We start from the raw sequence: 112,355 nt of genomic DNA on the forward strand, positions 1-112,355 counted from the left end.
TTTGTCTCCACCGCTCTACATTTGTATTTAAATCTAATTCATTTACGGAAAAAATTTTTTTTTTCAAATTTTCTGTACATATCATGATAATATTGTTATCGTGAATTCTTTTGGCCACGACAATTTTGTAGTGAAGTCCATGATTTTAATCTTTCGATATTTTGTCCTGAAGGTGGCGCTGACAGTGAGATTGATGAGATCTTCTCTGGGTGAGATACACAACAAATTTCATTACAACCTCACCAGCAATTGTTGAGATATTTTAGTGAAGACCAGACTCACCAGTCAGCTAAGATCAAACAGCAAAAACTAAACAATGGTTAAAGGTGATCCCGAAACGTAAAGTTACACTAGATATTACGGCTTTAGGCGGGTGATTAGGAACTAGGACCGGGGTATTTGTAACAAGACACACAACATGACAGTGGACTGTTTTGCATGGAGAGGATCTCTGTTCACAATCTCAAAGGACATGTAGAATGATAATTTGATTACCAGAACACTATAAATAAGAACATGCTGCGCTTCTCTTACACTCTGCTCAGCTGTTTTAAGATATAAGATAACATGAAGGATTGTCTGCATCTAAAACCACAACGGTTCTCAACTGTTGTGTATATTCTATTGAAAATGCTCAGACATGTGCTGCACTACTATACTCTTCTTTTGTAATATGATGTCAATGACATACTGTGACATTAAGGAACTTAACACGTGGATTGTTAAACTATCCCAACCTTTCACTGCCTCAGTTCTGCTGAGCTGAAATAAATCCTGCAGAATGAACGCAACATTTCCGAAGGCTTAGACGACACGTTCCTGGCGTACAGGGGGTGAGGGGTTGGGGAGGCACGGGTCACGGGGGAACGTCCATCTGCTTGTCAAGGATCTGCAGTGGCAGAATTCATGACACCATGGTGAAACACTGAGAGGGGGGATTTATTTCCAACTGGATGTAAGAAACATCAGGACGAGGCAAAGAGCCAGGAAACAGATTGAAGTCTCGCTGAAAACAGGGTGTAGAAACAGAAAAAATCATGCTTCTTTATGATATATTTCAGGATTTCGTCCTGGCATCAGGTTTGATTGGAATACCTAGAATGGGCAGCTACATGTCATGTGACCCCCTGGGGAAGGCTTTCAGAGGAAGGGTAAGTATAGAAACATGGAGCAAGACTGAGAGGGAGGGGAGACAGTCTGACAACGAAGTCGTCTGCCTAGGAAGAGTCAATCTAATGCCACCGTGACCATCTATCTCTCACCAGACCAGCTGATTAGAGGCTGCAGAAAAGGCTGACCTGACCAGAATCCGAGACATGTGATCAAGCGATACAGAATCTGAAGATTCATGTTTATTTCCGATGTCTTAGGCCCAAATTTAACACCCCTCCAACATGTGTAAAGTAGAGTGGCAAGAAAAAGTAAGTGGAACCTTTAGAATTACCTGCATTTATGATCAGATTTTCATCGAAGTAAAAATAATGAACCAACAGAATCTATTTGAAATAACAAACCACAAGTCATTGTATTGTCCTTGTCCATACTGAAAACAGCCTTCAAACAAAAGCCAATTGGAGTCAGGAGTAAACATCGATGAAACCATATTGGAGGTGTGGGTTAGAGCTAGGTTGAAAAACACTTTGAATTTGCTATTATCTCAAAGATTTTCATCAGTCCACAGTCAGACAAGCTGTCTATAGATGGAGGTGATTCAGTTCTGTGGATACTCTCCATGGAAGTTGACGTCCAGCTAAGATAATTCCAAAGGCACAATGCCGAATGATCAGTAATGTAACTAAGAACCTCAGAGTAACAACTAAAGGCTTAAAGGAATCATTGGAGCTCTGTTCACAAGTCTACCATTTAAATCATGGTGCACGGCTGCATGGAGCATCACTGCACCAGAGGTTTGCCAAAGAGCACCTTGGCTCTCCATCACATTTCTGTGAGTAAGGTGTTTTTTGCACTGATGAAACTAAAGTTGAATTGTTTGGAAAGAACATGCAGCATGGTTTAAAAAGGGCTCTGCATACCAACATCATAACATCATACCAAAGGCGAAGTAGTAGCATGCATGATTTGGGGCTTTGCTGCCTCTGAGCCTGGACATCGTCAAGAAGAAAAAAAAAATCCCAAGTTTATCAAGGTTTCTTCCAGGATCATATAAGAGTGGCTATCCACCTGCTGAAGCTCAGGGGAAGCTGGTGATGCAGCAGGACAATGACCGTAAACATGGAAGAAAATCTACTGCAGAATGACTTCAAACAAAGATCAGATCCAGTCAGAGTCCAGACCTTAATCCAGTAGGCTAGAGATGCTGTGGAATGACCTCAGAGAGCTGCTCACACCAGACATCTTGAGAATATATGAGCTGAAGCAGCTCTATAAGGAAGAAGGGTCCAAACTTCCTCCTGAACACTAGGCAGGTCTGATCAGCAGCTACTGGAAGACCTGGTTTCAGGGTATTGCTGCCAAAGCAGGTTCAACCACTCATTAAATCCAAAGGTTCACTTACTTTTTCCATCAGCACTGTGAATGTTTAATGGATGTGTTCAATAAAGACATGAAGGATTGTAATTGTTTGTGTGATATCATTTTAAGCACATTGTGTTTGTTTATTCTTGTGACTTAGATGAAGATCAAATCACATTTGATGACAAATCAATGCAGAAAATCAAGTCATTCCAAAGGGTTCACAGACACTTTCTTGCCACTGTATATTTGTTTTAGATTTGTCATTTTCTCTATTGAGACATAAAAAGGCAGATTTATATTTCATTCAGTCCATTTAAAGCTGTCATGGCTGTCCGTAAATAATCCGACTGGAGCCCTGTGACTGTCATGTATAGCGTTGACTGACATGAGATAGTGCTTTCATGCTTGACATGCCATGCCATTAATGGGCCTTGTATCAAGTTAGAGGTAAGAAAGTGAGGCGTCTTTGAGCCAGAATGGACAGCGGGTGAGGATCTCCTGTTTCTGCAGCTTGTGCTCTCATGATGGACAAGTGCGCAGCCTGCAGAGGATTAGGTTCAACTCAAACTTACAACCTTCAACAATGAAGAATACTATCACGATGTTTGTTGGTTCACTCTTAACTGAGGAAGGATCAGGCTGCACTTGTTTCCTTTACATTAAATGAGAGAATGAGCAAATGTACAGTGGATTAAAGGTTAGGGTCACTTGTTACACTACAGCTACAATCACATCACATACAGTCCAGCCCTAATATCCTATCAGTCATTATGAAGAGTTGAAACATAACACTTGGGTTTTCTGTTAATATCTTAAAGCAAAAGTAACATTTTGTTTGCTTGAAACTTTACTTCCTTTATTTTCTAGATGTCAGTGTCATGTCTGTGTTAAGAACAGAGGTGGAGTCAGGATGCAGCCTGTTCAGCATAAAGAAGAAAGAAGCAGAGGGAAACAGCTTGTCTAGTTCTGTCCAAAGTTTAACAATACATCTAACACCTCTAAAGCTCATTAACACGTTTCTCCATTGCTTAATCTATACACAAACACAAATGTTTTAGAGGGAGTTTCAGTAGTGGGCTGTATGCCATGCCACCCATCACCCTTCTCTGTTTTTTTCATAAAAAGTGTTGATTCATGCAAACAAAAGGCTCTCTCTAAAAAGCCAGACTACAAACCTTTTGCTGAGCAGTGACATTCATCCATCAGCCATACCACTTATCCTATAGGGTCATGGGGGGGCTGGAGCCAATCCTAGCTGATATTAGTGGATGAGAGATGTGATACGATCTGGACAGGTCAGCAGTCTATCATAGGGCTGATATATAGAGACAAACAACCGTTCACACTCACATTCACACCTACAATCAATTTAGAGTCATAAATTAACCTAAACTGTATGTCTTTGGATTGTGGGAGGAGGCTGGAGTACCCAGAGGAAACCACGAGGAGAACATGCAAACTCCACATAGAAAGGCCTTGGCCGGCCAGCAGGTTCGGACCCATAAACTTCTTGCTATGCCTTTGCACCACAAGTCATTGTCTGCAGAGGCAAATGTGTACACATGCGTGCACGTATGTAAACAACATTTACACTTCGCAGGGTCACAAATTTTAGCCAGCAAGATGGATGTTCGTATGCATCTACACTTTGTTGACCTTAGCTCACATTAGCAGTAGCCACCATAAGCTCCAACTAGACCAAGCAAGGCTGTAGTGGTACAATTCCTGAGTGTTTTTAATTTAATTTTACTTTTTATTACTTAACCTTTTTGTCCTATCCAGTAGTACAGTAGAGACCACTGTAGTTTAGAATAAGGATAGAAACCCCCAGAGACATATTTCTGTTTTTTAGTAAGGGTAGTGGAAGATACATTTTGTTACGGAGAACATAGGACAGTTTGAAAAGCAGGCAGCACCTCATCTCTTTATACATGAACTTGAAACTTAAACCCAATCCAAATTATTGTCTGATGTTCTTTATAGCATTACGTGTGAGTGATAGTAACTGATACGGCTGAAAGTTTCTGATGCCAGTTATGTTGTAAGAAGTATAATCCATATGTGCCTTTGTTCAGTGGCTCTTCATTAGCAATTGCAGTTAAAACAAACTTACATGGTACTATTTACACTTTAAAGAAATATATACTCAGACAGTCTTTAGCACTTGATTCTATAACAAGTCATTATCAATATCATGAATGCTGCCTGTAACTGTAAGATGATATTTGATTTGTAGCATGTTAAACCTGAGTATTGGCTACTAAAGAGCCCAAGAGCAACAAATAATACCTTTAAATGAACATATCAGTATTTTGCAGGATTTATTTACTTTATAGTACTGTTGACCACTTTCCAAAGTGCAACATCTTCCTGGTGGCCATCTCTTCCATTCCTTTCCCCACAATTTCAAATTTGGTTACATTATTGTGGGTAAAATGGTGTAGACTTTTCAAATTAGCATCAAATTAAACTTCTTTAACTTGGTAATGGATTTGTGGCTTTAACTAAACTAGAATAATAGTATATTCATTGCTGGGGTGCAAATTCCCTATATGTTAATTTTCATGCCTGTCAGAGCCACTGCAGAAAATAAATAAAAAATAAATCAATTACTAATTTACTGTGTATGATATGTTTTGAATAACAATCAGCAGCAATGCAAAATAATTTGTCGTCAACCAAGATATGCAAAACCACCAGTGTGCTTAATTGTCAGCTATGCCCAATACTTAGTAGACTCAAGGGTCAAGAAAAGGTTGTAAATCTTGACCTTTTGACCTTTTGTGAGGTTGGAGCTTTATGTCTCTTACCCAGAGGAACCTTCTCCAGCAGGTACAGGTAGCTGGCGAAGAACTCGCTCCTCAGCGTGTGGTGCAGGTGGAAGGACATGCTGTGGCGGCACATGGTGTCATCGGTCTCCTTCCAGCGATCCCTGAAGGCTTGATGAGCACCCTTGTACTCAAAGTTGGGCGATGAGGTGCCGCTATCGTCTTCAAGTGAAATCTCCATTTCAGCCGTATGAGGCGATGTTTGATAGCCAGAGGGTGTTTGACTGAGCAATGGTTAGAGGAGAGTAACACACAGTGTTACGGTGCCCGTTTGGGACACTGTTTCTCCAGCTGCTGCTATATCTGTCTAGCTGAGCGTTCAACACGTCTCGGTCGGCGTTCAAGTGATCAGCAGAGATCTTTTTCACAGGGCGGCGTTCAGGACGTCCCACCAGATTTACAGATCACCTGCTAGGGACACTGACTTTGGAGGAGTGAAGAAGGGGGTGGGGGTGGGGGTGGAGACATGGAGGGAGATTCCTTCTGTCTAAAGACTCTCAGGACCAACAAGCATGCTCAAAGGTGACTTGACTTCAGGCTGCAAGTTCCAGCAGCACATGAGAGTCCAACCTCAAGCCCTTGCTGCCATATGATGTGGTGCTAAAATTAGCAACGTCTTCTCAAGTTTGTATACATGGCTCCTGTTCTGTACTAGCACAGTTCTTCACACATCAGTCATCTTATTCCCTTAATACACAGGCCCAAACTGGACATTTGAGGGGTTTGTTTACAATGCACAAGTTTTGGGTTTTCTTTCTGAGGGTGAAAGAGAGAAAGATGGAAATCAATCTCATTTCAGTGTGTTAAGTACACAGCTGAAGGACATGGTTAGCCTAGCTTAGCATAAAGACTGGGAGCAGTGGGAAATAACTAGCCTGTTCAGAGCAAAGCTCAAGAATGCAGTTATATTATGTACAGTAATTCCCAACCAAAACCACAAACTGACATCTCTGTTTGCACATTGGTGAAACAAATGATAAATTTCATGTTAATCAGTGAGGTATCGGTAGGTGTATTTTTGACCTTTGACCTTTCACCCATTCCTCTGTGCCACAGAGCTCCATGAACGCACAAACTGTATTTTATTTTGACTCCCACACACACCATGCTGCTGCCCCATACACACACTGGAGCACCAAATGTGGATTTAATCAACGGCTGAAAATAGTTCCCAATAAATACACTACTTCCTAATGTTTGTGTAACACTTGTTAAAAATTACAGTGACCAGCTGTCTGCAGACAAGGTAAGTCAGAGGGGTTTGAGTTCGGGTCTTGCTGACAATAGAAAAACGACACAAGACTTATCCTTGAACATGAAAAACTTGAACATGCTGAGGTTCAAATTTTGCCTAAGCGTCTCAGAAATGAGGTCTAACCATCTATGGGTGCCACTCTTACTGACCTCTTTGCCCTTTGACCTCAGGATCAGTTAAAATAGGTCAGAGACTCATCTAGCTGTTAGCAGCTCCCTTTCTTGACCCAATTTATAAATGGATAGGTAACATGTTTAAACCACAGTGGTTGGAGATGGTGTCTGTTTTGTTGAGGAAAACACAACATAAGGGTTGTGTTTAAAACTGGTACAAATCTTATACTGTCAAACAAATGACCTACACACAACCAGAAATACTTCAGTTACTGACCAGGGAATTATGGGGTGCCGAATGTAAAATTTTGGTTACAATTGTTTAGTTGATATATTTTGAATATTTAGTTAACTTTCCTCACATTAAGGTCATTTTCCTCTCATTTGAAACAGAAATTCATGTAAAACATTGTGTTATATTTAATTGTTATTTGTGAAGAAATAAATCTGAAATATAAATGTTAAATCTAAATGTTTAATGTTAAATATAAATGTTAAATGTAAACCTAAATGTAACATCTAAATCTAAATGTTAGATCATAATATAAATGTTAAATCTAAATCTAAATGGGTCACCAAGTGTAAAGCTAAATGTTTAGAAAATATGCAATGATCCGGACCAGCACTCTGGTCCACACCCCCTTGCAGCAGCCTCAGTATCTGGCCTCAGCTCACACAGCCCCACCCACGCCACTGACCGTGGAGTCGGTGAGAAGAGTGAAAGGACTTCTCTGTATGACGGTGAGATTGAGGCAGGTGTGCGGGCTGCACTCCAAGGTGCAGTTCCACCAGTACCGTCCACACTATTAACGGTAAGATAAGTAGTTTTGATTTTGACTTCTTAAAGCATTCTAGAGGGAGTTAGGCTACTGTTAGCTAAGCTGACCAGCTAGTGTTTCCAAGTGCCACGCCCCTTTGCAGTAGCCCCGCCCACACTTTAACATTTAGATTTACATTTATATTTTAACATTTAGATTTACATTTAACATTTATATTTAACATTTTACAGTTAGATTTACATTTAACATTTTACAATTAGATTTACATTTAACATTTAGATTTAAAATTTAGATTTAGATTTAATATTTAAATTTCATATTTAGATTTCATATTTAGATTTAACATTTAAGTTTTACACAAGATTCATACACATTAAATATAACATGATATTTTACACAAATTTCTGTCTCAAAAGAAAGGAAAATTAGCTAAATGTGAGGAAAGTGAGCTAAATATTCCAATTTATCAGCTAAAAAATTGTAACCAAATTTTTACATTCGGCACCCCATAGGGAATAGTATATATTTTTGACCCCTAACACAAATAATATTCTAATATATTCATCACAAGCCAACAGCTAAATTTAGACAGTTGACATCAGCTGTGGCATAGGTGGGGAATGACAGATGTGCTGAGACAAGCAAATACTTTCTGGAGAGCAGATTTACTGTGTTACAGTAACTATTCCAACTATTGGTTGTTTGTTTATTTCTCACTTGATACATGGCTAATGTGGAGTTCTTCAGGGAAGCTGTTCTGATTTAAAAGTTTCCAAAATCCACATGAAAAAATTTTCTCTGCGCTGTTTTTGCAACCAACTCTGGTTTAAGCAGTCATTTTTTTCTGTTAAATTCCTTAACAAAACCTAAAGTGAATAAATGCAAGACTGCAGTGTATTTCAAAATGTTAAGGTTGAAGTTAGGTTAATGTTACGTAGATTTAAGTAATCAAGAGAACCCACTTTGTTGAACTGCATCTCAACACACAGTAAAAATAGTCAAAAGATATTTTAAGCCAAAACCAGGTTACATAACTAGCAGTGTAACAAACCCCAAGTTCACAGACCCTTTTTACTCAAGGTCATGTTCAGTATTATCTAACCCTGTCTCACCCCAGTGGCTTCTGTGACTTCAGCCTGCAGCCAGACCATCCATCACATCTGCCGATAGATTCCAGTCTGAAAGAGGAACAGCAGTTTTGCTTTATTTTTGTAAGGAGAATTTGTATTCTTTCTTTATATACACACATTTAGAAACTTAAAAAGTGAGCACATATAAAATTATTTTAGAGTTTGGTTTTGAGTATTTCTTTTCCAGTGCCCAGCGGCTTGCATTCATTGGCCACTGTTGGTAGATTACCATATATTTTCCCCATATATTTGGCTGCATTGTTTTAAAACTTGAATATACTTTATATTCACTGAGTGAGCAGAAAAATTACCCTGTATTCTGTATTGACATTCAATACAACAGTCCTTTGTTAAAACTTGTCATTATTAAATTGTTGTTGTTGGTGTGTCAGTTGGATTGATATTTTAAGGCTTAAATCCATTACAGGGCCGTCCAATATTGGATAGTCATGAAATTTGGTTCAGACATTCATGTTCCCCAGACGATGAACTGTAATAACTTTGGTGATCCTCTGACTTTCCATTGCCCCATCATCAGGTCAACATAGTACATGTGAAGTAGGCTACTATGGATTACAATAATAATAATAACTTACATATATATGGTGCAGCTCAAAGTGCCTTAAACTTAATTATATTTTTTAAAAGACATTTAAAATGTTTGAACAAATAAAGAAATTAAACCATGCCAAACCAAATTAACTAAACATAGTAGGTTAATTTATTACTATTAATGTTTAAGGCAACAGTTGGAGGTGCAGAGAGACTGTTATGTGCGGGGTTGCTTTGCAATTAAGCTACATCACAGAGAGGGAGTGATGTTGAGAGTGATCTGCAGCCTAGTACCAAAGGCAATCACTGCCCTGCTGATATCCAGTACATCATTCCCTCTCGTGTGATATTGATTTTGTACAGCAGATCTATGAGCGCCATATTAGTTAAATAAGCAACAACAAACTATGATTTGCGTGTTTATTTTATCATTTATTTGGCTACGCCAACATAAATAGTTCCACAACTGGACAGTACACACTAGCCTGCTACTTGCTTTACATGTTATCTCAAGTAAGTATCCAGGCTTCTTCCCTTCACCCTCTTGTGACGACCATACATAATTTAATTCAAATGTTATTTCTGGAAATATATTCACCTTTATCGCAAGGTCGATAACGACCGTTAATCTAACGCTAATTAACGGTTAATAGAACACCTGTGAAGTGGAGTGATACATGCAGTTAAAAGTCCCAGTGCTGTTATAGTCTATAACAGCGCTCATGGAATACCTGTCGTCCAATCAAATTACTTGGTCGGAACAAACTGTTGTATAAAATTTTATAATCAATTCTAAAAGAGATAAGCGGCCAATTCAGTCATCTCTTTATTTGGTGGTAAGACCACTGAAGCATGGACTCCTGGTTTCAAATATTGTGGCTACGTCCCTGCTGCTGTTGGTCTGGTTCCAGGGAATTTGCACAAACTCCATCTGAGATGACTAAACAAAGATTAAACCTGAGACAGGTCGGTTCAAAGACGTCTGAAGGGTGAGAAGAGGATGTCGGTTTCCAGCAGCCTCGTCCTCCGACACTACAGGCGGCAGCAGTCTCTCCCCTTTGGACACTTCGGACGTCTGTGTCGCCGCCCTGGCAACAAGCAGAGGAGATACATAACATCCGCCTTGTCTCCATCAACATCAGAAGAGAATATGATGTGCCTTTTCTTTATTATCTAAAATGGACAATTTACAAGCCGGAGATCCGAAATATCTGAAGAGGTAACGGCTGCTGCCTTGAACGCTGTTAGCACGTTATTTATGTTCGTAGCGGAAGCTAACCGGTTGGTAAAACACACACCAGTAGGATGCTCAGCTGTTCACTGATAGCATGATAGGCCATTTACATGAATGACCGTTAAGCTAGCCGTCCACGGAGCCAACTATGATACTACAATTAATGATATTCCTGTTTTAGCGTTGTCAAGAACAACGAGAAATAGCTAATAGTAGCAACCGTTAGCCCAATCACTGCTAATGTTAACTGCTAATGTTATGTCTGTTTATGGTGTGCTAGTAAAATCAGTCAGTTGTGATGCAGTAATTTGAAGATGAAAAAAAAACAACTGAATCGATTTGTCAATTTTTGATGAATAATCAATATGTTGTTAATGTCCTGCTGATAACTGTTTACATTTCTGCTAGAAATGCTGTTAAAGTGCCGTTTTGTGGAGGAAAATGTTGCAACTTACCACTGAAAAAGTCTAAAGATAAACCGACACCTGACACCTCACCTATGTTATTTGAGGCTCATTTATTGACATAGAAAATAATTGCATTTATTTTACTCGCTGTTACTGTCAAAAAAATAAATTTTGGAGCAGTTGCACCTTTTTGGATATATCTATTAATTAAATTAAACAAAATAAAACGAGATTTACATTTCATGCTTTACTATATCAACTTTATTTCAATCAAACAGAAACACAGGAAAAATATTAAATACATCATACATTTACCAAGTAGAAATGAGTGACAAGTGAAACAATTTAACAACAAATTATACTGATAAAATCATATGAATAAGAATGTAAAATCACAAAATATTTAGAAGGTAGATCTTTAATGGGTGTTACTGAGGTCAGCCACTGATGTTGGTGTATGTCTGGCTCACAGTTCCTCCTTAAGGTGTTAGATGGGGAACTTGGAAACTGGGAAAACCATTTCTCTTTGTGCACATTGTCTTATTGAAACAGGAAAGGGACAAGCAAAACTGCTCACACACATTTGGAAGAACGACTATTAATGCAGTACATCATTGTATGTAGAAGTGAGATTTCCCATCCTTTGAACTAGAGAGCCTAGCCCAAACCAGGAACTAGAGCTCTAGAACCAAAACTACACCAAAGTATGTTGAGAAAATCCATCATAACAAAGTTGTTGAGTTTTAGTCCACGTTTATTTTGTTTCAATGTGACCCACAGGAGAGTGAAGGGCTGTACTCTGGATGTCCACCCCACTGAGAAAGCCCTTGTCGTTCAGTATGAGGTGGAAGCAACTATCCTGGGAGAGCTGGGGGTTCCCATGGTTGGAGAACGCAAAGAGTGTCAGAAAATGTGAGAAGAATTCCTAAATTCAGGATTTAGAATTTACTGTCATACTGTAAATGACCTTGTAGATAATGATAGTATGACAACCAAATCCCTGATAATATTTATTCCTGTGTCATGGTTTTGCAACCTACCTTATATCTGACAACTTGGTGTCTGACGTTTTGGTCTAAAGCTGTAATTTTAATTGTTCATGTGTTTGTGCTGCCCTCAGTATTCGCCTGAAAAGCTTGAATGCCAACACAGACATATCCTCTTTGGCTCGGAAGGTGGTTGAGGAGTGTCGGCTGATTCACCCCTCAAAACTCAGTGAGGTGGAGCAGCTGCTCTTCTATCTGCGAAGCCGCAAGCAGCCAAACGGTACAAGTCCAAGTACTTTAATCTTCCAACGAACAACAATCATACATTCATAGGTCAAAGCATTCCTCATGCTAAAAGTGGACGTAGTTTATCATCAGTGGACTATTTATGATGCTGATCATTGCCTTTCACAGACAACCAAGAGAAGAAACGTATCTCACCTCGAGACTTCACACCTTACACTGGAGTGGAGGTAGGAACTGGAAAAAAAGGATGTGTGTATTTGCATGTGTTTATCGTACAGGAGACAGTGGTAAAGACATTTGTGTTGAGCTGTGTTCATGTCCTCCAGCTGGACGAGGAGGCGAGCATCAACAGCATCGATGAATATGTGGAGCTGCTGTATGAGGACATCCAGGAGAAGCTCAGAGGAGCCACACTCATCTTCCAGCTGGCTCGTAACCCAGACAACCTGGAGGAACTCATACAGAATGGTACCTTTCCACTTTTTAAAGGGCTGGTTCACCCAAATTACACTTAGTTATCTCTCCGCGCAGAGAGTTTTGTTTTATTTGTTCAGTTTTTCTGTCTCTTTAATGTCTTCCTTTATCTCAGCGCAGTAGAGGTGAATAGAAACCATATTGTGTTGCTCACATCATTGAAAAGTTAAAAACAGTAACCGTAACACCTCTTTGCAGAAACAATGTCCCTGTTAACCCACAGAGCAGAGGCAACAGCATTAAATGAAAACTGCAGTTCCAATGGAAACCAACCCTTTAATATGTATTACACACACACACACACACACACACACACTCACACACACTCACTCACTCACTCACTCGCTCACTCACTCACTCACTCACTCACTCACTCACTCACTCACACTAAATTAAAAACAGTCACATGTAAAGTGTCTTGAGATAATACATGTTATGATTTGGAGCTATACAGATACAATTTAATTGAATTGAAATCAATAAATTAATTCAGATTTAAAACAGTAATGACTCAATGTTTGGGGTAGTTTACTCAACTGAAATTCCATCATCTGCCCATCTGCCCCCATCATCTGTCTGTGAGGGTCTGCAGGGACCATACTCACCGTGTGACAACCTTGTGAAGATGTGTCCATACCATATTTGTGCAGATACCTAGTGCCGTATAAACAAAACTGCCCGTGCGTCCACTGTCAATGTCCATTTTGTGCTCTATATTTTTGTAGCTGTTTGAGTTTGAGTTTGATTAGTTTCTCTAATTCAGAGTGTTTACCCTACAAAACTGACGCCAGAGTTTGACCTCAATAATCTCAAAGTCTACAGGCTTATTTGGAGCTTTCAACGGCTTCTCACAGTCTTCCTCAGTGGACGGAGTCTGCTCAGTTGAAGAGCTGCAGTGATTAGTTGATTAATTGGTTGATTATTGATAAATGGTTTCAGTCATTTTCAAACAAAACTGCCAAATGGTTGTTTGTTCCAACTTCTTGAATCGAATAAATTTGTTATTAGTATTAGTTAGTTAGTATTAGTTGGATAAAACAAGTTTTATTTCATTTCTTTTATTTCTTATTGAACAATCAACTATAATTAACTGAGAAAAAGGTTGTCACATTAATTGATGATTAGCTGCATCCCTGAGGTGGTCATGTATCATGAGTGGAGAGTAACCCGTCTCTGCTCAGAGAGGATCTCTGGTATCAGATATGAATCTCTCTCTCTGGCCGTCCGCTGACTCCTGGAGCTGTTATCAAGTTCCAACTGAGCAAACAACCCACAGCTGAACAAACTCCATCTGCTGACAAAGACCTTGAGTTGGGATTGAAAGCTGCATAAAAAGCTAGTAAGTGGACCTTGAGTTCGAGAAAGAACTCTCACGCTGAATTTATTTGGAATGTTTTAATTTTCTGAAAATGTAGTGTTAAAAGTTCAAATCTCAACTGCTCAACTTTACACTGTATTCGGATGAAAATTGGTAGGACAGCTTAAGATACTGTGCCGGTGTAGAATCTCCTGACTTTTATCAGCTCGTCCACTCTGCTCCTCTTTGACTTGAAAAGAAAACACAGCTCAGCTCCAGCTCTGCTCCCTTCCGTGACAACCGGCCTGTTTCTTCAGCAACAGCACGGAGCCTTCATCCTGCGCAGCCTTCATGAGATGGCACTGCTTCATTTGTATCTGTCATAAAGCATTGTCAGCTCACTCTGTCTGTCGCCCCGCATCAACCGGTCCGGTGTTGATAAGAGCCGAGTGTTCGTGTGAACCGAGAGGCCTGGGGTCAGCGTGGAAAGAGGAGACGAAGCCTGGGACGCACGTCTTTATGCTGAGAAGTACCCATAGCTCAAAATCTCCAGGAGCCTCCGACCTCATCGCATTCCCCCACGCTTCTTTAAATTAACCTCCAGCTGTGCTGCTCTCTGCTCGGTCTGACTCTGATTGACTTTCACACATTCTCATCTCTAGCCCTTTGTTTCTGCCTTGCTCCCTTTTTTTTCCTAACCTTTCCTATATGTGTGTTTTTTGTGCGTGTGTGTTTGCACATGCATTGTGTGTGTTTTTGTTGATTTTTGGTTTGTGTGTCTGGTCAGAGACGGCCCTTGGAGCTCTGGCTCGAGTCCTGAGGGAGGACTGGAAGCAGAGTGTGGACCTGGCAACAACTATCATCTATGTCTTCTTCTGCTTCTCCAGGTAAAGAGAAACCCGTAGATTAAACAAATGCAGAGGGACACAAGTATTTGGTGAAATTGCTTTAAAGTTTCACTTTCATATGGTTTTGAATTTGGTTTTAATGTTTTTGAGGGAAGGATTTAGTGCTGGACAGTTTATTAGACTGCTTTAGTTTTAGCAACATGTACCTAATAAACTGCCAACTGAGTGTAAGGGAAAGTCAGACCAGATCCATAAAGCCTGGCTCACAGTCAGCGTTTCAGTTCATCTAAAAGGAGTTGGATAGGGTTGAGGTCAGTGCAGGCCAGGCCAGACTGGGAAAGCCATTTCTTTATGTAGCTGCTTTGTGCACACGAGCACTGTCATGTTGAAACGGGACAAAGACAAACTACTGTTGGTAGAAAGATAGAAAGTACTGTTGTAAACACTATTGTCTTGAATATGAAGCTACATCCACACCACTAAGTTTTAGTTTTAAACGCATCACTCTTGCTGCCATCCACGCTACTCCATAGTTTTCAAGCCCCTAAAACAGTTCTGTTCCTTCCTCTGTTTACACTGGTTCGCGCATGCCCAGTGTCTGTGAATGGTTATGTATGTATGCGTTTTCAGGTGTGATGGTATGGATAGAAATCGTTTCTGATACGGAGCTAAAACGGTCGTCTGGACGGAGATTGCTTTCATTTTAGAACGCTGAAACGTAGTAGTGTGGATGTAGCCTCAGTGGACCTCGTAGCACTAAGATTTTCCTTCACTGGAACCCAGACCAAAAGGACACAAGTACTGTATGTCCACATACTTTTGGCCTACAGTGTATACTCGTATATTAGATGTACAAACCCAGTTGTTCATGTAGAATTTGACCTCAAGCAAAGCTTCCATCCACTCTCTCCCTCTTTCTTACAGTAGTCCTCCACCTCTGGCAGCATACCTAGCACTGAAGTTTCACTCTCCAACTGGGGGTTGGGAAACACTAAAATTAGCCCTCACTAGAATAATACATAAACGTCCGTCAGAGCTGATTAAGGCTGCAGGAGGATGTGTACGCCTGAAAACTGATCGTCATTCTTGGCTCGTCTCCATCTTCAGTGTTATGCTGTTTGGATTGTGAAACGGTTCAAGTTGGACTGATTATAAGTCAGACCAGGACACACTGTTTGACGGAGCATGTTTTGACTTTGACAGTTTACTTTGTAAACTACTTCAGGGGTGACGGATTGGGTCATTTTAATGACAGCTCCCAGCTGAAATCCCAAATATGATTTCAGTTTTGAAAATCCACTTTTGGATAAATGGAAGTCTTTTTCTCTCTCTCCCTCCTAATTTTCTCTTCTAGTTTCTCTCAGTTCCATGGCCTGGTCACACATTTCAAGATTGGGGCCCTGTGTATGAACATCATCGAGCATGAGCTGAAGAGGTATGACCTCTGGCAAGATGAGCTGCAGAAGAAGAAGAAGGCCTATATCCTTTCACGCAGTCATCTGCTACATTAAATAGATGATGTTAGTGTGTTTAGCTATTTTATATATTTGTAAAAGGGGATAGAGAAAGTCAGATAAATGGCAGTGTTCACGGTACAAAAGGACAAAAGCTCGGGGTGTATACTGTGACACATTTTTGTCCCTTGACTGATTTCACATGAAGAATTCTCTGACAACCAAAATCTGAAGAAAGAACATGAGAAGTCTTTCAGAAAGTACCAGAGTCTTCTGACCAAGCAGGAGCAGCTTCTCAGAGGTACTACAAACATTTTAGGATGTAATTATTATTGAACAACTCTTCATGCTGATATGTTGTGATAAGATGATGTATTTTAGTGCTTCATCAAAATATCTAAAATATCTGTCACAAATCTGTTCTCTTTATCATTGTCTATTTTATACAGTTTCTACAATAGGTTGAAGTTATATGCAACTTTTCCACATTAAAATTTTTTAAAGACGACTATATCTACAGAATATTATATGTATTTTTGAGTTGTGTTTTTACAGTATTCCAAATGTTTCCATCAATTCTCAAACCTAGAATAATCCATGATTTTGACGATTGCTCTGTTTCATTTGGTGGCATGTCAATGACATCATATCCCCTATGCATATGCGTCAGTGTTGTGGTTTCCTGCCAGAAGCATCAAAATGAATTTATCCAGTTTGAAGCCACATTTTTAAGATGCACTTTTTACACCTTTGTCGTTTTCAACTATATATTTTAACCTGATGAAGAATTTTAGTTGTTAGTCATCAGAGAAAAAAGCTGAGTAAATGTTAGACAGCACAGCTCCCAGCCCCTCCGTTCTGTGTGACGTTCTGTGTCTGCCAAAGAATTTCGGTGAGTCACAGATTTTATCGTGAAAGTGCTTTATTCAGTATTTGTACCAGTTTTAATCCCATGGTCCATTGGTTCTGCAGAGGAGGACACCTCTGTGTATAATTCGACTGCTAGTAAAAACCTCCTGAAGGTCTGGATCTTAAGTTATCAGAGAAACAAGCTGAGCTAACATTAGTGGCAGCTCAGCTCCCAACCCTTCCCTGATGCCCTGCGTCCACCTTACAGTGTAAACAAATCACTGATTTTTGATGTGAAACTGCTTTGTTTGGTATTTTTACCACTTAAAATCCCCTGGTCCGCTGGTTGTGGAGAGGAGGAGACCTCTGTGGATAGTTCGGCTCCTGGTAAAAACTTCCTGAACGACTGTCACTGAAGGAATGCAAACTGGGAGAAGCTAAGTTACATACTGTGCGTTATATACATATAACGTATAACATATAAATATATATAATATACCCAGAGATTCACTGTTAAAGGGAAAGATATTATGGCTACATCTCCCACCCCTACATGGAACTTATGCTGCAAAGGTCAAGTAAAATGTAAGTTTGTGAGCAACAATAAAGCTGAGGGCTGCAGCCTTTGAGCACAGGCCTGTTCTGATAGCACATAAACTGCCTGTTTCTTGTCCTCAGCAGCATAAACTGTTTTTTATCAAAGTTTTTTCGTTGTGGGGTCAGCGTGATCTGTTTTTAAGACTAATGCTGGCAGTTTACTCTAGAGTTAATTGAACTTGGCGTGCTCTCAGACTGCTGTTGAATAAGGTGCTATGAGCAAACACTAGTATACTCACTGTGACTCCAGGCCCGTTTATTTAACCTCTTCAGCCCCGCCGCCCCGCCACCAGGGCAATCAGACAAACTTTAGTCACATTCTAATGGAGATCTAAAAGTTTCTGAAGTTAAAAATCTTGGTGAATTTTAGGGGAAATGTGACCAAAATTATACACGAGACATCATGAATATTTCTTAATGATAATACATACATTTCTGAAGATGATATATGTGTGATATTGTCATACAATGTAGAAATTGCCTTTTTCTGACTAAGTAAAACTTTTGTTGAACACAGAATATCAAAGTCACAAGTACAAGAACAGCAAAATACTACAGCTAAATGAGTGAACAGGAAAATGTGAATACGGTGCAGAGAGCTGATTCTGTTCTGTCCGACATCTTTGACCCTGTAGTTGCTCTGTGTCTGCTGCTGAACCTGGCCGAAGACACCCGCACGGAGCTGAAGATGAGGAACAAAAACATCGTCCACATGCTGGTGAAGATCCTGGACCGGGAGGACGAGGAGCTGCTGCTGGTGGTGGTCTCCTTCCTTAAGAAGCTCTCCATCTTCCTGGAGAACAAGAACGACATGGTGAGAGAGCGAAGGGTGAAAGAGCTGATGATGAAATTGAGAAGGAGTTAGGAGTTATGAGTACTGTGAGTGAGGTCTTATCACCCAACATCAGTGTTGGGCCTCACTAATGCTCTTGTGTCTGAATGGGAGCAAATCCCTGCTGCCACTGTCAACATGTGGTGGAAACACTTAAACCAGCCAACCAATCTGCTGTTCTAGCAGCAGATTGATGCTCATGGTGTCACTATCACATGATTAACTATTACATACTGTATGGGTGGAATGTTTGTGTCCACATAGTTTTGGCCATGTGGGATTTCTTGTTACTTCCAAGTTTATCCTCAGTGCACCGCTTTTCTTTGCTTTTTAATATTTGTTTACATGAAAATGACATTTTACTCTTTCGTTGTGGATTCTGAATTTTAAAAAGACTAATTACTACACAGCTCTGATTTTGATCTAGTTCCTCTAATTCAGTGTAAAACAAACACAACATTAATCATGGATTTGTTTAGAAAAATAGTAAAAGTAATCCCACACTGAAGTTTAAAAGAGAACTACTCTTAGATAAACTTTAAATTTTTTAGTTTTAATTCGCATTTAACTCAATTCCTGGTGTCTGTAATTACGTCTTCAGTACAACTATAATTAATTTGCAACATTATTTTCTGATATCTGAGTTAAAGCTGTCAAATTTAGAGGAAACAAGCTGTCGTTATTTGTTCTGTAAAACACCCCCAAGGTCACTCTGACAAATAGCTGTTACCCTGTAGAAACCACACTTATCAAATTTCAATTTAAAAAATGCTTAGAGGGTCCACTTTTGGCCACGTGTCCCACAGCGCTCATACAGGAACCTCACCGCTCCGGCTTTCCCTAATCCAGCCCCACCTGGTTCCAATCTCACTCAGTTTGTGGGTCTTTATCAAAGCCAGACCCTGTTAGGAACTGGTTTTATCTCCTTGTTTCCCCTTCAGTGTATCTTTGATTCAGATTAAAGAACCCTTCAGGGGGTTGAGACTCACTCAAGCATGTGTCCAGCAGGAAAATAGTGGTTTCAACACTCTGACCCAGTTGAGTGTATCAGTTTACACGAGGGGAAAATGCTTCTCCATTTAAGGACATGGATGTTTAATTGATTAAAAAAAGATTGATCACATAATGATACAGTATGTCATCGCATTTTATTTACTCAGCAAACATGTTGTGACTTTCTCTTAATCAGATAAGACTTCAGCACAGTTTGATAATTTTTTTTTTTGCTGCTGCTGTCACTAATGGAAAGGGAATGTCAGTGGTAATTGACACAGGCTGCAGTTGATTACGCTGCTCGAGGTCTGGTTTGTGATGGTGTGACTGGAGCTGGTTTCGCACACAGTAGCAGCGAGTGCGTTTTAACTGGGAGCAGGTTGTGTCACCGTGATGTCTGGCTGCAGGGAGACCACAGGAGAAGGAAGCAGACATGTTAACAAGCAGCGCTGGACTGACACTGGCACTGCTGTGTCACCGTGACTGTCACAGTGACAGCATGTGGATGGAGTCTGAGCGCTTCCACTTCCACTCACACTTTCACACAGCAGTGACACCGTAGTCCCAACAGAGAGTCAGCAGTCATGTGTTGGTGTTTGAGTTGTGGTTGGTGTCATCAGCTCAACACCTCCACCTGCCTGTAGGCCATGTGAACCCTCTCCAAGCTGAATGCTAAATGTCGTCTTGGTTGAGACAGAACATACTTTTCTAATTTCTCCATATGATCATATTGTGCGGAATTTTTGTATTTATACAGCGTGACAGAACTACATAGTTACTGCCAGATAATCAGCTTGAAATGCTAATCATAATAATGGATTTTCATATCCTGAACAGCTCGATAAGTATTTAATCTAAACATTTGTGAATTGTAAAGCAAATCTAAATCACAATACTCTTTTGTAGGAAATTAATTTTTTAAATATAATTAAAATTTTCCAGTAATTCCATACAACCTATTAAAAAACATTATAATGGAAACATTTTGGTCCACCAGAAATTAGTTAGCATATTTTTTTCCTGCTGAAATGTAAAAATCAGTATCAAAAAGGCCGAAATTTATATATATATTGTATTATTAGTTTCCATGACAGTGGCTTGTCCATGCATATTCTTTCTCTTGTTGTTTCCCTGTCTGCATGGATGGAGAATCATGATAAAAATCATCATTTTCATTTTAAACTGAATTTACATGAAGCAGTTAACTTCACCGTTCTATCATTGACTGATGGTGACTGACAGTCAAACAGCACTGAGAGGCTCTGAGGCCAAAGCAACATTTCTGATGTGCTTATTTTCCCTCCTTAAGAATAAATTTGAAAGTCATTTTCACAAAGATTTTTTTTTTCATATATTTTTTCTGAATTTTTATGCCTTTTATTAGAGATGACAGTGGAGAGGTGTGATGAGGAAACAAGGGGAGAGAGATGGGGAACAAGGGTTCCCTGTCGGACTTTAACCGGAGATGTTGTGGTTCATTGTCGGTGTCCCTAAGCCTCATGCGTACCCCTGATTTTTTTTACTTTAGCAGTGATTTTAGTTGGACTGTAGTTTTGGCAAAATATGCACAAAAAATCAGGTCTCTCCACAAACAAAAAAGGAGTATTATGTCCTTTGTGATTTAGTAACTCATGTCACATTCGAGAACTGGCTTCTTTTCTTAAAAGGTTTTGTCAGAAAATGTTTATACTCCTCAGTAAGAAAAAAAATTGGGATCTGTACAGATGGGTATCAGTAGACAAACATGTCAAACAGTACCCTTTCCTGCATGTAGTTTTATTTCAGGGCAGTTAAAATATTAGGCCATGTGTGTTGCCCGCAGGCTGAGGCGTTTGCCGTTGAGAAGTTGGCCCGGCTGGTTCCATGCGAGCACGAGGAGCTCCTGAGCACCACCCTACGCCTTCTGCTCAACCTCTCCTTCGACACGTCGCTGCGCAGCCAGATGGCCCAAGCTGGACTCATTGCCAAACTCTCCTCACTCCTCGGTAATCAATCACCGCTTACCAACAATCTCGTGTTATTGTTCCTGATTGTTTGTGTTTGTTTTGTGTTAATTTGTTCAGATTTGTTTATAACCTACTGATTTATTGTGTGTGTGTGTGTGTGTGTGTATCTGTGTTTATGATTGGGGTTCTACTTTATGTATCAGGGGAACTGTTATTTCAGGTTTTCACTGACAGAAATAGACACATGTCATGAGAAACACTCATCCGTCCTGAGCCAGCAGTGGAGCCTCTAATATGTTATTACTGAGGTGTGTGTGCAGGTGCAGCTCTTACAGAGCACCCAGACCTAAAGCCACCTCTGGTGACCATTAGAAAAGTGACTTCCTGAAAGCTCCAGAGTGTTGTCTCATCCACGGGGTCATGTGACACGGTCAGAAGCATCTCTGACGGGCCTTTTGAAACCTCTCAGGGGGAGGCTCGGGTAACGACGCATAATTAATATAATATATTTGTTAGAATAACATGCCAGAGCCTCTGCACAAATGTTGTTTTTCTAGGAGCAAGCTAGAGAGGTGGAGGGGTCTTCAGAGATTTAGGGAGGGCTGTGGGGGTGGGGGTTGCTCGTTCAGGAAGCAAGGAACACACATAATATAAGTTAGCTGAAATATCACGCCTGCTCAAGGTTCTGACACTGGTGAGTTTGCCTTTATTTGTGTATTTGCACATGTGTGTAATTCACTCTGTATGTGAGCTGAGGCATCATTAATCATGTGCTCTCGCTGCCAACTGTCCTCCTTTTAACTGACACACTCGGCATGAGGACTCTGGTCTTATCTCCAAAGAGAGAAGACAGGGAGGAGGCGGCTCTGTCAGCCTCCACTCTCACCATCCAGACCTGACCTGGGGTCATGAGCCCCAGTGATAAGATGAAAGTGGAGAGGGAGTCTTCACTTGTCATCATCACCTCCCACTTGATCTGTCCCACCACCACCTGAAACCAACAGAAAGTAGTAGATTCCTCTTTGTCAGCTGCATCTACATTTTTCCATTCCATTTTTCCAGCTAGTTCAACAGTTTATCAATTAGTCTCTTGACTGAACTCGATTAACAAATTTGAAAATCAGTCAATTGTTATTTATGTTATTTATCAGTCAGAGATGCCAGTGTGTGGTTCCAATGTGAGCAATTGCTGCTTCTCTTGTTTTATATAATTTCTTAAGATGTGCTGACAATTTCGAACAGTGTCTCCTGGAAAACATTCATGGTGTTGCACTCGGTTGTTCACATGAAAAGTGACAGAAATATTTGTGTAACAAATGAAAAAACATAGCTAGAGAGAGAAGTTGATACCCTGGCTGCTTTCTCACGCCAGGCCCCCGCACAGCTGATCATGGGTTCATCACTGAGTGAAGTGGGTGTGGATGTTGGATCATCAGTTTCAGAGCCTTACAGAAATGTAGCGCCACCGCCCTGTATTAACTTATCTACGTGACTTATTAAGCTATTCTTAAAAAAACTTAAAATAACAAATCAAAAGTCTGAGAAAAGTTACAACAACAAACTTATATATAAATATATATATATACATACATATGTGTGTGTGTGTGTGTGTGTGTAAATATTTCTTTCTCTCTTTTCCATTTAATCATCCTGGGACCTCATCAGATTCATCTTAGTTAAAAAAAAAAAAAAAAAGGAGTGTCCAGAGAGAGCTGAAGCAGTTAGTTCTGATGGACAGAATTCATTTTCATTATTTAATTTTTGTTTAATTTATTTATCAAGCAAAAATACCAAATATCCTCTGCTTTCAGCTTCTCCAGTCTGAGGATTTGTTGATTTCAATCTGTTTTATATGATTGTAAACTGAATATTTTTGGCTTTGGACTCTCGGTCAGACAAAACAAATAATATGCTGACGTCACCTTGGGATCTGGGTAATTGTGGTGAGCATTTTTCACTATTTTTGGACATTTTATAGACTCTACAAATCTAATAATCCATGGATTGATTAATATAACAACAAGAAAAAATCATTAATCACAGCCTTATTTCCAGCATCCCAACTTTCTGTCCCATGATGCCGCCTGTTTACTGTTGGTACATTTGCAAAGACAAATTAGGAAACTTGAGTGGGGGTGGGGACCTCTTTAATAGCATTTTACCCTGTTATGTGGTGTGTGATGTCTCTGAAGACCAAACCCAACTTGCTTATTTATCCAGAAAATGCAATAACAATGGAGCAGCGCTGTCCACAAACCAAGCCCAGACGCCTCTTAATGTGTGCGGGTGTAATTTTACGAAGGTTAGGCGGTTTTAAATCAGGCTGGGGTGTAATTGGAGTTTAGCTCTCCCACTAACTGCCCCTGAACAGTCTAGTTAATTCTTAACAGCTCCCCCTCACCTTTTTTTCTCTCTGCCCCAACCCTACGAGTGTTTTGAACATTTAATAGGATCTCTCTCTTCGCCCATAAAGGATCCTCCATGTTCCTACCAGCAGAGTGAGGGAGTTCGGCAGGTCTGGAGGAGCTTAGTGCCTCTTTGTGTGTGTGTGTGTGTGTGTGTGTGTGTGTGTGTGTGTTGCTTGTTTTCATGTGCATTTTAAGGTACTGGTTGAGGTAAAGGATTGCTAATGAGAAGCACATGTTCTGGCCAATCACTGGCTGCGCTGGAAGGGCCAGAGCAGCGAGCAGCGTAGCTTTAACTTATTAAAGGCAGTAAAATTGATGCTTCCTCCTGTTTTCCCAATTAAAGCTAGAAGCCGTCTCTTGTCGGCCCTCTCTCCCTCCTGTGATTCCAGAGGTTCACTGAGCACATCTGGATCTAATAGTCAGCGATAAGGCTCCCTGTACGGCCAGTGACCGAACACGGCTGGGACCAGTTTTAACTGGACCAGGTTGAGGCTTTGGAGGCTGGTGGGCATTACAGGAGGTCTGTCAGTGGTTCTGGTCCAGTGAAGAGCTTCTCTCTTAACACTTCTCTTAATGAAAAGTCCCCGGGTCAAACTCTGGTCTGAACTCTATTAATTCTTCTTGGCTGGCTCCTCCTCCAAGCCTCCAGCTCTGGTCAGAGGTCAAACTCATAAAGGTCCTGGGCTCACTGACAGTCTAACACTCAATCCATTCTGTCTATATCTCCTCCTTGCTGCAGCAGAGGCTTGATAAACTCTGCAGAAATACTGCAGTGATAGGGAATGTGCTCATTTTATTGGACAAATTCCCAAAGTTCCTAAATAAAGAAAACTGTCCATGCAGACAGTTTTCTTTATTTATTTTTGTCCATGTTTTCGTGGAATTTAGCCTGTGATGCTCACATCATTAAAAAAACAATAAAAGCTACATTGATCAATATTTCAATGTTTAGATGAAATTACTATATGTAATGTAGCTTGTAGTTTGTGTTTTACATCACATTTCCTGTCTGGTTCAGTCTCACTGTTTCCAGCAGCAGTTTCCATCAAACAAGCTCTGATAAACTTTTAACAACCTGCTCAGCATCAAATAGCAGATGGACACAGTCAGAGACCCACTGGTGGAAAAAAAGCAGCTAAAACCCAAATAATAAGGAATTGGAGGAGACCAAATGAGAAGATAAAAGAGAGATTTGCATTCAGCAGATGGACACAAACACAACTCCAATGGGATGATCGTGTTGCTCTGTTGTCTGACAGACGTTTAAATAGGCCAGTTTTCAGTTTTTGCCATGACAACTTTGAGGTTTTCAGCTTGTTCCGCTGCTCCCAAGTGGCAAAAAGAAAAATAAACAAATGCAGCTTTAAAAAAAAAAAAATCAACATGACTGTGTCTTTCCACAAACAATGTCCTGGTTCCTCTGGATAATCCACAGACCTCACTGTCAACAGTTTTCATTGGAGCTGCTTTCTACTGGAGAAATAGTCCCTATGTAAACTGTTCACAGCGAGGTCTGTGGATTATCCAGGGGAACTGGGTCACAGTTTCTGGAAAGAGAGGAGAATTTCTTTTCTTTTTTTTTCTTTTTTTTTTTACTGATAAGGCAAGTGTAATTCTATATTTTTATTATTATTAACAAATCCAATTCACAGTTGGAAACCAAGAATGTGTTAGTCCATCTGTCAGCAGTGTCTGCTTCAAGCCCACTGGTTACTGGTGGGCTCTGGCTAAAAACATCTCACAAATATGTAGTTTATTTTTTAAAAAACACTCAGTAATTTCCCAAAAAAGGTGGACACTAGTGTTTATCAAATGTATGTCTGCTGAACAAACAGGAGGAAAGTGTGTGTTTGTTGGGGACTATTTTCAGTGGCACATTAATCCACATTTGGTGCTGTAGTGAGTGTTTGAGGCAGCAGGACACGGTGTGTGTGGAACTGAGTCAAAATAAACTACAGTGAGTGTTCATGTTAATGAAGGAACATGTCATACAGTGTAACAGTGTGGATCATTGATGTGTTTTTGATAGTTTTCGGAAACAATGGAGCTCTATGACTCAGAGGAATAAGATGTATTAGGAAACATGCAGAATATCACCAGACTTATCTTCAAATGCTGTGAGCACCACTGACAACACTCTGTTTACTTGCATTGTTTTGGCGTGGAGGCAGAAATCTGAGTATCTCAAAAACAAGTAAGTTAGAAAATGTATTTTTTGTAATTTGTGTGAACTGTCCCTTTAAGCAGCATGAAAAGTTTGCTTCTTTCAGCCTGTTCCACATTTAATCTTTTAAATATTGTTTTTTCGTCTGCTAACACGACAAACTGAGAAACTGCAGTGGACGACTGCTGATTCTGCATCGAGTGCCAATTGACCTCCAACAGGATTCGCTGTTAAAACGGCCATTCAGCCCATTAATATTTTCAAAAAACACACAGCTCTCCTAGATGTGGTCATTGGCATCCCGTGGAGCGTTACGGCACAACCAGTCATTCATCCATTGACTTCCCTCCTCCTCCTCTGTTTATGTTGCAGCTGACGAGGGCCAGAGACAGCTCAGCATGTGCATTCTGTACCACATCAGCATGGACGACAGATTCAAGTCCATGTTTGCTGACACAGACTGCATACCGCAGGTAAGACTGGCTAATGTACACCGCCAGCAGACCAAGACAGACACATTAGCATCAGCAGCTAACGGCATCCGGGAATTAATGCATGAGAAACAGAGCGAGAGGGAGGGACGCACACCACATCTGGAAGCAGAAACCACCAGAGGACGGCTGCTCAGTCTTCTCTGGTGCTATGATGACAACTCTGTTTTTACTCCTTTACTTCTCTTTTCCACTGAGTCCTGAAAACATCCTTTTTGCCGTTTCACCTTTTTCTGTCTTCCACATGCCATCAGCCATTACAAGGCTGGGGCATCGGCACAGAAACAGAATTCCTTGTCCAAAATGAAACAGCGTTGTGATCATGAAAATCAAGTTTTCAGCCGAAGCTAAAACGGCTTTGGGCTAATTTCTTTCAGCTTTTGATCATAACATTTTTGTTGAGTTTCGTTGGGCTCCCTCTTGATTGAGTTGACCCGGTCACTCGCTCCTCTCATCATCAGCGATTAGCTAAATGTGCGTTGTGTTTGTTTGTTGAGATTGGGTGTAAATGCTGGCCAGATGTGGCTGCGAGGGTCGGCTGTTTGTTCAGAGGGTCGTGTCAGCAGCAGATCTGAACCACGGGTTCCTCATGGCGGCAAGGACAGCTCTGGCTAGCAGCATGACCAGGATGTGACCTCTGACCCTGCCCCAAAGCCCGCTCACTCTCCTCTCACTGCTCTCTTCTACCTCCCTTTCTCTAATGTTGTCCATCTGTGTCTTGCTCACAGTAAGTTCACACTGAGCTTAATCTGAAGCTACACCTGCTCTCTCTGTTTTTCCACACTAAACGATTCTTCGATATTCGAAAGATGGTCTCCAGAGTTGATACATATGGAAACACTGGTCTTGTGTCTTAGCGTTGATGATACTGGGGCTATAGCTGTTACTGAGGACACCAAGACCATGTCCTCAACAATATTTGTGGGAATTTTTGGAATTTAATAACATGAGGAGGAGTTTACCTTCTGTTTTTTTTAGGCTGGTTCAGAGCATTTTAGACCAAATCAGACTGAATTTTTTGGGGCAAAAAAATCAAATTGTTTATTAGTCTCCACTAGAATGTTACACACTACCTGGCACTAGACCGTAATGTAGAGAGAGAAAATTTGCGGAAGATAGAATTGATATGATTTTTTTTAACCCTCATTCACACATTCACTCAAAATTCATTTGATGGCAGACTGGTATTTTTGGGTTGGGGATGGGTTAGGGTAGAGAGATTTGGATTTGGATTTCTGCCTGTCATCACTCATTTTAAATGTCAGTGTATCTGATCACACAATACAGATCCCACACTGTATTAATATTTATTTTAACAGGCAGTGAGGTTAATCATGAAGTAGTGATTTGATTGGATTGTTTACTCTTTATTTGCTGAACAGGTAGCGCATATTAAGCCATGATTAATTTTTTTATGCTGTGTTTTATGTTCAGTGTCATAACAACAGAAAAACCTGTAAATCGTTTTGTCTGTACTGCTGTATCAGTGACAACAGAGTCAGAGTAGAGGCATTTTCACACACAGTGTTTTAAAATAGTTTCAGTCTCAGTGGTTCATATTCATTTCATTAAGTTTTTTTTGTCCAGTTTCATTTTCCCCAAAAACATAGTCCAACTTCGTACACCTAAACCCCTTCTATCCCCTCCTCATGTCCCTCCATCTGTCCTGTTTGTAAAAATACATCCTTAATAAAATGCTTCACCCCGTTTCCCACCTTTTATCCTCTCTCACCTATTTTGTATTTTAAAGGCCTCTCTCTCTCTCTCTCTTTTATCACTTTCCCAGGCTTGTGACTGACTGCTCCTTTCCCCTTCTCCAGTTTTTAATGGGGTCACTGTGTGGTGCTGGATGTGGGGTTTCCAGAGCAGGGATGTCAGGAGTGCAGGAGAAGTGGTTACAGAGGTGGAGGTGGGGGGCGGGGGTGGAGGCGGAGGCGGAGGTGGAGGTGGCTGTATCGGGCGGACTGCAGCGTGGCACTGTGGCCCTGACAGGGCCTCCGGTGGCTGTCTGTGGTAAATAAGCAGAGGCAGGTGCCAGAGAGTCTAGACGGGGCTGATTTGGGGTCCGGGGCCCCTGGTATGTGATACCTAACCCAGGCCCGGCCCAGCCTTTCTCTCCCTCTCTCTCTGATTCCTGACTCCTCACAGGGAAGCAGTGCACCTCTGCCCCCCACCACCACCACCCCCAGCTCAAAGCTTTTCCTGTTTAATGTTAAATCAGCGCAGGGGAGACGGACAGACACGGAGGGGAGGGGGGGTATAAGGGAGGTAAGGGAATGACGCTTGCCTTCCCTTTATCTCTACTGCTCTCTCTGTTTTTCACTCACAAACTCACACTTTTAATTTCCCATTTTCACCCTCCCTCGCTCCCTGATGACTGACTCTTTTTAGATCTGTGGTTTTTCAAAATGACAAATTACAATCAGGAACAAAAATGCACAAACTGTGTGAAGAAATGAAAAAAAAAAACTAATTTCTCAGCATGTTACACAAACACGCTGATATGCTGACGTATAGTCGTGTTTTTCTTACATGGCAAACACATAACAACTCACATTAATATGAATTAGTTCAACTTCAGTCTCCATGCTGAATGAACTGGTTAACTGACATTTGGAGCCTTTGATTGACAGCTGATGAAGATGGTGTTTGAGTGTGGGGAGGAGAGGATGGATGTCGAGCTCATCTCTCTCTGCATCAACTTGGCTGCTAACAAGAACAACGCCCAGGTCGTCTGTGAAGGTACAAGCTCGAGAGACGAGGATAAACTCAACATATAGACAGATATTTTAACCAACTCTGTGTTTTTAACTAAAGTTGCCTTCCTCACGTCTTTCCTCTCTGTTGCTTTAGGTAACGGTCTGAAGATGCTGTTGAAGCGTGCTGTGAAACTGAAGGATGTTTTGGTGATGAAGATGATCAGGAACCTTTCTCAGCACAGTGGACCCACTAAGAGCCTCTTCCTGGTCAGTGCTCAGACCAGTCCTACCAGAATCACTGACAACACAAGCAAAGAGCAATAAGTCCATCCTGTTTCCAGAACTTAACATCAATATTAAGTTATCATTGTCTTTTTTGGTGTCTTAACTCAAACTACAACACATCAACATCTTACAATACACTGATACTGTGCTGCTGGAATTAATACAGCTTGCACTTCCCAGTAAAATCAATCTATTAATGCCAAACATACACCTAGAAATCATATTATAGCTGCAGATCTTGACTAATAGTCATGAAATTCAGACGAATTCTGTGGAATCAGAGGTCATCCAGTAAAAGTTTTCTGTCTGTCCAGAAAGAGGAACTGGTAGCAGGTAATGCAGCATGACTTTTCATTAAATATATTCATCAGGTGACAGGTCTCAGGTGTGGCCTGCAGCTATATCACTTACTAACATCACACTTACAGTTTCCATCACCTGTGAACAGGTTCTCACACCGCAAGAACACAGTCCATTTGTATACAGGAAGTTCTTTTTTTGTAAAACTCTCCTAGAAAATGTGCAATGCTACTGCTCTGTAATTGTTAGTTGAACGATAAATTCAAGTTTGTCTTTCTATGCTCTGATTTTTATAAAACACAATGATCAGAGTCATTCTGTGTTCCTCTGTCTGCTGGTAGGATCACGTTGGGGACCTGGCAGCTCAGATCAGTGAGGAGGAGGCTGAGGAGTTTGTGATCGAGAGTCTGGGCACGCTGGCCAATCTGACCATCCCTGACCTCGACTGGGCGCTGGTGCTCAAGGAGTACAACCTTGTGCCCTACCTAAAAGACAGACTCAAACCAGGTGTGTTACGCACTGATTGCTCCAGTATTCCACTGTCTACAGGGATCAAAATGCTTTTACAGTATCTTACAGAAATGTAACCGTAGTACAGGATAACCCTGCCATAGTTCTCTCATCTATCTCCCTTTAAACGTAAAGGCCGGGTCTCTCTCATGCCCTGTCTTAACCTCTAACTACTCTCCTTAAATCACACTATCAGTGAAGTGTAACGGGACATGGATGATATGAAGACAGAGAACACTCAGGAGGGTCTGGGCCTTATCTTTACTTTTAATGATCTCTGATCTCCTGACCTGACTTCTGACTTTTCCTTTTTTATCTTTATCAAACCAGAATTCAAAGTCTATTGAAATATTTAGGTTATTTGACTGGCATTGTCTGATAGTAAACGGTGAAGAAAGACAAAAATATATGTAATATTTTGTCGAAGTCTGGTATGGTCCTGCTGTATTGCTGCAGATCTCAGGTCTGTGTCTCAATATGTCTAATACCAGAGCTGTCAGCTCTCATCATGTCTGGGTGTGACGTTCCTTGGGTCCTGGGTGTAGTCTAGACCACTAAGTAGTTTGTCGCTCTGATTCAAATTTCTAACCAGGCCCAACGACACTTCTCTCACTGGTGATAGATGCTAGTACCGATGCCGTGCCAGATATTAAAACAGCTTTGTCTCAACACCTTACTTTGAGCAATCTCTCTCTTTTGTTTTCTACAAAACCTGTTGCAAAGTTCCCAGATTTGTAATGTCTTAACACAAGCGGCCAAAAAGTAATTCCTTTTAAATGCTCTGTGCTGCAGCCACATTTCAGTCAGTGCTAGAAATGTACAGAGTTAAATACACATGGTGATGTTGGTGTTGGGTGGGAAACCTGCCCATGTTTCCAACAGTCTGAGAATTGATTGATTGATTACACAACCAGATCTAAGTGATCCCCAGTAACTTGCAGCCCTCTTTCATCTACCACTGAATGATAATCCTTGCCTAATAAAACTAATATTTATCAAAACTGGTTCCTCAAACACAAAGGTCCGATGAGTCATTCATCGACCTTAAAATGAGCCACTGGGGATCCTTTAGAACAGAGTGTATGTCATCTGATACAAATAGAAAATGCCCCTTTTATAACCTTATTCTCTTCAAACAGAGACTTCCACTTAACTTGTATTTTTCCCTGATGTCAGGATCTGCTGAGGATGACCTCATCCTGGAGGTGGTGATCATGATCGGCACTGTGTCCATGGATGACTCGTGTGCAGCCATGCTGGCCAAGTCTGGCATCATTCCCGCTCTTATTGAGCTGCTCAATGGTAAGAACCAAAATCATGCACTTCAGTGTTTTATAAGCTTTGAGTTAGAAAGCAAAAGTTACAGCCTGGTTTGTGGTTGATACCACATGACCCAGCTTCCACTTAAAGGTCTTTTGTTGATAGTAATGACTTAAAAATAGACAAAAGAGAAGACGTGAGGAAGTGTTTGTGACTATACGTCTGTTGTCATTTGACACATTATGACTGTTTCTGAAGTGAATAGGTTGTGAAGGCTACGTCCACAATAATAGGTTTTCATTTTAAAACAATCTCAGTCCAGACAATCATTTTGTCCCCCCCATTCACTGGTCATGCATGTGCCGGAGTAAACAGGAAGCAGATTGTCTACAGTTGGTTAGTTGCAGAAAACACTCTAAATGAGGGACAAAAAAAAGGTAGTTGAAGCATTAAAATACAGAATTTAACTGCACAACAGCTGCTAGCAAAGACGATACGGTAATTTGTAATTCGTAATCAGTCGCAACTACGAATGATGAATGCAACATGGATGAGACCCAATCAGAGGGGCGTCCTGATGGCCAAGTAGTTAGGATGCACACCATATGAGTGTAATGAGCTCTGGTTCGACTCCCGGCTGCACCCATTACTGCATGTCTCTCTCCCACTCTCTCTCTCTCGTATTTCCTGTCTGTCTCCACTTTCATAGCAGGAGAAAACTTCACACATCTACGCACATCTAAGCATGTGGATCCAAAGTGGCAATCAAAAAATCCTGTCTGACCTGCAGGTCGGACAGTGTGCAGAACTTTTTTCATTGTCTCCACTTTCATAAAATTTTCATTGAAAAATGCCCAAAAATTAAAAAAGACCCAATCAGGAGGTGAGGCAGGTGTCTGTGTCATAATTTCCAAAAGTCTCAATTTCTCCAATCCACACTGATTAACACACAAATTAAAACAGCTTGAGCAGCGTTTCCAAAAGTCTCCATTTTAGGGGTTTGAAAACGCCAAACACTCGTCGTACGCGTAGCAAAAGTGACATGTTTTAAAACTAAAATGTGTTAGTGTGCCGCAGATGAAGTGTTGGTTCCCTCTTGTCTTCTATTCTACATTTCTTTTTAGAGTGGTTCTTTACTCTTTACAGGAGTAAAGTTTGTATTTTATGGAGATAAAATGTGTGACATTGTCTTGGACTCCATGAACCTGAAGTCTTTGTCACTTTGACGTCTGCCACATCCCTCTGTGAAGACATATATAAACAGAGATCGACTGTCAGCAGTGTGGAGAGTGTCTCTGGCACTCACCCAGAATTCATACAACCATAGTGACACATGTAACTGTTGTTTAGAGTTGTAATTTGACAAGAGACAAAGAGTCAAGGGTGTGGAACTGACTGTAGTTGAATCACATGATATAACTGAGTCACTTTGAACAGCAAATGGTAAAAAAATGCATTTTTGTAAATGTGTACAGGGCGTATTCAAACTAAACTGATAGCAGTGATGGTTAAAACTGTGCCAATGTTGTTTAAAACACTACCTTCGTCTTTACAGTTTTATTATACAGAATGTTTTTTTTTGTTGTTTCTTGCTGCCTGTTTCCATGTCAGCCCAACAGGAGGATGATGAATTTGTGTGCCAGATCATCTACGTCTTCTACCAGATGGTTTTCCACAAAGCTACAAGAGACGTCATCATCAAAGACACGCGTATCCTTTTGCTCATTTGTAAAGTATTGTGGACATTTCTTCCTCATTAGATGAGATCCAGTTTAAAATGTGGGAGAGTCACAGTGACACTGGCTGTATGTTGCTCCAAAGTTATTCTGTTAACTCGCATCTGAGTAAATCTACTCTCCCATCATCTTCATCATCATCTTCCCATGGCAACCTATTTTTTCTAAACCTCCTTTTTTTTTTCTCCCAAGCTGCCTGTAATTGTGTTCAGTTGTGGTCGGTGGCAGCTTGTGTCAAATTACAAATGTGCTCTCTGTCAGCATGTTCTGATTGATGTTTTTCTTTCTGCGGGAAGAATATAACGGGAATTTCAGATTCAGGCGCTGCAGTGGGAGGGAGAGGCAGAGAGGGTTTCGCTTCATCACAGGAAATGTAGAAAGTTGTTCCCTCAGCCACAGGACACCTGTCTCTTGTCTGTGTCTTTAAATGTCAGCAGGAGCAGTTCCCCTCCCCAAAGAGCCTCCACATCCCTATTTCTCCCCCTTTGATTAATTTAGGAGCGACTGAGGGTTGACTGACTTAAAGGCAGCAGTGAAATGTCCCAGAGAATATAAAACGTTTTCTTTCCTTGAGTCCTGATCCCAGAGGCTCCTGCTTACCTCATCGACCTGATGCATGATAACAACGCAGAGATCCGCAAAGTCTGTGACAACACGCTGGACATCATTGCTGTGAGTCTCAAGACGCCATCATGAGCGACATTTTACCAGTGTACAAATGAAGGTGGTCTTGAATTTAAAGTTAGTGTTGCCAGAAGTGGTTTACTTAATGTTTTCATGTAAGTCAAAGAACTGTCAGTTTAAAAGTTGTTTAGAGTCCTAAAAGCCTGCATCAGTCTCATCCACACTTGTCACCATGTTTTATTTGCAAAGGATTTTATACATGAAGATGATGTCCCCATTCTTCATCCCGTAAAGCCGTGGTTGGCTAGGTTCTTTCTCCAACTGTGCTGAAACAATGAGAACAATTCAAAATTCAACTCATTGTTGAATCATGAAAAAATGTGAGGATGTGATTCAGAGCTCTGAAATAGACTACAAAGGATCATCAGACTGGAGGAATTCAGTCCCACTGAAACTAAAATCTTTGTAGTAGGAAAACCAACTGCTCATCTGATCTGATATTCCCATATTCAAAATGCAGTGTTTATTAAATAGCTGCAACTTGTAAAAAAAAAATACAAAGGATTTTACCAGATTTTACGAAGACCAACATTTTAGTTTTAATGGGATTAGTTTTTTTATACAGACAGGAGCAGCGCTTGATTAAACCTGTGATGGGCCCCCATGGCAAATATGTTCCTCCCACTCTGTGCAATGCGAGCAAGCAAACTTTATCTACATAGCACTTATCAAATACAAAGTGTTTTACAGGAGAAAGAAATAAGAAAAGGGGAAGAAAATAAGATAAAATACAGGAATATGCACCATATAAACACAGCATATGCTAAAATGATTAAGGTCTTAAAACCAGATTTTGAAATTACTACAAACCAATTGCCACAAAGTGAACCAAATGATTTTGAGGGCCCTTAGGAGCTCTTGGCACCCCACGGCAGTTTCTCACTTTGCCAAGTTGATAATCCAGCCAAGGATACCATTGGTGCAAAAGCTCAACCTTAAAATCATACTGCTACAAGGCAGACAATGTGAAGGTAATCAAAAATTCAGCTTACTAAAAAACAAGGCACAGGTAAGAGATTCAAAGGGTTTGGTTATTCTTGAAAATATATATAAGCTGATTTTCATTTCCATACAAACATTAAACATTTTGACTTTGACAGTGGATCATGTTCCAACATGCTCCTCTCTCATAGTCATAGACCCTCACCTTCTCCTGACGTGCCACAGTCATATCTGACATTAGCGATTAACTAACCGATGAATTCCTGAATCACCTTGTGACTGACAGGTGTGGTCAGCGCGCAGTCAGGGTGTGATCGCTGCCAGACCTCAGATCAGCGTAATTAGCTGTAAATTACAGCCAAGCAGTGTAGTGGGGCAAAGGAAGTGTTTCATTGAAATTATCAGTGAGAGCTATTAAGCTGGGAGCCACATGAAAGGCAGCCGGCGGGCTCTGGAGTGTGTCAGCGGCTGGACAGCAGAGGTGAGAGAGAAAGCAGAGCTGTGGACACTCACACACACACACACACACACACACACACACACACATACACACACACACGCGTAATCATTACTCTGTGGCTGTGCGGGATCCTTTTGGCAGCACACACCATAACTGTGCAGTCCTGAAATGTTTGCCTTTGATCATCATGGCCCTGCTCATGTACAAACACACACACGTGGCTTCACAAGGAGCTTTGTAGATGCTTCAAGTGGGACAGAGGCCTAATTCACAGTGATATTATTAGCCTGGCCATATTTCCAGAGGAATATGTTGAAAAGCTCCCAGAGCTGTTGTGCATTTCCTCACCTCTGCTGTGATGAGCTCATTCTGTCATGAGCTCAGATGCTAATAACTGATTAGTCATATTAAACTAATTCAACAACGTAATTGCTCAGTCAAAATCTGAGACATGATGCTATTTCAGCTGCTGATGAATCAGTCCTGTGACTAAATATGTCACTGCCACTTGGAGGGTGGGGGTGTCCGTGAGATGGTCAATAGGCCCGTTTGAGTCCGGGGCCTTGGGTGGCTGTCAGGGCCCAGGGGTCTCTGCTTTGCGTCTGAATGATTAATCTTTCAGGCCGGGGCGTCGCAGTCTCAAAGGTCGCCTTTATCGCTCCCCTCCTTCAGCCCCTGCAGAGAAAAGAAAACACACCCCCGTGGTCGTCCGCTGGCCAAGCTATGCACGCAAGCAGCCCAGGCAGAGGTTTCTATTAGCTGTAGTAAAGAGGACGGAGATGACATTCATGCACGGGTGTACCTGCACGCATAAATATCCCTTTGTCACAATATTCTACCATTCTGTCTCTCTTTTACACATACTTGACGCTCTCTCCTTCTGCTGAAATGGATCATTATGGCTTCTCAGCAGGGACAGGGAAGTTGTTTCCTCTGCCACCTCAGAATCAAATCTGACGCTTCCTTTTTCAATGGAGTGTCATCACATCTCATTTTACATTGAAAACATCCTTTGTTTTTGTGATGACTGTGCATACACACCAACTACCTCCTGACAAACAGTGGGATTAGAACATTCATTCAGTTTATGGTGACATCTTCTGACATCTGTTAATATGTCATTTCCTAATGCACCTATCTATAAAATTTACACATCAACAGTTTTCATCAGGAGTCTCCAGACATAAACTGACTCGATAAAAATAATTAGAAAAATTGTGTTGGCAACTTTGGTAACAGACACGTTGCTTTCACTTGTATGGTCTGTTGTAATTAGCAGTGATGTAACGAGTGTTGATTAGCCAGTTTGTGCTATTACATTAAGCTTTCATAAACCTATTAAGTGGCCTCTCTGATTGGTATGGATAAGGCTGCCTGGCTCACGGCTTCCACTGCTGAGTGGAAACATTCCCACTTGTCTGGATAGAAATACTACTGTACTGAAAAAGAGAAGATGCAATAAAAGCTGATGGAAACATATTTTCCAAACTCACATTAACCAAATGTCATAGGGTGATTTCCAGATCAGAGCAGTGTGTCAGTCAATAGCCACGTGTCATTGAACCTGTAGCTGCTGAACTTCACTGTAGATGAGACTGTTTGTGAAGTGTACTGATTTCTAGATACATTTCTCTAGTTTGCTCCTCTCCACTCACGCCTCCCTCCCCTCCACCTGTCCTCAGGAATATGACGAGGAGTGGGGCAAGAAGATCCAGACGGAGAAGTTCCGCTGGTACAACGGTCAGTGGTTGGAGATGGTGGAGAACCGTCAGATGGACGAGGCCGGAGAACCCTTCCTGTACAGGGAGGATGGAGAATCTTTCATTGGGAATGGAGACATCCTGGAGAGACCTGACCTGTTCTACAGCGCAGGTACGGACGGCTTTAAAGATGAGGATAGGTGTAACACGGGTAATGCTTAATGGTTCAGCTTATCCAGATTTATGAGCAGCATCTAGTCATGCAAGCACAGAATAAGGAAATGAGAAAATGTAGCAGGCTGACTGGTGTCTTACGGTAGTACAGTGTATCAGTACAGTCAGCGTTAATCTTAAATCTCACTCCTATCAACAGTTTGCTAATAATAACTTTATTCCCACATTTTTTGTGTTTGCGTTGTTGCTTGCAGATGGGATCATGGGAGCAGACGGTGCCATCAGCCCTGAGTTCTACGCCGACTTCCAGAACGGAGAGCTGGGACCGACTGGATACCTGAGCAGGTACTGAGTTCCGCCTTCACCTACTCCAGCGTTAGGGACTAGGGGGTTAGGGTTAATTGATAAATACCATCCTATTAGTTATCACATCTACTTTGGTTTAGCTTTCCAATGTTTAACTCAAGTTACAAATGACCAAAATTCTACTTTTGTTGGCTGAGAGGACAGAAGCAGTTTGAGGTAGTAGCCAAATTAATTAATGTTCACAACCTGTAGCTAAAACCTGAAACTGAGAGAAGCAGCAGAAGATATGAAATTAAATAATTAAATATGTGTCTGACACATTGAAATAAACTCCTACTGTAACTTTCGCACATCTTATTATTCACAATTTTCCACAATCCAAATACAAGAGATCCAGATTCACAACTACTAAACTGAAAAGCTGAACTGGAGATTCAACCTGTGCATGTGTGCCAGAGACCCACAGTCTGCCGTCACTGTAACACAACACACTTGAGAAGTGTTCACATGTTCAAGCCTCTCTCTCTCTTTTTAGTTGTTGTCTGTGAGCTTCAGTAAAGCTGTTAGTTCTCATTATAATAAATATTCTTAGTGTTGTAACCGTGTCTCAAGCTACGCTGTGCTGGGTCCTCGAATTTGTGGGAATTGGACCTAGAAAGCCCTTGGAAAAATCCTTGAATTTGTTGTTCAAGAAGGTGTGGGATCCCTGTCCTTGGATTTATAGTATTAACAGATTATAGTTGAATAATTTTACTATACTGTATAACTCTACTGATGCCTAAAAAGAAGCTTCTACATTCATCATCCACTGTTTGATTATCAGCGAACAGGAAGTCAGTTTTAAACATGCTGCCTCATTTGCTGCCAGCACTATATTTATGCAGATTTCCACACCCCAGCTATAAAGTGACAAAACAACATGTTGGATTTGGATTGGCTTCTATCTTTAACAAAGGAACTGGTTTACAGTACAATAACCAGACACCAGCCAAGTCTCATTTTGGCCTTTTGGCAAATCTGTTTTGTGACCTTCATTAGCTGCGGCTGATAAAATCTGCTGCCAGAGACGTTTGTCATTTCAAGCAGCTACGGCGACAGTCAGCGCCGGCTAAAAATAAGAAGCTGCTGCTTATTAAATGTTTTGTTTATTGCTTGTCACTAATAAAAAAAAAAACGACAGTTTAAAGAATAACTGTATTTAATTTAAAATACTTCATTTCCTTTAAAGGGCAGATCAGGCTGCTGGTTTGCAAACATAAAAACACGAACAATTCATATGCATTAATAACAAAGTAAAAATACAAAATGGCGTTAAAAAGAAAAAAAAAGTTACACAATGAGTAACTTTGCTGGCTGCGCATTATTTTGGAGTGTTTATAAATATATAATAACAATAACTTTATTTATATAGCATCTTTTAAAAACGGAGTTTACAAAGTGCTTTGACAAACGAATCAAAAGCAATGATGGTCAAAAGCAGGACAGACATATGGTAGAGTTACAGAGGGAGGACAAACAATATACTTCAATATAAATAAGGGAGCAGACATAAAAGCAAGTCTATAAAAATGAGTTTTAAGTGATTTAGAAGTTACTGATGCTGCTAGCCTTATCTCCACGGGCAGGTCGTTCCAAAGTCGAGGGGTCCTGATGGCAAAAGTCACCTTTGGATTCAAGCCTCGACTCTGGAACGACCATAAGGGCCCAGGCCGAGGATCTAAGGCTGCGTCCTGGCTCGTATGGGGTTAATAATTCTGTAATGTAGCTCGGGGCCAGGTCCCTTGCGTGCTTTAAAAGTGATCAGTAAAATCTTGAAATTCTAAAATGGACAGGGAGCCAATGAAGGGAAGCAAGGATTGGGCTGATGTGATGTCGTCTGTTTAAAACAGTAAGAAAACTAGTCTATTGTCAGAGTAAACTTCTTAGAGCTTAAAACCAATTAATTAAAAGATTTGACGTTCGTTAGCCTCTGAGCTTTCAGCCCGTGACACAGGCAAAAAATGATCCCTGTCCGTGTGTGTGCGTGTGTGTGTATGCATGTGTGCGTGCGTGCGTGTGTATGTGTGTGTGGGGTATGTGATGAAGGCTGTCAGCAGGGCAGGTTGTCTTTGTCCAGAAACATGGGCCGTGTCAGAGAGGAAACACTAAACTGTGAGTGTTTACCTTCAGCTCTCTGTGTCTTGGCCCGGCTCGTCCACCGGCCAGCGCTGCCCTCCTCCACTTATTGTTATTCTGAATCACTATTCGCTGATCTGTGTTATTGAACCAGGCTGGGCTTGAGTCAACAACCTTCGCCAATCCCAGAAGGCATCGCTCCACCCTCAACAGCAATACTCCAGCTTTGAGAACAAACACCCCCCGGCTGTCTCTCTGTCTCCATGTTCTTGTTTCTCTCTCATTCCTCTGTGGCTCCAATATATCAACTACTTTAGTCCCAGAATGCCGCTGACATTCCACAGCGAAACACAAAACTGAAGCCAGGGAATTTAAAATCAGTCCTGTTATCACTAAAACAGACTTTGAGTTTCTTCTGTATCCGTTCTTAGTCCCAATACCGAGCGGCAGCTAATTCGATACGCCGCTGAGATGATGAATAGTCGTGGAAATACAGAGTTTATTGTGAGTAATTTGTCTTATTTATTATCAAACCTCTCCTTGCGTGCGATAAAGCTCTTGTCGATGGATTTTTTTCTCCCCCCCTCGCCAGGAGGAATGTTTAGCTTGGCTGCCGTTGAAAGAGTGATTGTGATTGGCTGAATCCACACCACAGTCACTCCAATGAGAGGAAGGCGACTTAGAAAGAGCCACAGAGAGAGAGAGGGAAATCCCAATCTGTGTTCCCTTCACTCGTTTCTTTATTGTCTGTTTCTTGCTCTTTTTCTTTTTCTGTCACTCTTGGTCTCTCTCTCTCTCTCTCTCTCTCTCTCTCTCTCTCGGCTTTGTAAGTGATACCTTTTAAATATACTGCGAGCGCCTGGGGAATTGGCGTCTGTGAGACTGTTTTAATTTGACCGCTGTACTCTGAGTGATCCAGGTTAACATAATAATCGAAACCAGCTCCGCAGCTTATTTTAAACTACGTGTGAAACATGGTGTGAATGGGGCCTTTTAAAATAGACTCAATACTGTACATTCACTGTGATTTGTATGAATTATAATGAGATGGTTTACACCATCTTTATAAAACATAGAGCCCAAACGATATCATATCTTATCTGTATCAATATATCTATGTTATGTGGGGGGGGTTTGTGATTTGATTATATATATATGTATGTGTATATATATATATATATATATATACACACACTGAGACCATACCATTCTTATCCTGTCAGCTGTTCCCTTAGACCTGTGTAGGTAATGATACAGATTAATGAGCAGCACTGCTTCATGGCAATACTTATGTGAGATTTTTTTCATCCTTGTGACAAAGGATTTTGGTTTATCAGGTATCGAATTCACAGGATCAGAAAAAAACATTTTGACTACAAACACTCGCACCATCAGCTTAACAACAGGAGAGTCAACAGCCATGCTAGCATTGTAGCTCTGTGACAGGCGTCTGTTCAAGGCGGGAATGTTGGCGCCTTTATTCCGTCACAGAGTTGGATCAACGTCTGTGTAAAAGGGATAGCCAGCGTGGCGGGAGAGGACACCGGCGCTGTTGTGTTACACGTCATGCCTCTGATTCCAGTGTGCCGGCATGCTATCTAAAACCACACACTGAGGCTGGCTTTGTCTAACATCAGCATACTAACATGCTAACAGTGACAAAGCTCACATGTTCATGTTTAGCACGTATAAAGTTTGCGATCTTATTTGAGGGTGCAGCATGCAAACATTTGCTAATTAGCACTAATGCTGATGGGAATGTCATTAGTTTTGCAGTTATTTGATCATGACCCAAAATATTGGACAAATTAAAAAACTTATATGTTGATGTTATTACAGTTCTTCTGTGACCATGAATGTCTGAACTAAATTTGATGGCAATCCATCCAGTACTATCCATATCAAAATATTATATATTATTATGCTCCTGAGATATTAGATTTCAATAAAAAGCAAAAACGTTAACCTCATGGTGAATATTGGCTGAAGTAAAAGTAAAGCTGAACTGTTAAATGTGGACTTTGGCGTTGGTCTAAAACGTATCTGATTAAATGAATCAAATTTAGTAACTTATGGTTGAAACAGATTTCACAGTGTTGACAGGGCTGTTGTCAGGGACTGAGAGGTGTCCAGTAGAAAGTCATGACAGACAGACGGTGCTTGACTGGAGGACTGTGAACACAAGTGCACCTACATTAGAATCAATGAGTGCTTTGAGAGGCTGTCAGGATGTGACTGGGCGCCAGAGAGCGAAGTGAGGCAAAAAGAAAGGAAGAGAAGGAAAAGCAGAACGCCATTGCAATCAGGTGAGACGTGGAGATACGCGGTGAAGGGGGGGGGGCGAGACCTGGTTCTTGACCAGGGCCGGCGTGTTGGTTAGCTGTAACCTGAGCAGTGACAGCGGGGAGAGATCAAAGTGGGGCCCGGCTGGGGCCCTGGAAGACACAGACGCGCGAGGGGGGGGGGCGAAGGGTCACGCCAAAGGAGGAAAAAGGCCTGATTCCCTTTCCTGTTCACTACTGAGGAATGTTCTCTGCGGGAATGGACGTGTCCCCGCCGCTCAGCCTGCTGCGTCCTGCAGCTGCTCCTCTGGGACCCAATAGGCATATGTGGAAACACTGGGCCCCTTTGTCTTAATGACCCCCGACTACCTCCTCCTCATTTGGTCAGCGTGTCACAACACACACTGACACACGTAAAGTGAATAAGGTGCCAGACAGGTCGATTTGCATGTTTCATAATGAGAAATATCACAGCTGACGGCAGCTGTGTTGGGCGTTATTTCTGGTCTTAGGACCTGCAGCGCTTAAAAAAATATTTCAAACATCCTGTAAAAGTTACCTGGAGCGCCGCTCAGAAAACTGAGCAGGTACATGAACAGACACACAGCAGAAAGTATCAGTTACCTTGTGGAAAAATCAGATGCAGCTACAGCGTTTTTTAAAACATGGTAATAAGTTCTCAGACTGAGGATTGTTATACAGGAACTGATGAGGATCTGATCGAAGAACAAGTAAACACGATTATGAATCTGACCAGAGATGCGATAACAGCTTTCAGTGCTTGACAGTTTTCCTTACGCGGTGGACACATTTCAGTCTGATCCAAAACACGATTGAGGTTGAGAGCCAAAGTGTCTCAGTGATCCAAGGAACAAGACTTGAAAGCACTTCTTCTGCTTCACTCCATCGTTTCTGCCTCTGAGTTTGCGTCTGTTTCTGATTCATTTGATTCATTTCAAACTGTTGGCAACATGTAGGTTTTATGACATGAGTTTGTTGTCATTTGAGACAATTATCATACCGAGTAACAAACAAGTAATTAAAAAAAAAACAAAAAAAACTTTAAACAGTTAAAAAAAGGTCAAAATTAATAGTAAGTCATTAGTGGTTTGGAATGACTGGCTTTACATGGAGGCTGATTGCTGTGCAAAATAGATACAACTGTAAAAACTGAAGGAAAAACAATTACCCTGCCTAGACTGTCTGTCTGTATCGTAGATGATATGACATGTGAGATTTCACCTGAGCTGATGAATGAGGAGGTGTAGCACTCACCTGTAGGTTGCTAAATGTTTAAGTTTGTATTTCTTGTTGTCAAGTAAAAACCTACTTTTCTTAGGTGAAGTTTTGCATAAATCAAACTGAAGGTGTGTTCCAGTGTCCAGCCAGTGTTTGCAGTTAAAGCTGAATTAATTATTAGTCAATATTGGGTAATTGGTGATTTGTCGATTGATCCGGACGGTAGCTTAAATTAAACAAAGTTATATTTTAGGCTCTTCAGTAACATTTTCTATTTTTCATGTGAATAGTTTCATAATTTATCTCTGAAATTATTCAAACAAAACGCTGAGGAGGAAAAGTCATGATGTGGTTCAGCTGGTCACAACCTGTAGTCGTATGAAACCTGTGACAAGGCATCACAAGTACTTTGGAAATTGTGACATTGACACATTAATCAGTGAAAAACAATCATTAGCTCCAGCCCTGGTTACAATAAACCATCGTCAGTAAGAAGAGGTGGCAGTGACAGTGGGAGGTTTTGTCCTGTCCCTGTAAAGACTTGTGTGTCAGGACAGTGACTGGACTTCAGGACTCATACAGATCCTGGAAGTCCAGTCTGGGGTGTAACCAGTCAGCCACAGAAACAGGCGGGCAGGCGGACGGTGTGACTCAGAGTTCCAGTGTTCCTCCAGCCTCCTTTAGCCTGGCTCTCAAATCCCCCCTGACAGCCGTAGCGTGCGGAGAGGAAAAAGACATATTTCTGGCCAGAGAGGAGGGAGAGGGGATGGTGGTGGTGGTGGTGGTGGGGGGAGGGGGGGCAGCAGGGGGCAAAGGCAAAACAGAGAGGAGGAGGAGGCTAGTGGGGGAGTAGGGATATGCTGCAAGCTGTGTAACTGATCGCTGGAAGTGATTTGGCTAAAAACAACACGTCATTATAGGTGCTCGCAGGGGCAAAGCAAACAGCTCGTATTTTAGAAGGCCGGGAGAGGACAACGGGGCCGGGCAGCAAACCCCCCCCCCCCCCCCCCCCCCCAAAAAAAAAAAAAAAAAAAACCCCAGAAAAGATGGGGTACGTGTGAGATGTGGTGTCATCCATCAGAGCCCAGTTTATCCACCGGCCGCTCCATCCTGACGAGACGGCCCAGGCCCCGTCGCTGTGACCCCCGAAACCAGACACAGACATCCAGCAGCTGGTCAGAAGATGGAGCATGAAATCAGCCCCACCCACTGTATCCACATCCCCATAGTAACTGATTTATACGGTGTCGATACAGGCCTTTTATCATCCCCCTACAACAGGCCCCTGTTGCCGGGCGGAGGGCAGCCAGGTCCTCCAGGTTTTGGCCGTCAGCCTCGGCCCTCGTCACAGCCTTGTGTTTTGACATCTCTCCGGGTTTTATGGCTTGGCTGTTCTGCTGTTTACCCCTCCAGCCATTAGCAGTCTGTAACTCAGACTCATTGTGGATGTCCAACACCTGCATCAGAGCAGATGAATATTACATTAACTTTTTATGAGCTTTTTTTTCTCCAGTATGATGACTGAGTGATTGGTCTGGCCCTGGGGTGGGGGGTTTCCCCGAGAGATGGCTGGTGTCAGAGCTCCACCTAGTGGTGTGTTGTTATAGAGTTAAGTTTGAGCCTGAACGTCCTCTCCTTGTACTTAACATTCTGTGGACACTCCAACCGTATGTAATGACTGAATATGTGATTCTGACACCATGTGCTGCCTCCACCAAATTTTGAACATGGCTGCAGGGGTTCAATTCAATTCAGTTTCATTTTATTTCTATACAGCTAAGGCTGAACGATATGCAAAAAAAAAAAAAAAAAAAAAAATCGCAATTATTGTTGGCAGATATGTGATTTCAGTTGGAATGATTTTTTTTTTTTTTTTTTTGCATTTCATTTTCACACAAAAATATTTAAAAATAATGATGATGTGATTTTTGTTGGGTCTTGTACCAAACAAACATGTTCCTTTAAGTCTGGAGATTATGATTTGTAAGCTGGGGCTCTGGTCTCTGTAGCACCACAATGCTTATGGTGCTAATAATGCACAACAGTTTTTTGTACTTTTATTAAAAAAAACTGCAGCTCCTGCGATTTAGATATTGCACTTGGCCATATTGCAGTTTCGATTATATTTTGATTCATTGTGCAGCCATATATAGAGCCAAACCAAACACAGTATCTCCAGGTAGTATACAGAATAAGACCTTACCTTACAATATTATGTTCTAAGCCTGACCACCCCAAGAACAATGGTAGGATTTGTGTGTGTGTCTTCATCATCTTTGTATCTGATAATTCTGTATCTCTATTAATTTGTCCCCTCTCTTTTTCTCATGCTCTCTCCAGTGTGTCGGACCAGTTTGTCCCATCGGCTCAGATCCCGGCAGACAGACCCATGAGCGCGTACGGCTTCCGTCCCGACGAACAGTTCTTCTACAACTACACCACCGCCTCCCGGTAAACCTGGACACCTCTCACACACTGTCTCACACATGAATACTGTATAATCACTGCTCAGACTGTAGCCGTGTCCTCGTGTGTACCCTGTGTGTGCTGCTGAAGCTGTGTCGAATTCGTTGCTTATCAACACTTGTGTATTTTCTTTATGCATTTCTCTCTGGGGTCTACAAGTCTGTTATTGAGTCAAACAATCAGAATTTTCTAGAATCAAGTGTCATTATCTTGATGTTAAAGCACCAAAAAGTAATCTGTCTTATTTGAAAATATTGAATCTTATTCAGGGTTTTTAAATTTTTTTTTTTCTTGTTTCAAGTATACGATATCTTTAAAATTCAAAATGAAAGTATAACCTATTAAATACAGACGTGTGCAAAGTCCTGCCAAAGTCAAACCTTTCAAACCTTTATATTGAGGTTAGTCTTAAATTTAATTTTAGTTTTAATCAGAAGGATTTGTAAATAATATTTTAATGTTAACTTCCCTGTGTAACAAGCTTTTAATAGTTTTTGTCTGTTTTAATGATCTGATGTTGGTTTAACACTGAACTGCATTCAGATATTTCTGATGTTGGATGTTACACAAGCAAATGTTTATTCTTTTCTTTTTTTACCACAGTTTGCCTAATGTGAAAACTCACAAATATTATTTCAGGCAAGAGAAAACAGCAAAAGTTTGTGTTTTGAAAGTGGAGTCTGGTTTTATTCTATTTTCAGAGCCAAACCAACAATGTGCAACAAACAATGCTTTCTGCCTTCTTTACTCTGTGGCTGAAGTGATTGTTGGTTTTGTTGTTTGTGACCTCTCACCACAGATCGATGTCTGCACTCAGAAAATTATTTTCACCTCTCTGACATGTCTGATTTTGAACTATTTTCAAGGTCTGGACAGATTTAAGTATCTGGTGTTTGAAAAGAACAAGAATGGGACAAAAAGTCTTAATATCCCTTTAATCATCTTCTTATCTCAGATTTATCTTAAGGGGGGGGGTCTCTACCCTAAGACTGGGAACTACTGAGTCATTCATCAGACACATTAGTCACATAGGAAATGATCAATTAGGATATTACATAACAATTTATTTTACAAGTCAATTTTTTCTGAATTATTTACTAGGACGTTTGCTGAAAATAAATTTGTAATAATTGTAATTTGGTTACTGATTAGAGGGGAAATTCTGTAGACACAATGTTTAATTGCTGCTATTTCAATTACTGCCAATTAATTGCTAGTGTAAACTGAAGAGTCTTTGAGTCAGGCAGGTTAACTGAACTTGCAAATATAAAATTTGTCTACAGGAAAGAACACAATTCAGCATATGTGAGAAAAAGATTCCAATAATAAAAACATATTTTTTATGTTTAAATTGAGCCTTTAATCCAGAAATCAACAACTTTTCACAAACTCAAATAACTCAAGAAACTCATTAGGAAAAAATTAGAAAATTAAAGAATGACTGTTATTTCCTTGTTTTGCCTTTGCTAAGTGAAAACACTGCATTAGTCTGTAGAAAATCCAAGCTCTGGATGATTACGATGTCATTTTATTTATGTGAATGTAATTTGAGTGAAAACATTAACAGCCTTGTATAATCTTGAAAATTACTTTTTAAATATGAACAAATGTTGAAGAATCTGCTGCATTTTTTTAAATTATTCTTTATCTTGTCCTTGATGTGCCTGGAGCGTTGCTGTCCTGCTGAAATATGAAACATTCTTCTTCTGTGGTGCAATATATCAAATAAATGGAAGGAATATTATTGTAGTGAAAGTGTATTTCGTAAATAATCCGTCACATATGTAGGATTACTTGCAGGTTTTTCATATTTCTCAGTACAGTGTGACTGTGATTGGTTAAAAATTGTTGTGGACCATAAATAAATAATCAAAGCAACATGGTGCATTTGTTTTATTGGCAAAAAAAAACATTTGTTTTTTGTGCTGCTTTCCCCAAAGTTCAAACCAGAGAGTGGAGAGTTCACACAAAAGTAATTTGAGAGCTGTTTGTTTATAGACTCTTATTTTATTAATAATATTTCCACATTGTTTCCATTAACCAACATTCATCTCGTGGACAGTTTATGGTCAAATGTTCCTCCCTGTACTCAAACTGTAAATTACTAACCCGGCCTGTACAAGATGCTCTGTACAGGTAAAAGGCACAGGTAATCAGACTCGGACCAGTCTCTCCGACAACCCCATCCACGTGACAGAGGCTGGCTTCCTTCTTCATGAGATCTAAGGCACGTGAGGACAACATGGAGGTACCAGAAAGGCACTTAAATGAGATTTTTTTTTTTTTGGTAGCTCAAAAAAAAAAAAAAAATCCCTCAGTAGGTCAAAAAAATCACATTAAGGAGAAAATTATGTGACTAAAGTTCAGCTTTAGTGTGAATTCGGCAGTGTTACTGATCTAGATCATGTGATCTAATACGTTAAAACATCTGTTATAGTGGTTTTTAAACAATCTAAATCTCACTGATGATTTCAAAATGAATTGAAAATTAAATTCTGACATGTCTGTTTAGAAGAATTGTTTGACTTTGTGGGAATTATGTTTATTTTCTTTCGTTCTGAGGGATGGATCAGTCTTATGTCTGTGTGTCAAATACAGAGCTGGAATCAGGACAGGGTTAGCCTAGCTTTGCATAAAGACTGGAAGTAGCTAGTAGCAGCTAGCCCGGTTCAGTCTGATGTCCAAAAACATCTACCAACACCTCTGACGACTAATTAGCATGTTATATATGTATATGTGTGTGTGTGTGCATACACATATACATACATACACACATATGTATATAAAATAGTTTGAGTTAGGGAATATTTACGTGATGAGTACTAATCAAAAGGTGTACTTTTACTTCTGATACTTTAAGTACATTAGGCTGCTAATAAAGCAAGATTTTTACTTGTAATTAATCAAATCTGCAGATTCAATAAACAAAATATATCATGTTAATTATCTTTAGAGGTTGGTATGTGTATTTTTTTTTTAACTGTAGACAGAGCCAGGCTACCTGCTTTCCCCTGCTGAGCTATGCTTAACTAGGCTGACCGCACCCTGTCTCAAGATATCCTATCCATCTTCACATCCCTCGTTCAGAAAGAAAGCGTGTAAGCAAATTTTACAATGTGTCGAACTGTTCCTTTAAAAAATAGATTCATAATCTACCACACCAGAAAGTTATTCACAATCTTCTGTCATATAATAGTTTTAAATCTAAGTTTTCTAAAACAACTTGGTGCTAAATTAATTGTTTAAAAAAAAAAAAAAAAGTCTTCAAAGTTACTGAGTGAAACAGATCTGTTGGTTTTCTATACCTGACACAGCTGATGTAATGATTTGTGTAAATGATATTAATTTGTATAAATAATTTAATGTCATTTCATGCATATGTGTTAAAAAATTCATGGAAGTGTTTGAGAAAGTTCCTGTTTCTGCTCAGACAGGAAGTGTCCTCGTTTTATCACAGAAATGGAAGCTACTGTTACATCTTTCAGCAGACCAAAGAAACATCCTGAATTATTTTGTCCCTCGCGCTGATGAATCAACTTGGCCCACATGTCCTCTTAACGCTGTTGTGATTGGTTGTGATACTTCATTCATCTTTAGGAATTCCGCTTGGGTAATGCTGCATCAGCTCCTCCACCTCAATCACCTCCACCACCAGGTCGCGGATGTCCTTGATGCAGTCTTGTGGCCGGGCCTCAGGGCTGGACGGGGTTTCCTCTTTTTCGGGCCCAGAAGACGGAGAGGTTGCCTCCACGTTTACACTCGCTCCTGCTTCCATGTCCCCGCCCACACTGACATCGCAGCTCGTGTCGTCCTCCTTCTGGGTCTGAGGAGACGGCTCGTTGCTTGTGCTTTTGTCCTCGGGTGCGTCGTCTGAGCTCACGGGTGATTTGCTGACGTTGGCATCGTCTTCCAAGACATCAGAGGTTGTTGAGACTTCATCCTGGCTGCTCTGTGTGACCTTGACTTCCTCTGTGGACTCCACATCTGACGCGTGTGACTCACTTCCTACTGACACATCCAGAGAATTAGGATCTGAGACAGGAACTGGCTCTGCTTTGTTTACCTCCAAGTCCTGGCCGACATCTCCAGATGTTACTACAGGGGCTTCACCACTAGAGGGCGCCTCTGACTTGACTTCTGAGCTCTCGCACTGTCTGTCTTCATCACAGCTGGTTACTGGCTGGGAACCAGTCTCCACTGCTGAAGCTGGGACTGCTTCATTTGAAGGATCAGGACTTGGTTCAGGAGCTTCTGTTTGTTCTGCAGCTTCTTCTGCATCTGTCTTTAAACTTTCTACAACAGTGGGAATTTCTTCCAAAGCTACTTCTGCTTCTTTTAGAGCATCTGTGCTCTGCGTCTCCGGCTCAGCAGCCAATTCAACTTTCTCTGTCTTGACAGAAATCACTTCCTCTTGGGTCACAGTCTCTGGGGCGGCTGCTACGTTAACTTCTTGTGTCCCATTCGCAGTGGGTGTGTCTATTAAAGCCGCCGTCTCAAGTGCAACAGTGGCGTCTGCTTCTGCCTTCACAGTTTGGATGACCTCTTCTGCTACGGGTGCAGGTATCTCCTCCTCCTGGTTGACAGCGACGCTCTGATCAATCTCTTTTTGTTCAACTTTCCCCAGAGGCGCCTCAATCACTGTCGTGTCCGCTGAGGATTCACCTGGCAGCACGCCGTTCTCTTTCTCCTGCTGCTCTCCCTTCAGGGGGCTTGAAGACAGACCATTCACCACAAGAGGAGAGGGGGGCTGGGGCTCAAAGGAAGTTTTAGAAGGGGAGGCAAGCGCCATGGCAGGACTGCCCGGAGTGGAGACGGACGGGGAGGAGAGGCTGGAGCGGCTGGATTGGCTAATCAGGTCTCTGCTGTCTGTGAACAGGTTGTATTTCTTCAGGCTCGCCGCTTCCTTCACCACTGCAGGACAAAGAGAAGACAGGAAGTTATCAGAGGCGTCCTGTGTGTTTTTGCCTGTTTCGTCATCGTTAGTGTATCTTACTGTACCTTTGGTGACCTCCTTGTCCAGAGTTTGAAGGAGGATGCCTTCATAAACGTTCTCAACGTGGATAAAGTTAGAGTGGTCAGAGTAGATGGACTGTTCAAGATCCTGAAGCTCCTGCACAGACAGACAAAGACACAGGGATCAAAATTTGGAGAGTTTGTTTGGAGTGACGGTATTTGTTCGGGTGCACCATTTCCTGGGAGTTTCGGCCAAAATGTACTTGTTTCCCCGGGAAAAACTACCCACAGGAACCTGGGACTTTTAGCATGTGCACCTGTGTTTTCAAACTGAACACTTGTGTATTCACTGAAACATAAACACTTTGCATACACATGTATGAATTATCTGTACACTTAAAAAAACATCTATAGACCATTTTATCAACTGATATTTATATTAACAGAATGTGCAGTAAGATTGTGTGCTCTCATGTATTTTTTCTAGAGGGAGCTCCAATCAAATGTGAATCATGTTTACTTTTGTGCGATTTGTGCATTATTCTAAAAAGTACTTGCACTTGTATAGCACTGTTGTAGTTGTATCGACCAATGAAAGTGCTTTACAATATTCCACATTCACCCATTCACTCACACATTCATACATCACAATTTAGGGTTCTTGCTTAGTTGATGATCTGCTCTACCTCCTGAGCCACAGCCACCCTATTTTATTCTGTTGATTTCTTCTGCTTTCATACAGCTGATACAGAACTGTGTATGTATGCAGATATCTGTGCTTGCATGTACAGTTTTAGTCGTATTCAACTGAAGCAGCTGTTGCACAGTCTTTCTGTGTGTGTGTGTGTGTGTGTGTGTGTGTGTGTGTGTGTGTGTGTGTGTGTTTGTGACTCACAGTTTTGCAGGTGGGGGCCAGGTTCCTCTTGATGAAGGGCAGTGTGATGGAAACGAGAGCGTCCTGGAAGATCCTCTTCCTCACTGTGCTGCTGTCATAGTCATATTGCTGCGGGAAGAGAAGGTCAAAGGTCAGTACAGCTGTTGTGACAACATTTCATTTCAAGCTTCACTGCATTAAGTTTTCTTACATAACCATTGAAGCAACTTTCCCGCTTCAAATTCAGGTGACTTGAACTAACCACAGCAGTGTGAGAGCTCCAGCAGTTACAATAAACAGTTCAGGTATGTTCACCTTTGTTTTCACTGAACTGGGCTGAACATAAGGTAATATGTATTAATATTTAATATAGTGCTTTTCCACAATTACAAAAGTAACATCCAAAGTTCTGCATAATATCCTGGACATAATGAACATAATGTAATTGCGTCATCATTAGAGCTTTATGGTGCATTGTTGTTGTTTACACAATAATGAATTTATAATTATGGGAAAAACTATCATCTAATAATTATAAGAAAGTTTCTCACAGCTGTAATTGTGTTAATGAAGCAGGATAGTGATTATATCTTTGTCATTATGACCTCGTAATAATAAAATACTTATATCATATCGTATTAACTAGTTTCCTTTTATTTGAAAATTGGTTTCTTATGAGTATCTTATACTAGTTTCTCATTCTGAGAAAAAGAGAAAATATATGTATGAGACTTATTATCTCATAGTTGTACGTTCCTCCTGTTTCCTTCATTCAAAACGATCTTATGAGAATGTCTCTCATTTATATATAAATATATAAAATATATAAAAATCTCCTCAGAAACATGAAGAATCCACAGTGATCTTCGCAGCAGCATTTGGTTCATTTTCTAGTATCTTCAAATTGTTGATAAAAACAATACAGCTCATGTAATTTAAACTCTTGTAATTCCAGCATCAGCAGGTTTTGTGTCTTTGTTTTTTTTTTATAAACCACAAACTGACCTTGAGCACTCTGTGTTTGGCCTTTTCGATGGCAGAGCCGGCGTTGTCTGGGTTGTCCTGGACAGCTTTGTGCAGCAGCTGCTCAAACGTGTAAGCTGCGTTCTCCATCAGCTGAGAGAAACACACAGGAGGACGAGGTCAGATCAGGTCAGGCAGCAGTTTAATGCCCCAAACACAGAGAAAAAAAAAAACACACACACACACACACAAACAGCTGGAAAATCCAGCAACCCGCCCACTGACTCATCATTAGTCTTTGTAATGTTTCAGCTCTGAAAAGACCGAGTCAGTGTAATGAAGGAACACAATCACAAGTGTGTCATAAATATTGGCTGATGTATTACTGAATCAGAGAATCCCTCCACCCACTCTGTCTGAGCAGAGACACAAAGCTCAGCTGTCTGCCTGAGGGAGGAGAACATGAATGAAATTAATCTGACATGAGTGCTGTGCGTGCGTGTGTGCGTGCGCGCGTGTGCGTGCGTGAGAGAGCATGTGTACCAGCTGCAGGTCGATCTGGGCGCTGTGGATCACTCCTGTGATGTTTGAGAAACCGAATCTCTCCTGCAGGTGCTGCAGCTTCTCCTGCAGGGAGCCGATCTTCTGGTAGCAGCTCAGCAGGTTCGGTCTCGACATGTCAGCGAGAGCCTGTGAGACAGAGAGGAGGGCGACAGAAGAATGAGCCATAATACACAGTGAGGTGTCGACACAGACACTGGTCGAATGTTTTACCATGATTTATAAAATTACTGATTCCTAAAAGGATGGAGTTTCTGGCCTCAAATGAAGTTTGATTTTAAACTCAAAGCAGTGCATAATTAATGGTGTGTAATGTTCTGCTGGTAGACTTTAATAACTCAAATATTGTGTGATTATTTTTGTAGTAGATTAACAATTTCTCTTAAAAGTTCACAGTCTTTGAAGTGCAAACAAACACAGTAACAACCCCACATGATCATCTGATCACCCTGATTGTTTTATGAGATTTAAAGTGTCTGCGTGGTTCTATGACGTGAAGTTGTTCCTGTGTAGTTTTAGCATTTTGGTCGTTTGAGGACGAGGTTGTTCTTGGGTGCTGCGTCAGTATGATCTGCTGCAACCAACCGACCTACCTACCTGTCAAGCCATCTTTCAAGCCAATGATTTTCCACATAGCTGGATCATGAAAACTAACTGGAAGAAACCACTGCAGGTGCAAAGTCAGTCCTGTTACATCACTGTAATAGTAGAATGTCGAGGTTTGAGTCTGAACAGGATTTTTAACAGAGACAGATCTGCATCTAGATACAGATTAGATCTTTTTTGTTTGTTTTCTGACCATGATACACACTGACAGATGATTGACAGTTGAAAAATCAACTCAGTGTTTTCTGCTGGACTACAGCAGAATTACCTCAAATCTAGTTTCTGACAAGTTAAAGGACGACATGTCCAACAACACTAATACATCTGTAATAAACTAATATCAGCCAATATATATCAGCCTGGATAATTAATTGGTCTATCTCCATATTATATTTTACATGTAAGTTTAACAGGGATAATACAGATTAACATTGTTATGTTAAGAGTGGCAACACAACAGGTGTAATACACAGTAAATACTGTGTCTACCTGAAGCTGATTTGCAGCCTCTGTCCCTGGTTTGGCTTTTCGATTCAGGTTTAAACAACATTAAGATTGTAAATGTGTGAGTTGGGCTGTTACAGTTAATGTTGTTTCAGCACATACACACAATATACTGTGACTAATAATCACAGGATCCAGAAGGTAAAAGGAAGAGAAGTGCTGGATCTCAGTTCCCAGAATTCAACCCTGATAGAGACGAGAGGAACACTGAGGCTGAGAGCAGCCGGATGCAGAGCAGAGAGATCAGCTTTGATGGGTCAGTCATGCCACAGCCTCTAATTAGGTCATGCCCGTAAGGAAAAATAAATCCCATCATGACAAAAGAATTTTTTCCTCAGTTCATAATTTAAAGTCACAGGTTTTATTATTTATTTCCTATTATTATATTGGATTGAAAAATAGCCAGAGGAGGGTAAATATGAACGAACCTTCTTCAGTCGCTCGTTCTCTCCTCCCACCAGGAAGTCCTGACACACCTGGTCCATCATGTTCTCGCTCAGCTGGCGTCCCTCGTGGAAACCGGAACTGATCGGCTCCATCAGTTCCTCCAGGACCGAGCCCAGGTACGGCTGGACGGACTCGGAGCACAGCTTCTCCGCCGGCTCTGACACTTTGGCTGCAGAAGGAAATAAAAGCCTTTATTTTTTTTTAGAAGCAACCTGAACCCATCAGTCCCCTGACAGCAGTGAGTGTCAGTCAGCCTGGAGGATAAGAACGGTACCTCGGACTTTTTCCTCCAGCTGCCGTCTGGAGTTGAGGATCTGGTCCATGTCGGAGTGGATCGTCACCTCTTGCTGCCGGACCGACGTCCGACATTCCTCCTTCAGCGCCGACAGTCCCTCCAACAGATGCTCCTGGATCAGGATGTACGCCGCCTCCACCGTCTGAGTACGATCAGTGCGTTCGTCAAAAACAAGTCATTAAAACCATTTCAAAAATAAACTCCCATTTTTGAATCGAACTCTCATTTTACAGCTACAGCAGATTCATGTATAATATAGGACATGGCCTCCAGCATGAATGTATAATGTGATTTAACTGGGTTAAACTTGTAAACCCATCAAACTGCATAATAAACAACAATGACACGTTTACATTTTTTTTTAAATGCTCTTTGTATTAAAACAATATTTCATTTGCATCAACAAGAAAAAGCAGCAGCAGCAGCAGCAGCAGCAGCTGTTTATAAAGCCGGAGTGTGGGTTTCATATTCCTGCAGATAAAAGTATCATGTAACAGTCTGACTCACAGCGAACCAGACTCTCTTCTTCTCTGTCTTCTTGGCTTTGAGACGAGGCAGCATGTCTTTCTCCAGAGAGGGAAGCAGCTGCTCCATCACCACGTTGGCCATCACCTACAGACACAGAGTGGATCAGTTAACCTGTTACCTGTTCCAAGATATCTCAGGTTTCCAAAGCTCAAAGAGACGTCGTCAGATTTCTTGTTTTGTCTGATTAACCTCCTTTGGGTCAAGACCTCCAGGTTATTTACAGCAACTTTCTCTAAGAATAAATTCTGTGTCAGCAGTATATCCACTGAAAAAATAAATCTACTAGATCTAGTTTTGCCTTTATCTGTCAGTTTACAATTATTAACAATAAGTATTTTGCACTCAGTGAATTTGGGCCCCTGAGGGTCTCCTAGCGCGGTTGCTGCTTTGACCAGTTGGTGAGTCAGCCTTGGTCAAATAATCCAAACTATAAAAAACTCTCAGAGCTGGACCAGCATCAAAACACACATTAATACAGACAGTCACTGGACACATGAACCAGAGTTGCATCATTCAAAAGTTCATTAGTATGATATTTAAAAAGTCTCATCTCAAGATGTGAAGAAATATTTTCAATAGCAGAATCTAATCACTTAGACGCACACCTATGGTCTAACTCACGACCCAACAGATACTGGAATTTAGAAGCTGATACCAGTATTTGTTCAAATACACTTTAGTTGTTGTCTTCTTTTAATTTAAAAATCATAAGCACATAATGTAAACAAAAAGTTTTGATACTGAACGTGTATTTTGTTTTTGTTTTTTTATTTTGTTTTAATTGTCACCTCGATACGTTTGTGTGCAGCAGTTTCTTGTTAGTAATCGGCCTCCATATACACCGATACTGGTAATTAGGGCTGAACGATATGCAAAACAATAATAATATTGTGATTGCAAAACTGAAAAAAATATAAAAATGATGCTTTTCTCGGGTCTGTACCAAACAAACGTGTTCCTTTACGTCTGGAGAAAATGATTTATAAGCCGAGGGCGTCTTTGTAGCACCACAATGCTTCGATTATGGTCTATTGTGACGCATTTTACCTTTTTTAAAAAAATGACAGCTCCTATTTTTCAATTAATTGCTCATGATCGACTCAAATGATAAGTAACTACAATCATCCAGCGAAACAATCTGCACACACACACACACACAAAACAGCACTGATTCCTGCCTTCACAGCTGTGGAAATAAAACACAGTGAAACTGTTTGTGTTGTTTCTGCTTCCAGCATTTCATTCATTCCATTCATTTCTCAGCTCTGACTCGTGGCTCTGTGTGTGTGTGTGTGTGTGTGTGTGTGTGTGTGTGTGTGTGTGTGTGTGTGTATGTGTGTGCCAGTCATACGTGTGCTATGTGCAAGAAAAAAAAAAAAAACTGCTGGTGAATGAGTGCACTTTGGTATGTATTTTTACTGCAGAAACAACAGGAAATGTCTGACTTATTGCTAAAGCAAATTGACTTTAAATGGTGTGTGTGTGTGTGTGTGTGTGTGTGTGTGTGTGTGTGTGTGTGTGTGTGTGTGTGTGTGCACGCGCATTGATGAGGGGTGACCTCAGCAAAGCTTCCTGCAGCAACTCAAACTTCCTTTCACCTCCAGCTAATTTTGAGCAAACAATGCGAGCAAGCGACAACACAATGGAGCACTGATGCTGCCATGATGTGGGAGGATTCCTGCTCTGCACAATGAACGATCAGAGAGGGAGGTGAAAACAAAAGAAGAAGAAGAAGAGAGTAAAGACGCCAGTGCGAGGGAAACAACAGCTCCTCTCCTCAGCTCTGTGCCTCTGAAAGCCAAAGATTAAAGCAAACGAGAGTGAGAGGACACAATGAGGTGTGACTCTTGAGTCGTACACACCCTTCATTCCTCATCATGCAAAACGCAGTGCAGGCTATAAACAGGACAGTGGAAATGTTTCCGCTGTTCTGTCTCTGAACTCCAGCAGCTTGGATTTGACATGGAACTGATGAAAATCAAGTGTTTAACTTTGAATGTACATATGATGTTTTTTTATACAATATAAAACATGATGAGTGAAACAGTCAGTCAACACCATGACTGAGTCTTTCCACCTTGAACTGCAGTGAACCAATGACAAACAGATTCAGACAGCCAAGGTTTAGCACATCACAGACCTAAGGAACCAATCCTGTCAACTTGTGGAGACGGGGGGGGCGGGGCTAAATGAACCTGAAACCTTGTCAGTACAGAGAGTAAGGGTTTGAATTGGCACAACCACTAACACTGTGTCAACCATTGGCAGTTACAAGCTAACAAACAACATAAACAGATAAAAGACGCTAACTGATTCTGATTCTGGTCTCAACAGACTCCTCATCTGAGTCTGGGTCCGACTCAGGCTCAAACATGTTTCCTCCTCTAACCATCTTGATACTCTCTGCTCTTTCACCTGTCTTGAGCAAGCAGGTGGTGGGCGGGGCTCAAGGCCTGATCCAGATTTCTCAATCAGGAAATATGGTTTTCCCACACTTTTTTGTGGGAAAACCATGTTAAACAAAATATTCATCAGAGCAGAATACTTTTACAGAGTTTAAAACATGTCTGGAGAGGAACTTTAAAAGACACAGACATAAAAATGACATTGCAAGAACTCAGCAGTGAATGCAGAGCAGTGTTTAAAGTGCCAGAGATACGCACCACCGAAGGACATAAAAACTGAAAACAAACAGCAGGAAATGAAATGATGCTTCTGATATAAATAAAAGAATGACAATCACAGATATCTGTCTCAAGAATTCATGTTTTAGATTCTGTCTGTCAATTTATTTTTCATCCTGTCTCATCATGTCATCCTCAGATTACTTTAAATCAAACCTGTTCCCATGGTCTTAAACTGTGTGTGTTGTGACCACACGCTCTGTTTATATAAAGATCAGTGTATGTGTGGTACTGTAGATCTGACCCACGCTGCAGGGACCAGCAGAACGACAACAACATCATCATCATCATCATCATCATCATCATCATCATCATCATCATCATCATCATCATCATCATCACTTCAACACTCAGACATCTGTTTTATGAATTTTTCAGTCGTCTCCAGGATCGCGTGTCTGTTTGACAGAGGCAGTTCATCAGCGAGTAAAATGAGTCCAAAGACGCACAAAGAAGAATTCTGGGAATAAAATGTATTTGGCTTTTTTTTTTTCTTCTCTTCATTTTTCCTTCATTCAGCAGACAATCTTTCTGCAGAACACGTGCTTTGTAGTTTAGATTTGATTTCACTTAGTGGGGTTATAATGATTTTAAAGAAATAGTTCCAATACTTCACTGCAAATTCTCACTGTCTGTGTCTGTCTGAGTTTATTGGATCTCATTTCATTGTTTCTATGATTGTAAACAAACATCTGGAAGAGAAACAAAATCTAACACCTGCTACCTCTCCAATTATGCAAAATGAAATTTCATCATTATTTTTTATCTGCACTACTGCAATAATCATATTCACACACATATTTAACACATTAACACATATTTGCGCTGAGACACTTTATCTATTCATATGAGGACTGTGTTGAATGTGTGAGAAGCTATTTCTTGTTTAATTACTTTTTTAATTGTGTTTTAAAACCTGACGCACCAACCAGGAGCAGCACAGTACACTGACAACAAAGGTTTTCTATTCTAACCTGTCTGTGTTAAACATCCGTCACAGTTTGCACTCTCATTTCCTTCTTCACCTTTGACCCTCTGAGCTTGCTGTAGTTGTGTGCACAGGTTTCCTGGGCAGTGACGACGATGCTCGTTTACAACCTGACTGCTCCCGTTTCTTCACCGGCCGCACTTTGTTGAGCCTAGCTACTGTGTCGGCGAGTACGGTGTCATTACGACTGATGGTGAACATAAGATCCGACTTGTAATAAACCAGCTCTAAAACAGAAATAAGTGATTATCATCATCAGGACAGGTACGTACCCTGACATCACTTCCTATCAGCATGTCCCAGGCCTCATATTTGCCTTTGACCTGCCTGTAGAGCTGGATGGCTTTGAGGAAGGCCTGAACCTCGCACGTCTTCTTCTTCAGGAAGTCTGACACAGAGGGAAGAGACAGACACAATAACACATTAAAAAAAAAAAAAAAAAAAAAAAAATCTATAAGCCGTCGTGTCGTCAGTGTCGAGTGTGTTCCCTGCGATTCAGCGCCGTGACTTGACAATTATCAGCTGAATGAAATGTGAAGCTTCATCACGACGCTCGGCCGCTCCCCACATCCTTCGCCACTCCTCGGAGCTGGTGTGGTGAGTCTGTTGTCATGGCAACTGCTGAAACTGGTTCATGTCATTACCACACAGCCAAAGTGTGTCTTGAGATAATCAAAGACTGATTCCCGGCAGGATGGAGAGGTTTACAGTTTGGAGTTTCCTCATCAGGAAATTAATCTGCAACTATTTTGATAATTGATGCCAAAACTTCTCTGGTTCCAGCTTCTCAGATGTGAATATTTTTTTCCCAGTTTTCTGTGACAGTGAACGCAACATTTCTCAGGCTTTTTCACTATTTTCTAACATTTTCATCACGGAATGCTCAATCGATTATTAGAGTAAATAATTGTCAGACCTACTGATGATGAGAACAACCACTGGCTGCAGCCTTACAGTTCATCTATGATGAGGTTGTCTGTGTGTTAACGACTTAACACACAAAAAGAAATGTGGGCAATTTGATAAAACACAAACTGACTAAAAAACAGTTGAGGTCTTAAAACTAGATTCTCTTTAGGACAGAAGCCCTGATATTATTGATACTGTTCTTCAGTTCAGTCCTGACACATTTACAATTGATCAGATTATGTAGACCACAATTATTGAATGATATAATGAGTAAACTCTGGGCTGAGGCCCCTGGGGGTCTGTTTGTTCTGTTATTGTCGCGGACGATGGTCTTTTTGTACTCAGATCTACCGTATGTTCTCCCAGTGTCCCACCTTGGTTCTGGTGCCTGATGCAGTCTGTCAGGATGGAGAGGAAGGCGTCCTGCTTTGCCTGCTGCCTGAAGCAGAAGTAGGAGTCTCTCCTGTAGGGCAGACGCAGGTAGACTGGAAACTGACCTGGCATCCCCGACAGAGGAGGAGCAAAGTCCTCCTTCACATCTGAAACAGAGAACACAAGAGCTTTAACAGAGCAGCTCTTCTGACTGTGTTAAAGGTCGACTGATGTTTTCTCCCAGGGCCTGTGCGCCACACACCTGTCAGCAGGACTCTGGTATCCGTTTGCTCGGTCCAGAGTGTGATATCATGACCACTGTTGAAGATATTCATATGCTGCAGAGGATGAACCTTAATGATTTTGGTGATCCTCTGCAGCCACCATCAGGTTAATCATTGTGGTTTTGAGTAAAATGTCTCAGCATGATTTACGGTATGTTACCGTATATTTCATTATTCAACTTTTTTATTGTAACTCTGTTGATGTGTCTTCATGCCACAACCTTTGGCTGCGGTTGTCTACGTCTAACAGAGCAGAAGACGCTGCATGACTGACTTCTGAGCTTTCATGTGTGATGTTACTCGGCTCTTTAAATTTCAGTGGCAACAACTGAACCAGATGAGACTTTGATCTCCTTCCATCTGAATAAAAGGCCCTTAGGTCAGGTGGCAGACACACAGTACAAGTCTATGAAACATCTAAATGTCTCTCTGCTGTATTTCAGTCACATGCACCTTTTATTATCCATAAGTGCAATATACTAGTGGTTTTTTCTGTTTTTTTTTCCATTTTAGTTATTTATTATTCTTATTTAGACCTATTTTAATGTTTAGTACTTCTTTGTTGCAGTGTAGTTGTATTACAGTTTTTACTATTGTAAGCCAATGCAGCAAAATTTCATTCAACGTGCACCGTTTGGTGTATAGCTTGAATGAATCTATTATTTAAAATGTTGTAAAGTTTGATTTAATGAAAAAATCTTGCATGCAAATGTTTGTCTCAGGAAAATGGTTGGGGCCCCCCCAAGAGGAAAATGGGCCCCCAATGGCCCCTCCTATTGGCACATTTTGCAGTGACAACTATTAACCCCTTAAACCTCCCAGAGAGACACTTTACACTGCACTGCTCCCCTTACATGGGGCCTCTGCTGATGTGTGCTCTGACTAGAGTCTTCTGATAAGCTGCATGTGAGGCGTTTAGGGAACATATGTAAATTGTAACATCTACCAATAAGCTGCCTGTGAGGCCTTTAGGGATCATACATAAATGGTAGCTTCTACTGAGAGTTTGCTTGTGAGGTGTTTAGGGGACGTCTGTAAATTATAGTGTCTACCGATAATTTTCATGTGTGACCTTTAAGGAGCATATGTAAATTGTAACTTCTACTGATAGCCTGCCTGTGAGGCATTTGAGGAACATATGTAAATTGTGGCTTCTCCTGATAGTATGCATGCGATGCCTTTAGGGGACATCTGTAAAGTGTAGCTACAGAAAATATCCTGGGGTATGCTCTTCCCCTCGTAAACTGCATGAGCCTCTGCATTCACGCCATTCACATGCTGCGCCACCCAGCACCACAACTAAATTCTCAACCTGCGGTAAACACTGCAACATCTCTCTTGGCCACATATTTACATGCTCCTCCTTTGTTGTTCAAATACTCGGACATGTGTGTGCACATGGTGTCACTTAATTAATAGAGTAAATAGAATGATTAATAAAATGATTATGACGACTGATGAAGCACAATTCTTTGATGGGCTTCTATGCCAGAGTCTAGGATCGCCACTGCCAGTCTACTAGTTGTGTAGAAGCATCATTTTTATGTGACACGGTCGCTACATAAACACACACATGAAATCTTAGTAAAGTCAACGACAGTAAAATTGTCATCATCATCATCAGGAGGAAGTTGTGGTGGTGGAGGCAGAAACTCTGTTGGCATGGGAGCATCAGAGGAGAAACAATGGGAAGTGTCAGGTTGCAACTGCTGTGAAGTTCACCTGCATGAATGTGATTGGACGTTACTGGTCAGGTGAACCAACACTGTGCTCCATCACATGCACTAACAGCAGTGCTATCTGTCCTCTCAGGTTACACATATCTGCATGATGTTACCTCTTCATTTCAGTAATTCCAGAGTCCTGAGGAAGTAGAGGTTAGAGAAATATACAGGGAAATAACTAGACCAAATTACTGTGGAGAAACCCACTTGGTATTTACATGGTGTGTGTCTGACAAAACAGATGAGATGTAATGTTTATGTTTTCATTTCTGAGTGAGACTAAAGAAAATGTTCCTCCCTCAGCTGTACAATAAGGTTTATTCTATTCTGTTCTACTGTGTGTAACCTGGTATCATGTGTCTGGTCTTGCTTGTCTCGTTGGGTTAGTTCTGCTACTTGTGACCTGCAGATGAAACAGAGGTTTAAGCTCCTGTACCTCTGCTACGATTCATCATCTGGTAACATTAATATTAAATAAATAGAGCCTTGCAAATAAAACAAATGAAAAAAAAAGATGTTTTTAATTTGCATGTTTGGGCCCCACAGTGTCAAAGTGGTTCTACAGAGCAAATTAATTAGCTAATAAATTAATTCCCCTCGTGCCTTCGACCTGCCGTCTTCAGTCGAGTATTAAACTCAGGTTAGAGGAAGACTCCTCAGGTGTGTTGACGAAGGTTAATCCCAGGTCACTGCAGTGCTTCACAGCTTCTCTGTGTGGGAAACTGAACGGTGAATAAACTGGAACAGCTCGCGCATGTTCAAACGCGCCTGTGTTTGCAGGACAAACCAGTTCTACAGCTGGACACTCAGCACCGTGATTTTAAGGAAAATTCCAGTGAGAACTGTGTCATCAAAACACACAGTACCAGGTATCATGACACCACACACACACGCACACACACACACACACACACACACACAGACACACTACACACACACACAGACACACAGACACACACTACACACACACACAGACACTGTTCAGAGTAAACGAGTTCCAGAAGATGAGAAGTGAAGAGATAATTCTGCCAACCCAGAAAAAAAACATTTATTTCCACATGGATTCATGGGTTTGATTTTGATATTCAAAGCGTGCGTGTGTGTCCCTGCAGGAGCCTCCAGACGGTCCCTGTTCTCATTTAACAAACATCTAAACACTGTTTTTACCAGATTCCTTCAGTCCTCCCACCTGAGCTGGTTTTAGCTTTGAGCACGCGTGGGTGAAGTTTACTGTTCAGAGTCACAGTGGGAAACGATTTAAAGTGCAAAGTGTCGTTTTACACATCAACTGCTGCGTCACGTTATCTTCGGCAATAAAAAGTATCTGTATTCTAATCAGTTACAGTATTTAAAGATATAGATTTAAAGATATAGATCATGACTGTAGATGTGTATTAAATTCAGAGTCTGTGAACTGATGCTGATGTGATCATGCGCAGTGACTCACTAACAGGATGTTACCAGAAATACGTCACACCCTCGGGTGTGGGTGTTGGGACGGACCCAGATCGTCAGGCTCAGCTTGTGACATTAGTGTGTCAGCCGCTGGCATTACTGTTTATTGTTCCTGTCTGGCTGGTGTCTGACAAACATGTTGTGGTAATTAAAATACACTAATTAGTCAGAATAATTATAAACAAGAATAATTATATTGCTCTAGTTATATAACTGATGCGCTGCGTTGTGTGTATTATTCTTTGTAAGGCAGGTGGTGACATCTGACAGTTGTGGGGCATTGTGGGAAAACAGCGTTGGCATTAACCATCACTGTTCTCCAGGTATCAAGTCTTTACTCACTGGTATCATCAGGAAAACAGCGGTCCACCATGGCCATGTAGCGCTCCTCTGTGGTCAGAACAGTGCCCCCTGTAGGCAGCAGCTTGTGGCGCGGAGGAACTCCTTTAACAAAACTCTGACAGAAGAAGAAGAAGAAGAAGAAGAAAAAGTAGACAAAAGGCAGAAACTTTTTATTCTCCATGGTCTTTTGTAGCTTGTCGTGTTGTTCGACTGTTTCACCGTCACGCTCACCTCCAGACTCTCGTGACACTCCAGGCAGTAGTTGGCTCTCACCACCACGTACCTCTCCCTCCACTTCCTGGTGTCGTCAAAGTAAAAGACGCCCTCCTCGTACAGCACCTCTGCCTCCTGAGGAGCCTCCTGCCGATGACACAGACAACACACATGAAGAACAGAATCTGATTTACTGGAATCAATAAGTACAGAGACAAAAATCTGGATATAGCAGAGAAATGTGGTTGTTTGAGTTTAGATCAGCTTGCAGAAGCTACATTATCACAGATGGGGAGTGAACCTGTGGAATTCTTCAGGGAGTGATTTTAAATACCTGTACCCAGGATGAACTTTATTAATCAGAAATCAATGACCCCAGGCAGAGTCGTTGAAAGGAATTACATTTTTCACTGCAGCATCAATTAGTGTGTCAACGAGCGCCAAGCGTAAAGTCAATGGACAGATAAAACAACATCCTAAAAAAACAGCATCAGTAACGTTAAATTGAAAAGACAGTTGCATCGATGTTGCTCATTAAAGAGCCGAATCGCCATGGCAACAAACAACGTCCTGAACTCCCCAGTGCCGCTCTTCATGAAGAGACTGAACCTCCTGACCTTCCCCTCTGGTTCTCTGACCCATGACGGTCTCCAGAGAATCTGGAATCAGGCTGATAATCAATCCTGCCTTCTTGATCAACTTATTGATCTTGTTCCTGCCGCTCTCCCAACACACAACAGCAGAAGAAAGAAGATTTGGTTGACTTTAAATGACCTGGGACCTCATTCAGTTTAATGTGTAGAGACCAAATAACGCAATACAAATGAATGAATACAAATTAACTTGAACCTGCTGCCCAATATTTATTTGTTTGTGTTTTGTGTTTATTTTAATGTCACAATTTTAATTTCTAATTTTCAGTCCCTCATATTAACCTCTAAATTAATCATCATTACTGATCTAACTTCTTGTTTCTACTCAAGTTAATCTCCTCTTTTTCTAAATGCCTTTGTAGCTGTTTTACTATCGATTGTTGTTTTATCGTCTTGTTACTGTACAGCACCTTGAGCTGAAACGTGGCTGGTGCTTGTGAAGAAAACAAAGACAATGAAAAAAGGTCAAAGGTCAGACAGTAACATATATAAAGTAGAAGTAGGAACAATCATGGTGTTGACAGCTGTTATTATTTCATAATTTAATGACTGGTTTTGATGTTCTGGTCTCTTCATGAGCTCATTCTCTACTGTGTCCTGATTGGATAATTGGGACAAAAGGTGGGAATAATAACCCGGGTTTACTTTTTGTTCACGGTTGCTTTCTGTTGCTCTTGTTTTCCCTCAGTTATATCTGGGTTTAAAAAGGAAGAACGGATGGAAATCATCCCGGGTTTTCTATCAGAGCTTCCAAATTTAACCGTCACTGAGCAGCTGACGTTTTAATCCGTCTTTGTGATTTAGGTGAACTGACACACAGCTGGATGACATCACACCTGCACAAGTGCCGATTGGTGCAGTTCTGTTATTTTTCCAGCCTGTGAGCAAACCTCATATTCATTCAGCCAGATTTTAAAGCCCGAACGCTCAGCTGCTGATTTTTGGGTCAGGAACCACGTACCCTCTGTTTGAGCAGCTGCGTGATCTTCTCTTTGTGCTGCTCCAGGTTGTCTTCCACCTGAGAGAACTGGGCCACAGAGAACTGCTTCCTGTAGTACGGACTGAACTCATTCAGCTCGGCCTCGGCCTGGCCTGTACAAACACACACACACACACACACACACACACACACACACACACACACACACACACACACAGAGAGTAAACACATCACATTAGACCAACACAGAAAAACGTATTATGCTCGAGGGAAGGCGCTGAATACTGAGCACCAGACTCTGCCTTGTGGTCAGATTTCACATCAACAATGAGAGAGGGGCTGTGCAGGTGAGGGCGTGTTGCTGCAGGTAAAGGATGAAATTTAAACCAGGAAGTCCAGTTCCAAGGCTTTTCAGACACAAAGAGTCACACACATTTTAAACTCACTTGAGCCCAGACTACACATCTGAGGGAGGGAAGTTTAACTTACGTGCACCAAGTCATTTGAATGAATCAGCAGCTATTTAGATCAATTAAATGTTGAAGTCAGTGAATCTGATGAATCCGAGTCATTTAGGAACAAAGAAAACATACTGATGTGCTCCAGTGAGACGACAAAGATTCAGAGGAGAGGGATGTTTTCAGAGACTGAAAACAGTCAGTCCATCTTCAGTTGTCAGTATTAACATCTTTGATTGTAAAAATAAAAAAATCAGTTGACTGCACAGAGTTTATTTATATTTTTCATTTGCACAGCTAAGAAACTAATGAGAAACTAATGTGTTCTGGTTCCAGCCTCTCCAGTGTTTCTCTCTGTTTGTATCATCGTAATCAGTCGGTCTTCACGCTCAGAACTTTAAACTGGTGTCCTGAGTCTCCTACCTAATTTTATGCAATGTTGATATGACGTATTCGAATATTTTCATTTTTATTCATTAAAATTTGTTTTTAAAAATACTATTTACTACCTACTAGTACTACTACTACTACTACTAAATACTATCTTAAATGTTCTATTTTTAATGTATTCTCTCTCTGTAAAGCACTTTGAATTGCCATGGGTCTGAATAATACTATATAAATGAACATGCCTTGCCTTGTGGCTTGTAGCAAGGCTAGCTGTTTCCTCCTGCTTCCAGTCTTTATGCTAAACTAGGCTAAACACGTCCTCATCCACGACTCCAGCTCTGCACTGGACACACAGACGTGAGATTTACCAACATGTTAAACTGCTCTCATCTGCATAATGGAGCTGAATTTGCCATAAATGGTCAAAACTTTCTGCACAACACTGAATTTGCCAAAAGCTTAACACACGCACACACCCGCGCCCGCACACACACACACACACACACACACACAGAGCCCTCTAAAAACACAACCTGAGCTCATTTTCCATCTCTTCCTCTGTGCCTGTCTTCCTCCAGCCTGGATAACAAACACCAGATGATATCACACTGTAGCCGAGGTGCTCTACGGCGGCCCCCAAGGGTCATGTGAGAACAAAAAAAAAAGAGCCATTTGCCTACAGGTTTGCAATCCGCGTGCATGGACTTGTGAACCGAGAGCACAGATTTCAGATCAGATCGGATCACAGAGGCTGCTGTTGCAGTGTCTCTCTGTCCAAAGTGTCCAATCAGACTGACTGTCTCTGTCCAAGTCTCCGAGCATCAACCAGATCCCTCTCACTTCCTGCTTCTCTCCTCAGTCCCTCCTGCGGTTCATCAGCCTACGACTGCTGGCAGCACATTCGCATCATTACTGAGAGAAAAGAAAAAAAACTCTCAGGTTTCGCTCTGTTCCTGCAAAACCAGGCCAGATTCCTGACACGGAGGGATTCAGTTTCTTAGGAAAAACAAAACAAAGCTCAGCACACAGACAGACTAAAGCTTGGTGAAAGTCACCAGAGAAATTCTTTCCAATTTTGCCCATTTTCTGTCTTCGCTCTGCACGGCTGCAGACCACATCACATCCAACAGAGAGAGGAGGAAAAAAAAGATTTAAATTACTATTTACCGAGCTTTAAATGCTCAATATCCACAAACTATTATAGGTAATTCCCTGTGACACATCCTCCACTTAATGGATAAACATGCCTGAGCATGCGGCTGGCTGTTTATTGTCTCTATAACTGTTCATTCAGTGTTAATGCCGAGGTTCATGGCTCTGTCATTATCACTCTGGGTAGCAGCAGGATGTTTTACAGCGGGGATGATGGCACAGGGCCACGACAACCAGCCTCACATCACTATGGAAACAGATCATGCGGTGCTCCATCACACTGTGTGTCTGGGCTGACGATGTGCAACGAAAACAGAGTCAAGAAATGAAAATACATGTGAGGTTTTATAACTCAGCTACAGAAACAAGACAAACAGAGAGAAAGTCAGAGTCTTATCAGAGTTGATCGCTTCATTTCTACTGTAAATAATCGTGAGCTAATCCATGAATTTTAATGGATTAGATAGATAGAATTTTAATAGATAAGTAATAAATTATCTGAAACCACAGATTTATAAAGCTTTATAAAAGTGTAGGAAGGCTTTAACATTTCACAACATTCTGTTGGTTTTAAGGGATTTTAACATAAATTTCTTAATTTTTCATTAAAATTCCATCAATTTAAGGAAGATGAAAGTAACATTTTAATGGAATTGAATGATACAATGGATTGCAACATATTAAGGTATTGATTATAAATAGATTTTATGAATATCGTGTTCAGCTTCATAGTGAGGACTTTTAAGAAAAAAATCTGAAGCCATCCTTGAATTCAAAACTAAGAAAAGCTCTTTTTATTCTTCAATTTGGTCATTTAAGGGGTTCAACATTAATGCAATAACCTTCATTTTATTAATACTATAATGTTACAATCTTTTAAGGGGAAAAATTAGATAAATTAATGGATTGTAATTCCCTTACAAGTGACCAAATAACATGGAAAGAATCCCTTAATTCCCCCTGTAACAGTGTAGATAATCATGTAGTAATAACAATTCATGTATTAATTGATTAACACAAAATATGTAGTGATGTTTTAAATTTGCACCTTTAAATAAATAAATAAACAAACAAACATGTTGCAATCCATTAATTTACCTCAAATCTGTGGTAAACACCTCCAGTGTAAATTAAGGGGAACGTTGTGCACCTTTTGAAAAGGCTTTTGAACGTTAGATTTAATGTTCTCTGGGATAAACGAAGAGTTTTTGAAAGGATTGTTGTTTCTCAGTGTCAGTGAGCGACAGGGGAGTTTTCTTCATCAGCAGCTGCAGTTCGAAGCTGTTGATGAGGAACCTCAGGGGAACTCCTTGTTTTTTCCTCAGGTCTAAACAATGCAGTGCGTAAAGGTTAGTCAGTCTCTCGTCTCCCCGTTGACCCCGATGAAGACTCCCCCCCCCCCCCCCCCCCCCCCCGATCATGTAATCAGAGTGGACATCCTGCTCCCAGTCATGGGCAGTTTCCATCTCCTGAGTGGCGACCACAGTCTCAACGTGATGCCACAGATTTCTGGCTTTACATAATAATGATTCCACTGAGCTCCTCTCGGTGCAGATTACAGAGTTTAAAACAGAGATCACTGGCGTTGGAAAGGAATTGAGCTATTGGAATCAAAATCAGAGGAAAATAAAGTTTCATGACTGCAAATCAAATCATCAAATCAAATCAAATCAAACCATCCGATCAGAAGTTTCCCTCTCGTGAAGACGTTCCATCCTCGAGCTCCATTCCTCACCACCACCAGTGTCTAGACTCCAGGGGAAGTTTCCTCTCTAACTGGACGGACCTTAAAACTTATGGACCGCTTTCCATGGTGATCCACTTCCTGCCGGGACTTAAGCGCCAAAGTGTATTCCTTCTCTTAATAATAAATTCCATTTCACTTCAAATTTCTCATCCTCTTTTGTTCCCATTATCAGTCTCTCCTGATTGGCCCAATCAGACCCAAACAGGAAGCAAACACAAACAACACATGCTGCGGGTCAGCTGCAGTTACCGGGACCTGAGTGAACCCATGAAGACCTCCACCCCTGACCTTTCCTCTACTGACACCATCAAGCTAATCTCGTTCTGAAGCTGGTTCCTTTGTTTCCTAGTGTTTTAGTAAAATCGTCTTTGAGCTTATGAGGTATTGAAGTATTGCTCATGAATTAGAGGGGACCCCAGGAAGAGTGGCCACTGTTATAACACAGTGGGTAATGGGGATCTAACTAAATGAACAAATGAGACAGCAGCTCTGATGAGCCGCAAATGATCGTCAGCTCCGACTGCGGTGCAGAGCCAACAAAAATTCAGAACTGTCAGCCGGCGGCGCACATAACAATTCTGGTTATTGTGACAACGGCTCAGTGAGCTGATACTGAGCTGCTTCAATAAGGAGAAAACAGATGCATGAAAGTAAACCACGCTGCATCCCCAGAGACACTAAGACATAAGAGGCCACCCAGTCCTCCACAGACACTAAAAGAAAGACTCTGGATGCTGCAGTTTACATCAGCGCTCTGACAGCTACACAAGCAGTCAGGTTGGAGGTTAACCTTTTTCCAATAAAGCAGAAGCAGTGAGTCACTCAGGGGAAGGATCATAAAAGCAGCAGGTCTCTTCTTACAGACACTGGACAAGGTTTTATTCTCCTGCTTCAGCTCTGCAGCTCCAAACCCTGAGAGGTCTCTGTGCACAACATTTATTTTATCTGTCAGCCGGTTTCTTCCTTCAGAGTCTCGTTCTGCTGCCAGCCGGTTGACAGACACAAGTTTTCTGTTAAAATACATTCGTCCTCTTCACTAAGTCAAGATGGAAGAGGTAATTCTTCTTCTTCTTCTTCAGTGATTCCTCCTCCGAGTTCATCCCGGTTCACGCTGTTCTCAGTCGATTTGAATGGCCCCTAATCTGATCACCCTGCTGCTGATTATGCAAAACATCTCCAGCCGCTGTTTGTTTAATATATTCTCTATTCTGGTTCAATGGTTATGCAAACACGGAGAGGGAGTCGGAGGAGGGGAGAAATATTCAGACACACCCTTTATGATTATGGTCTCTTAAAGGTGAGTTTTATACAGTAAAGCAAATAAACTTTAGCTTTTATCACTGCTGATCAGACAAAATCAGCACTTCTTAAGGACTGTATGAAATTTACCCAGAAAAGGAGGAGGGCAGTGTATTGTTTCTTTTAGATGAAGAGAGTGTAGTCTAATTTAATGCATGTCATTTTGTACATTCTGCTGGAAAACCAATTGAGGAACCACTAAAGGATAAAATTACCACATGGGGGTGTCTGTTTTTGTCAGATCCAGCAAAGTAAAAACCTGATAAATCAATATTTAATAATTTATTAATAATTTAGACTCCAGGGGTGGGGCGAAATAATACAGCGCTTGAGCCTTAAAGCACCCACAGAGCTGCTGCCTGCATGAGCATTTTTGGTCATTCAGTTGCAGTAATAACCTCTTATTTATTAAAAGCTCTTAAAGTGTGGTCTTTGTCATTTTGTCATATTCTCATTTCTCTTGCTGGCTTCTGTGAAAATTATCTTTCCAATTAGATACTGAGTTTTAAAGTGGGTTGTCCACCGTCTTAAACTTCTTTTTCAGTTATTAAATGATGAAACAGGTTTAACCCATTTTCCCTAAATCAAGGGGATAATTAAAAAATGTAATAATTCTAACGAGGATCTCAGCCCTCCCCCATACCCAAATAATTTTCATACGGTCCCTAAGAAATCAGTTTGGGCTCAGATAACTTGATATTTTATAAACAAAAGAATAAATGAAATAATCATTAGCTTTTAGTCACAATTACTGCCTTGTTTTTGTAGCTATTGTTGTTTATAGGAACGGTTCTTGTTAATCAGCGTTTACTGTAAACGTTCCAGTGTGAGCCATCTGCCTCCTTTTATCTGCTGGCATGTGTAGGAAAAAAAAAAAAAAAAAAAAAAAAAAACACTAATAAAACTGAATAATTTGCAAAGTGGTGAACACAGATTGTAAAGATGTAATTTAAAGCCAAACAGACAAAGACAGAAGTGTCATAAAAGCAGCATAATTGGGTAGAAAAAATAAACCACAGCAGACAGACCTCGCCTCTAAACACACTCTGTCACATGAAGGCGACACACAAAGGGCAGCAACTGACTCTCAACCTATGTAAACATTAATGTGTTTACATGCACAGCACTAATGTGGTTCGGGCAGCCATGGAAAGGTGGAGCCATGTTGACTGCAGACTCTGCTAATGTTAATGTTTACTGTAGTCACATTATGCTCATAGCTGAAATAACTGAAGCCACAGTCTGATATGAGAGGTTCTCATGTCTCATTAGTGAAGGGAGTTCCAGCCTATAAAAACTATAACTGTACTGTGAGAACTGAATGTTGTGTTCCCAGATGGTGACAGTTCATTAATACAATAAAAGCTACTCACCCACTCTTTCCCTGAAGCTGCCAGCTCGACCAGCAGACTTAAAAATAGCTTCTTTAAAGGCTTTTGTTTTGTTTTTTTGGGAAACTTCAAGGGTATTGAATTTTTATGGTTTCATGGTTTAAAACAAAGGATGGATGCTGGGTAGCCGACTCGAGAGAGGCTGGGAACAAGTACACTACAGACCTTCACTCTCATTTTCTTACATATGGGAAATTTAAAGTTTGTAATTCACCTAAAGCTGGAAGCAGAACTTCAGATGATGGAAACCTACAAAGACTAAACAGACCACACGTTCTGACTGCTCCCACCAACACACACAGATGTTTTCATCCGAGAGGCGAACAACTGAACACACAACAACACACTGAGACTATGATAAAGAGTCGAGCCACGAGGTACCATCTGAAATCCTCTCAGCTCAAACTGAACCAGTGTTACAAGTTGTCTTCAGAACAGGAATGATTTCAGCCACCAATAACTCTTAACACACACACACACACACACACACACACACACACACACGTGAGTGATGCTAGTATCAGAAAAGCCTCCAACACTGCCAAAAATACTGGATGGGGTATCTGCGAGTACGTGACTCTATGCACTGAGCCGATACCATGTATAATATTAGTAAACTACTGCCTACACAGGAAGCTGCTGTGCAGCCACAACAACCGTTTTACAGCCATGAAGAAGAACTGATTTCTGGTAAATGGTAAGCCGTGTCCCAATTCAGGGGGCCACATCCAGGGGGCCACATCCTTCATTAGGCTGCATCTGAAGACCCACTGTGTCACAGCGGCGCAATCGAAGGCTCTCTTCCTTCTTTTCCTGGGCAACAAAGAATCCAACAGGTGGATTCTTCATGGGCCAACCTATCCCAAGATTCATTGCAAGCTGCTAATGAAAATAACATGGTAGCAAACATCGACAGAGAGGATTACACTTTTAACTGTACATACTGGGTTTTAGCTCAGTTCAGCAGCAACGGTACAACTGCTAAAACCTCAAGTTTATGTGAAAAAAAAGTTATGTGTTGTCAAGGTTGCTAGGCAACAGAACACAACGGTAAGGGCGTGCACAGCTGGTGATGCACAGAGAAAATCCTCTGTAGAGCAGACCGTCTCATTTTGGTTCGGCCTTCGCGGTCTACGATGGCTACGGAGGACCACGCCTTCGTAGACCGCGTCCTCCGAAGCACGTGGCCCCTGAATTGGGACACAGCTATAGTGTAACGTTAGCCGTTAGCGAAACGCCAGCAATTTGGCAACATGTTATACCGGACAGTCCCACCAGCAAAAAGGCAACGTGTACAGGATGCAAAGCTTTTATTTGGAGCACTAATGCTACTTACATTTATTTCTTTTATGAGTGACAGTCAAATTAGATTTTAAAACAAAGATTCTATGGCATTAACGCATCTATTCAAAGGTTTAACCTGAGCCATGCCACACAAGAAAGATCATATCCACACAGGGTCAGTAGTACACATGTGTTCAAATCTTTTTCACGCATTGGTATGGGACCAGCACTCTGTATCGACCGATACACATGTTTAGGAGTCTGATTCAGTATGAGTGTGTATGTGAGCGTTTGGTATGTGAACCATGAGCTGCAGAGTGATGCAGCAGCTCCACTACATGCCCCTGTTTCACTGGAGAGACCTGCTGCTCCACCTTCAACAGTAATGATGTCAGAGAGCAGAGGATAAAATGTTCTGACTTTAAACACAGAGTACATTCAGGGCTCATTACTCGTGTTTGAGACTTCTTCAGACCTTTTAATCGAGCTAATTAAATAAAGTACTAAAAGAAAGACAGTTGGAGAAATGAGCTGCACGAATCTCTACGTTGATTTTAATAACAGAGCATGTTTGGATAATAAATGGATAATAATTTGAGTCTTGAGCAGCATCAAAGTGAGAGATAATCAAGGGAAACATGTAGCAGACTAATTCTATTATGTTATTACTGGAAGTGTTCAAAGATTAACTTTCCTGATCTGGACTTTTTGACATGTTTCACTTTACCTAGTTTTTGGGACATCCTGCTAAAACACACACACACACACACACACACACAAATCAGAGAGGACTTAACGCAAAACCTCTCGAGCAAAGGGCTAAACAAAAATACTGTTTCCCAGTGTTTTATTGCACAGCCGAACCTCCACCTTCAAGCAAAACAAGCACAAGGTGCCATCTCACAGGAAAAGTCAAATATTTAAAGAGTGCAGCTTTTGTTCTGGCCGTCACTTTCATGTTAAGTCATCTCAAGAGGAGATCTAGACACGAACACCTCTGACAAACAACTTCATGGGGGGAAGCCTGGAACAATCATATTCAGGAACAAGTGGGGCATGTCAAGCTTTGTGCCTACATCCTTCAAACTCATTAATGCCTGAGTTAGCCTGAGGCTTGAACTCACTGACTCCACTCACCTGCTACACATTTATCTATGGACTATTTTAAGCACACGCACTATTTTAAACTGTTTTACACTAGCTACGCTCTACTTGTTTGTTGTCCCAAACATTCCTAACGGATAAACAAAGTTATTTTGAGTTTGAGTTTTGAGTTGAAATGCACAAGCATAAATGATGCGTCCAAAAAAATTGTGAACTCATCCTTTAATACCTTCAATTGAGACTTGCACAGGCCTTGCAAACACATGCACGGCAGATGTGGCACAGCTAATCAAATGCACAAACAATAAAAAAAAAAGGTATGAATACACAAAAACATCCACACAAAAACAAAACACAGCTAAGGTCACCTCACCTGCACCAACTTCAGACCCACTAAAAGTTCAACTTCCTCTCTGTTACGCTATGCTGAATGAATCTTCCCATAATAATCTATTGCGTTGTGTGTTCGTTGTTCTGATGAGACCGTCTGGTGTGAAAATTACTTTTTAATTTTAAATAAATCTTGACTTTGACATGGTGTGAGGAGGATTTTCCACCTTCTGCAGGAAAATGAATCACACTGATCATTCTGGACAATAAAATATCTTCTTGCATTAAATAAATAATTCATCTCCAGGTAGTAAATTTATGTCCAGCAGGTAAATCACAATGAGTCAGGGTGTTCTTTTGTTTCATATAAGAATGAGAGATTGTTCCTTTGGTTGTCTGAGTGTGTGTGTGTGTGTGTGTGTGTGTGTGTGTGTGTGTGTGTGTGTGCGTGTGGAACATTGGCATGTCAGCACATGTCATTGTTGTCATACACACACATCAAACACACACTGAGTGAACAAGTATGCAGAGACACTGCTGACATCTATTCAACAGTTTAAACTTTCCACACAGGATCACTCCCCGTTAAAGCTCACAGGCCAAGTAAGAGCTCATTATTATAATAATAATTATTAACTTTATTTATATAGCACCTTTAAAAACAGAGTTTACAAAGTGCTTTGACAAAAGCACTAACTGGCAAGAGGCTCAGAAGGTAAGACAACACCAGAAAGCCGGATCGTAAGGCCAAACAAAAGCAAGACAGAAATATGGTAAAGTTAAAGAGGGAAGACAGAATACACTTCAATATGAATAAGGACAATTAGAGAGAGCAGATACCGTATAAAAGCAATAAAAGGGCGATAAAAAGACGACATCACATAAAAGCAAGTCTATAAAAATGGGTTTTAAGAACCTCCTCTGGCAGGTCGTTCCAAAGTTGAAGGGCCCTGATTAAAGCACATTCAAAAAGAGTGCTTCATAAATAATTTAAAAGAACAATTTGATAATCAAAATATTTAGAAATATTTGTGATTTGACTCCACTAGACTTTGAAGTGTTGTCAGTCTGGAAATACCCGAGACCCTGAACAAGTCACTACAAAGCAGAGAAATGTCAGACAAAGACGCAGTGAGTGTGTGAGGAGGGGGGGGGCTGCACGCTGGTGACAGAAATATGTGGGTGTGGGTGTGTGTGTTGAAAATGCACATACAGCAAGGTTCAGATCACAGTGAGTTTCGGCTCAAGCCCATTCACATTGTGAACAACTGCAGCTCCTCTACAGTGATTTACTCCTCAAACTCAGATTCAGATTTACTTTAATATAACCCACTGTAAACAGTGTGGGCATGAGCACATCAGCAGAGAACTCAGGTTATAATGACCACCTTGTACACCTGCATGAATATGAGTGGACGTTACTAGTCAGGTGGCAGACAAACAGTGACGCTGAAGCCGCCCATGCTCCATTTCTGAAGGTGTAGACTCATTCATTCATTATTTTGGAGCCACATTTACGTTGTGGTCCCCATTACAAGGTAGACGAATCAGCGATTTGCAGTTCCTGTTTGCAGTGTAGCCATGAATGTGCCGACAACTATCACTGGATTCCTGTGACACCAGAGAAAACTTAAAAACCTGACGATTCTCAGGCAGGCAAGCTCTGGAGTTAAAAGAGAGTCTTTTTTTCTATGATTTCTAAGCTAACTAATGGCGTTTATTCATAATGGATACTGAAGGTTATAAGTTATATTCTTGGAGAGTGTAAGTCATCCTGAATCTAAAAAAATATGTGTATCATGTCTGTGAGTTCAGATTTGACTGAGTTATGACTCGGAGGAGAACAGATTTAGATTCAAATCGAGGCAACTAGGTGCTAAGGGTTTTAAAATACCTTAACTGTCTTTGACCTTGCAGAGCTGACAGGTTTTACTGCCCTGATGTGATTTCACTGATATTAAACATATTCTCTGCGTCTGACTCACACATCTGCTATTAAAGCAGAAAGGCAGCTGCAGATGGGCGTCGCTGATTTCTGAGCTTTTCTTAAACAATCATAAACTCATCAGTCTGTCAGAGACTTCAACAAGCTGCGGAGCCGGTCTGACGCTCGCATGCCATCACAGCGGGATGACGTGAGGCCAGAAGGTCTGACATTTTTACCTGCATTCCTCGTGTTTACACCAAAAATAACCTGCATGCAGACATGCACTTTCAGCATTGGGTGCAAAAGATCTCCACCTGCACTGAGCCCAAAGCTGACAGAGACGAGAACTGAATATGGCCAAAAAATATGTGGACACGCCTCGTGGTTTGGGTTTTTAATGCTGCAGCACACAGTGATATGTTAGACAACGGTGTTCTTACAACTCTGTCTCTTTCATGTTTCAACAATAAAATGCCCTCATGCACAAAACCAGCTCCATAAAGAAATGAGTTCCCCAGTATGGTATGGAAGAACCTGACTGGTCTGCACAGAACCGTGACCTGGAACACCGACTGTGCGCCAGACCTAATCACCAACATCAGCGTTCGACCTCACTGATGCTCTAATGTCTGTCTGAATGGGAGGAAATCCCTGCAGCAGGTTCAACAACTAGCAGAATCACATGTTCAGCTCTGGGTGCAGTATTTGGCTGTCCACATACTTTTGTCCATGTAGCATAAACAGCAGTTCACCTGAAGACAAAATGTCCTCCTAACGTAACGTAAAGACTGCACCTTTTACACCTGAGCTTCCTCTTGAAGAAGAAACAGTGCAACATGCGCTCACTAACCCGTACTACAGCCAAAGGCGAAGAGATGCCGGTGGATGGATACACATGTGGTTCGTCAAGAAACAGTTCCAACTAGCACCTGTGGTTTCTCACCAACCTCCTTGGTCCACACATTCAGCAACTATTGGACAGTTTGTCATGAAATCTGGTCCAGACATTGATGATCCCAAGAGGATGAAGCCTCCAGACGTTGGTGATCCTCTGACTTTTCCTCTAGCGCCACCAGCAGGCTGACATTGTTAGTGTAATATCTGAACATTTACTGGACAGAGTGGTACAAGGTTTTATCCAGACACTCATAACTGCTAGACAATTACTTTTTATCTAGTGCCATCATCAGGTCAAAAATTCTAATTTGTCCAATGCTTTGGTTTGTGATCAAATATCTACAAAACTAGTGGCTGGTTAGCACATTGTGTTTAGTGCTAATGTTAGCATTCTACTATCCTAAACATCACCTGTTAGAAACCTGCATGTTAGCATTGTCATTGTGCGTATGTTAGCATTTAGCTCAAGTATAATCTCACAGAGGTGCTGGCTGCAGACTCTTGTGTTGTTCTATTGATATTCATTTATGAATTAAACATATGTGGTACAATTTGTTAAGACAACTTTGGAGGTGTCAGTAGATGGAGTCACTTGAATATATCTAAAGCAAACCTTGTAGTTACCTTGTTAACAAAAGCAAAAGTTTGGAAAACCTGATCAGAGCCAGGCTAGCTGTTTCCCACTGCTTCCAGTCTTCATGCTGAGCTAGGCTATAGAAAGATAATAACAATAAGCAAGCAAATAAGTGCCGTTTTCAAAATGTCGCATTTTTCCTTTCAGTAAGATAATTTGCCATAATTTGGGTGAACTGATCTTTTATCTAGAGAACAATCAGAGAATGGTGGTACAATAAGGCTCCCATCTTAGAGTAGATTTTATAGTTTCAGTGTACAGTGTTGTCCTCTCCTTTCATACAGATTTAGTGACAGAAATACTAATAGCAGGTCTCGTGGTGACAAGTTGTTTGCATGGCAGCAGATTCTGCTGTATTTGCATTGTGTTCTGTGGACTCTCGGTCAGTCTGAGTAAACAACAGGTGGGTTTCCAGCAGAGAGTTACAGAGCAGTGGTTTCCTCTCTTTGTGGAGAGCCGTGGATTCAGATCTAAAAAGGAGGGGAAAAGCCTCAGTTCCTCAGCTCCTCCAAATATCTGAGGGACTGTGTAATGGCAGCTGGAGGCGGCCGTGCTGTGGAGTGACACAGCATGAAGAATGGCACATTGACAGCAAAAACAAAGACTGAGAATGCCAGAGCCTCTACAGCTGTTACAGCCATGTTAGTGAGGCTACAATAAAATCTTGTAACTGCAGTGCAAATAAAGTGTCTTTCATTAATACACACAGGATACATTTTTTCTGTCTTAACACATGATGTAAAGTAAGCTAAATCCTGTGTTTCCAAAGCAGTGTGAAGAAAGAGACTTTACCTTCTCTGAAGCCATTTTGTAAACTTTCAAAGACACTAGTGGAGAAAAGCTCAGTCCTGCAGTTAAAGGGCAGAAACACAAAAGTACCACACTTCCATTAGACTCAATATGCCAGCTCATAACAGGACAGAAATTCACCTTGTGTTCACCAGTTCCAGCAACGAGTCATGTTCAGCAGGAGGAAGCCATGCTAACTTCACCTGAAGCTAACATTCGTGTTTAAACTGTTACAGTAATAATAAAAAATGTTGTTGGGGAACCGTTACATTGATGTTACTTTGTATGAGTAGTTGTTGCTATTAAGTTAGTCAGTCTTTGAAAAGGGTGAAGGGAAATAATAATTTCTGATGACCTGTGTCAGAAGGGATGGGTGGGAGATTGTGTTTACCATCTGACATGTAGTTTGAAAGGAGTACAAATCCCATTTATCCATCACAAAAAACACTTGCTCAAAGTAACATCCCCGCAACGGTTACAATTTACAGTGGTCACAGCCAGAGAAGCACCAGCTTTGCTCAGAAACGTCCAATATGTGGCCTATTGTTCCATTAGCTCATCAGTGTTACAGCTACATGTAGCAAAAACATGTGTTTAACAGCTTGCAAACAGAAAATGCTGAACGTTCAAGGACCTATTTGTAAGTTTTGCTATTGCTACATAGCTAACGTTAGCATTAACAGCTGTTTACTTACCAGTCTTGGCATAAACTTCAGCGTCAAGCCAAGAGATTATAATACATCCTCTGAACTGAGGCTAGCTGGTTAGCATGCTAACATAAATAGAAGAAAATAAGTGATAGTAATAGAAGCAAAACAAGAGGGTTGCTTTCGACTGCTAGAGACAGCTGTCAGTTTGACGCTGAACTCGTAAGTAAACAGCTGTTAATGCTGATGACTATGTAGCAATCACAAAACTTACAAATAGCTCCTTTAAATGAATGAATGAATGAATGACATCCAAATACTGAGCTTAGCAGTACCCTGAGTCCTGTTCTGACCATCAGGAACCGATAACAATTTAAGACCTCTACATAAATCCAACCTTATCCTTAACCCCAACCAATTATTTCCGCTACTTCTAACCATGACCTAACCTGAGCCCTAACCCCAACCACAGAGAGGCGGGGCGGTACGGGAAACACCCTTCTAACAGAGGGGAAACACTACTGAAGAGGGGAACAGCCTTCTGGACAGTACCAGTCCTTGGTACTCATTCCTCTGAGTCATGATGAGATGAGCAACGGTGTAAAGGAAACAGTTCAAACTGTTGAGTAATGCAGAGACTGCACGGAGCAGACAGCGGAGCAGATGTCGCACCCTGTTGAGCTCCTCTTTGATAAAATATGTGGACAATAAAGACGGATCACCACTCCGCCAGATGTGGATGATGTACGACTCAAATATTCTGCTCAGACAAATAAATGTCATAACCATCATCATCACCGCTATCACCGTAAATAACATCTATACCTGTGGTTTGGAATATTTATTTTCCAGGGAGCCACATTTTCATAGACTCACGGAGCCAAACTACATCTCACAAGGGGAGACTTTAATCTGGAAAACATCCACCGAGAATCCGTGAAGCTCAACAGACACATATTGGAATAATTAGTGAAATATGGCCTCCAGGACCTCATTATGGAGTATGTAAAGTCATCACAATACTGTATATGTCTGTTTCCCTCCTCACATTTACTCACAAAATCAGCACCAGTCCAAAATCCAAAAGATATTACATTTTCTGAGTTACTGTGGGTTTTATCATCAAAAAGGTCCATTCATTGGCACCCTGATGGCCAAATGGTTAAGGTGCATACCACATAACCACATCACCACAACATCCAGCTGAGGGCTTTTATTGCATGTCATACCCTCTCTCTCTCTCTCTCTCTCCAGGATTCCTGTCCTTGTCTCTGCACTGTGACTGCCAAACAAAGGCAAAATGCCAAAAACAAAACTATTAAAAAAAGAAAAATTCACTCAATCAAACAAACATCAGTTGTTTTCAGTCTGGCAGTCAGCCACATGGAAAGACTTGAAAAGATATGATGTTTGAAAACAGCCAAATACCATCAGATGGAGTTAGAAATAAAAGAAAGATTATATTCTGCTGAACTGCAATGTCAAAAGGGGACGAATGACATCAGTCAGAAAAACTGCTTCACAGTGTCGAGGGATCTGCTGGACTGTTGTCAGTTTGTGAATCACATGTACTAGAAGCAAGGATCGCCTCATCCAACCCAACCCAACCCAACCCTGTGAACTACCAGCAAATATTCAACAAACACACACCCACCCCACCCTCCACCCTGCTGCAGCGCAGACCCAGAGAGGGGAATGTTTTCACCATGAGAAATGGGTGCACGGTGTCACTGCCTTGGCCCCAAAAGTCTGAGAAGTTCACCCTCCACTTAAATGGCAGCCAGGAAAAACTGACGAGACAAACATGAAAAGCACAGACGTGTCCTGAAGTCTGCTGCGGGCCGAGGCCACAAGCTGCTTTTTTACAGCGCTGCAATACGAGCTGCAGAAGATAAAAAGCACCCAGAGGATCCCATTAAACGAGAGGCCGAAAGGCTGGTTTCCTCCAGCCCTGAACATATACAATGTGTGTTGTATGTAGAGTCTGATTTACAGAGCCCGGCGGGCAGAGAGAAGATTCCTGTGACGCTGCGGCTGTTAACAACATACACAAAAATAACATTTCCACCGGTTTCCACTTCAGAAGCACTTCACCGGACACATGGTCAACACATTGTGGCACTGGATCACAATTTTTTTAGTTTTCCACTTCCATTTTGAACATGCGAGATGTGCAATGTAACCATGGCAACAGCAGAGGTAATGCAACCAGTGTCAACATCAGCAGCAGCAGTAAGACAAAGTTATATTCTGACATATTTTCCGAGGACACCAGATCTTTCTGCATCTTCCTCATTGTCTTTGTTCTCCATTGTTGATGCTTTTTTCTGACTCTTCACCTTTATTTTGTTTGTTTACAACAGCTGGGTTTCACTGAGCGTTGACCCCAGGTGTTGTTCATCTGACCCAAGTGTTTTCTTTGAGGACGCACACACAGCAAAGGTGTAGACAAGTACAAAAAAGGCTGGATCTCAGGATGTTCTGGTGGTGGTGGTGCCGTCAGAAATCTGCTGGGTCCCATGACAGGCGACATCATTCTCAAGTCCTGACCCACAGTATCTTTAATCTGACCCAGTGCATCTCTAAGGGTGTTTTCACACCTGACCAGACCGAACCAATCGCACTGTCACCCTTTGGAGGAGGTGGTCTCGGTCTGGTCCCAAACAAACTCTGGAGCGGTTCGTTTTGGGTGAGAAGGAGTTCTGAACTCGATCCGACCCCACTAGCAGGTGAACTCACAAGTTTGAACTTCACAGTTCCTGCAACATTCCTCCTGCGTTTCCTGCTCCAGCCAGACAATCTCACCAATCAGAGGAGGGAACGTTCTCACATGGTTTTACTGTGGTTTTACTAAACTAATTTACAAACTCATCAACAGAATCAGACCAGAGCAAACCAACGTTAGGTGTGAAAACATCCTAAGCTGCTTTTAACACCCAAGCAAAGAGCAGATACCCGGCGGCAGCTAGTTACTTCTTACATCAGAGGTTTTACCACTCTTTCTTGAGTCATACAGTTTAAAGGTGGACTTGGTCGGAGTGACCTGGAGACGAGACCCATGTGGCCAAAATATTCCAATAGTGACATACATCTAGTAAATCTGGTTGCCAGGTGGGTCAATGTCCCCCCATGAGCGAGCCAAATTTGGCTGCCATATATGTGCCACATCCGGTTCTCATGTGGTCCTCCAGAGCCAGAACAAAGCTGACACTGAAGCCAGACTGAGGGTCCATCAGCCGTCTTACAGCGTCTCTGTCAGGTTTCATATGTTTAGTGGCTCAGTGGTTCTCAAGTCAGGGAGCACCTGAACACAACACCTTTAAATGTCATTAGGAAGTGAGAGTGTTATTGTGTTCGACCACCCACATCATCCTAGTTAAACCAACTTTTTCCAAGAAATAAAGGGTCATTTACAGTAGAAGAGCTCCATGGAGAGCCAGGCTGAATCTGGATCTCCCATATTCTGTTCCAAACCTGATTCAAAATCACAAAAACATTTCTAATAACTCAAGATAACTAATAATTCAGCCCCAGAATGTGATCTTACTCAATGTAGAAATAAAGATTAAGCCAACAAAGAGGAAAACTTTGACTTTACTCATGGATCTTTGAATATGGACAATAAACATAAAGATCAGTGGAGGAAAAGGTGAATGAACGACTACAGGTAGTAAAGGACTTGAATGATCAAGATTAGGTTTCACTAATTTAATTGAACCTGACATTGAACACAACGATCTAAGCAGCTGCTTAGCGCTCTCAGGGACCAAGGGACCCTAAATCCTGCATAGGGCCTCAGAAAAGCTTGTGTCTGCCCTGCATTATATGAAGAACCGCTTTACAACTTTAATTAAAGTTATATGTTCAATGTGTGTGAAGACTGTCCCAGCCAGTAAACACCCTCCTGATCCCTCTTATTACACAGACTTGGAGCCTGTGTGACTTGGTCTCACATGTAGCATCCACCTGTTGTGGAGCATGTGCACCTGCCCTCTCCGTCTCATTTATACAGTAAAATAGAGGAAAAGCATCTTTTGTCCTCTCTGCATATCCGCCCATGGACACACCCAACAGCAGAGGAGCGGAAAGACAAAAGGGGGGGGGAACAGGACTTGGCATTCTGGCCTCACCCTATTACTTTTGTCTCCCCTGCAGGACTGGAAAGGCTTGAGTGACCGGATCAGCCTGAACAGCATTAAATCCCCTCCTGACTTCACTGTCTGCCAGACACACGCAGTGCCCAGGGAGAGGTGGGGAATTTGTTTTATGTGGAAACTAGGAAACCACCCTGACAGGTTTCTGAGGAATCACTTCTCTGGAGACAAGTTGACCAGCTGTGTGTGTGTGTGTGTGTGTGTGCGTGCGTGTGTTTCCAGAGAAACTCTCAGTTGAGTGAAAACACAAGATGACACACTGATCCTCACTGATCAGGACAGAAGCTGAAATTCATTGATTCATCTGAAGCGCAAAGAGAAAGATAAAAAAAACGCGCGCTTCTTTGATCGATTTGATGATTTCCACTTATCACTAATAATCAGACACGAAGCTCCAAAATAACACGCGGCCAGAGACGTGGAAGTTCGCTATGAAAACCCCAGAGAGAGAGAGAGAGAGAGAGGCAGACAGGCTGATGTGTTTCCGCGGTGTTTCATGAACCGCGGTGAGAGCGCGGCGCGGCGCGTCCTCTCCTCGCCGCGCCGTGCCGCACAGCACCGCGCCGCGCTCCCACCGCGTCGCTCCAAAATCCGCGTGTTTTCATGTCTTACCTTTGATGTAAGTGGATTTGTTGTCATCCAGCAGACTGGACGCGGAGACCCCCATGGTGCTGCTGCCGCGAGAGGATCCACAGGTAGGGTTCAGTCCTCAGGTACAAACACCGTCACATCGATCTGCAGCGGCAACAGTGAAGGAGGGAGGGAGGGAGGGAGGGAGGAGACACACGCCCTCCCTCTTCCTCCTCCTCCTCCTCCTCCTCTGTACACTGTCATTCGCTGACGCTTAGCCAGAAAAGCCAGCTCACTTTTTTTTATCCCCAAAGGCGCCTGATAATCACCCATGATGCTCTGTGAGTTGAATTAGGGCTGAAGCTAATGTAATGTAACAGCCCGACTCCCTTCAGTTCATTTCCTCTGACAGTGAGTTAGATTAACACAAACGAACTAAATAAACTGTAATGATGAGACACTTGAATTTAAAACTAATACTTCATTCATCCACTGAAATAACAGGAACAACTTTAACTTCCAATTAACATGTTGCAATGTTCCCTTAAAGGGGAAATCCACTGATTTAAATATGAAATGTATTTCACTGCTGCCAGGTGGATAATGAGTCCTCTGTGGCTCTGGTGGAGTCATTCATTCAGTCATTTCATTAAATATGGCTTTTAGTCATTAGTCACTTTATTTTTTTCACATATTTTATCGTAATTATGTTCTAAATTGTATTTTATTCTATTTGACCTATTCTATTATTGTATTTTATCTGCTCTTTTATTATCAATCTTTTTGTTTTTTGTTTGCTAATGTTATTATAGCTTTTTAAATCAATTTTATTGTATCTCATTATGTTTGTATCTCAGCTTTCTTACTTGATTTGTCCTTTTTTTTCAGCTTATCAGTCATCTGTGAAGCTCTTTGAACTGCATTAACCTGTGTGAAAAGTGCTATATGAATAAAGTTTGATTGATTCAAAGAACAGGCAGAACAAAAAGGAATAAAAAAATAAATGCAAAATAAATGTAATAAACATAAACTAAGAGAGATGAGGGATAAAAATTATATTTTAAATATCAGTATACAGTTTTACAGTTTAACTATCAAGGGTTCTTGATCTCGAAGGACATTTGTTGGACTATTTGCACACATGAATGTGACGTTTACACAGTATAATAATCAAGAGATATGTGAACGTGAGTATTTTCAATTTAAAGGGTTTTCAAAACACACTCGTGTGTGTGCAACACAGGAACAGAAAAAACACAAGGGTTCATTGATGTAAATGCACCTACCAGGTAAACATCTCTGTTTTAATCTTAAAGTTAAAGTCTCTTTAACCTTTGGAGCAACAGGGTTTTTCAGATAAGAAGTGTTTCAACTCTGCAGAGTTTGCTCAAGAGAATATCCCACAATGCAATGTGCTGTGACGGTAGAATGCGTTACAGGATTTTCTCTTAACAGAACTGAGCAAAGCATCACTTATTTAACTATGTACAATGTGAAATATCAGCCTGTTGCCTTACACACATACTTGTTAGTGAGTTTTCTTTTGTTGTCTGTTTGGGAACTGGTGTAAAAACCTCATTCTCAAACCTCAATCTCTGATTAATGAGAATGAAATCTTTACTTCCCACCAATGATGTTAATGCGACTAAAATAACTTTGCCAAGAGAAACATCAACCCTGAGCACAGACTGTTTCAAACTGTGGGTGTGAATTTTCTCAGTAAATAATAATTATAATAATGATAATCTTTAATTATAGAGCTAAAGTGCTTAAAAAAAGGCTGCAATAAATTAGGATAACAGGTTAAAATCAATAGGTTTAAAAGAGCAGAAAAACATAAAACAATTAGGTGTATAAAAACCCCAAAATACAGAGTAAGGTTAAGAGAAATAAAACACTTCAAGGTAAAGGAAAACCAGGAAAAGCTCACAGATAAACATGTGTTTTAAGAAGAGATCTAAAGGAGGTCACAGATTCACCCGACCTGATTTCCTCAGGCAGATCATCCCAGAGCCTCAGCGCCCTGACTGTAATCACAGAAGAATCACAGAACATTCTGAGCAACCAGAGGAACCAGCTAATAATTCAGTCTTTGCAGACAAGATTTTTATTATGTTTTTAAGACAAGAGACAAATTAAGACAATAAAACAGCTAGAAAAAAAAAAACTTGTATTATAAGGATTTTTGAGAGAAATCGGAAATAAATAGAGACACTGTTGATAAACTGGGCTCAGGATCAGTTTGGTTTGCAGTTTGAATAAAAATCCACATCAGTTTTGGTTTGATTAAAGAGTTTCTACTTTGTTCTAATAAAAGCTCGTCCAGAGCGAAAGCAGTTGGTAGTTTCTTTATGATGTCAGTGCAGTCAGAACTTGAAGGAACAGCAGGGGTGCAGTCAAACTGAGACAAACCAAGAACGGAATGATTTTCGTTGGTTGTCTCCTCTCTGCTTGGTTCTCTCACACCGTCTTCTCCGTGCTCACGCTCGTCTGCGTGGCGGTGGCGTATGTGGGGACGCTGTACTTGGTGAGGACGGATTTAAACTGCTCCAGCGTGGCATCAGTTCGAACCCCCGTCGGGTCGAAGTGAGTCCGACTCACCCTGAAGCCGGCCTCTGTCAGGTACTGAAGGAACTTGTTCAACCTGTACAGAGAAATAATGTTAACATCACAACATGTTCCTGGGGTTTAATGTCTGTGTTCAAAGCTGAAGCACCTGAAGTTTGTTTTCAGGGATTTCAGTTTTCCTCCAGAATGTTAAAGGCTCGTTCTGGTGTTTGTCTCAGACCCGAACCAACAGTGTGTTCGTCTCTCAGCACTTTCTGATTTGCCTCCTCTGTCTGTGACTCTCATTGGTTCCTTCTGAAGACACTTTAAAAACACCTCACAAATATATTGTTTCACTTTTTAAAAAGGCAAAAGTGCATTTATTGGCGACTATTTTTTTTAGCAGCAGATTAGTCCACTGTATTTATAAAATTTCTAAAACAGTCTTAGCAACCACTGACAGAGCTTTACACTGCGAGTCACCCATTCACACAGCTGTATATGCACATCTATATATATATGGTGCGTCTTTATCACACATACACTGATGGTACATGTGGAGAAATTTGGGGTTCAGTCTTTTGCCCAAAGAGACGTTGCAGACTGGGGGAGCCGGGAATCGAACCACCGACCTATCCATTAGCGGACAACCTGGTCAACCCTCCTGACCCACAGCAGGAATCTGACATATCAGGCTTTTATACACACACAGTTCTTGTTAGCAGGAGACATTTGTTGGTTTGACCCACAGTATCTCAAACGAGCCCATTAGCTACACTTCTCGTCACAGTGCAATCTGTGAAACCTCCACTGCACTGAAACAGTTCCAGCAGTGGGACACTAGAAACTGACATCCTGTACAGTGGACTAGAAGTCAGAGGTCACTTACTTGGGCATGTTCATGCCTCTGATGCTGTGGCGGTGGATGCTGTAGTAGAAAGGCGGGTGTTCCAGAGACGCATCAGACTTCAGCTTCTTCACTACATTCCCAGACTCCTCTCCGGTCTTCCTCTTCCCTGCAGAGAAAAGACCCAATATTAAATCTGAACAGAAAAGTAAGACATGTCAACCTCTGAAACACTGCTAAACCCACTGGTGTCTCCACCGTCACAAACTCACAATGTTGTTCAAATCCACAAAACTTTATTTTACGATCTAGTGGAGATTCTAAAGTTTTAAAAAGATACAAAATATCTGAGGTTGAATCTGGGGAATTGTGTGTAAAAAGATCTAAAAAAAAAAAACAAAACATTTTTTGTGATGATGCAGCCATAAAAAACAAAGTCTTAAAGGATAGCTGGGTCACACTGCCCTCCAGAGGACAGAGGTTAGAGCTACAGGAACAGTAACAGGTCTGTCCGAACAGGAGACCTGCAGTCAACCTCTCTGGTCTTGGGACACGTCCGTCCTGTGACCTGAACGATCCGATCAACTGGGAGCATTTCAGCTACGTACTGCAGAGAGAGACCAGTCACTGCTTTGCAGAGCAGGCAGCCAGTGGAGCTGTTTGAAAATGGGCTTATGTGGTTAAATGCAGCTGCATGGTGTATGAGTTGAAGCTGTTGGTGGGGGGGGGGGTCTTACAGGAAGAACAGTAATAAAGAGCATTACAGTAATTGATTGTGCTTGTGACAAGTGTCTCTGAGTCTGACTGAGATAGAAAAAAAACATGTTTGTGAGCTGATGGAAGAATTTGGAGACGTTGCTGATGTGTGGATATAGGTTCAGAGACTGGTTGCACAAAACCACTTAAGTTTTTTACTAAAGTAGGGCACTTAAGGTTTAATTTCTCCTTAACTGAGGGTCTCTTAAAAGGTTTAGTTATGGAAAAAGTTAAGGCATTTGCAGCAGTGAAAGATTTTAAACACATTTGTGTGAGAAAATGTAAGAGATATAAGTTCTGTGTTTGTAGAAAAAAATCTCAGATGTTTTATTTTGTACAAAAATAGTGTTGCTTCATTTTTTTCCCCGGTATATTCGAAAACTAAAAAAGACCTCAGTCAGGTCAGCAACAAAGATAACTCCCAGGTTCTGGACTGATGACAGGAGAGGTTGGGGGACAGAGCTCATGTGGAGTTCTCCTTCTCTGGTACAAGAACCTCAGGTGATTACAGAGATTTATAAAAAAAAGTGTGCGACTGACTCACCAGACTGATCAGGACCTGACTCCTCTCCGCTCTGTAAGGTCTTAATGACGACTCCACACTCCACTGCAGAGGGATCAGAATATTCTGTAAACACGTGTGTTAACATGCAGAAATCAGACACACACACACACACACACACACACACACGTGTGCGTGAGGCTGGTGTTTTACCCTGGTTAGTGAGAGCGGACGGCCCGTGCACCAAAGACTTGAGGGTCGTGCACTCGGACTCGCAGATCAGAGTTTTGACGAGTGGCTGGATGTCGTCCATACTGTGCTGCACCGCCGCCGACAGCATCCTCCTCAGGAAGCCTGTGTTAAACAGAGGGCCGGACCTGCACATACGCACATATCTGTAACTGCGCTACACCTGTGAAGACACTCAGACATAATGTAATCGGGGTGTCGTGTGGCGTAGTGGTCTAAGCAGGCGCCCCATGTGTAGAGGCTACAGTCCTCGCTGCAGTCGGCCCCGGTTCAAATCCCGCATCGGGCGGCCCTTTACTGCATGTCATTCCCCCTCTCTCTGCCTCCCTATTTCCTGTCTCTCTATACTGTCCTGTCCAATAAAGGCACAAACGCCCCAAAAAAATACTTAAAAAAAAAAGACATAATGTAATCCAACCCTAAAAACAAAGTCCTGCAATCTAAGCATCTCCCTTGTTGCATTCCCATTTTTAGTCGGTGTGACTACAAATGGCGCCACAGTGAGGAGCTTTTCAAGCAGATGCAGCGTTTAGTAACCATACATACATCTCACTGAGGTGTGTGTGTGTGTGTCTGTGCAGTGATGTTTACCATAACGGTCCCAGCTGCACTGCCGTCTTTCCAGGCAGACTTCCATGACAGTTACAGGGCAGCGTGTCTGGAAGAAACTTTGCATAGTTAACTTTCTGTTCTCCTCTGCAGAAAAAACATCAACCTAAACAACAACAGCTCAGGGCTTCATTCCGTATTTTGGCCAATTCACTTAATTAGCTACAGGTAACCAATGACAGGTGTCTTGATAGCCAGTGAGGCTGCCGGCCAAATGTTCACCAAACATGTCTACAGCTTGTAAAGACATTGTCAGTAATGTTTTAGTTATAATTAAAATTGCAGCTCTTGTGATATAAAAACTAGACCGTGTCAGCCATGATTCTGATGATGCTTATTATGCAGACTGGGTATCAGCCAGATAAATATATTTTAATGAGAAAGTAACAGTCGACCTTGACTGGGAAACTGGAAGCGTACGTTTGTGGTGAGCTAATGTCACCAAAAAAAAAAGACTTAATATTGTTTTTCTGTGTATTTTTCTGCACTTTTTTTCAAGAAGTGGTTTCAAAGCATTGCATGAATGAAGTAACTTTGACTACATGTTTAATAAAGCTTGATGAAGGAGTACGACCTGAAAAACAAGGTCAAACACACAGATGAACAGAATAATGAGGCACGAATGTCTCCACTACTAGTTGACAAGTGACTTTATGTATTGGAAACGTGTCCAATTGTGCTTCTCTAATAAAAACTATTCATCCTTCAGCCCCGATGCAGCGTGGACTGTTTGTATAAGCACACATTTATCTGCTGTGGCCACACAAATCATTCTACAGCATCACAGTTTTGCTTCAGCCAACTCAACAGACTGCTCCAAATGAAGCAGCAGAGAGCTCGTGCTTCCCTCGCTCTCGTGCTAAGTGTGCACCAGCCTTCTGTAACTCACCGTCCACCATGTTTCCTAGTTTGAGGAAGACTCTCTCCTCACACCACTGGCAGTGGACCAGTTTCCGTAACTTCTTGGCCGATTCATCAGCCTGCGTCGGTCCCCTGAGGACTCTCACCACCACCAGCACGAAGTGCTCCAGCGCGACCGCTAGCAGCACCTCGATGCCTTTGTTACAGCGGGCCGCCGCTCTGCGACACACAGAGAAATCAGGATTAAGTGTCAGTTTCAGTGTCTGTCTCCCATTAGGACACAGACATGAAACGAGAAGGCCTACCTGGCCACAGTGGCGATGACCATGCGAGCAGCCAGCTCTTTGTAGTACTCGGTGCGTACGATGTGACAGCCGTAGTGACGCAGGGTGACGTTGGGAGACTTGGAGTACAGGGAGCCGGTGTCTGTCGACGTCACAGAGATGATGCCCAGGTTACGGACATTTCTGAAGGCGGCGTCCAGGTAGTTCACTGCCGTCCCGAACGGATCCAAATGACTGATTAAATAAACACAAACAAGACACAAGTGTGTTTCTCTTATGTTGCAGAATTTAAAACGCTTCATGCATCAAGACTCGTGTCAAAGAACCTCAGCTTGTAAACCAGTGGAAACCCTCTTCTAGAAACAAGCTGCAATCAAAAAAAATGACTAAATGACTTAATTAACAGACTTGAAATAAGTAGTGAAAGTCTGGAAATGGAAGATAAACCTTTATCTTTCAACTTTAGTATACTTGAGACAGAACTGCAAAGACAGAGGCCAAATCTTCTCCCTCACATGTAGTCAAAAGGCCGCAGGTGCATGATGACGTTGGCGTCCATCTTAGCGACCTCCACCGCAGCAATGGGAACGCCCTCGACCTCGACGCTTGCCCCGTCGGGCCCCCGGGGGCCTCGCGAGCCTCCATCCACCCGGATGTGGTTCAGCTGGCAGTTCTCTTTGATCATTTTGACACATGTGTCGCTGATGTCCGTTATGGTCACTTTGACCGCATTGCGGAGGTGTTTCGCCCACTGGAGGCCCATGATCCCTGAGAGACGGACAGGAAACAGACAGCAGGGACAAGATGGAGGTTTAACTTTGTGCCGTGAGCGTCTGAAAGCAGAGTCCTCGTCCAACAGCGCGGAAGCAAAATCTACATTTAAGACTTTCTACTTCTTTAGAGGAGATGTGAAGCTTTCTGTTAGCCTGGTGATTATTTTCTCTATTATCCAATCCCATACAAAAACCTAATATGTGATATAAAATTGAATATATGTCCTTATATCATGATGTTGCCATATACTGAATGTCACCTATAAGGAGATATGTACATATATTAAAAATATATATAATAATTTTTTATAACTAACATGTTGCAACCATCCATGTTGATATATATTTAATTTATATGTGTTTATATATGTTTTTCTTTTATATTTACACTTATGATATTAATATATTGACAGGCTTTGAGATGGATATGTATGTACGTAACATATATCTACAATATAAACATACATACATAAACATACATATCTGTATGAGCTGGACACACATGTAAATGTATGAAATTGTTCCAATTTCTAACTGGTTTCATGTAGAATTTTGAAATATACTGTATGTACGCATTAAGAATATGTAAAAAGTTTTGTGGTATGTTTTCGTGCTGTTTTGTTGTGACAGGCGGATCCACACTGTCTTACCTGTGGCTCCAAAAGCGTCCAGACACTCCAGTGGGTTTCTCTCTTCAGCCAGAACAGCCAGCGAACAAAACACCAGCTGCCTGAGGCACAGACACACAAACACACTCAGCTCAGATCAGGATTAACGTCTTCACATGTGTGTGTGTGTGTGTGTGTGTGTGTGTGTGTGTATATATCACGTGTCTGTATAACTTGTCTGGTGCTCACCTGTTGGTCTTCATCTTGCGGTTGAAGTAGGTGTCGCTCTTCTGCGGGGTGGTGTGGTTCGGGAGGAGCTGGACGTTTGTCCCGAGCTCTTTCATGATTTCATACGCTTGACCTGATGGAGCTGCCGACACATTGATATCACACACAACCACCATCATGGCATCATTCATTTTTACCACTGTTTTGTCGCAATTGCATGTTTGGTTTGGAACATTAAGCGTAACAACTTCCTCTAAATCTGGAGTCAACAGCTTTTTCATGCAGCTGAATCTTATTAATGTTGCTCTGAGTATTAAACCCTGAAATTTACGGAAAAATTGCATGAGGGGCTTAAAAATTTGCCATTTAAAAATTACATAAATTTAAAAATTGGTCAGAATAAACAAGTAAACTTTATACTTTTAGTTTGAATAAATCAACTTGTGCTTTAGGAAAGTGGTATGTTCACAATTTTTTGATACGTTATAGATGTAATTAAGTGAGAAAATAATCAAGATTAGTATATATAGTAAAAAGATAGTAATAAGATAGTAAAATAAGTTAGTTTCAGCTCCTGTTGCATGCAACTTACACCTGTGATACTTGGTTTTTAACTGTGTGTATGCACTGTTCTCATACTCATCTGTGTACTTTGTGTGTAGGATCAGGATTAAAAGGGTTTATCCACTAGGGGGGGCGTCTGATTTTGTTCCAGACAACATCTTGTCTGATTTCCTTATACTGCTACAGTATGTTGTTTATATGTTGATCAGCTTCTTGTGCTGCGCTGGTGACGATAATTACCCGGCTCTTCAAACGGTACGTCCGAGCCGCCCGAGTAGCTGGCCTCAGTCTCTCCTTTGTTGACGTGGCGCTTCAGGTGGCTGATCATGTCCGTCTTACGGGCGATGGTGACAGAGCACACCACGCAGTGGTAGTGAGCCACGTGTCTCCCTGATGCCTGGAAACAGGTTCAGAGAAAAAACACAAAATGTGACAAAAAAGATAAAGCTTCACAGTAACAGGACAACGGACAGTCCACTCAAATCTCGATATCTATCTAACTAGCGTCTAGTTTCCTAATGTAATGTTCCTGTAATATGTTGTTGTAATTTAGCAGTAACTGAAAGTGTCTAATTACACAATTAAACAGTTTCCAATTATTTTCTGCTGTAACTTTGAATGTTTTGTCCTTTAATCCTGCTGTTAATTACAAGAAAAGGTCAGAATAAATAAATACTTACTCCTGTTAAAATGGATCTTCAGTTATCTTTACAGTTATTACAGTTTTAACCCTTTTTTCTAGACCATTCCACAGAAAGCAGGAATTTAATTGAATTACCTGCTTCTTACAAAATTGCCAATTGCCAACAAAATTGTTCCTACTAAATGTGCTGTCCCAGAATTTCTATTTTCCTTACAATAACACATTACACATAACATCACACAATTCTTCCCAAGAAACTTTAAAAAAAAAAAAAAAAAAAAAAAAAAAAGAGAAAATTAAGCAGACATGATCCTGATCCTGCTCGGAGCTGCGGTGGTAACGTGATCTGCAGACAGTTTGTGTTGAATCTCTCACCTGATCTCCACTGAGGCTGGGCTTCAGGTTTCTGCAGGGCAGGTGACAGATACACATCCTCTGGCCTGTTAAACATCGAGGGTCAAAGCTCAACACTTGCGTCGTTTGAATTAGGATTTGATGAGCAGCTTCGTGTTAAGACTGATTAACTGACACAGTAAAGCCCACTTTCACACAAATTTCTATGTTTTTACATGTTAATACAATTTCTGATGTTCCAGATCTGTGCAAGACCTCTGCGGAACATGGCCAAAAGTATGTGGACTCTCTTGTCTGTGTGCTGTTCTTATGGTTTGGCCCCTGAGCTAAGCGTGCATGTTTAAATGTATAAAAAGGGTTAAAAAAAAAAAAAGAAAGAAAAAAAAAGAAAATTTAGGTCTTAAAACTTATTTTATCAGACCAAAAACCAAAAATCCCAATGGCAGTTAGTTTACACCCATGTGAAAAAAATTAGATGCAGAAATTGCTCAATGAACAATGAACTAATTATAAAAATATCTGTCAATGATCTGGGTGGTTGTCATTACGTTTTGCTTATGTACACCCCTGTACATAAGCTGATGCTTATGTGGACCCCTGTCCACATACTTTTGGGCTGTTTTTCCTAGTTTGATCCACGTCTCCTAGTTCCGCTGAAGAGAAAAATGAATGCTGCAGCATACAGTGATATTTCAGACAACAGTGTTTCAACATGATATTGCCCCTGTGCACTGAACCAGCTGCACAAAGAAATAGTTTTCCCAGTTTGTTGTGGAAGAGCTTGACTGGTCTGTGCGGAGAGTGGAGCGTGTCGACGTGCTTCATCTTCCTACCTTCAAACTCCACGTAGACCTTCCAGTGCAGGTTCTGCAGGTGTCGGCGAAGTTTGTGGCTGTAACAGGCTTTAAACTTCTCCTCAGGACACAGAGGACATGACTTACGCCCCGCTGGAGAGTGAAAACACAAAATCAACGGGGCTGCAATTATTTTCATTATCGATTCATTTGCAGATTTCTTGATTAATCATTTGGTCTATAAAATGTCAAAAAATTGTGAAGATAGTTGAGTTTCCTAAAGACAAATATGACGTCATTTTTTACTGTCGCCTTGTGACAGCATCAGACTAGTTCATCTTTGGTATTTTTGCTTGAAAAATGACTCAATGTGTCATCTAATTCCTCGCCTATGTCATCTAATCTCATTGCTGAAGATTTAGTGAAGAACTGAACTCACCCCCATTGAGGTCAACCAGCATCTCAAGGCCCTCTAGCTTAGTTTGGATGGAGATGTGTCTCTCTGTCAGTAGAAAAGGAGAATGAGAACTTGTTATTCTATTATTAGAAAAAGTTTTGTCTGTAAATGTCTATCTTTAAAGTTTTAGACCACTGTCCACGTGAACAGATCGACACACACAAAGAGCTTTTATGAAATCACCGGTGGTTGTAGTCGAGGGTCTGGCGTCATTATCTGCAGCAGCTTCAGTCTCTGCAGCTTTGTCACCGGCTGAAGGTGCATCTCCACCATCGCCACCTTCAGAGACAGAGAGGCTGTTTTTGAATATTTTATACTGAGTACATCAACTCCAAGTTCTCAGCAGCATAGTTCATTAAATGTAAAATTTCACAAAAAATAGAACTGTGGAGTGGAGCTGGACTTCTTCAAACCAGCTTCTATCCTTCCACTTCAAAAAGCTGCAGTTTGAAAAATGTACTGAGTGGACAAAAAAAAAAAAATACTGACATCTTATTACTCAGGAATGAAAAAGTGAAAAAACATGTTTTGCTGCAAACATAAATAAACAGTCTCTATTATGGCTGGATCACATCTTGGCAGTGTGCTCTGTCAGAGGTTGTCTGAGTTCAGCCAAGTTGACTTGTACCGATTTCATTTCATTGTTAAAATTACAAAAATAAAATAATTAATTCTTGACAAATGACAGCTGTAACTGGTGGTTGTTGACATGATAAATTACTTTGGTTATTATTTGTCTGTCAATCTTGTTGATTAGTAATTTTCTGATAGGACAAAACATATCAAATATCTTTAAGGACTTTGGTGGCTCTGTGGGAATTTGACTGTTTGTATGGAAATAAATAAATAAATAAATAAATAAAGAGACGTTGTAGTACAATTATTACATTACATGGCATTGCAAAGGAGGCCATTAAACCGTATTCAAATAAAGTTGTATCAAATATAGTTTTAACTGTTATATGAACATAATAAAAGTGAAAGTTAAGAATATATTGTTCTCACAATCTTCAATTTCCGGGCAGTTTTCAAAGGTTAGCTGAGGCTGGTTAGTTGCCTTTCCTTTAGCTCTACAACTAAACCCGTCGTGTGCTGACGCCAGCAGCTCGGTAACGGTTAAACCGGTAATAAACGGACAGTTTGGAGTGTCCAAACTGAGCGGCTCTGCGGTCCTGTAGCGCAGCTCCGTGATGAGACCGTGTCATCTGAAACTGTCGTACAGCCCAGTGTAACACCCTGACAAAGCCTATGTGAACAGACTGTCACAAATGTAGATAGCCGGTGACTACGACGGTTCAGCTCAAACTAGCTCCAGCCCTTTTGTCCCTGTTGTTGTTGACTATTTAGGTCCTATGGCGGAGCTCCGTGGTGAGGCCCTCGTTCAGTTCAGCAGTTGCAAACTCAAATTCTCCGTGAATTCACTGTGCAGCTCATGGTGATGAGTAAACTACGATTAATGCTGCATTTCACCGTCCAAAAATCTGAGTTTAAACGAGAAACTAACGCTTTTTACTTACGTTTGATATCGACGTCCTCCTGGTGTAGCTGGGAAGCGTCCGCCTCTTTGAGCTCCGCCATTACTAACTACAGCAACATACGCAGGAAACGTTCTGTGCTACGTAGTTTACTCAAACTGCGTAGGTTTTAAAACGTAGCTGTTAAGTACCGGTACGTCGCTCAGTTTAACAGTCAAAAGAAACCGCAACTAAAAGCGTATTAAGCACATAAAACAATGAAATACATGTAAATAACTTACATGTAAATAACTTATGTATTCAGAGTAAGTAAAATACAGTTAATCATATTTTGTATATTTTGTATGCAAAATATGATTAACTATTTACTCAGTTACAATTCAAATCGGTAGTAATCAGAATACATTCTTAAAATCATAGATTACATAAGGGAATTACTTATTACGTCTGCATGATTCACTCTGAAATTTAAAAATATTTCTAGTTAGTAAGTCACAGTTGACAATTAGAGTTATGGAGTATTTTTTTTTTTTTTTTGGTTTAGTTGAACAGCAGCCTTTTACCATTGTTAGCATAGTAGCTACCTCTCTAAGCATGTCTACCTAACAAACAAAACACCAAGTGGGGACCAGCCACAACATGCATGACCTGTTGTGTATTTTCTTTGCCAATCATTCGTATCAAGTAATCTATGTACATGTGTGGGAAGTTTTAAATTATTTTTTTTATTTTTGCAGTCCTCATATATATATATATATATATATATATGTTTTTTTTTTTTACATAGAAGGTAAAAGCTGCCCTTTCTGGTGTTATTTTTTAAAGATTAGTTGTAAGGCGTCATATGAATGACAATGTGAGTCATATTGAAAAAGAAAAAGATCGAGCTACATTGCCTGCACCATTAAGAACAGTTTCTTTTGCAGAATTAACTTATGTAGTCTTTCTTTCAACATGTACATGTGGACACTAACACACAAAAATATGAATCAAAGATGAAAAATCCCCGGTGGCCAGAAAACATTAGTTGATTTCATGTCATTCCACTGGTGAGTTTAATTACTGACCTGTCACTCAAGGTAGACAGCTGCCACACTGGGTGGTGCAATGGAAGTATAGTCTGCCTGTTAGGTAAACACCATCAGTGAATGGGTGAATGTAGCTATGTAATTGAGTGTGAGGAAGGACAGTGCAAGTATGTATGACAGTTTACTCCCTGTCATCACAATGTCCAACACAAAACATGATCAAAGAATATCTGATGTGTTCTGTCTTCTGCTCATTAACTGACACATGACCTGCAAAAATAAAATTCAAATGAAAAAATAAATAAATCAAAGTCAGTGATTCTGTCAGGGCTGCGGTAAAGTGTGCACTCACAAAGTGATAACAATAACCAGCAGCTGGTAATCACTTCCATGAAACAGCCTATGACAGTTTCCTAGAACTAAGGATGATTTTATCATCTTGTTGTTTTGGCCAACAAAGAGTCTAAACCTGAGAGATTCAGGTTACTATCAAGTCAGACAAGCTGAAGCCATTTTCGCTCAGTTTGTGAGTTTTTATTTTTTTGCACACAAAATGACCCTAACCCTAACCCAACATTTATTAATAGCTACCCATTAATTTTCTTTTGGTCAGCTAATCAAGTAATTGATTAATCATTGCAGCACCAAAATGGCAATTTCGGGAATTTTCATTTAAATAAGTGTCTTTTAAGTCACAATCGCCAAATGAGGTAACACAACAGAGGTTTGCTGCCCTGCGCTCTATGGATCAGATGTGCTCTGTTACACCACACTTAACAGTGATGTCACAAAATCCTGGAGTAGGCCTACATCATTTCTGCAACGTGAGACGTTAAATCAATATATGTCAGCAAAAACAAGATTTTCCTCATGATGTTTCAGTGATATTTCGGGTTATTTGATGTGGGGTTGTGTGAAGTACTTACCTATTGTTAATGTGTTACCTGCAGTAGATTCGTATCACTGTGCTCCCAGTTTAGAGAAGCAGCCGGGAGCACCGACACAGAAGCCGAGTGATGAGCTGCTGTGGGGACAGACCCTCCACAAAAATGTGTCTTTAAAATAAATGCCCACAGAAAAAAGCTGATATTAGTGGAAGTGTATGCTTCACTTTCAATATTTTGACCACTTTATCTTGCCGTCAAACAGCCCTTTCCTTTGCAACTACATTTTTTTCAACCGTTGATCTACCTGACTCAAACAGCTGATCTGTGAAGTAATAAAGTGCCTGCCGTAGTTGCGCTTACTAGGTGAGGTTTTAACATAAGTCCCGGATGGATTCCCGGGACTACAGTGACCAGGATTGTCCTTTTGTAACACACAAAGACATGTCCTGAAAGAAAAAAGAATGTCACATGTAAGGATGTGCGTATGTGTGACACAAAACCTACCTGGTGCAGACATACAATAAATTGTCAATGGCCTTTTATTGAAGTATAAATAGAAAGTGGCTGTGGCATCTGTTCAGCAACAACAGGTGTGGCAAAGTTGCGAGAGAACAACACACCACCATCTAAAGAACAATCCTATGTTTACCTGATTTGACACAGATCTAAAGATACAATGAGAATTATACATCTTTAATGAAGCCCTTTTGTATTTCACAGTCAAACCTAAGTCCAATAACTCAGATTTATCGTGGTTCAATGAACCAGACATATTTACATTAAATTAATGAGAGAATTAATTCCTATATAATGTTTTACAGTTCAGTTACTTTACACCACTGGTGAGTTTTAATTACTGATCTGTCACTCAAGGTAGACAGCTGCCGCACTGGGTGGTGCAGCGGGAGTATAATCTGCTTGGTAAGATAAACACCATCACTGAATGGGTGAATCAAGCTGTGTGATAATAGAGCATGAGACAGGGTGGAGCGAGTATGTCAGACAGTTGCTCCCTGTCAAAACAATATCCAACACAAAAGATGATCAATAACGAACTTTTGACGTGTTTCTCTTTGTCTTTTGCTCACATGACACGAAACAACAAATTACAAAAGAAAAACATGCTTTCTACTGTGAGAATTATTACGTCACACGTATTTTAACCTCTGGAACGTGATATCTCGAGACCGCTTTGACAGAATTTCATTAGATTTGGCACAAAAACATTCACTTGGACTCAAGAATGAACTGATTAGATTTTGGTTGTTAAACGTCAAGGGTCAAGGTCACTGTGACCTATGACCTATCAACAAGATACACAAAAGTTAAATCATCCTCATTTACATGTGGAATTTAGAAATTTAAACTTCATGCTTTTAGTTTAGGTTCACAATACCTAACAAGTAATCACTGATAAAGGTTAAAAGGGTGTGGAAAGGAAAGTTGACATGTTTTCAACACAACAAAAGAGGGGTTGGCTGTCTGAATGATCATGCTGTAAAAATGGGAACACACCCAATCCCTGACGTTTATACGCATGCAGTGGTCGTAAATGTATTCAACACCTGTAGAGTATATAAAGAGTTGCTGATGAGTTGAAGTGTCATGATCCAGGAAAACTAATCTGCAGTGCTCACCTCCACATCATGATGAAGCTGATCCTCTCTCTGACTCTCGTCTGGGCGCTCTCCAGCACAGGTAATGCTACTTCTTCTTACATTAGAGTTGCAGCAGGTACAACTGAAATTAATTTAAAATATTTAGGAAGTTCTACATTTTACCAGAACCATAAAATTATTTATTATATAATTTAAATAACAACTAAATACTAAATAATAAGCGTCTAGCAGTGTATATTAGAAACTTTAAAAAGTTTTTAAACATTACAACAATTTTGTCTTAAAATCTTTGTGAACAGCAACAATATTTAGATTTATGAGTATTTATAAACCATCAAACCCCTTTAACCCTAAAGACCTCACACATTTCACTCAACAGTTTTTCACTATTTTTCTCTCCATTGCAGCTGAAGCACTCATGTGTCAAACTTGCACAGATCAACAGTGTTCAAGTTCAGCCCTACTCCCATGTACCTCAGAGACGATGTGTATAACAGCTTCCATTCAAGGTAGTCTTTTCTTCATGTCCATTACTTTTCAGTGTAATACATGTACTGCAAAGTTACGTGTGCTTTCCATCAACATTAACAAACTGCTCTTTGACTCTGTAGCTGTTTCATCTGGAACTCCAGCACAGCAAATCCTCAAGTCGTGTGCATCGTCCTCCCTGTGTCCAGCAACAGGCTCTCAGACATTTTCAGTGAACTTGGGTGTTCAAAGTGCAGTTGCATCTGCTCAGTGCTGCAACACAGATAACTGCAACTCAGCAACAGTACCTTGTAAGTACAGGTGGATGACTGTTTATTTAATACAAGATGATATAGATAAGGAAAGAATATCGGAATCCTTCTTCTGACATGTTCTGTTTATGACGCTTAAATGTTCTCTCTTCCACAAATAAATGTTGTTCTTTTCTGTTTCAGTCCCTGCTGCTCAGTCAAGTAACAGCCTATCATGTTTTTCTTGTAACCCCGTCACCTCTCAATGCACCACTCAATTACAGTGTAGTGGAGTGGAGGACCGCTGTTTTCAAGTGAATGGTGAGTCTTCTTTTACTACATTTATATCACATCTATTGTGACTACAGATTAAAATCTTTGCTGAGTTTGTGAGTTTTTGTTTTTTGCTCAGAATGACTTTTTGACAATTATTGATAGTTTTGCATTAATTTTATTTTGATTGACTAATCAAGGAATGAATTAATTATTGCAGTTCTAAATTCTAAATTAATAGTATATTTACACTGTGCTTCTGCTACTGCCACTTAAAGAGTAACTTATCACCAGACTGATAAAAGGTGTACTGCTGCCCTGTGCTGGTTGAAAGTTTCAAACCTGTTTTCACCTCTGAAAACAACCAACACTGTACATGTTGGCTGTGACTGGATGTGATGATCAGATGTGCTCTGTTGAGCAACAGTCCCGGAGTACACTTGTACATCACTTCAACAAGTTTAGACATTAAACCACTTGATGTCAGAAAAAACTAACTCGTGAAGCAAAAGTTCTTAAAAATCTTCCAGGAATGAACTGACAGTAATTGTATTTGTACAATAACACAGTGATTTTTCATATACAGTGGCGAGTGGGTCCACCACTTCTCCAGCCTTTGGCTGTGCATCTACAAACCTGTGTGCAGCTGCTTCCAGCCTGGGAAGCCTACCCTTCCTGCAAAGTGCTGGTAACATCAGCAGTGGACCAACCTGCTGTGACACCAGTTTGTGTAATACTGTCACAACAACAACCGCTGCCCCAACAACAACAACCGCTGCCCCAACCACAACAACCGCTGCCCCAACCACAACAACCTCTGCCCCAACAACAACAACTGCTGCCCCAACTACAACGACAACAACCACTGCCCCTACAACAACAACCACTGCACCAACTACAACAACCACTGCCCCAACCACAACAACCGCTGCACCAACCACAACAACCACTGCCCCAACTACAACTACAACAACCACTGCCCCAACAACAACCTCTGCAACACAATCAGCCACAACTACAACAACTGCCAGTGATGCCTGTTGTATCCGATTGGGCATGATCCATCTGCTGCTTGGTCTCCTTGTCTTTACCCTCTATTAGAACACAGGGAACACCTATGAAGCCACCAGAAGGACTCTGCAAGAAGCTTTTGAAGCCTTGAATTGGGTTTATTGTTCTCTGCGGTCATTAGTTGGAATCATAGGGGCTAGAAAATCCAAATTCAGGAAAAAGCGGATGTAGTTTGGGCAAAGCTGGTGGAATAAAAAGGAACAGATGTAATAGACACATACATGACCACATAACAGAGAGAAAACACTTTCACAGATTTAATTTACTTGGTATGTTCTTGCTGGGGATTAGTGGATTGAATGCTTTAACAATTGTTAATAGTTAAGTTTTGTTTCAAATTGTAGTAACATAATACTTGATAATATTCAAGACTGAAATAAATGAATGAAAACACTGACAATGCCCATCTTGTGTTTTGTTAAATGTTTTGTTTTGTCTGAATAATAGTCTACAACAATTTAAACACAGATCAGCATATGCTGACAATAAAGCCTCTGGGACCAGAAAATGTTGAGCAATTTGTTAAAAAAAAACAAAAAAAGCAAAAAACTTAAAGGATGATTGAGTATTAAAATAACTTTCCTGTGGATCGGATCTACTAATTGTCATTTCAGCTCAAATCAAGCAAACATCTATCCATGCAGGATATGGAAAGAGTAGAGATGGATATAGAGGTAGATAAGGGAATAGCTGTCCTTATCAGGCTAGAGAATACAGGACTTAAAAACATTTTTCATATCAAACAAATAAAGTAACCAAACAAATAAAGTTGTGGATCACACCACAACTGTGATACCCAACACAACAAGTCCTCCAACCTGAACAACCATATAGTTGGTTTTTTTCAACCCTTTGATACGACCCATAGGAGTGTCTCCTGAAATAGCGACCCTACAGCGGCATGCGTGCCGGACCTCGGTTGTCATGGTTACCAGAATCAACACATGTTAACCCGTTGCCCCTTTAAAAATGCGTACTATACAACAGCTTTGTTTTTTTGTGCCATGGGTAAGTGCACCAGTGCAAGTGTACCTGTATACTCACTCACTCTTGACTGACTCCATGGTAACCATATGGCTGTGGATCACACAATATCCTTACTAAAGTAGAAGTACCAAGAACTGGCAAAATAAAAGCTCTGCTAGAAGTATCAATCATTTCAAATTATTTGATGTGCAAAACCCTGTACAAATTTAACAATATAATGGTAATAACCAAATAGTTGTTTATCCATGCAGTTATGCATGCATAAAGCTGTTCCGTCCTACTTCACTGCATACTACCTGTTCAATTAGATACAGGTGTGTACAAATTTCAGGTATCAAAATATTTATGATGACTATTGCATGAGGGGCTTACACCGTCAATATATTAACTTTTCGTATAATATTAATGTTCAGAGGAGTAATAGACCTGTGTAAGAGATGCACATCACAGCACAGCAACAAACGACTTGAACACACTGTGGTGAGGAAAAGTAGACAGTATACAGGGCCTGCGTAATCCCACCGATAGTAATAACAGTAATCAACACAATTTATATAATAATAGTTACCACATTCCTAAAAGTAAACATAGTACAACTTTGTTGCCTTTTGTTGAAAATAACAACTATTTTCCCTGTATTAGGTCAGTTAATTATAAGGGGTACATTTTAGCACGGTAAAGCTACAGATGTAACCTATTTTGCAACCTATTTTACAGTCTTTTGCGCATCTTAATCAAGGGAACCCTCAGTTCCATAATGTTGACGATGTGATAAATTATATGACATGATATGATATGATATATGCTCTAACAAATGCTACACTATTTGGCATTGATTGCCTGAGTGAGCATCAGCAGTAACGCTAGCTGATGATGGTCTCACTTTATGATGCCTTTATCTTATTATTATCATCCACTTTAATGGAATTAACGTTACTCAGCATCATTATCAACATCTCGGCACACACAGCCAAACGTTACTCTCTGAGTGTCCCTACTCTCCTCCTGCCCACTGTGCTCCTCGGCTTCCCTGTACCTCTCCTGCATCTCTTCCTCTCCTCCTTCCACCTGTTGCTGAAAGACGCCGTATAAGTTGAGGTTGTTCTGAAGCAAACAGATGTGGGTTTTTGGCACACTTGGCGGCCTCTGCATGTATTGTTATTATTTCCCGCACCTCCCTTCTCCTGTTTTGGATGACGCTGTCCGTCCATTTTGAACGTCTCCCTCCTTCGTCCACAGGTGTATCGCTCTGAGCGGCGTTTGACACTGAACACAGAGAGGACAGACAGGGAGGGGTGGGGCCAGCACAGGAGGAGATGTGCCAGAAATGGGCCAGAAAAAATGAACCAATGGGCCGTTGCCCCAATTATATGGGCCGGTTGTTGATGTTTGTGTNGGCCCAAAGGTGAGTCAGCCCAGATGAAAGGCCCAGCCTTGGGTATAGACACAAAAACTACTACTACTAAAAATCGTGATTTGGGTTTAAATAAGTAATTACTCAACATCAGACGATCTTTGTTGTCATAGTTACAATAACAACAACCAAACGGTTGAAAAAAGAAAAAATGCGAGCTACATTGCCTTGCACCATTAAGAACAGTTTCTTTTGCAGAATTAACTCTTTGTTAGTCTTTCTTTCAACATGTACATGTGGACATAACACACAAAATATGAATCAAAGATGAAAATCCCCGGTGGCCAGAAAACATTAGTTGATTTCATGTCATTCCCACTGGTGAGGTTAATACTGACCTGTCACTCAGGTAGACAGCTGCCACACTGGGTGGTGCAATGAAGTATTAGTCTGCCTGTTAGGGTAAACACCATCAGTGAATGGGTGAATGTAGCTATGTAATTGAGTGGTGAGGAAGGACAGTTGCAAGTATGTATGACAGTTTACTCCCTGTCATCACAAGTCAAACACAAACATGATCAAGAATATCTGATGTGTTCTGTCTTCTGCTCATTAACTGACACATGACCTGCAAAAATAAAATCAAATGAAAAAATAATAAATCAAAGTCAGTGATTCTGTCAGGGCTGCGTAAAGTGTGCACTCACAAAGTGATAACAATAACCAGCAGCTGGTAATCACTTCCATGAAACAGCTATGACAGTTCCTAGAACTAAGGATGATTTTATCATCTTGTTGTTTGCCCACAAAAGACTCTAAACCTGAGAGATTCAGGTTACTATCAAGTCAGACAAGCTGAAGCCATTTTCGCTCAGTTTTGTGAGTTTTTATTTTTTTGCACACCAAAATGACCCTAACCCTAACCCCAACATTATTAATAGCTACCATTAATTTTCTTTTGGTCAGCTAATCAAGTAATTGATTATCATTGCAGCACCAAAATGGCAATTTCGGAATTTTCATTTAAATAAGTGTCTTTAAGTCACAATCGCCAAATGAGGTAACACAACAGAGGTTGCTGCCCTGCGCTCTTATGGATCAGGATGTGCTCGTGTTAGACCACACTTAACAGTGATGGCACAAACCTGGAGTAGGCCTGCATCATTTCTGCAACGTGAGACGTAAAATCAATATATGTCAGCAAAACAAGATTTTCTCATGATGTTTCAGTGATATTTCGGGTTATTGATGTTGGGGTTGTGTGAAGTACTTACCTATTGTTATTGTGTTACCTGCAGTAGATTTCGTATCACTGTGCTCCCAGTTTAGAGAAGCACCGGGAGCACCGACACACAGAAGCCGAGTGATGAGCTGGCTGTGGGACAGACCCCTCCACAAAAAAGTGTCTTTTAAATAAATGCCCACAGAAAAAAAGCTGATATTAGTGGAAGTGTATGCTCACTTTCAATATTTTGACCACTTTATCTTGCCGTCAAACAGCCCTTTCCTTTGCAACTACATTTTTTTCAACCGTTTGATCTACCTGACTCAAACAGCTGATCTGTGAAGTAATAAAGTGCCTGCCGTAGTGCGCTTACTAGGTGAGGTTTTTAACATAAGTTCCCGGATGGATTCCCGGGACTACAGTGACAGGATTGTTCCTTTTGTAACACACAAAAACATGTCCTGAAAGAAAAAAGAATGTCACATGTAAGATGTGCGTATGTGTGACACAAAAACCTACCTGGTGCAGACGTACAATAAATTGTCAATGGCTTTTTTGAAGTAAATAGAAAGTGGCTGTGTCATCTGTTCAGCAACAACAGGTGTGGCAAAGTTGCGAGAGAACCAAACACACCACCATCTAAAGAACAATCCTATGTTACCTGATTTGACACAGATCTAAAGATACAATGAGAATTATACATCTTTAATGAAGCCCCTTTGTATTTCACAGTCAAACTAAGTCAATAACTCAGATTTATCGTGGTTCAATGAACCAGACATATTACATTAAATTAATGAGAGAATTAATTCCATATATATGTTTTACAGTTCAGTTTACTTACACCACTGGGTGAGTTTTAATTACTGATCTGTCACTCAAGGTAGACAAGCTGCCCGCACTGGGTGGTGCAGCGGAGTATAATCTGCTTGGTAAGATAACACCATCACTGAATGGGTGAATCAAGCTGTGTGATAATAGAGCATAGAGACAGGGTGGAGCGAGTATGTCAGACAGTTGCTCCCTGTCAAAACAAATATCCAACACAAAAATGATCAATAACGAACTTTTGACGTGTTTCTCTCTTTTCTTTTGCTCACATGACCACGAAACAACAAATTACAAAAGAAAAACATGCTTTCTACTTGTGAGAATTATTACGTCACACGTATTTTAACCTCTGGAACGTGATATCTCAAGACGCTTTGACAGAATTTCATTAGAATTTGGCCACAAAAACATTCACTTGGACTCAAGAAATGAACTGATTAGATTTTGGTTGTTCAACGTCAAGGGTCAAGGTCACTGTGACCTATGACCTATCAACAAGATACACAAAAGTTAAACATCATCCTCCATTTACATGTGGAATTTAGAAATTTAAACTTCATGTCTTTTAGTTTAGGTCACAATACATAACAAGTAATCAACTGATAAAGGGTAAAAGGGTGTGGGAAAGGAAAGTTGACATGTTTTCAACACAACAAAAAGAGGGTTGGCTGTCTGAATGATCATGCTGTAAAAAATGGGAACACACCAATCCCTGACGTTTATACGCATGCAGTGGTCGTAAATGTATTCAACACCTGTAGAGTATATAAGAGTTGCTGATGAGTTGAAGTGTCATGATCCAGAAAACTAATCGCAGTGCTCCACCTCCACATCATGATGAAGCTGATCCTCTCTCTGACTCTCGTCTGGGCCTCTCCAGCACAGGTAATGCTACTTCTTCTTACATTAGAGTTGCAGCAGTACTACTGAAATTAATTTAAAATATTTAGGAAGTTCTACATTTTTACCAGAACCATAAAATTATTTATTATATAATTTAAATAACAACTAAATATAAATAATAAGCGTCTAGCATGTATATTAGAAACTTAAAAAAGTTTTTAAACATTACAACAATTGTTCTTAAAAATCTTTGTGAACAGCAACAAATTTAGATTTGATGATATTTATAAACCATCAAACCCCTTAAACCCTAAAGACCTCACACATTTCACTCAACAGTTTTTCACTATTTTTCTCTCCATTGCAGCTGAAGCACTCATGTGTCAAACTTGCACAGATCAACAGTGTTTCAAGTTCAGCCCTACTCCCATGTACTCAGAGACGATGTGTATAACAGCTTCCATTCAAGGTAGTCTTTCTTTCATGTCCATTACTTTTCAGTGTAATACATGTACTGCAAAGTTACGTGTGCTTTCCATCAAACATTAACAAACTGGCCTCTGTAGCTGTTTCATCTGGAACTCCAGCACAGCAAATCCTCAAGTCGTGTGCATCGTCCTCCCTGTGTCCAGCAACAGGCTCTCAGACATTTTCAGTGAACTTGGGTGTTCAAAGTGCAGTTGCACTGCTCAGTGCTGCCAACACAGATAACTGCAACTCAGCAACAGTACCTTGTAAGTACAGGTGGATGACTGTTTATTTAATACAAGATGATATAGATAAGGAAAGAATATCGGAATCCTTCTCTCTGACATGTTCTGTTTATGACGCTTAAATGTTCTCTCTTCCAAAAATAAATGTTGTTCTTTTCTGTTTCAGTCCCTGCTGCTCAGTCAAGTAACAGCCTATCGTGTTTTTCTTGTAACCCCGTCACCTCTCAATGCACCACTCAATTACAGTGTAGTGGAGTGGAGGACCGCTGTTTTCAAGTGAATGGTGAGTCTTCTTTTACTACATTTATATCACATCTATTGTGACTACAGATTAAAATCTTTGCTGAGTTTGTGAGTTTTTGTTTTTTGCTCAGAATGACTTTTTGACAATTATTAATAGTTTTGCATTAATTTTATTTTGATTGACTAATCAAGGAATGAATTCTAAATTCTAAATTAATAGTATATTTACACTGTGCTTCTGCTACTGCCACTTAAAGAGTAACTTATCACCAGACTGATAAAAGGTGTACTGCTGCCCTGTGCTGGTTGAAAGTTTCAAACCTGTTTTCACCCTCTGAAAACAACCAACACTGTACATGTTGGCTGTGACTGGATGTGATGATCAGATGTGCTCTGTTGAGCAAACAGTCCCGGAGTACACTTGTACATCACTTCAACAAAGTTTAGACATTAAACCACTTGATGTCAGAAAAAACTAACTCATGAAGCAAAAGTTCTTAAAAATCTTCCAGGAATGAATTGACAGTAATTGTATTTGTACAATAACACAGTGATTTTCATATACAGTGGGCGAGTGGGTCCACCACTTCTCCAGCCTTGGCTGTGCATCTACAAACCTGTGTGCAGCTGCTTCCAGCCTGGAAGCCTACCCTTCCTGCAAAGTGCTGGTAACATCAGCAGTGACCAACCTGCTGTGACACCAGTTTGTGTAATACTGTCACAACAACAACCGCTGCCCCAACAACAACAACCGCTGCCCCAACCACAACAACAACGCTGCCCAACCACAACAACCCTCTGCCCCAACAACAAACAACTGCTGCCCCAACTACAACGACAACAACCACTGCCCCTACAAACAACAACCACTGCACCAACTACAACAACCACTGCCCCAACCACAACAACCGCTGCACCAACCACAACAACCACTGCCAACACAACTACAACAACCACTGCCCCAACTACAACTACAACAACCACTGCCCCAACAACAACCTCTGCAACACAATCAGCCACAACTACAACAACTGCCAGTGATGCCTGTTGTATCCGATTGGGCATGATCCATCTGCTGCTTGGTCTCCTTGTCTTTACCCTCTATTAGAACACAGGGAACACCTATGAAGCCACCAGAAGGACTCTGCAAGAAGCTTTTGAAGCCTTGAATTGGGTTTATTGTTCTCTGCGGTCATTAGTTGGGATCATAGGGGCTAGAAAATCCAAATTCAGGAAAAAGCGGATGTAGTTTGGGCAAAGCTGGTGGAATAAAAAGGAACAGATGTAATAGACACATACATGACCACATAACAGAGAGAAAACACTTTCACACAGATTTAATTTACTTGGTATGTTCTTGCTGGGGATTAGTGGATTGGAATGCTTTAACAATTGTTAATAGTTAAGTTTTGTTTCAAATTGTAGTAACATATAACTTGATAATATTCAAGACTGAAATAAATGAATGAAAACACTGACATGCCCATCTTGTGTTTTGTTAAATGTTTTGTTTTGTCTGAATAATAGTCTACAACAATTTAAAACACAGATCAGCATATGCTGACAATAAAGCCTCTGGGACCAGAAAATGTTGAGCAATTTTGTTAAAAAAAAACAAAAAAAGCAAAAAACTTAAAGGATGATTGAGTTATAAATAACTTTCCTGTGGATCGGATCTACTAATTGTCATTTCAGCTCAAATCAAGCAAACATCTATCCATGCAGGATATGGAAAGAGTAGAGATGGATATAGAGGTAGATAAGGAATAGCTGTCCTTATCAGGCTAGAGAATACAGGACTTAAAAACATTTTTCATATCAAACAAATAAAGTAACCAAACAAATAAAGTTGTGGATCACACCACAACTGTGATACCCAACACAACAAGTCCTCCAACCTGAACAACCATATAGTTGGTTTTTTTCAACCCTTTGATACGACCCATAGGAGTGTCTCCTGAAATAGCGACCCTACAGCGGCATGCGTGCCGGACCTCGGTTGATGGTTACCAGAATCAACACATGTTAACCCGTTGCCCCTTTAAAATGCGTACTATACAAACAGCTTTGTTTTTTTGTGCCATGGGTAAGTGCACCAGTGCAAGTGTACCTGTATACTCACTCACTCTTTGACTTGACTCCATGGTAACCATATGGCTGTGGATCACTCCAATATCCTTACTAAAGTAGAAGTACCAAGAACTGGCAAAATAAAAGCTCTGCTAGAAGTATCAATCATTTCAAATTATTTGATGTGCCAAAACCCTGTAACAAATTTAACAATATAATGGTAATAACCAAATAGTTGTTTATCCATGCAGTATGGGCTGCATAAAGCTGTTCCGTCCTACTTCACTTGCATACTACCTGTTCAATTAGATACAGGTGTGTACAAATTTCAGGTATCAAAATATTTTATGATGACTATTGCATGAGGGGCTTACACCGTCAATATATTTAACTTTTGTATAATATTAATGTTCAGAGGAGTAATAGACCTGTGTAAGAGATGCACATCACAGCACAGCAACAAAACGACTCTGAACACACTGTGGTGAGGAAAAGTAGACAGTATACAGGGCCTGCGTAATCCCACGATAGTAAATAACAGTAATCAACACAATTTATATAATAATATTACCACATTCCTAAAAGTAAACATAGTACAACTTTGTTGCCTTTTGTTGAAAATAACAACTATTTTCCCTGTATTAGGTCAGTTAATTATAAGGGGTACATTTTAGCACGGTAAAAGCTACAGATGTACCTATTTTGCAACCTATTTTACAGTCTTTTGCGCATCTTAATCAAGGGAACCCTCAGTTCCATAATGTTGACGATGTGATAAATTATATGACATGATATGATATGATTATATGCTCTAACAAATGCTACACTATTTGGCATTGATTGCCTGAGTGAGCATCAGCAGTAACGCTAGCTGATGATGGTTCTCACTTTATGATGCCTTTATCTTATTATTATCATCCACTTTAAATGGAATTAACGTTACTCAGCATCATTATCAACACTCTCGGCACACACAGCCAACACGTTACTCTGAGTGTCCCTACTTCTCCTCCTGCCCACTGTTGCTTCCGTCGGCTTCCTGTTACCTCTCCTGCATCTCTTCCTCTCCTCCTTCCACCTGTTGCTGAAAGACGCCGTATAAGTTGAGGTTGTTTCTGAAGCAACAGATGTGGGTTTTTGGCACACTTGGCGGCCTCTGCATGTATTGTTATTATTTCCCGCACCTCCCTTCTCCTGTTTTGGATGACGCTGTCCGTCCATTTTGAACGTCTCCCTCCTTCGTCCACAGGTGTATCGCTCGTGAGCGCGTTTTGACATGAACACAGAGAGGACAGACAGGGAGGGGTGGGCCAGCACAGGAGGAGATCTGTGCCAGAAAGGCCAGAAAAATGAACCA

General features: G+C 41.0%; 4 protein-coding genes and 1 long non-coding RNA gene across 6 annotated transcripts in view; 2 read left to right on the forward strand and 3 right to left on the reverse strand.

Moving 5' to 3' along the window:
* Positions 1 to 5,484, reverse strand: part of mettl11b (methyltransferase like 11B) — an 11,123-nt gene extending 5,639 nt beyond the window's left edge. Inside the window, exon 1 of the mRNA XM_022753013.1 lies at positions 5,286 to 5,484. Coding sequence (XP_022608734.1) covers positions 5,286 to 5,484 — 199 coding nt within the window. The remainder of the gene's footprint in view (positions 1 to 5,285) is intronic.
* A 4,765-nt stretch (positions 5,485 to 10,249) lies between these two features.
* LOC111227503 (kinesin-associated protein 3-like) lies at positions 10,250 to 47,394 on the forward strand. The gene is made up of 20 exons (XM_022753024.1): positions 10,250 to 10,351; positions 11,554 to 11,685; positions 11,894 to 12,039; positions 12,174 to 12,232; positions 12,332 to 12,473; positions 14,564 to 14,663; positions 15,979 to 16,103; positions 16,281 to 16,379; positions 18,160 to 18,338; positions 21,172 to 21,334; positions 26,240 to 26,340; positions 28,992 to 29,100; positions 29,212 to 29,324; positions 29,984 to 30,149; positions 31,329 to 31,454; positions 33,024 to 33,122; positions 33,735 to 33,820; positions 36,917 to 37,106; positions 37,363 to 37,453; positions 45,391 to 47,394. The coding sequence occupies exons 1-20, from the start codon at positions 10,311 to 10,313 to the stop codon at positions 45,503 to 45,505; spliced, it is 2,382 nt and encodes a 793-aa protein (XP_022608745.1). The 5' UTR covers positions 10,250 to 10,310; the 3' UTR covers positions 45,506 to 47,394.
* On the reverse strand, positions 46,072 to 84,702 carry LOC111227505 (protein Niban-like). The gene is made up of 14 exons (XM_022753025.1): positions 84,627 to 84,702; positions 65,833 to 65,963; positions 64,237 to 64,365; positions 64,006 to 64,120; positions 60,203 to 60,367; positions 59,192 to 59,307; positions 55,227 to 55,331; positions 54,699 to 54,861; positions 54,406 to 54,593; positions 52,850 to 52,996; positions 52,349 to 52,459; positions 51,365 to 51,472; positions 50,515 to 50,626; positions 46,072 to 50,427 (listed from the first exon to the last, which is right to left on the reverse strand). The coding sequence occupies exons 1-14, from the start codon at positions 84,679 to 84,681 to the stop codon at positions 49,100 to 49,102; spliced, it is 2,973 nt and encodes a 990-aa protein (XP_022608746.1). The 5' UTR covers positions 84,682 to 84,702; the 3' UTR covers positions 46,072 to 49,099.
* A 1,126-nt stretch (positions 84,703 to 85,828) lies between these two features.
* trmt1l (tRNA methyltransferase 1 like) lies at positions 85,829 to 97,238 on the reverse strand. 2 transcript variants are annotated; one of them, XM_022753058.1, is made up of 16 exons: positions 97,178 to 97,238; positions 95,844 to 95,939; positions 95,643 to 95,705; positions 95,243 to 95,356; positions 94,431 to 94,495; positions 93,653 to 93,809; positions 92,870 to 92,990; positions 92,663 to 92,742; positions 91,755 to 92,007; positions 91,261 to 91,473; positions 90,984 to 91,174; positions 90,077 to 90,143; positions 89,450 to 89,613; positions 89,279 to 89,341; positions 88,021 to 88,147; positions 85,829 to 87,228 (listed from the first exon to the last, which is right to left on the reverse strand). In XM_022753058.1, exons 1-16 carry the CDS (start codon positions 97,236 to 97,238, stop codon positions 87,045 to 87,047), a joined length of 2,019 nt encoding a protein of 672 aa, XP_022608779.1. In that variant the 3' UTR covers positions 85,829 to 87,044. The 2 variants fall into 2 exon arrangements, with proteins under 2 accessions (XP_022608779.1, XP_022608780.1); XM_022753059.1 differs by lacking the exon at positions 97,178 to 97,238 and adding an exon at positions 96,666 to 96,708.
* A 3,395-nt stretch (positions 97,239 to 100,633) lies between these two features.
* LOC111227478 lies at positions 100,634 to 101,348 on the forward strand. The gene is made up of 3 exons (XR_002665339.1): positions 100,634 to 100,748; positions 101,077 to 101,178; positions 101,281 to 101,348. It is a non-coding gene; the product is annotated as an uncharacterized LOC111227478 (long non-coding RNA).
* The last annotated feature ends 11,007 nt before the right edge of the window (positions 101,349 to 112,355 follow it).

Source organism: Seriola dumerili, unplaced genomic scaffold (genome assembly GCF_002260705.1).
Source record: "Seriola dumerili isolate Sdu_G_001 unplaced genomic scaffold, Sdu_1.0 BDQW01000189.1, whole genome shotgun sequence".
Taxonomy (NCBI): Eukaryota; Metazoa; Chordata; class Actinopteri; order Carangiformes; family Carangidae; genus Seriola; species Seriola dumerili.

What these genes read in the sequence shown, in the direction of transcription:
- LOC111227503 (XM_022753024.1), top strand. Translation starts at nt 10,311, where the DNA reads ATGGACAATTTACAAGCCGGAGATCCGAAATATCTGAAGAG. An exon ending in CGCAAAGAGTGTCAGAAAAT is followed by an intron (nt 11,686 to 11,893) that starts GTGAGAAGAATT and finishes TGCTGCCCTCAG; the next exon opens with TATTCGCCTGAAAAGCTTGA. An exon ending in TGACCTGTTCTACAGCGCAG is followed by an intron (nt 37,107 to 37,362) that starts GTACGGACGGCT and finishes TGTTGCTTGCAG; the next exon opens with ATGGGATCATGGGAGCAGAC.
- LOC111227505 (XM_022753025.1), bottom strand. Translation starts at nt 84,681, where the DNA reads ATGGGGGTCTCCGCGTCCAGTCTGCTGGATGACAACAAATCCACTTAC. An exon ending in CGCAGCTGCTCAAACAGAGG is followed by an intron (nt 64,366 to 65,832) that starts GTACGTGGTTCC and finishes TGTCATCGGCAG; the next exon opens with GAGGCTCCTCAGGAGGCAGA. An exon ending in AGTGTCACGAGAGTCTGGAG is followed by an intron (nt 64,121 to 64,236) that starts GTGAGCGTGACG and finishes TTCTTCTGTCAG; the next exon opens with AGTTTTGTTAAAGGAGTTCC.
- trmt1l (XM_022753058.1), bottom strand. Translation starts at nt 97,238, where the DNA reads ATGGCGGAGCTCAAAGAGGCGGACGCTTCCCAGCTACACCAGGAGGAC. An exon ending in GCTGGTTGACCTCAATGGGG is followed by an intron (nt 95,357 to 95,642) that starts GTGAGTTCAGTT and finishes TTCACTCTCCAG; the next exon opens with CGGGGCGTAAGTCATGTCCT. An exon ending in GTGCAGCTGGGACCGTTATG is followed by an intron (nt 89,614 to 90,076) that starts GTAAACATCACT and finishes GCGTATGTGCAG; the next exon opens with GTCCGGCCCTCTGTTTAACA.